Raw genomic sequence first — 144,179 nt, forward strand, 5'->3', positions numbered from 1 at the left:
TACTTCTACAGTAAGTATGTGATTACAAATGAGGGGCCTACACTTGCAGAAAGTCCAACAACCTAGAGCACACTACTCATCACAAAAGGAGTCTCATTAACTACATAGAAATCCATACTACAATCCAAAGGAAAGAATGAAATTCAAAGATAGAATATCCTATGCCTAAGTACAATTCTGGTTATGCTCAATAGCGGGGGACTAAATCCTCTAACATAAACCCAACTTGATCACTAATGATCAACCAAATCCTCTACATGAATGATTATTACATTATTCACTCATTACATATCCTTTTCATCCTCATATATATATTCCCATACCATGATCTACAATGAAATCTTATAGCATATATATACAAACCCTCAACCACAAACAATAAGGTCAGCCACTAGACAATAAATCAATTACATAATTATAAAACATGTTGGTATAAGGCCAAATAAATAATATCCAACCCATAAGACATCCCGAAAACACACCGAGAAGTCCAATCCACACGTTACATTAAGTCAGTCCATAACCTAGATAAACCGGGACCAAATTTAGGTCCACACACGCTAAAGAAATCATTCTAATCAACCAAGTCTCAAACATGATCACCATTAGCATCCCTAATCTCTACTAGAAGTCACACCAACACCACCTATGCATATCATCAAGGATCTTCACCAAATCTTTGCTAGTGAACCCTCACCAGAACAACAAACCAAGCTTACCAGCTTATAGGATAGCATCCGATTACCAAATCAAAACCAAATGTTTGAGTAGCATGAATAAGCCAATTCCATAACCCAAACATACCAGAGCATACCAAATTATCATTATCTAATCCAACCAGAAACCAAGCAACTTACCAGGACCAGAAGGATACTGGTAAGCAACCAAAACAACTAGTGTTGACATCAATGACAAAACATCAATGCAACACATAATCAATTCCTCCAAATGGCTAACAATATCCCCCTTTGGCATTGATGGCAACACTAGATGTGAAAAACATCCAAGTGCCAAAAAATGCCAAACAAATCTCCCATCCAAGAATATAGCAATGAACTTCTAAAACATACTCCCCTTGATGTATATATCCATTAAGTTTTTCACATGAATATCTCTCCCCCTTTGACATCAATGCCAAAAATCTGACAAAAATATCAAAGCAAAAACAAAAACCACTGAATCACAAGGCTAACTACTCCCCCTGAATAGTAGCATCCCCACATCAATCTGGAGTGAATAATATCTCTCATAATGCATACCTAAATGATGCCAAATAAAATCAATTAGTTTTATGTCAGAGGGGCATAAACCCCCGATCTGTCTCTAAGGTACTCAAATGATTATTTAGGAAAAGGTTTAGTGAAAATATCTACAATCTTCTCTTTAGTGTTCACATAAACCAGTCTAACCTCATTTTCTTCCACCTTCTCCTTCAAAAAGTTGTACTTGATAGATATGTGCTTTGTCTTAGAGTGAAATACGAGATTCTTTGATATGTCTATAGTAGTAGAGCTATCATAGTGAATACCTATTGGTCCAATGCAATGCACTTTAATGTCCTTCAACATTTTCTTCATTCATAGAACTTGTATACAATTAGTAGCAACAACAACATACTCATCTTCAACACTAGATAAGGAAGTGCATGATTATTTCTTGTTGATCCATGAAACCAACTTATTCTCAAAAAAGAAAGCTCCATCGGAAGTACTTTTCTAGTCATCAACATCGCCTGCCCAATCTGTAATTGTATATGCATATAGAGTAAAGTCATCATCCTTAGGGTACCACAAACCATATTTAGATGTACTTTGCAAATATCTTAAAATTATTTTCACCACACTCTCATGATTTTCTCTAGGATCACTTTAATATCTTGATGCAATGCAAGCAACATTCATTATATCAGGCCTATTCAGAGTCAAATATAGTAGACCTCCAATCATAGACTTGTATCTTGTAGGATTTACCAGTGCAAATTCATCTTTCCTTGTCAATTTCTCACTTGTAACCATAGGAGTACTTACCAGTTTAGAGTCTACCATACTAGATTTCTTCAACAATTCCCTAGCATACTTAGTTTGACAGATGGAAATACCTTTATTAGTTTGAGTAATCTGCAAACTTAAGAAAATTTTTATTTCCCCAATCATAGATATTTTAAATTCTTTCTCCATATTATTAGAAAATTCCATGAGCAACTTATCTTCACCTCCAAAAATAATGTCATCAATAAAAACTTCAATAATCAGTATATCATCATCAGTGACTTTATATATAGATTACTATCAGCATTACCTTTAGTGAAACCAAGCTTCAAAAGATATTTATCTAACCTTGCATACCAAGCTCTAGGTGCTTGTTTCAATCCATATAAGGCTTTCCTTAACCCACGAACCATGTTTTTATCATCAGAAAGTGAAAAACCATCAGGTTGCTCAATATAAACTTCCTCATCAAGCTCCCCATTCAGAAAGGCACACTAAACATCCATCTGATAAAACTTGTAGTTTTTATGTGCAACATAGGCAAGAAATAATCTTACTGCTTCAATCCTAGCTACATGTGCAAAAGTTTCACCATAATCAATTCCTTCCTTCTGGAAATATCCTTTACAAACTAATCTAGCTTTCTTCCTTACAACTTGCCCATCTTCATTTAATTTATTCTTAGATACCCATTTAGTTCTAATAACATTCTTATTTTTAGGTCGGGGAACTACAATCCATGTGTTATTCTTCTCTATCTGATTTAATTCTTCTTCAATATCTTTCATCTAACATTAATCTTTACATGCTTCAATTACTGATACCGGTTCAAATTGAGAAATTAAACATACCTCATTAGTTGCCAATATCCTTCTTGTCATCACTCCATTGTTCTTATCCCCAATGATCTGATCTTCTGAATTATTCATCCTTACATACCTAGGAGTCTTTTGATTCTCTATTCCTCTTCCTTGTTCTTCAGTTACTATTGAATTTTCTGATACTGCTGGAGTAACTGGTTCAACATTCTATTCTGGTAAAGGTGTTACCAGTTCAATTAAGATAATTTCAACTACTGATTCTTGCTCATAAACTCTGATTTGAATCTCATCCACCTTGACAATAGCGCTCTCCACAATTCTCTGCAATCTCTTGTTATAACATCTATATTCTTTGCTTTCATTAGAATAACCAAGAAATATTCCTTCATCACATTTGGATCAAATTTTCTAATGAAATCATTTCTCTTGATATAACATTTACTACCAAAGATTCTGAAATACTTAACTATAGGTGTATTGCCAGACAATAAATCATAAGGTGTCTTATCGGTTTCTCCTTTGATATGTACTCTGTTGAATGTATAAACTACTATGCTCACTACTTCTCTCCAATAGATATGAGGTAGATTAGCTTCCATCATCATTCTTCTAGTAACATCCAAGATAATTTTGTTCTTCCTTTCCACAACTCCATTTTGCTGAGGTGTCTGGGGAGCAGAAAATTGTCTCCTTATGCCATGCTTCTCACAAAATTTATTAAAATCATCGGATTTAAATTCTCCACCATGATCTGACCTTAAACATTTAATCTTCAATCATGTCTTAGTTTCAACTTTAGCTTTAAAGATTTTAAAATTTTCAAAAGCCTCAGATTTCTCCCTTAGAAAAGTAACCCACATCATTCTAGAATAATTATCAATAATTATCATAAAATATCTATCACCTTGAAAACTTTTAACTCTAGTTGGGGCACATAAATTAGTATGAATGAGATCAAGAACATCACTATATTTGTCTTTTATACTCTTAAAAAAGGTTCTGACCTATTTTCCCATTTGACAATCTTTACATACCGGATTATAGGGCTTCAAAATCTTAGGTATGTCTCTAACTGCCTTAGTTGAACTGATCTTTACCATGCAATCAAAATTCACATGACATAGCCTTTTATACCATAGACAACTCTCATCAATTTGTGCAATCAAACATGTCTTCTCACCGGAATTCAAATGAAATATATTACCTTTTGTCTGTGTACCGGTTGGAATCTCCAATCCAGATCTATTAATGATTTAGCATTTTCCATCCTTGAACTATAATTGAAATCCCTTATCTACCGATTGTCCTACACTTAAAATACTATACCTTAAACCTTCAACATAATAAACATTATTAGTATTGTGCTTACCATCCAATGATATAGTTCCTTTTTATTTGATCATACATGCTTTATCATCTCCAAATCTATCTAGACCGCCATCAAATTCTCGCAAAGATGGAAACTTCCTTTTATCTCCAGCCATATAATGTGAACATCCACTGTCAATTTCCCATTCATCCTTATCTTCAATTTTAGTAGCAAGAGCTTTTTCTTTAGGTACATTCTCTTCTAGTTTTGGAACATCTTCCTTGATAGCCAGGAACACCCATTCCTTTCCATTGCCGGAACCACTAGCAAAGTCTTGTGTTTGTTTATCATTAGAATTAGTCACACCTTCCTCATCCATAATGTAGCATGATTTATCTCTATTTTTCCTGTACTTATACTTGTTCTGATATCCAAGGTTAGGCTTAAAAGATCTTCTAGCTCTTTCTTCAAAACATGAATTCCTTTCAAGACATCTAGATGCAAAATGATCTATCTTATTACATGCAAAACATTTAAAAGGTGTTTTTTCTTCATAATTACTTCCTACCGGTCCTTTAGGTACTCTTCTAGCAAATAGGGCTTCAATTTGCTCAAATTCTTCATCTTCTCTTTTCATATCATCCAATTCCTTTGCATACAAAGCTTTCCAATCTTGCTTGTCAGTTGATGATGTAAATGCATGAAAAGAAGGTTTAGACTTCACAGCTTCAGAAGGTCCAAATTCTTTAAGCTCAAAAGAAGATAATTTTCCAACCAAGGTATCTCTATTGACATAAGTATTAGGCATTGTTGTCAATTCATTAACTGCAGTAGCCTTCATCTTATAAGCCGGTGGTAAAGCTCTTAGAGCTTTAGAAACTATTTTATCTTCACTCAGAGATCCACCACAACATTGAATTCCCATAACAATTTCATTTACCCTTTCCATGAATGCAGTAATCCTTTCATCTTCTTCCATCTTCAGGTTCTCATATCTCACCCGGTAACCATCAAGTTTAGAAATCTTAACAGCAAGATCACCTTTATTAAGAGTCTCCAACTTGTCCCATATAGTCTTTGTTGATGATTTGTCAGTTAGTCCCATTATTTGATGATCAAAAAGTACACACAAGAGGGCTTCTCTTTCTCTACAATCATTCTCAAGCTCCTTATCCAAGTTTGTCGAAAGAGGATTTCTAGATGCCGGATTATAAGGTGTAACACCATTCTCTGTGATTTCCCAAATTTCCTTACTGAGACATCTCAGATGAGTCTCCATCTGAATCTTCCATACTCTGTAATTCATTCCATCAAGCCTAGGAATATCTCTTTGAAAGATATAAGTAGATAAACTTGAACTATTAGTCACCATATGATCTTCATCAAGCAGTTAAACTTGTGCAGAGAGGACCAGAGCTCTGATACCACTTGTTAGACAATTCAAATAACTGGAAGACAACTAAGAGGGGGGGGTGAATCAATTGTCACCAGATTACTGGAACCTTAAGTAATTAAAACTTTAATACCGAAACCTAAAAGATCAATAACGGAATGCATAAACTAATTACTGAAATAGTAGATGTACCAATTAAGCATAAACAACAATTAGAGAATAAATACCATCCACATGACACCAAGATTTGTATGTGGAAAACCTGGTAAAGGGAAAAACCACGGTGGCAAGCCTACCCACAGTCAGATAATACTTCTGCACTAAGTATGTGATTTTAAATGAGGGGTTTGCACTTGGTTGAAGGCCAACAACCTAGAGCACACTTCTCATCACGAAAGGAGTCTCATTGACTACATAGAAATTCAGACTACAATTAAAGGAAAGAATGAACTACAAAGATAGCATCTCCTATGCTTGAGTATAGTTCCAGTTAAGCTCAATATCAGAGGACTAAATCCTCCTATATAAACCCAACTCGATCACCAATGATTGACCAAATCATCTACATGAATGATTATTACATTATTCGCTGCTTACATATCCTTTTAATCTTCACATATATATTCTCATACCATGATCTATAATGAGATCTTACATCATAAATATACAAACCCTTGACCATAAACAATAATGTTGGCCACCAGACAATAAATCAATTACATAATTACAAAACATGTTGGCCTAAGACCAAACAAATAATATCCAACCCATAAGACATCCTGAAAAACACATCAAGAAGTCCAATCCACACATTACATTAAGCTAGTCCATAACCTAGATAGCCTAGGACCCAATTTAGGTCCACACACACTAAAGAAATCATCCCAATCAACCAAGTCTTGAACATGATCACCATCAACATCCTGAATCTCTACTAGAAGCCAAAACGACACCACTTATGCATATCATCAAAGATCTTCATCAAAACTCTGCCGGTGAGACCCTCACCGGAATAGCAAACCAAGATTACTAGCATATAGGATAGCATCCGATCACCAGATCAAAACCAACTGACTGAGTAGCATGAATAAGCCAATTCCATAACCTAAACATACCAGAGCATACCAGATCATCATGATCTAATCCAACTAGAAACCAAGAAACTTACCGGGACCAGAAGGATACCGGTAAACAATCAAAATAGCTAGTGTTGACATAAATGACAAAACATTAATGCAACACATAATTAATTCCTCCAAATGGCTAGCATGATTAAATTTTTTTGTGGAAGTAGTCATGATAGAAGATGTAAATGCAGGCACACTAGGCAAGGATGTAGACATAGGAATGGAATGATAGGCTTGACTAGTGGGTTGAGAGTAACCAAGGACCTCAACACAATTTTTGATTGGCATGATATTAGTGTCAACAATATGAGAAAGGCCACACAACAAATACACACCTATTTTATCACTTTGCACCATCCTTTTTAATACTTCCAGCAAAGGGATTGCCTCACTTTCCAAATATTGTTGACTCATCCATTGTTGAAGATTTTCAAATTCATTGTCAATCTTCTCCAATTGGTCGTTAGTAATCCTAGTTAGTGATTCATCCACATCATGAGAAGTATGAGGAATATGGGGATAAATGATGTCATTTGCTAGATTAGAGGAAACAACAATATTTTCATGCAACAATTTATCCAACTGAGGCTCCATATCCTTAGTGTTTAAACTTTGGGAAGCGTTAATTATATAACTTCTTCTCACTGGAATATTGTATGTAGGACTAATGGTAACAAAACTCATGCATAAAGGAGGAAATTTGAATGACAAAAAACCATGATTAAGTAATGCATTTTTTATATAAAAATGTTGATTAACCAAGAAATTAGACAATGTGAATCATGAATTTGAAAACTAAATGCTTTTAAATCATAATATAACACGTCATAATAATTAGATCTAAAAATACACTTGAAAAAATATGCAACCCACAATATAATTTTAGAATAATAAATTAGGGATTTTGTGAATTTAACCTCTAAATTTATGTAATTCAATTGAAAGAAAAAACTATGAGTGCAAAATTGAATTTTAAAATGCATACGAAATTAGACTCGAGACAATAAATCAGAATTAAGAATGAAAATTTTTGGGTTCATTAAAATGTAATGGTGTAATTTGGAATTGGGATTAATTAAGATAATAAAATCACTACTAATCCCAAATTAACCATAACAAAGGGTAGAAAGAGGGGTGGAACTAAGAGATCTATCCTCAATCCACTTAAGGGAAGGGCTAGAAGTTTGATTAGAATCACTTGGATTAGGGTTTCCTCTTTCCTAGGGTTGATATGAATTAAAAATTGTAAATTAGGACAAAATAATGAATAATTGAAGTAAATTGTTATAAATAGACTACTATAAATATCCCATAGAGCCAAAAACTAAGATCTAGGCAAAATAAGATGTTTAGAACCTGTCCCTAAAAGTTTAGCCTAATTTTTTAGGACCAGGTAGCATAGATTCATCCCGGTCCTCCAAATTTTTTGATCATCGAAAGATGAACCCATTTGTCACTATTGAATCTCCCAAAATTCCTGAGTACAACTCTTGCATCTATATCCTGCATATAAAAAGATACAAAATAGGTTGAGATTATGGGTTTGCCTTAGGTCAAACCCTGGTTTTGGAATCAACCATGAAATTGAAATGATAAATATAATGAAAGACTAATAAAATACTTAAATCCTTTTGAGTGAAAGCATGAATTTGAAATGAAATGCTTGAAACAAAAATGTTTACATCGATGAAGTTTTGTTTGACCTTCACACAAAGGTTTTAGTGTTTCATGTAAAATGTCTTTATAAAATATTGATCATGGATGCCATCTTGAATACTTGAACTTGACTTCACTTCTACTCTAATGCTTGATGAACGACTGATTTCTTGCTCACTTAAATTTTCTAGAGTGTAATTGAGATATTAATTTTGGCCGAGTTTTAAATAAGAGGGGTAGACCTCCTTTTATACTTGACTTCCTAAAAAAAAATTAAACTTCTAGAGTAGGCAGACATGGGATCCAATTTCCCACTCACTTGAGATGAGAATTGTAGGGCCCGAAAATAGGTCTTGATTAGGAGGACTAGGGTGCCCAATGCCCTAGTCCTAAAAACTCAGGACTTCTCTAATTGACCTGCTACTAAAATTAAGTTTAAAAATGAATGTTTTCAAGATGATTTTATTAGTGAAGATATTAAAAATGTAGATTTGGATCCTCTCATTATGTCTAATACTAGTTTAGTTTAGTGCATGACTTTAAAAATAAAGAGAGACAATGTAGTGTACTCACAAGTGAATGCCAAATAGTATGTGAAATTATAATTATTTCTAATGATTTTTTCATGCTTAAAAAAGTAGCAGGTTTGTTAAATATGAAGCTACGCAAATTAGACCATGATTGTGTTTATAACATTATGCATGGGTGTTTGATAATAAGGAGTGCTTACCATCCAACCTTGTACATTATGAAATTATATTTTTGATAATGATTGGAAAATGGGGTTTGAACCCTGCATTTACACAAGGTTACTATTTATAGTAAGTTTTCATTTGGACACGAAATGGTTCAAAATTTTCCCAAAAGCTTCAGATTGTCTAGATAAGCATGTTGAAAAATTTTCATTGCAAGATCATTACTAGATTTGAAGATATTAAAGTTTCTATTTTTGAAGGTTGGCCAGATGAAAGGTTTAAATTTAATTCTGAGGGATTTAGAGGCTCCAAAATGTCCTAAAAAGTGGATGTAAATAGCGTAGTGGGTTATGAAGTGATAGATAAGTTTGTGATATATTTGATTCTTCAAAAAATTCGTCAATCAGACACCCATTTCACAATTTATGGCCTCTGGAAGTTTGGTCTCTTGAAATAAGAAATATTATAATACATCAGACACATAAATGAGCTGCAAAATGGAGGTACATGTTTTGATGTGTGTTTTGACACATCATAGGGCATCTAGATTGAGAAAAGGTTGGTTCTAATTTATCAAGTGGTTTTAGCCCATGGTTTTGTAATATGGTTTGACAGTTTCATGCATTGTATCTCCTAGATATGAGGTGCGTGAGATAAAGGTTGTTTGTAAGAGTATTATAGATATTGAGTTACCTCTGAATTTTGGGTTGGTGGTACTCCTATGAAGAGATTTCTCTACAAGTATATTGTAATCTATTATTGATTTCAAAATAATATATTGGGCAGCTTTTGGAGTGTGGGGTTTTTCTCCTGAAAGGGTTTTCCCCATGTAAATCATTGCATTGTGGTATGCATGCTATTATGTCTATTTCTATTAAGTTTTTGTAAATATTGTAACAATATATAATTTTTTTTGTATTATCCACCTCTCGCTTAGGTTTTTGTAAGAAGTTGTTCTACTACTAATTAAATTCCTTACAATTGGTATCGAAGTCTGATCACCTTTAGTTTCAGTTGTGGGTTGTTGGGTTTTTTGAGTTATCTAGATTTGAGTGGGAGCTTGCGTAGAAGATACTTTTTGACCTTGTTGTATGAATTTTCAAATGGAAAGTTTATCAAGGAGAATAGAGGTAGATAAATTTTATGGAAGTAATTTTGAGATGTGGAAGATGAAGATGAAGGATCTGCTAATAGATCAATATCCATGGGATGCTATTGATGTGAATGTATTAAGACCTTTAGATACTACTGCGGATTCTTAATATGATGTTATGAACTATAAAGACATGGTTCTAACCAAATTGTTCTTGGCGGACTTTGTTCTAATTAATGTCCATGAAGAGACCTTTGCAAAGAAGCTATGGACCAAGCTTGGTGAAGTGTATCAAGCCACATATTTATTGAATCAGATTTTCTTGAGGAAGAATTGTATTCCTTGAGAATGGAAGAGCATGGATGGATAACAAACCACCTAAAAGCATTTAATATATTGGTGGCTCAATTGACATCTATTTGGTGTCAAGATGGATGAGGAGGAGAAATGTCAAATCTTGCTTTGTTCTTTGCCTAATTCATGGGATTCTCTTGTTATGGCTATCGGTAGTACTTTTGTTTTAAAGTCTGAAGATGTGGTGGGTGTCTTTCTTGGAGAAGATATGTGAAGGAAGATATACTATTGGGACTAATTAAAATTGAGTCAAGTTTAGAGGCCCATTTCAAAAATTTTGCTCTACATGTCAAAAAAGTACCTAAATGAGTCAGTTTGAATGGCCTAGTTAGAGAGGGTAAAGTGGAGCCAGCTGATTTTCAAGAGGGTTAGGCTCGGGATTCATGTCATACACCTTTCATTTGGCCTATTCAATTATGTGAAACTTTAAGAATTAAGTTTGGATAAGTTTATCAAGTACCCATTTTGAGGGGTGAGCTGAAAGTGCATTTTAGGCACAAATGCAGATTTTATTGAGTAGCCTACTTTGAGCAATTATATCTTTTGCCCTATTGATTGTCATGGAGAATTTAAAAATGGATTCAATTGTATGTATAAATGTGAGAAATCCTACAAAATTTTAGGTCCTAATGAATCCATCTACTCAGTTTTTGAAGATCAATCCATTTGCAGTTTGTGTGGTTTGACTAGTCCCTATTTCGACAGCTAGTCGGAGCCCTATTTCGCATAAGTGTAAAAGTTGCTTTAGTAAGTATCATGCTAGAGTGTTTGTTCTACGATAATGTTGGTATAAATTGTGAGCTACGTTTCAAATTTCAAGCCTCTGCCAATCTTTTTGGTTGGTTTTCAAAAGGGTTCATTTAGCCATCATTTTCAATTATCTGTACTTTCAGTGCTATATCAGTTAATGTAGTCATTTTCATGAGCGCGCCATTTGTACCTAGCCAGATTTTTGGTTGAATTGAGAATCCAAAGATTTAATATGTACTTCAAGGTACCTATGTTTCAAATTTGAGGGCCTACGGAGGTCGTTTGATATTTTTGAGAAAGGCATCATGTGTTGCCAGAACATTGATTTCATTAGGTTCACAGTGTCGACAAAGCCAGTTGGTCATTTTCGCCGATTAATATCTCTTCGCTCGAGACTCGTCTTGAGAAAAAATTTGGTAGATTTCATGCTTGCATATCAGAGTACATGCCTGTCAGATGGTGAGGTCCAGAAAGGTGTTTTGACCACTTTGAAAATTACGTCTTCGCGATTAAATGCGAAAATGTGGCGTAATTGCTTGAAGGTTGCAAAATTCAGTCTGATAATCCAAAAATGATGCCGATCATTTCCAGAGGTATGGGTAAGGTTCTTGAAGCTTTTCAGAGGTCAATTGCATGAAAACAAATTTTTTTTTAGTCGGACCCACTTTGGGGCCCGACCCGGCTCATGCCCGTGCATTAATTTTATGGTAAAATGCCATTACTACAAGCTATGTCTCTACATTTTGATCCTTTATGTCTTGTCACTATGGTGAATTAAGCAAGGTGTAATTCCAATATGCTCCTTGCATGGTTATTTGAAAAGGGTGTTTTTAAGGGATTCAAAACAAATGCAAATGGCATTTTCAAGTAGCATAAACCCTCCTGTGCAATGCAAAAGAATATTTATTCTCTGGGTGAATCAAAGGAACGTCTTGAAGTTTAGATAGTAGAAGCTATGTATTTGAGAGTTTGTGCAAGGAGTTCTGAGTAATTTCAGACAAAAGTCATCAAAATTGTAATTATTGCTAATGATCAGCCTAACAGAACCACTCCCACCATGGTTGCTTTTACCCCTGATGAAAGACTTGTTGGTGATTTTTCCAAGACTAGGATTGCAGCTAATCCAACCAACACCATGTTTTATGCCAAGAGACTCATTGGAAGGAGATATAGTGATCCCTATGTGTAGTCTCATAAACTATTGTGGCCATTCACTATCATTCCTAGTTAGAATGATAAACCTATGTTCCAAGTGTCTTACAAGGGTGAGAAAGAGCTATTTGCAGCTAAGGAAATAAATGGTGTAAAGCCATCTTTCCAATGTTCACATGGTGCCTTCGACCTCCACATTTCCAAGCTCATGTGGCAAGTGAAAAAGGCGTTGATAGTTTCAAGCAAATGCAAGCAACAGTATTGTCTTCCCCCCCTCTCACATGTTGGAGCATAAGCAAATCAAATCCCAGCATACTTCTTCTCTGCTGTAGCGTAAAATGTGGTGTGGAGAGGGCATTGGAAATGATTCGCAAAGGGAAAATTCTTCATGAGGTTGCAGAAAGTTTCCAAGCGATACACATTGACAGGTATAAGGTATGGCTGCAAACCTCTGCTAACGTCCTATGTGGTGGAAAATGATTTGAAAGAAGCAATGTGTAGCAGATTTCCTCCCTGCTATTTGGCGTTGGATTTTGTAGGATGCAAAATTTTTCTCAAAGCAACAGAAGAGGCAGCGTGGCATGGTGCATGGTTTAAGAGTATAATTTTTTTCCATTTGCAATTAGCTCCCCCTCTGCGTGACATGGAGATAAGAGAGCAACATTTAAAAAAGTTTCAAGCCAATGGTCTAATACCTTTTTCTTCTACGTTGAAATTAAAACCATGAAGCAAGTTCTAGTGTGAGCATACCCTGCATGGAGTAGAGATGCAACCTCCTTCAACATGGAAATGGTGTTTGGTCAGACATTGAAACTCCAGCCAATTGAAATTGGCAAGTATATAGCCATAATCCTCCTCTCCTAGCATGTGATGATGAAAAAGCACTAGAAACCTTCAAGCAAATGCAAATGGTAGGTGTGCAGCTATCATCTCCTCCCTCTCTACCATAGCAAGGTGAATAGACCACAAAAATTGCCATTAAAGTTGCAGAAATTGCTTCAGAAGGGCATTTCCAGGCAAATGTATTTGTCCCACATTGGCTGGGTGGGCATGTATTTTGGTATTTATAACCAAAAGCTCACCCAACTATAATGTCAAAGCCATCAAGGCTTTTGACGGACGGTGCCCGTTGAGCACCCAAGGCAGACCCCATGTGCATGGGCATGGATCCCAAGGCAACCCAAGAGGTGACAAATGCCGGTAGGTGGACCCCACGTAGGCATGCTTCCTGAGGCAGATGGGCGGAATTTTGTAGAGAAAGGCCGACTTAACCAACGAGCATGTCCGAGATGGATTGACAATCTGCATTGCTTCACGAAGGCGAGATGCACGAACGTTAGAGGCCGCGAAATGGTGAAAAGCATTTCCAAAAATTGAGCAGGGTAAAGGTCATGCATGTTTCAGGAGATCAGATGATCCGTGCTGCTTCGCGAATGTGAGATGCTCACTCGTTAGAGGCTGCAAAATGGCGAAAGGCGAAATGCAAAATGGTGAAAGCCAGGTGGCGCTCAAGTGGCAAGTACAGTCAGATATCCAGCAGGCAGGTCCTGTCCTGATGGCACCTAGGTGGCGATGATGTGGTGCACAGATGGCGACAGGTGGACAGACAAGTGGTGATGATGTGGCATACACATGGCGGTGATGAGGTGTCATCCCAGGTGGCGTCCAGTCGACCCTATCGACAAATCAGGTCCCGCCATGTGCCAAGGTGTCAGGTCACAATCAGAGCAAAAATCAAAGTTAAATGCATGTTAATTATATAGTTCAGACTATATGAATAAATGAAAAATTTAAATGATGTGCACACATGAGGAATTAATTCGCTCAGGGCTCAATTTTTGGCCAAAATATGAAGTATTATATGTCTCCGGAAAGCTCTCGGAATGAGGAATGCAGCTATGTAGTTAATTTTGCCAAAGATCACTCATGAATGAAATTCAATTAGAAAGAGGGACACTTGGCTTGTTTTGATGAAACCTAATTTGTTCCCTCTTCTTTCTTATTCCAATTTTATTCTCATTGTAAGGGTTCCAGAATTCTATGAGGAAGGGTCCAGTTTTCATGGCTTCCATTTTCTGAAATTTGTTGACCCAAGTGTGTAAAGTTCTATGGATTGTTTCAGGGTATAGAGGTTGCAGTGCAGTGTTGTAAATGTGGTTTTAGTTGCAGGTCTTACTTGTGTTAGGCATGAGTAAATTCCACACAGTATTGTCTCTAGGTATGTATTTCATTATCATAAATTGAATCCTCAAGGAGGATGAAATTTGTCAATTTCAAGGAGATTGTTGTGGCTATTTATAGGTATCCTTTAGTGAAGGTTTTTAAATTCTGTAGTCAGTCATAAATGATGAAATATGTATCGAGATCTGATAAATTTGTGAATGAATCAAATAGTGCATTAATATAAGGTATTGATGCATGAATATCTTGTTTAAGGAAAACAAACTTGCATCTATGATTTATATTTGTAGTTCTGTGTGTGACTCTGTTGCCCAATGAACAAGGCACTCGTCTTTGATAGATTTGGGGATGGTTTCAGATATACATTTTAAAAGATAAATCTATTTCCCTTTATGTTTAGGGGTTTGTGTTCCATTCTTTCCAAGCTCTATTTCATCTTATTGTTTGTACATATTTAGCCAATCTGTAGTGTTTCCTAACCTGTTGAGCTTGTGAAATGATCTATCTACTTATAGTTGATGCAGTTGTGTGTTTGTAATCATTGTATTCAAAGCATCAAAGGGTGTCCCCCCTAGGTCTAGTAGAACCTGAAGTGTAGGAGGATCAATTAGGGTCCTATGTTATGTTGTCCAAGCCTTGATGTGCTTTGTAGACTGAAATTGGCCATTTCATAGAAGGATTGCAGGTGTTCTTGGGTTATCACTTTTGGTGAACAACATATTCATTAATTCGAAGGAAGCCCTAACTGTTAATGGAAGACCTAAGGAGAAAGGCAAGAAGAATGAGAGGCATAATAAATCTAAGTCCAGAGGGAGATCGAAATCTCCTGGAAAGTCCAAAGTCATTTCTTAGAATTATGGTAAATTAAGACACATCCATAAGGACTGTACAGAAGAAAAGAAGAAGAAAAATAAGAAGTTCTATTAAGATTATGAGTCCAAGAAGGAAGACAATGATCCATTCATTGCAACTTTTGCTACTCATGTAGGTAATGATGCATGGTTAATTGACTCAGGTGCATATTTTCATATATCTTTCAATAGAGATTGGTTTTTTGAATATGAAGAATTAAATGGAGTTAAGGTGTACTTTGGCGATGATTCACATTTAGATATTTTTGGTCAGAATAAAGTTAGAATCTAGTTTCTTGATGGAAGAGAAAAAAAATAGCGGTGTGTTGCATATCCCTAGATTAAACCAAAATTATTATCTGTGAACAAACTAATAGATGTGGGTGTGCAGGTAGTCTTTTCTTATATAGGATGTAAAATGGTTAAGGATTCTATGGTGATTTCTATAGGTATCATATTTGACACTTCATATAAGATAGATGAGTACACTGTTGAGTGTAATAGAACTACTATAAAAAGTAAATCTATGGACACTTCATTGGAAGATTTGAGGGTTTCAACTTCAACTGGTGGACATGGATTTTGGGTACCTAAAGGTAATCTTTCTTCTGAAGAAAATTTACTTGCAGAGAAGACTATGTTATGGTACTAGATGAACTTGGCCACATTGGAGAAAAGGGTCTAAGGATATTGAAAAATAAAAACCTTGTTGAAGGTTTGAATGATTGTTATCTTGACTTTGATTTCTATGAGCAATGCAGCTATGGAGAATAAAACTGCATTTAGTTTTACTTGAGTTCTCATAAATCTTGTGGTATTTTGAATCTTATTCATTTTGATGTCCTTGGTCTTGTAGATGTTCCCTCCATTGGAAAATCCACACATTATGTTTCATTTATTGATGACTTTAGTAGAAGGACATGGGTATACTTTTCAAAGAGTAAATCTAAAGTTTTTAGTCATTTTAAAGAATTTAAAGCAATAGTTGAGTTGTAGACCTGAAAGAAAATAAAGTTTTTGAGGATCGATAATGGCAGTGATTTTTTATCTAATGATTTAGATAGATTGTTTAAAGACAATGACATTAATAGATAGAGGACAACTTCATATTCTCCACAATAGAATGGAGTTGTAGAAAAAAATAATTGGACACTGATGGAGAAGGCTAGGAGTATGTTGAGTGGTGTTGGTCTAGAACAAAAGTTTTGGGTTGAAGTTGTTGCCACTACTTTATACCTAATTAACAGGTCTCTTGCATCAACTCTTGTTGATAAAACGCCTATGGAATCATGGTTAGGTCATAATCCTTCATTGAGACATCTTAGAGTTTTTAGTTGTGAGGCATATGCACATGTGTCAAAGGAGAAGTAAATGAAGTTGGAGAATAAGGTTGTGAAATGTATCTTCATTGGATACAGTTGTGGTGTGAAAGGATACAAGATTTGGGACCCTTTTGCACAAAAGGTAATACATAGTAGAAGTATAATTTTTAGAAAAATTAAGTCTCCTTTTGTTACATTGTAGCCAAAATAGACTAAACATTAAGATGTGATTCAATTCCCTTCTATGCCTATATGATTTGAATTGAGACCACTTGATAGGAAAGAAGTTGAGGAGAGCTTATCTAGCTCTGAAACTTTAGAAGTGGAGGAATAACCTCCAACTTAGTTTGTTTGAAGGTCTACAAGATATAGAAAACTACCTGAAGGTATTCACTGACAATTGGAGATGTATTTTTGCTTTGAATACTAATGTGGATGAACCTAGATCTGTAGAAGACGCATTAGCTATGAATGATGTAGAATCCTAGAAGATTTCTATGGAAGAAGAAATGACAACTTAAAAAAAAAATGATAATGAGATCTTGTACCATTGCCTAATAGACAAAAACTTGTTGGTTGTAAATGGGTGTTCAAGAAAAATATTGGTTTAGATGGAGGTATTGAGAAGTATAAAGGAAGGTTGGTTGCAAAAGGCTACTCTCAAGTTGAGGGTGTTGATTTATTGGTTAATAGATTTTGTTCTCTTAAAAATATAACAATATGACTCTATGCCCACACAAGAGAACAAACTATCAATCAACAATTGGATAAGTTGCAATTATATCTACAACTTTCCTCTAAATTTTAGAGGTACAACTCCCTCTTATGATATAATTCTAGAGTTTTTCTGGGGTGTGATTTTAACCAGAAAGTAGGAAAGGAAAAATTCCTAACTATAACAATCATAAAAAAAATGATGAATCAGTTTTCTCCGGATCATTAGCAAGTCACTGTCATATAATACTTCACACAAAGATGAACATCATATAACAATGAATGTATTAGGGAAGACAAGCTTTAAAATAATTCATCATATGAAAACTTGAACAGTAAGCATTCACATAGGAAGAACACAGAGATTATCCATATTAGTACAAAGTCTAAGTATAGATAAACCATTCTAAAGTTTCCATATTTAGAAATAAACTATATAATCCATTTGCATTTTAGAAAACAACACCAAGTCTAATATTATGAAAATCCCCCCCCACTTTTCTATCCACTAATCATCCCTTTTTCATTTCCAAGAAACGGGTTGTCTTTCCATAACGGTTTTGAAACGGACTTTTCATGAACATGATTTTCAGATAAAATAAAAATTATCAAGACTAACAAAAACCATATATCTTAAACAACTATCAGCTCTAAACCTCCTCCTCTTTAGGTACTAGGTTCCAACCAACTATCTGTCTATCGGTCATTTCCACTTTCATCTCCTCTTCTATAAGGATCCACAGGACTGTCAAAAATTCATCTTCATCTTCTATGAGTTATCGATTGAGGTCAGTAAGATCAAAGAGAATATCATCCTACATGTATTTGACATCTGGCTGTATGAGGGGGCCTTTTCCCTTAAGCACCATTTTCTCCAATGTCTTAAGAACTGATTATTAGGATTCCTTCCAGTAGCTAACTCTTCCTATATGATCCATTCATGATTTTTAGCTTGTTCGGTAATCTTCCTCAATAAAGCAACAATCTTTCTATATTCAGAAAAATTGGTCTACTGCTTCCATGCAAGAGCATGACCCTTGAATAATGTTTCCTTGCTGATTTTCTAGCCAATTCAAGTTTGAATTATCAAATGGCAATTCATCATGGGGTAAGCCCATTCCGATAGGGGAAGCTCATGATGACATACGTTATCTAAGACAACATTTATTTCAGTTTGCAAATAATAACAACATCAATAATTATCACTCGTGCATGCTTTTTTCCATTTAATCTCATTAATAATGATGGTAATTTACAAATCCCAATTGGTTTCCCTTTTTGAAATTGTGCATGGTGGTGGGTAGTTTAGAGGTGGACAGGAATATAGTTTGAAAAACCTAGATTTTTTGATAAAATCGAGAAGGGTTATCAAGTGTCGGGAAAAGACATGAAGTAGGAAATGCAAAGCTTGTTGCTCATCACCTGATAAGTGCTAACTATTCACTTTATCACGATACCGGGTGGAACTAGAAATTAGGAAAGACAAACATAATTCAAATGTTGCAAGGATTCTTCTATAGAGCAACAACAATAAGGAAGAAAAGGTCTCTCGTGGATGAGAAACTCTTGAAAAAGAAGGTAGGGGGTAACATGATTATGGTGAGATATTTTCTCCTATTGTAAAAATGACATCCATTAGATTTTTGCTTTCTATTGTTTTTGCTTATGATTTAGAGGTTGAGCAAATGGATGTGAAAACCGCTTTCCTTCATGGTGATTTGGAGGAGATATTTATATGACACGGCCAAAGCACTATGTGGTGAAAGGTAAAAGTAATTTAGTCTATAAATTAAAGATATCTTTGTATGGCCTCAAATAGATTCCTAGGATGTGGTACCATAAATTTGATGCATATGTGTTGAGTTAAGGATTTGAGCATTTCCTATACATTGCATTATATGTGGATGATATGTTATTCATTAGTAAAGGGGAAGGCATGATTTCAGATCTAAAGTCTCAACTCGTTGCTACATTTGAAATGAAAGATATTGTTGTAATGAAGCACATTCTTGGGATGGAGATTAGAAGAGATAGAGTGAACAAACGACTATGGATAAGCCAAACTAAGTATGTGAATTATGTTTTATGTAGGTTCAACATGCATGATTGTAGGTCATTATGTATTCCTTTTATAGTTGGAACAAAATTATTTGTTTCAAATTGTCCTACATCCCCATTAGAGATGAAAGACATGAGTAGAGTGCAGTTGGAAGTTTGATGTATGCTATGGTCCGTACAAGAGAAAATATTGCCGAAGCAGTGGGAGTTCTTTCCAGATATATGTCTAATCCTTGTGGAGTTGATTGGGATGTAGTTGTAATACCCTGAAAATGGTCACCTAAACCATGGGCCCCTAATCTTGACAACATCACCAAGGTCCTAAGCAAAGGCAATTAAATCAATCTTGAGCACATTATTAATTCTTCAATCATCAAATATCACATGGCAAGTGAATTACTCAATATTAATTAAATATTTATTTAATTAATTGAATCATTCCAAGAATATCATTTTTGATCAATTATCCTATCTAATTTATTAAATATCCTTGCATATTCCATTAATTAATAAATTTGCCATTTAATCATGCAAAAAATGAATTAATTTATTACAAAAGAGGAATTAGTTGCAAAGCAAGAGTTGAATTGAAAATAAAATAAAAGAATTGAATTGAGAGAGAAATCAAACTTGAGATATTATTTCTTTTTCTAAATTTAGAACTTGAAATCAGAAAAGCAATTAATTGAATTATTGAATTATTCTCTAAAATTGGAACTCAAAGCTTTTCAAAAAAACAAGTTCAGTTGCATTGAAAAGACTCTTTTCTTGAATAAATAAAAGAATTATCTATTTTTATCACAAATGCATGACATTAATTTAATATTATTTTCAATGCAACTTGAACTTCTTATCTAAATGCATTTCAATTAAACTATAATTGGAATCTATCTCAAAGTTAACAAAACCTAATTTCTCAATTATTTCAATTAATCCTAAATTGAGCTTTTTCATCATCTCTCTTGTAATTCTCAATAAATTTAGCCTTCAGCTCTCATCCAGTTCACCCTAGAGATTTTTGAGAAAATGCTTGGAGATTATTATTACGTTGATTTTTGCTCTGGAGTCATTGAATATATTATGCTTTTTTAGATTATTTGCATCCATATTTAGTTTACTCATATTGCTTGAATTATTCATCCATCTTGCATCCATATTTAGTTTAATATCATGCTCATATAGATTAAATTCTTTGTCTTGGTGTACTCTAGTCACTGGTATTGCTTATAAAAATCTGAGAGCAATCCTATACTTGCATCTTTTAGAAGGCAATTAGTCGCTTTGTTATGGTTTTATTATTCATGCTTATATCTGTCTAACATACATGTAATGACTTAATTGAAGTGTTGTGTCTTGCAGATATAGATCCTTATTCCACTTTTCACACACCACATCTTTGGCGCCCATCGTGGGGCCGAAGACTACATTTTTCGGCCTCCAAGACTGACTTTTTTTATTTTTGCTATTTTTCAGATTTTTTTACTTTTTGGATTTTCGTCCGTACAGTCTCTATGTCATATCGTATGACATTTACCATAGGCTGAAATGACAAAATGTAGGTGTCGTATGAAATGGAATTCTATATCGTATGAGAAGGAATCTTGTATCGTACGATCTAGTAAACTCTGTCATACGACTCTGTATTTTTCTGGTTAAAAAGGCAAAAAAAATAAATTTCATGATTTTGGTTTTCTGTTCAAATTGATTATTCTGACGACTGACCCTAGTTGTTTATCTGTCTATCTTAGAATTTTTCATAGCCTAATTAGTTTTTGTAGAATGCTTGTCGAAGAATATGCTTGTCGCACAAAGACAATATGGCTACTGATTCGTTGTCTTTGCAGGTTGCCTGAAGAGAATCGACCAAACATTGTGTATTCTTTCAATTCATTTTTAGGCACCTAAATTGCTATTTGGTTAAAGAAAAAATTTGTATTTCATGTTTTTAGAAAATTCTGAGAGGTAGGAGAGTATGCTCTTGTCTTTTTCTAGACAATCAGAAATCTAGACCCTTGAGGCTTTTTCTTTGTTTGAGATTTGTACATCTTTAGCAGGCCTGCCCTCCTGAGGAGCTTAAAAACTCTTAAAGCCTTTATGGCCGGTCTGAGGGGAATGACCTAAGTGGGAATGGCTAAATGCCAAGTAATCCAACCCACTATAAAATAAACACAATTTGATGAAAATCGAGTCAATGGCAGTGCTCAGGAATAGCTCTCCTTCGTACCTTCGGGTATATTAAACTTTGGTTTTCAAGGTTGGGAAACCTCTTAATTGAGTTTATACCTCGACATGCTGAATGGACCCCTTACTAGATCCTATTAAAATTAGAAGCTACCCGGTTCACCTTCAAAAGGGGGATAATCTTTGTGCAAGAGAGATAGTAACTCTCCCAAGATACTTGTCATTTCGTGCCCCCATTAGCGTTTGGGGTTGGATAATACGACATTGAGAATCCATTGTGTGAGACTCAATGACCGTATTCTGATTAGCTATTGGGTGTGTACCTAAGTCTACAAGCAAAATTTTTCTTCTCTCACCAAATTTCGAAGGGCTTGCATGCTATGATTGGAGTTACTATTTATACTACGTGTTTTTTGTGTTTTCATCCCTGAAACAAAAACTGAAATACCAAAAACTAGAGAAAACAAGAAATAGCTCAGTGATCAAAAACTTTGTCCGTGTCAGAACTAGTCCATCCTAAGTCAAAATTCTATCCAAAACTAGTCTATCCTAGCAAAAAATCAGTCCATCTCAAAATTGGTCATACTCAGTTGTCATACTCAGCTATTGAAAAACTCAGAATTTTTGTCTCTGGCTTGTAAATAGTCACATGAATCTGATCATTTATCGTCTTGTACCATATCCTGTGTCGTACGAAACTGTTAATTTGTCATCTGAGCTCAATCCTCTATCGTACAAAACCCAGCAGTCTGTCATCTGAAGCTAAATCCTGTGTCGTATGATACATAATTGCATTGAATATTTTGTCACCCTGGACATACCCATTTGTTGTACAGTACTAGGTAGTAACTCGTATGAAACAAAACTGTTGTCATCTTAGAACTATTAAATTTTCATTCAGCTCAGTAAATCCTATTGTACAAATCTCTGGTTTTGTCAGTACATAGCAGTCAAACTTTCCTCAAATAATCTACAATGAACATAATATTGGTTATCATCATCCTAAGAATAAACAGATCAAGACAGTGTACCTCTTCCATTTGCGTTACACAATTTGGTCGATCATCTTTCAGCTAGTTCAATCAACTACCTCCTCGTATTGAGGATAGGTGTGAGATTGGGTGGAGCTGAGGAGGAGTGAGTAGCTCTAAGATAGGTCCGACAGAGATGAGAGGAGCAGGGTGGAGCTGGAGGTGGAGAGCCTAGGAAATGGATGTTGTTGGAACCAATCCCTGTACTGGGGAAATACCCCTGCATCCACAACATCATCCATGTAATCCCATCTAAGACATTGTAAACCAGTCAACTCCTGCATACTCAAGGCATAGGATAACCTTGGTGACCATCCCTGCCTCTCCTCATTAGCATATCTCGTGTATGCTATGTACTCCTGCGAGATCCCTTAAGGCCTACCATATTGCCTCATCACTCAAGATACTACAAATCACTCCACCATAGCTTGCGATATTCCAATAAGTGGGTGGGTAACAAAAATATCAATGCGTACCAGCCACCAGTCATCCCATGGCTCTAAGCCCCTATAAGGTCTCCATACCACGGCTATCAGGTCATCCAGCTGTCATCGCCAAAATTGATCTTGCCCAGATGGGGCTGCGTAACATAACCTGCATACCTATATGCAATTGCTTGCCCATGCTCTCTGCTATCATCTACAATCGATTGACAAACTAGGAGGTGCTCCCAAGCCCATACCTGTAAAATCAAAACACCCGTAGCCATGCTCGTACCCTCCCTATACACAATCTCATGCATCTTGCGATACATGTGGGCTAATATGCAAGAACCCTAGCCAAGCCTCTGACGCGTCTCAATCAACCTCTCTAGCATCCTACCCCATCCACACTGGAATCCATGCTCTCCTCTATTTAGCATTAGAAAACAATCGATAAAACTTGCTAGAAAACAAGCCAGAGGAAACTCATCACTGTACCTGCTCATCATGACATCCCAACTGATGGAACGTGTCAATATTTTAGGATCCCTGAAGACATGCCTGACCACCTGTAATCCAAGTAGCATCTCTACATCGTAATCCACCTTATCCCCAAAAAAAGGGATACAAAGGATCCTATATACATCCTTGGGAGTGATAGTCATCTCCCCAACTGGCAAATGGAAGGTATTATGGTCTGAATGAAATTGCTCAACTAATGCTATGAGCACACCGTGATTCACACAAATATTTGGTAAACCAAGAAAGTGCGTCAAACTACACAAATCAATATGAGCCTACTCAACCTCTAATAACTGTCAAACTAATGTCATAGTAGGTGGATACACCCATCTGAAGAGCACATGAGGTAATTGAACCTGCAAAAAAAATTAAACAACAATGAAGCATCAGAAAACATTCCAAATAATCCTACAAGAGAAGTAAAACATCACGCAAATCCAACTATGTCAATTGCAAAACCAAAATCTCAAGTTTAGACCTTCAAAAATGCTCACTGTTGCCCAAATGACAAAATGCAGAAGGGCAACAACTCGTACAACTCAGGATTGGGCCCTGTACGACAAAAGATCCCCATACAACATAAGATTATACTTCAGACGATAAAATGGTCTTTTATGAATGTTGTCATACGATAGAAGGGTGGGGTTAGAACGAAAAAACTAATGGCTTCAAATGACAAAACAAACTTCAACAGTTTGTTGTATGAGATAGGATCTTGTCTCACACGACAAAATGAGAAAGCCAACTTCCAACATGCCAAAAATTGAAAAATCAACAAAAAAAATTCAAAATTGAGAACATAAAAAGGCTTAAGATTGATCAATTGCCACAAGCTCATAGTGTCGAGGTTGATTATGTCATCTATGGTGCTTGAATTGATGCTCACGAGTAGGGACCACCATTTTCTTTGCAAAAGGCCTTTTGAATTTTCAAACTTGGAGGGTTAAAATGAATTGAAAATGACACTTTTACCCCTTATATAGCCAAAACCCTAATTTTTCAACTTGCTCTGATGGACATGAAAATTACCTATTTTGATTCCATTTTCAGGATCAAAATCGAAATTCGAGATCATTTTGCTAGTCAATTTCACAGTTTGGACCACTTAGCACTTTTTCATCAAAAGCTCATTCTTTTTTCTAATTGCGCTCAATTTCTCAAGAATCAATGCTGAATCTCAATTCAATTTTTATTCTACAAATCAACTTTGCGCTCAACTTATACATCCATGTCAAATCTTCAAAAATTCCTCAGAATTATTCTTTGTGCTCAAATAACTTATCTATCGCTCAAAATTGCCTATAATCATGTACCCTCTCTATCTTTCGATTTTTCTCCTGAGGGGGCATACTTGTGACCTTATGACCTCACATCTTCAAAGTCGAGAAATTTTTCAAATCTTCATCAAAAGTCGGGCAAAAATATTTTCAACTAAAGAAAATCAACCAAAATCTTATTGCTATGGGGCATCTCACCTTTATCACTTCACATCAAGTTGAGATCTCTCGATCATCTGAATCAAATCAATCGCTAGGGGCATGTTAGTTTTATCGTTTTAAATCAAGCTGATATTTGTCTTCATATGAATCAGTCTTTTAATGTTAATCAGTTTCATTGCTTTTCATCAAGCTGATTATTTATTTAAACTCAATCAAGGGTTTAAAGAGTATCTTTGATCATACGCTCAATCTAAGCAGGTGTTTAGTTTCATTGCATCGAATCAAGCTGGACAGTTTATCTTCGCTCATTGTATCTTGATCAATCAAGTTCAAGATCAACTTTTATGTTCGCTCGCTGTGTCTAGATCAATCAAGTTCTAGATTAGTAAGATCCACTTCTTGATCAATCAAGTTCAAGTTTGATATCTTTGTTCTCTATCATTCCTAAGTTCAATAAAGTTTAGGATTGGTAGATCACTTTAATCAGACTTCATTCATCTTTATCATTTCGAATCAAGCTAAACACCTTGCTCTTTATTTGGTTCATGATCAATCAAGTTCAGAACTAGTATCTCCTAGAAATCATATATTCTTTGAACCAACGCTATTCTTTGAACCAACTCGTTGCTCGCACATTAATGCAAAGAGGGGAAAATATAATACCCTAAAAATGGTCACCTAAACCATGGGCCTCTAATCTCGACAACATCACCAAGGTCCTAACCAAAGGCAATTAAATCAATCTTGAGCACTTTATTAATTATTGAATCATCAAATATCACATGGCAAGTGAATTACTCAATATTAATTAAATATTTATTTAATTAATTGAATCATTCCAAGAATATTAGTTTTGATCAATTATCCTGTTTAATTTATTAAATATCCTTGCATATTTAATTAATTAATAAATTTGCCATTTAATCATGCAAAAAAAGGAATTGATTTATTACAAAAGAGGAATTAATTACAAAGCAAGAGTTGAATTGGAAATAAAATAAAAGAATTGAATTGAGACAGAAATCAAACTTTAGATATTATTTCTTTTTCTAAATTTAGAACTTGAAATCAGAAAAGCAATTAATTGAATTATTAAATTATTCTCTAAAATTGGAACTCAAAGCTTTTTAGAAAAAGAAGTTCAGTTGCATTGAAAAGACTCTTTTCTTGAATAAATAAAAGAATTATCTATTTTTATCACAAATGCATGGAATTAATTTAATATTATTTCCAATGCAACTTGAACTTCTTATCTAAATGCATTTCAATTAAACTATAATTGGAATCTATCTCAAAGTTAACTGAACTTGATTTCTCAATTATTTCAATTAATCCTAAATTGAGCTTTTTCATCATCTCTCTTGTAATTCTCTATAAATTCAGCCTTCAGCTCTCATCCAATTCACCCTAGAGATTTTTGAGAACATGCTTGGAGATTATTATTACGTTGATTTTTGCTTTGGAGTCATTGAATATATTGTGTTTTTTTAGATTATTTGCATCCATATTTAGTTTACTCATATTTCTTGAATTATTCATCCATCTTGCATCCATATTTAGTTTAATATCATGCTCATATAGATTAAATCCTTCATCTTGGTGTAGTCTAGTCACTGGTATTGCTTATAAAAATATGAGAGCAGTCTTGTACTCACATCTTTTAGAAGGCAATTAGTTGCTTTGTTATGGTTTTATTATTCATGCTTATATCTCTCTAACCATAAATGTAATGACTTAATCGAAGTGTTGTGTCTTGTAGATACAGATCCTTATTCCACTTTTCACACACCACAGTAGTTAAAAGAGTCTTGAGATATTTGAAGGGTACCTTAGAGTATTCTCTGTGTTATCATGGTAATCTGTCAAGAGATGTGGTTTCCCTTGATATTCATGGTTATGTGGATTCAATCTAGGTAGGTGATATTAATAGCAGAAGATCCACTAGTCCTTATGTATTTACTTTATTTGTTGGTGCAATTAGGTGGATGAGTAAGCGATAGGTTGTGATTTCTTTTTAAGTATGAAAGAAAAGTATATGGCAGCTACCCATGCTTGCAAATAATCCATTTGGCTTAAAATATTGTGCTAAGATATTGTAATAAAACAAGCTGGAATGATAGTTTATTGTGACATTTAGAGTGCGATCTACCTAGCTAAGAACACAAAATTTCATGCTCGAACCAAATACATTTATGTTCAGTATCATTTTGTCAGAGGTATGGTTGAAGATGGCAGGGTGAAGCTAGTTAAGGTAGAAACCTCGATGAATGTTGCAAATTATTTAACCAAGCTTGTGAGCACAAAGAAGTCCAGATGATGTTTGAAGTCTATGAGCCTCATGACCCCTAGAAATTAATTTATTGTGTAGATACTCCCTTTTCTCTTGCAAGGTGTTAGACAAGTGGGAGAATGTTGGTAAAATGATGTCTCAACCTTGCATTTACATAAGGTTGTACTACTTATAGTAAGTTTTTTTTTGGGCATGAATTGGTTCAAAATTTTCCTCAAAGCTTCAGATTGTTTAGATAAGCATGCCATAAAAGTTTTGTTGCAAGATCATAACTAGATTTGAAGATATTAAAGTTTTCATTTTTGAAGGTTGCAATGAAAGGTTTAAATTTAATTTTGAGGCCTTTAGAGGCTACAAACGTCCTAAAATTTTGATGTAACCAACATAGCATGTTATGAGGTGACAGAGTACTTCGTGATCTTTCCAGCACTTCAAATAGCTCATTAATTGGACACCTGGTTTATAAGTTATGGCCTTTGAGGGTTTGGTCTCTCAAAATTTGAAATATGTGTAAATGTGTTGATGTGTGTTTTGACACATCATAGGGCATCTAGGTTGGATATAAGGTCGGTTCCACTTTATCGGGTGGTTTTAGCCCATTGTTTTGTAATTGTCGTTTGATGGTTTCATGACATACTGTATCTCCTATCTATGAGGTGCATGAGATAGAGATTGTGTGTAAGAGTCATATTATATATTGAGTTGCCTCTGAATCTCTGGTTGGTGGTACTCCTATGAAGAGATTTTTGTACAAGTATATTGCAATCCATTATTGATTTCTTAATAATATATTGGGTGGCATTTGGAGTGTGGGGTTTTTCTCTCGAAAGGGTTTTCCCCACATAAATTATTGTGTTGTGGTATGCATGATATTATGTCTATTTATATTATGTTTATGTAACTATTGTAATGACCTATAAAAGTTTTTACATTGTCCTCCTCTCAAGGTTAGTGTAGGAAGTTGTTTCGCTACTTAACTTCCTTAGAAATAACATGTGTTGGAGCTCAAACATATAGAATTTATTTTTGTGATGTATTTCCCTAATTATCTCATTCTTTCTATTTAATTTTTTTGGGTCTACTTAGCATAAAGAATGTGATTTTGCTAAGTAAATTTCCTTCTTATAAGCTAACAATTGCATTTTTTAACTAAAATGGTACATGTCTATAGATATCAATAAAATTATTATACAAAATATTGATATGTACATGGATAAAAATAATTATGGTCACATTGTGTTTAGATAAAAAATATATTTTACAATAAATAAATTTTTTAAATCACTCTAACAAATCATTTATTTGTAATTAAATTATAAATGAGTTTGGAGATAATCTATGTGTCACTATAGGGTAGGGAAATATACTTAGGATAAAATATTATAATTATGATTTGATACCATGTAGAAGTTGATAGTATAAATATAGGAACCAAGATTCATTTGCAAGCAAAACACCTATCACACAAAAGAGATCAAACAAAGATTGTATGCACTACAATAACTTGAGAATTTTGAAATATTGCACAAAATAAATATAAAAGATACAATTACAATTAATGAATGAATTCTTATAAAGGATGAATGTGTTGGCAAGAGACACTGCACAGCTAGTCAAGTGTTGTCATTGATGGCAACCCAAGTCATTTCTCTCATCCGCATTACTTGGTTTGATCATAGCGAAAGTCAGTTTGGTGCTTTGTTCAAGTCTGACAAGATTAGAACAAAGTATTTGGCAGAGCTTAGTATTTTGGTTAGTACTTCATTTTTGTTATATAATTTGTGTTGAGATCTAAGGGAAGGTATTTGGATGTCTCGAACACTCTATTTCTAGAGTTTTGGTCTCCGGTGATGATTGGTGTGCAAGTTACAAGCTCTTGAGTACCGAATTCTAGTCTAATAGTGAAGAACAACCGACTTATGTAGTTGACCATTGTACATATTTGATGGAGTCGTTTCAGTGATTATTTTTTTGATTGAGGATGCATAACCAACATATATGGTAGCGTGTGTTAGATTTTTTTGGTCCGCATTATCATTTGAGTCTGGATTTTGATGACAGGTTGTACATGTTTGAATAAAGTGATAATGTTATTGAGATGACATGTAGCCAATACAATTTCTTGTTGTCGATATATAAGAGTGATGGTTTTGATCATTTTGGGTGTGAAAAAGTTGTTGATGATTGACTATGCACTATTTCATGTGTGCATGATAGAGATCTATGCTTTAGATTTGTGACAAAGTAGTGAAACAAGGCAAGATAAGACAAATTATGAAAAGTAGGCTTAATGTTCTTAATCGAAACTACAATTAGAAATTTGTAGATTCTATTCTTAGTTCATTCAATTTCGTGATATGTTGTAATCCATTTATAGGCAGTGATCCTCTCTTTCTTGAGTAGTGAACTCTAGGTAGTGTGTCTGAATGCATGTGCATTCCTATTGTAAAACCTTTATTTGAGTATACTCATTTGTGGGCCACCATGGTTTTTCACTTGACTAGGTTTTCACGTATAAAATACTTGTGTTATGGTGTTGTGGTTGTTCATCTTATATTATTGCATCTTTCTTAAATTGATTAAGTGCATTAAATGGTTGAGGGAACAAATTAATAATAGATCAAAGTTTATAGAACATGAATTCACCCCCCCTTCTTAGTGTTCCTTGATTCCAATAGAATGAACTCTAGGTGGAAAACCTAATACTAACATTAGGAGAAGTAAATAAATGCAAAGTAGGAGCTAAATTAAGTTCAAATACAACTAGAACTAATAGTGGAAAAGAAAATTCTAGATAATAAAAATCACCTAAGTTTAGCTTAAATGAAAAAGTAATAAAGCATAATTAAAAAATAATTAGATAAATGTCATAATTAGTCCAACACCCCCCTTAAAATTAACATATATATAAGATAAAGAGCTCGTAAGAATGCAAGATGCATGAATGAGTCTTGGAAACTAGACTTGATTAGGTACTCATGTACAAATCAATGCAACTCTGACAGTCGAAGAAAAGGAGAAAAATCCAATGGAAAAAAATATCTCTCAAAAATAGAGAAAAAAGAATGAAAAAAAAGTACATGTGCCAAGTATGAAGGAGTCAATATGTCCCCCCAGGTAATGAATTAATCACATAATTACAATAAATATTCCCTCATAAGAGAGAAAAGAAGAGACAATGCATCCCCCCATAATGAAGAAGCTCCAATACCAAAGATACATAGGCTTGAGGATGAATGATGATGAAGGTCCAAGAGTGGCAAATCACGTTCCTCCTTGGGAAGAAACAAATCAAGTGCCCAATGTTGAAACAACTCCATGAAAATAAATGGAAGGAAAAGTCTCATGATGTGTGTCATGAAAGACTGAACAAATGCCCAATTGTGTAAACCATGATATGCCAATTAATTAAAGAAAATTTAAACAATTGTGAAGATACCTAATGAACAACCTCTAAAGGCACTAAAGATGGGATGATAGAAATGCTCAACCTGCCATCAAAGAGGAATGAATATCCTCAATCATGTCCCTAATTTGTTGAGTGTGTGATGTATCAAACAATCTTGCAATAACTAGTAAGTACTCATTCAACTCTACTGAAACTAGAAGGGAACAATCAAATTGCTAAATTGAACTTATCTTTGAAGAAGGATGAGGTGGAGGAGGATCAACACAAGTCTCTAGAACTGCTATGGATGAATAAAGAACACATAGGTTCAAGTGACCAAACCTCTGCTTAGTTTTTTTATTCACTCTTGATGCATGCGAGATAGGACTAGATGCATGCTTAATGGGAGCAAAATGAGAGAACTCATACAATCGAGATGCATAATCAAAACTACCATCTACAAGAAGCTCTCTACTATGAAGATATCTGATGAGCATTAAATTAGAGGCAAATGTTGACCTTTTGTGTCAACTTTAGCCATGTAGATAACTAATTTGAGCTTTTCATAACCTGTGTCTTATGCACACTATGTTGGCGGCAAGCAGTTGGGGTCTTTTTATCTATTCGGGCTCCAAGATCTATTTTTAATTTGATTGGTCATGGTGGTCAAATCATTTAAGGATTACTGGTTGGAGGCTCCTAAGTTCATGGCGGGACCGATCTCTTTCACTCACTACCGGCTAGCGGGGTTTTCTTATCACTTTGTCACATCGAACAAGAACACTTTCAATTTTGTTCCTTTTTTCGATCTTCCATTTCTACATGACAACATGATATGCGATGGTGAGAGGGGATGAGGTTATTGGCGGGAGTTATTTTTTATCTTTTATCGCACAATCAGGAACTTTCCACTTTTGTTCCCTATTCCGATTGTTCCACTTTCATGCTACTGCACAACAAGCAATGCTACTTGGAGGAAGAGAGTGTTATCTCTTGTTTCACAGTGATCAAGAACGTGGGCCAGGGGGCACCACATCAATCTTCTGCGATCATCTGATCTTCACAAGGCCTGATCAGATGACCATGTTTTAGTCTTGTATTGGGCCTAGTGGATGCTTACATGGAGAGATCTCATGCATCCATCTTTGTGTGAATATCTTAGATCGAAGATCAATTTTCAAACTTGCAGGGGTCATTGGGCATTCAAACCTTTATGCTGGGTGGTTGTCGAATCGATAGTCAAGATCCTTTTTTTCCTAGGTCGATGCCCACTTTTAGATCCTATCTTGATCCAACTGTCAAATATTTGCGCCATTACTCTAGACTTGATATGTAGGCTAATTTTGGACACCATCCATGCCTCTTCATTATAGAATGAAGACTTTTTTTCCTGCATACGCCATCTCATATGAATCATTGCAAATATTTTTGCTTTCTGTAGGGATATTTTTCTTTTCTCAGACTGTACCCACACGCCACCAAAACATTCTTTGATCTTATCTTCCTCTAGGATATTATTTGTAACCTAACCCTAGCTAGGTTAGGGCTTCCAGCTGTGGTTTCATTTTGAGTTATGCCTCAACTCTAAAGGAAAATTTTGTAATCTTTCCTAAGGATCTTCTCTTCTTTTCTCTTGCAAAATTATCATTTTTCTACAACTATAAATGTTTCCTTTCCTCTACATGAATAAAGTTAGTTATCTCGCCTACTTTCAGTTTGGATAACTTGTGTAATATTTTACCCTTTTGTTTGAATGTATTCTTGTTTTTTTTTAGAGTATATGACCATGTTAATCCCTCTTAGAAACTCATCTATGAGTTAAGTGTAGCTCCTTTTGATTTTCATAAGAATTTTGACCTTCACTCATGCTTTAGGAAACTAATTAGGATAGAAAGTTGTTCATATTCTTGGTTGATTTTTATTGGTCTTGTGTAGCTATAAGCAAGAAGATCATTTCAGTCTAGGTTCAAACCTCTTTCCCTTCTTTCAAGCAACCCTTCTCTCTCTCCCTTTTCCCTGTCAGATCATAGATTAGTTTTACTAGTGTTGGATTGGTCCAACACTTGCACTCATATTGAAAAAGGAAGTTAGCCTCCTCCAAAGATTCAACCTCACATTTTGCAAGGTCTCGGACTTGGGAGGTTGTTTCCATGTTTCACAAGGTTGTTGAGCATGAGTGTTCAACAAGGGTGCAAACATTTGTGGCAACAAAAAACTAAACTATATTTCATGTCCCAGTGTGAGTAATCTAGTAGTTAGAACATATATTGGAAGATAATGTAGGGACACAAAGATCAATATTGAATGTGCCACCATCAACCTCAATAGAACCACTCCCATGAATACTCATGTAAGTGCTATTACCCACCAAAATAGGCAGGAAAAATACTTATCACACAAAAGAGATCAAGAAAAATACCATGTAGGAGAAAAGATTGTGCTCTAATACCATGTAGAAGTTGGTGATACCACCATAGGAGCCAAGATTAATTTTCAAGAAAAACACCTATTATAGAAAAGAGATCAAACAAAGATTGTATGCTCTATAACAATTAGAGAATTTTATATTATTACAAAAAAAAATATTGGGTATACTCAAGTAATAAATGAATGAATTCTTATAAAGGATGAATGAAACCCTAGGAGCAAGCCCTAATGCTAAAATTAGGATAACTAAAGCAATGCAAAGTAGGAGCTAATTTAAGCTCAACTACAACTAGAACTAATGCTAGAAAAGAAAACTCGATATAATAAAAAGCACCTAAGTTTAGCTTAAGGGAAAAAGTAATAAAGGACCTAATTAAAAAATAATTAGATAAATGACCTAATTACTTCAACTATGTGTGTGTGTGTGTGTGCGTGCGCGTGTGCGTGCATGTTTAGATATACTATAGTAGGGGAATTATAGTATAATTCCCCTATTATACACTATTTAGGAAAATTTAATAAATTATTGATGTAAGGTATAGATAATTTCCAACTTGTGAATTTGTTGAACAAAGCATGGATGATGCAAAAATTTGAAATAAGTGATTGATGGAATGAATGTATATGCGTTGATATTGAATGGGTGGTAGAAATATAAGTGATTTGTGCAACAAAGGGAACACATAAATAGGTTTGGTCATAATGTATTTGTGGCTAAGGAACTGGAGACAAAGGCAAAATATATGGCTACAGAATTAGTAAGATAATTTTAAAACTTATAATGAATAATAAAATGACATAGAACCTAAAAGGGTATAAGTAAACATGGAGGATAATTTTTATTTTAGGAAAAAAAAATGGGATTTGAGTTTGGGATGCAATAGTTTTAAAAAATATATAAAAGCGTGTCATTCCATATGAGGAGGTTGTTTATCATCAACTATTTTCCCTATAGTCTTACATGTATTCATGTCATGTATATGGGTTGATGAATATGTAATGATTCAGTCAATAGTGGCTTAGAAATTATCCTTGAATAGTCATAAAAAACTATAATATATCATCATGAGTCTCTTCTTAGAACTTCATGTGCATCTAGTCTATGCATTTTCTCATGTTGCTCAATGAGGAATGTAAGTGAAATAATATAATAGTCACATGTACATTTGAGTTCTAAGTTCTCAAAATATACTTTATCGAAAGGCATAAATGATCTGTAAGAGTATCATTATACATATATATTTTTTGTATTATTATGGAGCTAGATGGACCTATAATAGCATTCAAGTAATAGCCACTAGTGGCTGAATGAGTATGATATCTATACAAGCACTCTCATGGGCGAGGCTTGAAGTACTCAATCAAGGAATTTCTATGCATAATGAATGACTTATAAGAGGTCTAAGACATATATAACATTGTAAAATATCAACCATTAAATAATTTTCAAATAAATAGAAATAAATAATATATCATCATGGGTGTGCTCATAATGTGATAAATTAACATATAAAGTGATGCATATTTAGTTACACTAAGTGAATAAATTATAAGAAATTCACTAATAGTACATATAACATGAGTCAATCCATCATGAAATAATGAATCATTAATAATATCCATGGATTCAAAATATGATATAAAATAAAAATGATAAACACTAAAAAAATTTATAATATTTTAATGAATGATTTTAAGAATCAAGTATTTATATTATTTATAGCTCAAGTTATGTGATAAGGGAAGAGTTTTCATTAACATAAATATTCAAATTATAAATTGGGAGACTTGTATGCTTTCATTCATTAAAAAAATATAATTATAATTAAACTTAAAATATCATATGAAGGAGAAGATAAAGAATTTGCATTAAGGAAGAAAACATTACTAGGCTCCTCATTAGAGAAAACACCAGTAAAACATGAATATAAAGATTTAAATGAATTAATATCATGATTCTTGGGAAGTATAATATCATCTGAAGGTTATAACCCATAGGAATTTCTAGAAAAATTACAATAACATTTAATTAAAAATGTATTTGTTATGAAGTGCATAAATAAGTTAACTGAAAATAATTAGTATGTAAGAAAAAATGATTATAAATTGCAAATGTAGAATGAAAAAACACATAAATATAATGTAATAATACATTCATGGACTATATAATACTATTCTTAAATTGTAGGATTATATGATCTCATTGACGAACAAAATATTAGATATAATAAATTGAAATAAAAGATTGAAATCCTTGATACATGCATGAACACACTTGAATAAAAATATTTTATGAAAATCCATGACTATGTTTTTTATAATATAAAATATAAAAGGGGCCCATATCTAAACATTGAAAATCATATAAAGACAAAAAAAAAAAACCTTATAGAAGAAACTAGATGCAATTAAAGCAATCAAATATAAGAAATGCTAAACAAATAATGAAACTAAAACTTGAGATATGGAAACTGATGCTCTGCAAAAAGGATTAGAAAATCTGTTTGATGGCAACACACACAAGAGCACAAGAAACAAACGTTAGTGTTAGCAACAAAAGATTATCCTAAACAGGCATATCAAGAGAGATATTAAGCATGAAATAGAAAGCATATAAACATAAAATGAAATAGCTAATCAAGATGCTCATAGTTGCTCCTCCCTTGTTCCTCTCCTCTCCAAGTCCCAAATGAGTGTAGCTCTCAGCAGCTTCTTGCACTATGGATGCTTATGGAGGATTGAGATTTAATACTAAGCTTCAAATATGAAATGAAAAGCTAAATACTATGCTAGAGTAGATAGTGATGCTATGAAAAAGCTCTATGCTAATGCCAGTATAACAACAATACTCTAAAATGCTTCTCTTTTTGCTTGAGGGGAAGGGTTCTATTTATAGAAGAAATAGGGAAATGAAGGGTTAAGATTGAGAAATCTTAACAAGGGTTAGGATTGAAAGTTGGGGATCCATGTGCACAATTGGCACCAATAAAATGGTGACAAGTGTCAACATAGGATTGGGTTGAGAGAAGAGGTTGGAGGCATTAAAGGCCTGAGAAGACTTCATGGTTATCTAGAAGGTAAGGGTCAAGTCTAAATTAAGATTACCCATTGGATTAAGAGTTAATCCAAGGATAAACCTTTGTGCAAATGTTTAAGAGATAATCATGGTCAAAGCATTAATGGCCTGATGAGACCTTTGGGTTGGGTAGAGGTTGAGTCAAAACAAATGTTTTAACCATGTGGGAGGGTTGAATTAACCATTAATGGTTATTGGAGACTTTGGGGATTAAGTGGTTGAAGGTTGAAAGCCTTCAATGGTTATCAAAGACTTTGAGCCATTTAGTGGTTGAAGGTTGGAAGCTTTCAAAGGTTATCCAAGACTTTGAGGGTTAATTTGTTGAACACACAAAGCATTAATTGCTTTTCAAAGACTTTGGAGTCTTTGAGAAGTGACTCCAATTTGCTTAGGAATGTGACAATATTTAAGGGATGGATTTAGGCTAATTAGGAAGGGTTTAGAAGAATCTAGAAGGGGTTTAGGCATACAAGTGGATTTTGTAGGAAAATGCAAGTGGGAGAAATTTTGGTATTTTCAATTAAAATAAAATCATTTATTTCAATTAAATGGTGTAAGTTGAATTTGGATAAATATTTAAATAAATATTAATTTATTTAAATGAGAAAAAGAAGATAAAGCATTTAAAATGCTTGAAGACTTTGAGGGAAACCATTAAAGGCTTGAAGACTTTAAGGAAAACCATTAAAGTCTTAAGAAGACTATAGAAGGAAGCCATCAAGTTTGAAGACTTTAAAGCCATCAAGTTTGACTACTTTAAGGGAAACCATTAAAGGTTTCAAGTGGGTGAGGATAAATAGGATTTTAAATAAATAATTTATTTAAAATAGTTGTGCAACTTGCTTTTGTAGGAAAATACAAGTGGGTGGAGGATAAAGGTGATTTAAATAAATTATTTATTTAAAATAATTGTGCAACTTGCATTTGTAGGAAAATGCAAGTGGGTGGAGGATAAAGGTGATTTAAATAAATTATTTATTTAAAATAATTGTGCAACTTGCATTTGTAGGAAAATGCAAGTGGGTGGAGGATAAAGGTGATTTAAATAAATGTTAATTTATTTAAATGTGAGAGGTGGGATTTTTGGGGGATTTAAATAAATATTAATTTATTTAAATGTGAGAGAATATTTAATTAAATAAATATGATTTATTTATTTAATTAATGGTCTGAATTTGGTTAAGTGAATTAAATCAAATAAATTGAATAATTTATTTAATTAATAGGAGAAGAGGGTTAAGATGAATTAATTAAATATTAATTTAATTAATTATTAATTGATGGTTAAATAATCAAATAAATATTAAATATTCATTTAATTAAGTGGACAGATTTATGTGACTACAGAAACAATATAAAATATACCTTTAGGGATAAGTGTGAAATTATAGGTTCACAAAATAGAATAAAAGAAAAGAAACCTTAAATTTTTGTAATAGGGCTGCAATTAATGTAAAAATTCAATTTAAATTATTTTTTAAATTGAGGTTAAATAATATTTATAAATATGCTTATTAATATAGAATAGAAAATAATTAGAATAAATGAAATATATGAGAGCTTATTTTGAAAAAAATGTAATGTGCATTTTGATTATGAAGTCATTATGATAGGGAGTTGATATCTAGATTGTAGAAGTGGTTCATATATCAAATATTTAGGATGAGTGAATCTTAAGATTTTTGAAGCTTGGCAGGCCATCACATTGCAATGTAATCCAAAGAGTCATGATTTTATTATAGGCGGCACCACTCCATCTTTTATCGAATTCAACTTTCAACTTATAGAAAATACTTGCTTGAGCGATACATAATGAAATATCAGACATCCTTAATGATAATCAAGACCCTAAAATTGATTTAACAAAAATATAAAATTTAAATATTGATATCTTCATATAAATTACATTTAATACAAACTATATATGTAATTAAAATCAACTAAGATAATATCTTTAATATACTACCTCAAACAAACGAATTGGAACCTTTTCAAATTCATAACTAGGCCAAAAGATAAAGTAATATAACATCCCTTATTCAACGTTTAAACCATATTGAATTCCCAAGTGCATCACAAAAGGAGAGAAATATAGTCTGAACACATATGAGGGATTGCAAAACATAATATTTATAAATCTTGAAGCTCAAACTTCTGTTTCGAGGAAGGAAAAAGCCACTGAAATCATAGATTTTGAGAGCTAATGGAGGCTAGTAAACCTCGACCCAAAACATGTTAAGAAAACGATCAAGGTCTGTATCAGAGGAAGGCTGATTTTGAGGATGAAGTGCATTGCGTAATCTTTGTAAGTGTGCATGTCTCCTCTCGCTATCAAAAGTGGAATAATCTGTAATCAACTCGAGCATGACTATCATGGCCGTGTAATGCCAGAGTGAGGGAAGAAAAGCTGGGGTTTTCCCACATAATTAAGGCAAACAAAATCACTGGGAAAAAAGAAAGGCTCATCTGGGACATGACCATTAAAACAAACAACGTCAAAGCGAACGTTGCTTTCATCCGGATTCCCTAGATCTCTCAACCCGCTTTTCCTTATTCGATTTAGGGTATCATGGATAGCGCCTCTTTATTCATAATCTGCAGCTTCGTCATGATCAATGGCTTCTTTATTAATTTTCACCCACGCAGCAAATGATCTAAATCATCCCCAGCATTTGCTTTAGTTTGGACTGCGTGAAGATGAAAGAAATATGACCTTCAATGAACTCCGATGGGAAAGGAACTATCTTTAAACGGCTGACTGTCACCATGATCACTTCACCTCCTGCTTTGGTGTATTCAAAGGTGGGAGATGAAACGAAATGAGGTTCAGCACTCCTTTGCTTGTGTTTCTATTTATACACCAAATGTTTTTACAGGGAGCAGAAGCTGAATCGCCAATGGCATATCAGTGGCCATTGATTTGAACCCTAACCTTTGAGTTCAAATTTCTTCATTTATATGGATACTTTTCCTCTCTTATTAGCCATTCTAAGATTACTAAAGTAAAACTTAATTAAAATTACAAACTAGGGGTGGTTTATCTAATGACAATCCTAATTAAAAATTAATCATTTAGGAGAAATCCAAGAGCACATCTATGAATTTCATAAAATTAAATTTTATCCGTATTTCATCATCTTGCAAGCATATTACATATTTTCTTATTGTTCTCAAACTTAACTCATCATTGTTAAATTAGTCCATCTAGGGGTTTGATTGAAGACAACATGACTCTTCTAATTTAATAGATTTCTCAAAAGTGATTATAAACACCACCTATCTTTATATAAAATTAGATGCCAAAAATTAATATGATCATGTTTAAGATTGTGGAATTTTCCCAAATCAAATCTTTAATCTATAGGTTGAGATTACATCAATAAAATATTTCAATGTAACCAATACCAATAATGTGGAATCAAGACTTTTATGTATGGTGCAAATGTATTTTTACGCGGCTCATTATTTGAATTACATAATAGCCCCATGCCTCTCCATTCGTGCCCATGTCTTGGTTGAGTTTCTTGTATATTATAGGTCCATGTTTATGGCAACCTCCATATACATTTTTAGGTATTTTTGACACTTGCAAATTGGTTTTTATTATTGCATAAGACTTTGTTGGTTATCTCCTCACTTTAAATTTATATCGTAAATGTAGCTTGTTGTTATTGGTCAATTATAGTATAAATGATTTTATTGAGTTTAGAAGGCAGATAATGATCATATTTCCTATTTTCACACACCTAGTACATGTGGATGTGCATATTTTCCTTTTGGTTTGGATGTTTCGTACACATATAGATTAGTGGTTTAGATAGCTTAACCATGATAATGAAATTCATAGAAATGTGGTGGCATAAGTGTTTGATATTGCTCGTGGTCCCATGAGTAGCCAAATCATTTTGGAGAATAGATTACATTTGTTTTATAAAAGTTCCAAGTTTTTAAATGGTGGGTGTAGACACCTAAAATTGTCCTAGCCTAACTGAATAAATAGTTCATTTATTTAATTATTTTATCCTAAGCTTTCTATTAATTAAATAGATTTTAATTTATTTAATTAGTTCATTAATATTCTTTTAGCCTTTTCCCATTTAAATAAATATTTTATTTATTTAATTGGCCCCACCTCTTCTATTAATTAAATAAATATTTATTTATTTAATTAATTCATTAGCTTTTTCCCTCCATGACACTTGTAATTCATCTTTTAACTTACATTTAACCACCTCCCTAATATTATTTTATTTTCTATACCTACCCTCTAATCTAAGCTGACCGTTTATCCTTCCACCTCTTAATCCTTGCCCTCCATTTGTAGGGTGTTCTCTATAAAAGATGATCCTTTCCCTATCCTTCCATATAAGGAATCAATCAATCAAGCACCTACACTCTACTGAATTGCATACACAACCATAATGCGTTCTCTATTGAGCTCTTGCATACACAAAATCTAAGAACAACCATAATCAATATCAAGTTGTAGAGGATAGGATTTGTCACCCTCAAGGTGATGAACCTCAAGGGACAAACCTACCTTCACTCTACCTCACTTAAATTAGCGCTAAAGGTGATCCAAGGGATATTAAGCATTAAATGAGATAAATGACCAACAAACAAAGTTCTCAGACGACCTTGCTAAGCCTTTGTCTTGAGGACGAGCATGCAGAACTGGGACACCAGAACGACGCGCTATCGTCTTGTACGGAAATGACATATGCAACTACACTATTAAGTAAATGATATAATAATGAGCTAAACTAAGTAATATAGAACGTGTGACATTCAAACAAAGTAAGAAAAGGTAGAGGAAGCTTACAATTAGTCCACAATCAAAGCCTCCCGTAAGATAGATACCTCCCTCTCAATTATGAACCTACACACAAACACAAAAAGAAAATGTTGGGGGTTGTGTTTAGAGGCCTGCCTCAATCAGATCCCCGTTTCGGTGTTTCCACCTCCATTGTCAACCCATATAATAGCAATGATAGGAAACAAAATGATAAAGATAGGAAATGAATGATTAGGACAATAGATAAATTGAAGGAGATATTATAGATAATGCAAATGGACTAAGAAAGATAATAAAGTCCCCTTTAGCACTTGTGAAGACGACACCACGGGTTCTTTAAGAAGCTGTAACATTGGTGGTCTTCAAATGTTGGCAAATATGTGTATGGTAAGGATGATGGATGCCAAGAGATCAAGTTACTTCACTACAATGATCAAGAATCCTTTCCAATTACAAAAATGCATGAGATATAGCCTCCAAAGAGAATCCCAACATTGGTGGTCGCAGACAAAGGTGTTACAAACTCTTTCAAGCATAGGTGTAACACTTAAACAACCACTTGTGGGCTGACCGATTTGCAGGATGCTAGCATGACGTGCGAACATCTCCACAACACGCTAGAGTTTATAGGTTGACTAGTCAATATGATCGATAAAAGACAAGTCTTATGTTAACCAGGAAATTCATGTGGACAAAAGGATAAACAAGCGATGAATGTTCCCAACTACCTTGTAGTGAAGATCCTTATGTGACGTGGAATTGTATGGGGTGCAATTTATGATGTTACATTTTTCCCCAACTTTAGTAGGCATATCTTTATCGAGAAATGCAAAGCTAAAGTAGAGAGATGATATAAAGATTTACAAAGGGGAAGCAAAAATCACTGATCTGACAAAGTTGCCCCCAACTAAATAAACTTGAGATAGAGTTAAATTTTGCTAAGCTATTTCACGACAAACATGTTGGCTGTAGTCCCATGTGTTAGACAAAAAAGCGATCAGACATTGAATAGATAAGATAGATAAGATATCGTAATAGAAATAAAATCCGCTTAATGGAGGAAAACCCCTATTATGAAAGATAAGGAATAGAAACTACCATGATAAAAAAGATAGTGTCACTATGGGTAGCAATTTTTGTTATGCTAGATAGCCATATGATAGGGTGAGACTTCATTGGCATGAATAGAAAAATGCTAGATGGTCATGCGATTAGGCGAGATTTGACTGGCATGAATAGAAAAATGCGAGATAGTCATGCGATTTGGCAAGATTTGGCTAGCATGAATAGAAAAATGCTAGATATTCATGTGATTGGGAAATTGTAGATCAATTTGATAAGTAGTGGATTGGCCCCCACAAAAGGCGACAAGATAAAAAAATAGATTGAGTGGTTTAGCCTCCACCAAGGCAAACAAGATAAACAAAATAGATCAAGTAGTTTGGCCCCCACCAAGGAAAACGAGAATGCTAAGCTAACATATGTAAAATCTAAATGGAGATTATGCAGATATGATAGGCCCCCCTTAGAGTGGTATGCATGAAAGTCATGTCATTATATGGAGAAGATATTCTGTGGCATGCCAAAATAGGTGAGACGTTTCTATGGAATGTCATCTTTGGTGGATGACACATAAGACACACAACATCGACAAAGATGCATGAGCACAAGGGGATCTGATTATTTGGCATAATAACCCATAAATGAGAGATAAAATATGTAATAGAGTTACAAATGGGTGTTTCATCATAATGCCAAAGTTATTGAATCTAAAGAAGAGCACTTGAAGATGAAGAGAAAATAAATAATTTGGGTCAACATGGAAGAAGGCCTAAATGCCCCCAACGCTTTGCATCATCCTCGAATGTCAAAAAACAAGATACGATAGACAAAAGAAGTAGATAATAGATAGAAGAAGTTTTACAATAGAAAATATCCTATATCCGAGCACCTATAGAGTAACTCGGGTCCTCCAGGAGAGCACAATAGATAAAGACAATCAACCTCCCATTTCCAAGAACCTATGAAGTAACTTGGGTCCTTCGGGAGGGAACAAACATGTAAAGAAAGCACAAGGGAACAAAATCATGTAGAAATACTATGCTACAAGATAAAGAAAGATAGTGCCCTAGAAGTCCCCAATCATTCGATCATCATCCTCTTAATCTAGATCATATGGGGAAGGAGGGCAAGATTGAAGTGGAACAATCACAATGACAAAACTAGATGTCTCACCAGTAGTAAGAGAAAGGGGAGAGGATGATGCGGCCACATCTGCGTCCACAAGCTTAGAAGAGGCAACGGTCAATGACCATGTGAATATTGTAGATAGTGTTGGGATATCCTTCAGAGAGTTGAACAAGTATGCCTTGGTAGAGGAAGTAGGTGACTCAAGTCGAGGAGATGAAATGGGAGCTGGACTGCCAGCCTCGATGAGAGGGACACTGATGAAATCAAGAGAAGGTGGGGCCTTCTCAACAAAACAAATAGAAACAGGCACAAAAATAGGCACTAAAGAAGACAAAGAGATAAGCAAGGAGCATACTTGAGCCAATTTCAGCTGACGAAACTCCAAAACAGGGCCCTACTCGAACTTGTGTTTAGGTTGCATAGGGGGGACATGCTTCTTGTTAATCATAGCAGGTTGAAGGACCCTAGAAAATATTTGATGAAGAAGTGGTTGCAAAAAAGGAGGGTTAGACAAATCTGCACTAGACACCACCTATTTGTGTAACATATCCATACGCTGAGACAATTGAGGGACATCCAGTAGTGAGGTTGTAAGGGGTGGCTCCAAGGAAGGAGAAATGACCTACACTCGTTCAGGGGGAGGCTCGTCAATAGGCCCCAAAAAAATTAGAAGCAACACAGAAATGGTGTAGAAGCTAGAACATCTAAAGAGACAATATTTGATGCAATGGGAAAGGGTGCTGAAGGCACACCACCAAACTGCAAAGTAGCATCACGTTCCCAAGCCATGGCCTGTCGATAGCGCTTACGCTTGTGATAAATATGAGGGCTAGGCGCTAAATCTCGGGAGGAATGAAGAGAACCATGCTACATAGGATTGGCCTCTGAAACCTTGTCAGGGACTAGAGAAGGCCCAACCAATGGAACATGAGGTGCATCCAAGAGAGGCACTACATTTATAGTAACTGGTGCTCTACCTTGCTTCGCTCGAGGAGAAGTTGGAGGAATAAAGGGTATCGACATGGGTTGTGAAGCAAGAACAAGAAGTGGCGAACAAGCATGAGAGGAACACTTCCCCTTTTCATATTGAGAAGGCTGAGGGATATTGATACAGAGTACATAGCAAGAAATATACTAATGGGCCTACTTCTTGGTTTATACACCCAAAGATTGATTTCTCACTCCTAGGTGGTCCAATGGCTTCCTAGAGGGAAGGAATAATCTCCTAAGTATGTTTCACATCCCACACTTCTCCTCAAGGTTCTACGAACCTTACACAACTCCAACCAAAATTGTGTTTTAAGGACACTTTCCCCAAATTTGACCAAAATATGGAAATATGGCCTTCGGTCTACAAATTTTCAATCTAATGATTGGAATACTTTACTTATGACTAATACAAGGAAAATCAACCACAATTTGGATTCTGGGACTTCCACAAGGCTAAGAACCCTTATAGGGCTAGAGGATCCTAGTAGGTCTCTTTAGTCGGTTTATGGGCAACAGCTTGCAAAACTTCCAAAGGAATAGACAAAAAATTAACTCTTTTGGACACCCTTTTTGGACTTACAAAAGATCCCAAAGTTGCAGGAATTGAGTCTACTCTAGCATACCCTAACCCTTACTATGTTCACAAACCTAATAGGCTTAATTAGGCTTGGTTAACAAAGCAAGTATCAAGGAATGGGTGCATAGAACCAATTCAGAACTTTGGTTAGGTTCTCTTACCTCAAAATGAATAGAATCCACTATCCAACTGCTCAGCTCACTTTTTTGGCTGACTGTCCACACAATGGTCTCATCGCTTAGGCTAAATACATAGAGATATTTAGCCTGGAACTTGGTGGTTGAGGAAACAAAAAAACTCCTCTAGTCCTAATCCTTTAGGTTCTTACTATACACTCCCCTAACTTTCATTTTCCAAGTGGCCATGAGATTCCACTACAGAAAAGACAAGTTAGGGTTCCATCTCTGCACTAACCCTGAAATTAAGGGTTTCTAGACCAGTCTGAACATAATGAAGACAAACCCAATACTCCAATCACCAATTTAACTCTAAACATAGGAAAAAAAGAGATGATTCAATTTAACATCATTCCATGCCAAAATTTTTGATCGGGCAATCTATACTGTACCGTACTATCTCAGAAAAAAAAAAAAAAAAGAAGATTGCTCAAGAAATTCAGTGCTTCTCATTCAATTCTCCACCAAAATAACATCCAATCACTTCCCACCTTCACCTAGAAGGTTTCAAATTATTACATAGACCCTTTCCAATGAATCTAACCACCTTTTGAATGGTTATGACTGTTAGAACCAAAATACAACTTCTCAGAGCAATATTGCAAAAGTTGTTGACAACATTTTTGACAATTTTGCAACTTTTGGCAATTTGTGTCCTCCAAGCTTCAAACATGTTTAGGATCTATTCTAAAGTTATTCATTTTCTAAAACAATATAAAAAACACTTATGACATCCTATTCTAAGGTCCTATTGGTCTAATGAGACCCAAGGTTCTCTTAAGGTACCTTTGGGAAGGCCTTACAAATTGGACCAAAAACATTATTAGGTGGATCCAAAGGATCAACACCATGATTACATCCTTTTAACCAACTACTACAACCTAGTGATCTTCAAGAGTCTAAGATATGCCTTGGGTGCCCCACACCATACTCCCCACATCAGAAAACTCAAGTACCTTGAGCTGGTATGTCAGAAAGTGTAGCTCCAATCAGCTTAATGGCCTCCTCAGTCATCCATGTGGAATCTTCAAGAGGTTTGCCCTTCCACTTGACAATGAATTCATAATATGTTTTTCTCCTTGTTTTTTTTCTAACTCTCTTATCTACAATGTATTCAATCTCTGGTGTAGGTTGAGAAAGGACATTTGCCATCATATCAGGAGTGGGTGGATGAACAGGACCTACATCACCAACATCATGCACAACATTCTTGTAGGCATATATGTCAACAACATTAAAGATAGGAGATAATCCTATATCAGAGGGTAAGTCAATATGATAGGAATTGTTGCCACATTTCTTGAGGATCTTGAAAGGACCAATTTTCTTCATCATCAATTTATTATACTTCTCTTTAGGCAATCTCTCTTTTTTAAGATGAATCGTGACCATGTCCCCCACTTGATATTGCACTCTCTTCTTTTCCTATCTACATTTTTTTGTACTTCTCTGAGGTATGTTTTAGTTTGGCTCTCACCTGCTCATGTATATCTTTCACAACATCTGCAAAGTCCTCTACTTGGGCACTCCTCTTGTCTAGATCTCTAACATCTCTTAATTCCAACACACCCCTTGGGTGTGTTCCATAGACAATCTGAAAAAGAGTTAGACCAATACTCATGTTGACTGAATCATTATATGAAAAATCTACTTGAGGAAAGATGACATCCCAAGTGGCTCCATTCTATTTTGTCAAACACCTCAAAATATTACCAAGTGACCTATTAACTACCTCTCTTTGACCATCTAATTGAGGATGCTAGGCGAATGAGAATGACAGTTTTGTTCCCAGCCTTTTCCACAGAGTTCTCCAAAAATTCTCTATGAATTTAGAATCCCTGTCTGAGATAATGGACAATGGTAGCCCATGGAGTTTGAAAATATCCTTAGATAATATACCTGCAATGTGAGAGGCATCATTTGTGGTTTTACAAGGCAAAAAATGTGCCATTTTGGAAAATTTGTCTACAACAACATATATATTGTCATATCGCTTTAGTCTTTGGAAGTCCCATTACAAAATCCATACTCAGTGAATCCCATGGTTTAGCAGGTATTGGGAGAGGTGTATACAATCATGCATTAGATCTTTTGCCTTTATCCTTTTGACAAATCAAACAACCCTCTACATACCTCCTAACATCTGTTGGCATTCTTAGCCAAAAGTAGAATCTTCTTACAAGTTCAAGGGTCTTATCAACTCCAAAGTGCCCAACCAAGCTTCCACAATTCTTTTCCATTGTGATGTTTTCCCTTATAGATCCCTTTGGAACACAAAGTTGACTCCCCTTAAATAACAAACCTTCTTGCAAAATAAATTCAGAAAACTCAGTGCGATACATGTTTCCCATTTCCCTGCAAACTTGATATGCCTCTTTAAAATCTTCATCATCATCATACATGTCCTTCATGGAGTGAATCCCCATGCTATCAAACTAAACTTCTTGGATGATCAATGTTATCCTACTAAGAGCATTTGCAACCTTATTTGCCACTCCTTTCTTATGCTTGATAGTGAATGTGAAAGCTTGAAGGTACTCCATCCACTTCATGTGCCTGTGATTTAGTTTCTCCTACCTATTCAAAAATTTTAGAGAATGGTTGTCAGTATATACAAAAAAATCTATAGGCAATAAATAATGTCTCCACTTCCTAAGAGATTGTACCAAAGCATACATCTCTAGATCATAGGTTGAATTTTTTGGTTTTGTCTCATTTAACTTTTCACTAAAAAAGGGCACAGGCCTACCCTCTTGACTCAAGACTCCTCCTAAAACCTTCTTAGATGCATCACACTCAATAGTGAAGACTTTATGAAAATCGGGGAGGACTAAGATGGGCTGCTGTGCAATTTTTGTTTTCAATCTAACTCAAAAGACTCATTAGCTTCATCATTCCAAGAAAATTGACACTTCCTTCCTCCTTTGATGGTATCTATCATAGGTGCACTAACCCCACTTAAATTCTTAATAAACTTTCTATAAAATCTCTCTAAGCCATGGAAACTTTTTACCTCACTTGTAGACCTAGGTGTTGGCCAATTAAGGATGGCCTCCACCTTAGATGGATCCATTCTCATATTATCTTTGGAAATAATAAACCCAAGGAACACTATTTCTTCCTGCAAGAAAACACATTTGTCCAAGTTGATCTTCAACTGCTCCTCATGCAACCTCTTCAACACCAAATCCAAGTGCATTAGATGTTCATTTTTACTGAAAATCAGTATATCGTCTGAGTATACTACCACAAAATGACTGATAAAAATCTTAAGAACCTCATTCATTAACCTCATAAAGGAACTAGGGGCATTGGAAAGCCCAAATGGAATTACCATCCATTCAAACAAACCTTCATTGGTTTTAAATGTTGTTTTCCATTGGTCTCCATCTCTGATCCGTATTTGGTGATAACCACTTTTCAAGTCTATCTTGGAATAGTACTTAGCCCCTCCTAAAAAATCCATCAAAGCCTCTATTCTTGGCATTGGGAATCTATATCTTATTGTTATCCCATTAATAGCTCTAGAATCTATACACAACCTCCATGTTCCTTCTTTCTTAAGAGGTAACATTGTTGAGACTACACATGAACTTATACTCTTCCTAATGAACCCTTTCTCTAGCAATTCTTGGATCTGTCTTGCAACTTCTGCATTTTTCTCAGGGGTCAGTTTATAGGCTTCCTTATTAGGCAATGTAGCATCTGGTATAAGATCAATGCAATGATTGATTTCTCTTTGGGGAGGTAAGGTATCTGTGGTATTGTTTGTAACTATTCGCTTATAATTATCTTGCAAATCTTGAACCTTCTTAGGGCTTACCTTCCTCCTTTCCTCTTGACTCTTAGGCTTCTTCTTAGGTTCATCCTTAGTCTTGACAACTACTACAAAGCAAAGGGTATCTTCCTCCTTTAATAACTTCATGAAATCCTTCTCGTCTACTAGGATGACACTAGTCACAATATGCTTATCCTTACTATCATCCGGGAGAGGGGTCATGGTGAAGTTCTCTCCATTTTTGGTGATAGTAAAGACATTATTCCTACCTTCATGCCTAGCATCTACATAATATTGCCAAGGCCTACCAAGTAACAAATGACAAGCATCCATTTCTACCACATCACACAACACTCTATCCTTGTATTCACCTACTGAAAACTCTACCCAAATTTGTTCACTAATCAAGGCTTGTTGACCTTTATTCAACCAAGACACCTTATAGGGATGGGGATGAGGTAATCTTTGCAAAGTAAGTTTAGTAACCATTTCAATGGAAGCTATGTTATCTGTGGACCCTGAATCCACAATGAATTTGCATACCTTGTCTTGTATCTTGAAAGAGGTTCTGAAAAGAGATTTCCTCTGAGGGGGTTCTTTGGTGGTTGGTATCTTCAAGAGGGTCCTATTAATCATCAAGAGTTATCCTCGCTCTAGATCTGCAGAATTTGAGGTAGATGTGTGGTAGGAGGTCATACTTTGACTATCTTCTTCTTGTATTAGATGTGCTCTTCTATCACCTCCTTGGCTGCTATTGCTCATCTTCTCTGGACACCTAAATGATTGATGCCCAACTTGGTTGCATGAAAAACACCTACCGGTGAAGACAATAGGTCCTCTTCCACCAAATCTTCCTCTACCATTCCCCCTTCTTCCTCTAAAGTTACCTATGTTCCCTGATTCTCCTTCATGTTCCTATTGATTGGAATCTCCTTGGGGTTTAGGACATGATCCCCTACCATTAAATCTTCCCTTACCTCTAAAATTTTCACCCCTTCCTCTATTATTGTGTTCTCCTCTCCTGTTTTGCTTCTCCTCAATTCTAAGTGCCATTTGATAACACTTGTGCACTGATTCCATATTAAACAAACTTAGTTCATCTTCAATGTTGAACTTAAGGCCATTCATGTACCTTTCTATCTTTTGTGTCTGACTTTCTGGTATCTTTGCCTTGAGTGTCATCTGGTGAAAATCCTCAGTATAGGTACTAACATCCAAATCTCTTTGCCTTAGGTTTTGTAATCTCTTGTGTAAGATGATCTCATAATCCTCACGCACAACTTGTCTCTTGATCTCTGCCACCATCTTTTTCCATGAAGTTATAGGCTTCTTTCCTTCTTCATCTCTTTCATTTTGCAGGAAGTTCCAGCAACTAAGAGATGGACCCTTCATTTTGGATTTAGCTACCTTCACCCTTTGGTTATCAAGTACCTCCTCACATTCAAAATAATTCACCATTGCCTCTATCCAATCCATACATTCTTCTGGATTCATTTTCCCAGAGAATGTAGGTAGTTCTTCTCTATTGTCTCTTCTTCCCACTCTATTACAGGCTTCAACAAATTGTCTTTGGTCTCTCGACATCTCTTGTCTCTTTACTTCCTCTTATCCTTCTCCATCAGAGACTGATGCAACTTCTTTGCTTGCTTTTTCTCTCTTCAACTTATCTATCTCTTCCTCCATCTTTTTATTCTTGGTCGCCTGCTCTCGCACTATCTTGGCCAACTCCATATTTGTTATGGGTCTAGTGGGGATCTCCTCACTATTCTCTATTATGTCTTCCATTTCCTTATCTTTCCCAAGGTTCTTTTGATGCTCTGATACCACCTGATACAGAGTACACATCAAGAAATGTACTAATGGGCCTACTTCTTGGTTTATACACCCAAAGATTGATTTCTCACCCCTAGGTGGTCCAATAGCTTTCTAGATGGAAGGACTAATCTCCTAAGTGTGTTTCACACCCTACACTTCTCCTCAAGGTTATAGGGACCTTACACAACTCCAACCAAAATTGGGTTTTACGGACACTTTCCCCAAATTTGACCAAAATATGGAAATCTGGCCTTCGGTCTACAAATCCTCAATCTAATAATTGGAATAGTTTACTTATGGTTAATATAAGGACAATCAACCACAATTTGGATTTTGGGACTTCCACAAGGCTAAGAACCATTATAGGGCTAGAGGATCCTAGTAGGTCTCTTTAACTGGTTTATGGGCAACAACTTTCAAAACTTCCAAAGGACTAGACAAAAAAATCATTGTTTTGGACACCCTTTTTGGACTTACAAAAGATCTCAAAGTTGCAGAAATTGAGTCTACTCCAGCATACCCTAACCCTTACTATGTTCACAGACCTAATAAGCCTAATTAGGCTTGGTTAACAAAGCAAGTATCAAGGAATGGGTGCATAGAACCAATGTAGCACTTTGGTTAGATTCTCCTATCTCCAATTGAACACAATCCACTATCCAACCGGTCACCTCTCTTGTTTCGCTGACTGTCCACACAATGGTCTCATCGCTTAGGCTAAATACATAGAGATATTTAACCTAGAACTTGGTGGTTGAGGAAACAAACAAAATCCTCCAGTCCTGAGCCTTTAGGGTCTTACTATAAACTCCCCTAACTTTAATTTTTCCAAGTGGCCATGAGATTCCACTACAGAAAAGACAAGTTAGGGTTTCATCTCTACACAAACCCTGAAATTAAGGGTTTTTAGACCAGTCTGAATAGAGTGAAGACAAACCCAATACTATAGTCACCAATTGAACTCCAAACATAGGAAAACAAGAGATGATTCAATTTACCATCATTCCATGCCCATATTTTTGATCTGGCAATCCGCATTGTACTGTATTGTCTCAAAAAAAAAAATTGCTCAGGAATCAGTGCTTCTCATTCAATTCTCCACCAAAATAACATCCAATCACTTGCCACCTTCACCTAGAAGGTTTCACATGCTTACATAGAACCTTTCCAATTACTCTAACCACCTTTTTAATGGTTATTACCGTTAGAACCAAAATGCAACTTCTCAGAGCAATATTGCAAAAGTTGTTGACAACATTTTTGACAATTTTACAACTTTTGGCAATTTGCATCCTCCAAGCTTCAAACATGTTTAGGATCTATTCTAAAGTCATTTATTTGCTAAAACAATATCAAAAACACTTATGACATCCTATTCTAAGGTCCTATTTGTCTAATGAGACCCAAGGTTGTCTTAAGGTACCTTTGGGACTCTTATTCTTACAAATTGGATCAAAAAACTTATTAGGTGGATCCAAAGGATCAACACCATGATTACATCCTTTTAACCACTTACTAAAACCTAGTGATCTTCAAGATTATAAGATATGCCTTGGGTACCCTGTACCAAATATAAACCATGATCAGGAGCTTGAATGGAGGGTGGGGAATAGACTTTGACAGCGTGAGTGCATTTCCCTTGTTTGCATTGGGTGCAATCATAGGAATAGAAGACACCATTGGAGGTTGTGTAGTCCTGGGCAGATGAGGAGGTCTATTTAGAGGAATCGGCCTAACCTTAGCTCCCGATGATGAAGGGGCATAAGGCACTACCCTCTCCAACACATGAATAGATAGAGAAGAGGTTGATGCAGGAAGAGGCAACAAATAACTAGGATGAATCGATTTAGGGGCTGAATCCCCCATCTTGTACTGATAATATGTGTGGTACATCAAGTTACCATGAAGAAGCATGTCCCCATCAGAGCAGGCTAAAAATGATCCAGTGAAAAATCCCTATGGCCTACCAAGAGTTGATATCCGGTATACTAGATGCTATGCACCGAACCCTCATTAGGAAACTTTAGGCACTTATGAAACACTGAATGGACCAAATCCATAGAAATCAACTAGGGAATGTACCTAGTTTAACTCGTAAAAGGTTTGATTCAGGAATGATCACAATTATATATGACACAGCCTTGGGTCCCATAAAGACCGTCAAGGTTATACTTCCCAAAGGAGAAAGAGACAAGCCATTATGTTCTCTTAAAGTTGCATGACACTCGTCATATCTCAGACTATGTCATCCATTGACAAGCAAGGTTTACTCTATCATGACATCAACTTTTCATGAAGGGTCAACCATCACACCTATAACAGTTTGACCATTGAGCTTCACATGGATGTACAAAGGAGTAGACTCTCCAGAATATGGGGCATCCAGAAGGGTGAACGATATATCATATGCTAGCACCTTTTGACTATGAGGCGAGATCAGAGTGATAATAACCATATTAACATAAGGACCATCATCTGGAACTGAATCTGATGTAGAGATAAAATTAGACCAATGTGAAGGGAATGGATCTATTTATATCTACAATTAACTATTTGTTTTATCAATAGACTTGTTAGAGTTATGCTTTTTATCATCGACCTTTATAGCTCGATTGTTGATGTGGTCTTGGACTATGTGTAAGACGATAAAATCTCTCACTATCATGACTAGGCACATGATGATATTGATAAAATTTAGAACCGTCATACCATCGAGGGTATGGTCTGTTATCAAGAAGAGGTCTAATCTCTGGTGGAAGGGTTATGGGATTGTCTTTCAATAACCTTTACATTATGCTCAAATAGGATTCATTCAATTTGGTGAAGACCCTATTGCACTGTGGTTCCTATGCAGTAGGGATCAAAGGAGTAGTTATGATATTAGCCATAACTTTTTTCTTTTGAGATCCTTTCGAGGACATGCCTATGAAAGTACCCGTATGAGGGTTCAAAGAAGACTCTCTGCATTAAGTCAACATATGTTGGTAGTCAGTGAGCGTAGAACACAAACTAGCAAAATTTTGATACCGATTAAGAGATAATTTCTCTCGCAATATCGACTATAGATTTCTAATGAACATCCTTTGCAAATTGCTATTTGGCAGGGCAAAGGGGATCCTGGTAGAGATAGATTAATATCATGAGATAAAGTCTATAACCTTCTCATTTGGGCTTTATTTACAATGAACAAGGTCAGTGATGGTGACCTTGATGCCAATGTTAGCTTGGAACCATCTGAGGAAGAGATCCATAAGCTGATCAATTGTATGGATAGAGTGATCAGGTAATGAAATATACCATTATAACACAGTCCCCTTAAGAGAGAACGAGAATAGTTTAAGAAAGACAAAATTCAGACTGTGGTAGTCACTACACATGGTCATGAACAAAATGATGTGAACATTGGGATCTCCATCACAATTAAACCAATCAAACTAAAGAAACACTAAACAAATATAAGTAAACAACTACAACTTCCTCTTTACCTTTTTCATTAATATGCATAGGTGTGACATCAATGACAACACTATGAAAACTGCTAACATTCTTCCATGACAACAAGTTTGACATCAATGACAACACATGCTCATATTTCCAATAATTTTCCCCTTTATAATTAGGTGATCCCACAATACTGGGTTACACTTTTTGGTACATCCTAGTTTTTTCTAAAATCATACATTTTTTATAAAATATAATGATTTAAGCTTTAAGAGGTCCCATTTGAAGTAATTAATTTAGGAGAGTTAGATCAAAATTTCTTGGATATAACCTCTCTGCTTCTAAATCGTACCTATAATGGATTCTCCTTCACACGTATCAAAATGCTGATAAAAAACCACTTTTACATTAGCTTTTGGGGGGTCAAATGAATTCATTTAGAAGTTTTGTTTTTTTAAGTATTTACTCCTTATTATAAGCTTTCCAAATAGTATAATTTTTAATATATTTAATTTTATTAATATATTTATGTCGAGAGGCATCTACAATGACATACAAATATCCATAAACAAAAAAATGATTTTAAATAAGTTCGATGTGTAGATAACAGGTAAATTCATGCATGTTTTGATTTCTCTATAAGTATTATTTTGTTACTCTGAATAAAATAGAATCATTGCCACTTGTCTCTAAGTATATGAAACTGTTACATCTTTAATGAGAGTGAAAGAGTGCAACATTATTCAACTCTATGTCCTTCTTGACAACTAATAAACATGAAAAACAATTATGTGATATCTCTTGGTATTATTTACGTATATATTTTTTAGAATATAGGTATACTAGTTATGTTTTATTTCTTATGAATGTAAGTTTTTCATCGAACATTAAGGATTGTATTTTACAAATGTGAAAAAAATTAAAAAATAAAGAATTTTTTTGTAAAAGAATATCTTTTCCCTAGGTATTGATATCCTCATTTCCACACAAAAAGAAGAAGTTAACTCAAATTCATACAAAAAAAATTATACATTACGGAATACACCTTTGTGTAACTTACAATTACTTTGTCTTAAAAAATTAACTAAAAAAAATATATGTAACAAAAAATTATGAAAAAATATGCATTCACTAGATATTGGTGTGACAATTCTATATTTAAAAAATTAGAATTTCCTTGTTGCTATAAAAACTGTTATGCATTATCGAATAAATGTCACTTCTAAAATATGTTGATTATTGTAATTATTGAGTTATTAAAAGTTATATAACAATATGGAAAACTAATTTCTAAATGAAAAATCTCACAAATTAGTAGTTAACTTCATCTTTATGCAAAATGCTGATTTCGGTGTCAAAGTTGGCCAAAAAGTGTAGCCCACTATTATGGGATTACCCCATTAATGGAAACACTTGTACCACCAATCAACAATAAACTGTCCAACTGTAATTATCTCCCCCTTTACCATCAAGGGAAAATGTTACAATACTTTAAACTCTTGGATATGGTTGGTCATTGTTGCTGCCAGTATATGTTGTTGTCATTGATGTCAACATGTTCCTGTGATTTATTTTAGTGTGATTGGGAAGATTTTCTGATCTAGTTTGTAGTTCTTTGTTTTACTAGACTCTATCAGTATTTCCTCTAGTATATTCTGGTGTGATCAGACCTAGTGCTGAGACTTTGAGATATTGTTTTGGTTGGTCTTGTGTATCTTCATTTAAGATGGTTCATGATTTGGTGCTCCACAAGTTATCTTTATTCGTGACAATTGCTGATTGGTTGTGTCCTTGAGCTTCTAGACGTTAACAGAAGAATATTTGAAAAGTGGTGTTGGTGCAGTTGTTCCAGATGATTCTAACATGCTTGTTGGTGTTTCCTAGTCATTTCCTATTTTTTTGCACGATCTGCATTGATCGTTGTTTGATTTCTTGGTGTTTTTCATCAACCGGTCTTGATTTTCATGTTATGCGGTATTTCTAGTGGTGTAGCATGTTGCGCTTGGTCTTGGCATGATTTCCAGTGGATTTGATCATTTGGGAACTTGAATTAGGGCAATGCTATGTCATGTAAATCATTGTATTGGTTTGGTGGTCGATCTTTATATCATGTGATGTAAATTTTTTAGTTGTGAGTTGAGGTTTAGGGTTTAGTCGGCTTTTTTATCAAGGTTGATGATTTGTATATATAGGTGAGTTATTCATGTAGTGTGGGTGTCGATATTGTGTCTACATTATCAGGGAGAGATTTGTGTGTGAACAAGTGATTTATCATTCGGTGTTGAGGTTGATGTGAGATTGGGGTTGCAGGGAAGACATCTGTGCTTAACCGAAACTATAATCAGACATTTGGAGATGCTATTCTTTCAGTTCACTTCTTCTAGATTGTAGTCCAAATCTTATTATAAGTCAGTGAGACTTTCCTAAGGGTTGTAGCCTTCCAGATATATTTCTTTTAAGTAGTGAGCTCTAGGCAGTGTGCCTAAATACATGTGCATTCCCCATTGTAATATTTTCACATACTACTATAGAGTATCATCTTACTGTGGGTAGGTTCCCACTGTGGTTTTTCCCTTAATTGAGTTTTCCATGTAAAAAATCTTGGTGTTATGTGTTGTGTTGTTAATTTTCTTATCTATTATTGTACTTAAAGTTTTATATTCTAGTGAAGACTGATTCTCCCCCCCTCTCACTCTTCCTTCTTGGTTGTTGCTAACAATTGGTATAAGAGCTAGATCCTTCGATAGAAGCTTAAGCACTTGAGGAGATCCGAGATGGTAGCTCAACGTATTATTTTCAAGAAAGATAGTTTGAGGTTTGATGGGAGCAACTATACTATATGGAAGAACTGGATGGAGGTGCACTTGAAATGTCTTGGAGAAGATTACTGGAAGATTACGATTAATCCCTATATTGTTCCTCAGAATGGACCATCTACTCCGTATGAGGTTAAGGAAGCAGAATATAGCATCAGAGTGAAGGAAGCATTGCTTAGTGCCCTGACTGATTTAGAGATGACAAATGTTATGGGACTTCAGACGACACATGAGATCTGGGAGAAGCTTGAGATCCTATATGAAGGTGACAAACAGGTGAAAGTTGCTAAGTTGAAGAGTTTGAAAGGAAAATATGAGACATTGAAGATGGGATATGATGAGAACATACATTCTATTATGGCTAAGGTGAATGACCTTGTCCTAGGTATCAGATGTGCCAGTGGAAGCATTGAGGAAGATGAAATTGTTTCTAAGATGATGAGATATTTGCCTCCTACTTATAAACATAAGGTTTTTTCTATTGATGAGATCCAAAGTGTGACTACAGTGACAAGAGATGTGTTGGTTGGAAAGCTTACTACATTTGAGCCGAGTGAGTTTGGAGAATCACATGGAAAGTCTAAGACAAAATTTAGAGAATTTGCATCTGTATCTGGTAAGAAGAAGTATGATCTTGATGAGCGCAGAACATCCAGATATGAGAGAGAGAGAAAAAAGAGATTGAAGAGCAAGAGAGAGAGCTTGATGAGATTGAAGCACTGATTACTTGGAGATTGCCTAAAGGTGTCGGTAAGTATGATGGAAATTTACCTTTGAAATGTTTCTCTTGTAATAAGATATGACATTTTTCTTCTAGATTCCCAGAAAGAATGGCTAAGTATGACATGCATGATAAGTTTGATAAGCATGATAGGAATGATAGATATGAGAAGCATGAGAAGTATGATAAGCCTTGTAAGTCTAACCGTAAGTTTAGGAACTAGAAGAACTTTTATTATGTTGCAGATGAAGGTGTTATAGATGATGAATCAAAAGGAGATGAATTTTTGTTTATTGCCATTAAAGAGGATAGACATGTAGCTATTGATTCCACTAGTTGTTCTATTGAGGAGAAAGATTTGGCTGTCAAGGTAGAAGATAAGGATGAATGGGTGATTAACAACAGTTGTTCACATCATATGAATGGTGACAAGAGTAAATTTGTAAGAATGGAAAGGTATGATGGTGGAATAGTTATATTTAGAGATGACAAAGCCTGTGTAATCCATGGGAGAGGTTCTATTTCTTTTGATGGTAAGCATAACATTGATGATGTCTTATATGTTGAAGGTTTAAAGCGTAATCTTTTGAGTGCTGGATAGATGGTTGATAAGGGTTATGATCTATAATTAAAGGATGGTAAATGCAATATCTTGAATGCCTCTGGTATAGAGATTGCATTTGGGACTAAGACTGAAGGTAACATTTTTCATTTGAATGTTGGTCAAAAAATTTGTTTGATTGCTAAGATAGATGAGATTAGGTTGTGACATAGGAGAATGTGTCATGTAAAATTTGATTCAATGATTAATATTTATTCTACATAAGTTGTTAGAGATCTACCTAAGATTGTTAAGACTCTTAATCCGGTATGTAAGGAATGTTAGTTAGGTAAGAAAACTAATGAATAATGATGAACAACAAATACCCTAACTGGTACTCAGAGTGGAGGGGGGTGAATCAGTACATACAAAAAAATTTCCACAACTTATCAAGTTAAAACAATGCTAATTGGTTGTCTTCATTACTAAACTTAACCATGGCAATACTGGTTAAACACGATAAGACTTCAAACAACATAAATCAATAAAACTGAATACTTCAAATATTATTCAATACTTGATAACTACTTCACCCATAAACATATACATGTGGTGTATCAGTAATATCATAACCATTAACTCTACATGCATAATCACCTAAGCAAAGAATACTTAATCATCGCATGAAAAATGCACAACTCATGACACAAATTTTTCACGTGGAAACCCAAATGGGAAAAACTATGGGGGGATGAATACCCACAAGCTTGTTTTGAACTCTTGTGAAACTCGCTCTATTAGGAGCCTAGTTCGGTTAAAGACTTTACAATAAGGTTCTGCTAGGAACTGATCCTGTTAAAGATCACCCGGTTAAGGGATGGCTATATACCCTATTAAAGGTTACCTTTCTAGAGGATTTAAAGAACTCAATGAACTTGAGTCACCTGGTTAGAGGATTTACAGTAAGCCTGTTAAAGATACCTGACAAAGGGATTTTCCTTATGTTGAAATGGTTAGAAGACAATAGGTAAAACTATGATCTGATAAGAGCACTATATTATAAGGCAAATCCTTTTTAGTTCCTCTGCTCTACAATCACACTCTGCAGTTTTCACTCACTCTACTTTGCAATCACACTTTGTAGTTTTCCACTCACTGGTCTGGCAAGTATCTCATCACTTGGATACACACACAACTTTTCCCAACCAAAAAAATATCAAAACTCATCGACCTTATAGACAAGAATTAGGTCGATAACATAAACCCTAAACCCTAAGTATTTTAGGTTTACAATTACAAGCGGTCCAACCCTGACCATCCAAAACACTTTCCATAGAATGAAACAATCTCAAATAGATCACAAGTCATTCTGCATCGTCCATTCTTCACCACACGTAGAAATCAGTAACCCATCATGCTTTCTTCTCATACCTCTAAGAAGAATGTTCATTCCTGAGGTAGACATTTAATGCACACGATCTTCACATGCAAGATCCTCAAGGAAATCCTTCACGTGCACAAAAATGATGTGGAATCTTGATCTCATCCTTATTTCTTAGCTAACTCATCACAACATATCATCGGTTGCATTGCACAAGCTAGATTGCCAAATCGGAAACCCTAGAGCTGAGATTACCAACCGATAGTCACTCTTAGTGAAACCCTGACACCAGTTCACTACATCTCTTCATACCAGTTGACCTGTACCACTTCCAATATTCATACTAGTGCATACCGGTGTACCTTCTTGAGCACATATTGACATCAATGACAACATACTTTGTCACCGCTTCATCATATGCCAACAATCTCCCCCTTTAGCATTGATGGAAATACTCAGTGTAGCATTGCAACTAAAAACATCATAGACCAGTGCATCTAAAATATCTTCATCAGATATCTTCTCCCCCTTTGACAACAATGCCAAAGTGGAGGTACAAGCTTCCATACTCAACTATGCTGCTCCCCCTATGGAGTAGCATCCTTCAACACATCAATCTAGCAAGATTTGTCACTATAATACCTGACTGATGTGGAGCACAAATCTTTAGTTTACTTCATGAAGGGGAAAAACCCCTAATTCACCTCTCAAATAGGTAAATGTAGTCTTCGGTAAGGGCTTAGTGAATATGTCTGCTAGTTGCTCCTTACTGGAAACATGTTGTAATATGACCTCTCTCTTTTGAACCTTCTCTCTCAAGAAATGATACTTGAGCTCAATGTGCTTAGTTCTAGCATGCAATACCAGATTCTTGGAAATATTGATTGCACTAGTATTATCACAGAAAATACTCACTGATTCAGATATAGGTACTTTGAAGCCATTCAGTACATGCTTCATCCAGATTGCCTGAGTGCAGTTCATAAATGCTGCCACATATTCTGCTTTAGCTGTAGACTGAGAAGTACAACTCTGCTTCTTGCTTGTCTAGGAGACTAGTCTTCCAACAAGGAAGAATGCTCCATCGGTTGTGCTCTTCCGGTCGTCCACATTACTTTCCCAATATGCATCAGTAAACACTTTGAGATTAAAATCACCATTGTATGGCTACCACAATCCATAGTCAACAATCCCTTTTAGGTATCTAAGAATCCTATTGACCGCTACCAAGTGGGATTGTCTTGGACTCTTCCGAAAATGAGCTACTATGCCCACTGCATGAGCAATATTTGGTCTGTTGTGCACCACATAGTGCATCTTACCGATCATTGACCGGTACTCCTTCTCATTCACCAACACGGGATCATCTTCCTTAGTCAATTTACAGCTGGCCACCATCAGTGTACCAACCAATTTTCTCTCCTCCATGCCAAAGGTCTTCAATACCTCTTTGACATACTTGGACTAGGTAATAAAGATACCCTCTTTCATTTTTTGAATCTGTAAACCAATGAAGAACTTTATCTCTCCAATCAGATACATCTCAAACTCTTTCTTCATTTCATCTGCAAATGCATGGCTCATTTTATCATCTCCTCCAAAGATTGTGTCATCTACAGATTCTTCATAGATTAGAATTTGATCACCTTCATATTTCAGGTATATGTTACTATCCTCACTTGTTCTCTGAAATCCTATTTTCACAAGATGAGAGTGTAACAATTCATACCATGCCCTTGGTGCTTGTTTCAATCCATATAGGGCCTTGTGTAATCTACACACCATGTACTATCTTCTGATAAGGAAAACCCATCCGGTTGCTCAATATACACTTCCTCTTCTAGGATTACATTCAAGAACACATACTTCACATCCATCTGGTATACCTTAAATCCCTTGAATTCTACAAATGCAAGTAGCATTCAGACACCTTCCAGTCTAGCCATGGGAGAAAAGGTTTCTCCATAGTCTTCTCCCTCTTCCTGAGCATATCCCTTGCCTACAAGTCTTTCCTTGTTCCTTACAACTATGCCTTCTTCATTCAGCTTATTCCTGAAGACCCATTTGGTACCTATGACATTCTTGTGTTCTAGTCTAGGTACCAAGGACCATGTTGCATTCTTTTCTATCTAGTCTAGCTCCTCTTCCATTGCCTTAATCCAGTCTTCATCTGTAAGTGCCTCTCTAGTGGTCTTAGGCTCAAATTCAGAAATCATGCAAGAGTTCTCTTTCACCTTTCTTCTTGTGAGTATCCCTACATCTTTATCTCCTATGATCTGCTTCGAATCATGATGTAGTTTCATATATCTAGGAATGACTCTAGTTGGTTTTGCTTGCTTTTCCTCTTCTTCTTCACCTACTAAAGCTTCTACCAGTACAGGAACACTAAGGTATTTGCTCATTTCTTTCTTAACTGGTTCCCAGAAGGCTACACCCAATTCATCTTCCACTTTGTCACTGCAGGTTTCCTCAAGTTCCTCAAGGGATTCATCAACCCTGACATTGATACTCTCAATAATTTTCTGTGTTCTATTGTTGTAGCACTTGAGAGCTTTGCTCTCAGTGGAATATCCTAGAAATATTCCTTCATCACATTTAGCATCAAACTTGCTCAGATTCTCACCTCTCTTGATGTAACACTTACTACCAAATACTTTAAAATAACTCACAGTGGGAGTCTTCCCGGTCCAATACTCATAAGGGGTTTTATCTTTACGTTTTTTGATGAGTACTTGGTTCATAGTATAGACCGCAGTGCTCACCGCTTCTCTCCAAAAAGTGTGAGCAACCTTTCCTTGGATCAGCATAGTTCTGGCCACTTCAACTATAGTCATGTTATTCCTTTCTACTATTCCATTATGTTGTGGTGTCCTTGGAGTAGACAACTACCTCTTGATACCGTTCTCTTCATAGTACTTGTTGAATTCATCAAAAGTGAATTCACCTCCTTGATCAGTTCTAAGACACTTTATCTTTTGACCACTTTCCTTCTCTACTAATACTCTAAAGGCTTTGAACTTTCCAAACACCTCAAACTTGTCTTTCAAGAATGTGACCCACATCATTCTTGATTAGTCATCGATAAGAATCATGAAATACCAATCTCCCTAAATACTTCTAGATTTCATTGGACCACACAAATCAGTATGCACAAGATCAAGTAAGTTCTCTGCTGAAAAAGACTTACCTTTGAATGTTGGGGAAGACATCTTCCCAAGTTGACATTCTCTGCATAAAGCATTCTCCGATTTGTTTAGCAAAGGAAATCCTCTTACTGCCTTGATCTTACTAGCCTTTATAATATTATCAAAGTTCATATGACAAAGTCTCTTATGCCATATCCAACTGTCATCAAACTTCACCATCAGACATCGACTAATCTTGGCATTCAGTTGAAACAAGTTACCTCTGGTCTTCTTACCGGTGGCAATAAGTTCACCACTCTTTCTAATTATACTGCAGACTCCACCTTTGAACTCCAGAATGAGTCCTTTATCATTTAGCTAAGAAACACTCAATAGGTTATGCTTAAGACCTTCTACCCAGTAGACATCATCTACACTTCTCTTTCCATTCAGTGAGATGGATCCTTTTCCTTTTACCAAGCATGGTGCATTGTTGCCAAATATGACAACACCTCCATCATATTCTTCTAGAGACAAAAAATTTCCCCGATCACCAGTCATGTGGCAAGAACAACCACTATCAATAATCATTAGAGTTGTCAATGTGAGAGACAAGTGCTTTCTTGTCAGACACTTCTTCCTTTACAGCTACAAACACTATGTCCTCATTCTCTTCATCCTCATATTCTTCATCAGTAACACCTTCATCCACTGCAACAAGACAATTTCTTCTATTTCCTTCTTTATACTTTCTAAACCTCTCTGGTTTATCCTTATTGTCATTGTTAGGATAGTTAATAACTATATGTCCTATCTTATTGCAGGAATTTTTTTTTAAAGGAATCTTACCTCTGTATTTTCCAGTGCCTTTAGGAAGTCTCTTGGTAAGAAGAGCTTCAAACTCCATCAGAATCTCTTCATCATCCATATCTCTGCATTGCCTAGATTCATAATTGGTACTTACTTCTTTTCCTTTTTTGGTTGGTACAACAGATGCTCTAAAGTCTGACTCAGTCTTCTGAACACTGCCATCATAGCTATTCAACTCATATGCAGTCAACTTTACAATGATAGAGTCTAAGGATACCTTGGTTTTGTCAATAGACGTTAGCTCCTGAATAGCAGCAACTCTGATTGCATAGACTAGTAACAATGATCTCAAAACTTTACTGACAATGGTGGAATCTTCAATTGTTCCACCAGTGCTCTTGATATCTCCAACCACAATCTTGATACTTATGCCATATTGCTGAATGGTTTCACCTTCAACCATCCTCATGTCTTCAAATTTTCCTCTAAGGCTCTCTTCCTTAGCTTTCTTGGCATGTTCATCACCGCCCTAAATAGTTTCCAATGTGTCCCATACATCCTTAGGAGTGTCCTTATCTTGTACATCAATGAACTCAATATTGGACAAACTGCTAATAAGGGCTTCCATGACTTGCCCATTTTATTGAATCTCTCTTTTCTGATCATCGATTAGAGTTCCAGTGGGGATTACATAGACATTCTCAACATAGCTCCAGTGTTGAGCTCCCAAACTCTTGATATAGATCTTCATTCTGTCCTTCCATATTTTAAAGTTATCTCTATTGAACTTAGGACCTTCCCTCTTCATCATTAAGGCAATAACTTTTACCTCAAGCAGTTAAGCTTATATCACTGAGGACCTAAAGTAGCTCTAATACCAATTGATGAATAATGATGAACAACAAATACCCTAACTGGTACTCAGAGGGGGGGGGGGGTGAATCAGTACATACAAGAACTTCTCCACAACTTATCAAGTTAAAACAATGCTAACCGGTTGTCTTCATTACTGAACTTAACCATGGCAATACGGGTTAAACATAGTAAGACTTCAGACAACATAAACTGGTAATATTGGATACTTCAAATATCATTCAATACTTGATAACTACTTCACCCATAAACATATGCATGTGGTGTATCAGTAATATCATAACCATTAGCTCTGCATGCATAATCACCTAAGCAAAGAATACTTAATCATCACATGAAAAATGCACAACTCATGACACACAGATTTTTCACGTGGAAACCCAAATGGGAAAAACCATGGTGGGGATGAATACCCACAAGATTTTTTTGAACTCTTTTGAAGCTCGCTCTGTTAGGACCCTAGTCCGGTTAAAGACTTTACAATAAGGTTCTGCTAGGAACCGATCCTCTTAAAGATCACCCGGTTAAGGGATGACTATATACCTTGTTAAAGGTTACCTCGCTAAAGGTTTTAAAGAGCTCAATGAACTTGAGTCACCTGGTTAGAGGATTTATAGTAAGCCTGTTAAAGCTACCTAGCAAAGGGCTTTTCCTTGTGTTAAAATGGTTAGAAGACAACAGGTAAAACTCTGATCTAATAACAACACTATATGCTAAGGAAAATCCTTTTCAGTTCCTCTACTCTACAATCACACTCTATAGTTTTCACTCACTAGTCTAGCAAGTATCTCATCACTCGGATACACACACAACTTTTGCCAACCAAAAAAAATATCAAAACTCATTGACCTTATAGACAAGAATTAGGTCGGTAACATAAACCCTAAACCCTAAGTATTTTAGGTTTATAATTACAAGCGGTCCAATCCTAAATGAAACAATCTCAAATAGAACACAAGTCATTCTGCATCGTCCATTCTTCACCACACATAGAAATCAATAACCCATCATGCTTTCTTATCATACTGCTAAGAATGTTCATTCCTGAGGTAGACATGTAATGTAGCCGATCTTCACATGCAAGATCCTCAAGGAAATCCTTCACATGCACAAAACTGACATGGAATCTTGATCTCATCCTTATTTCTTAGCTAACTCATCACATAATATCATCGGTTGCATCGCACAAGCTAGATTGCCAAACCGGAAACCCTAGAGCTAAGACTACCAACTGGTAGTCACACTTAGTGAAACCCTGACATTGGTGCACTACATCTCTTCATACTGGTTGAGCTGTACCACTTCCAATCTTCATATCGATGCATACTGGTGTACCTACTTGAGCACATATTGACATCAATGACAACATACTTTGTCACCGCTTCATCATATGCCAACACAAACAAGAATTTCTTTCAATAGAAAACAATATACATCTGATGGACTGCTAGATCTTATGCATACTGACCTATGTGGACCTAAAAATGTTAGAAGTGTGCAAGGTGATAGATATTTGATGTTTCTAATTGATGATTATTCCTGGATGATGTGGGCTATCTTTTTGAAGGAGAAATCAGAAGCATTGGACAAGTTCAAGATCTTCAAAGATAAGGTGGAAACTAAGTTTGTATTGAAGGTGAAGTGTCCGAGATCTGATAGAGGTGGAGAATTATGTTCTAGTGAGTTTAATTCATTCAATGAGATGCATGGAATTGGAACACAATTATCTTCTCCTAGAACCCCTCTGCAAAATGGAGTTGTTGAGAGGAAGAAAATAACTGTTTTGGATGCTACAAGGACTATGTTGATTAAAGGAAATGTTTTGAAGATCTATTGGAGAGAAGCCATTAGCACTGTTGTTTACACATTCAACAAAGTTCATATTAAAGGTGATACCGGTAAGACTCCTTATGAGCTTTCATTTGGTCATGTTCCTGATGTAAGATATTTTAGAGTATTTGGTAGAAAATGTTATATCAAGAGAGATGAGGATATAGGAAAGTTTGATTCTAGAAGTGATGAAAGTATCATCTTGGGATATTTAGCTAAGAGTAAAGCTTATCGGTGCTATAATAAGAGACTGAGAAAGATAGATGAAAGTGTAAATGTGAAGGTGGATGAGAACCTTGGGAAGGAGATTAGAGCATACAGTTATGATAATGGCCAGCATATTATTTTGGCTCCTGTTCAACCTGAAGAACCGAAGCAGAATGATTTGGTAAAGACTATTAATTCGGATATTGCTGCTACCAATAAAGATGTGCAGGAACCTAAGAATCAAAATAGACAAAAGACTCTAAGGTATGTAAGATTGAATAATTCTAAAAATCGGATTATTGGTGATAAGAATAAAGGTGTGATGACTAGAAGAAGGATAGTTGCTGAAGAAGTATGCTTGATTTCTAAAGTTGAACCTAAAGCTGTTGTTGAAGCTTGTAAAGATGAAAGTTGAATGAGAGCTATGGAAGAAGAACTAGATCAGATTGAAAAGAATAATACTTGGGAACTTGTGCCTAGACCTAAGGATAAGAATGTTATTGGTACTAAATGGGTATTCAGAAACAAGCTGAATGAAGTCGGTGAGGTTGTCAGAAATAAAGCTAGACTGGTTTGCAAAGGTTACTCACAATAAGAAGGAATTGCTTATGAGGATAATTTTGCTCCAGTCGCTCGACTTGAAGCTATTAGACTATTGCTTGCTTATGTTTCTTATAATAATTTCAAGGTATATTAGATGGATGTCAAATAATCCTTTTTGAATGGTGATCTAGAGGAAGAATTTTACATTGAACAACCTGATGGATTTTCACTGTCATATGATGGAGACATGGTGTTTAAGTTGAAGAAAGCTCTTTATGGATTGAAATAAGCTCCTAGAGCCTAGTATGCTAGATTAGATAAATATTTGTTGAAAGTGGGATTTACTAAAGGTACGCTGACAGTAATCTGTATCTCAAGATTGAAAATGATAACATCTTGATTGTTGAATTTTTTGTTGATGATATTGTATTTGGTGGTGATGATGAATTGAGCGTGAAGTTTTCTGGTGATAGGCAGAAAGAATTTGAGATGTCTATGATTGGTGAGATGAAATTCTTCTTAGGTTTGCATATTGCACAAACAAGAAAAGGTATATTCATATCTAAAACTAAGTATGTTAAGGAATTACTGAAGAAGTTTGGGTTAGATGACTCCAAACTGGTTGGAATTCCTATGGTGACTGGTTGTAAATTGTCTAAAAATGATGAATCTCCAAAAGCTAATCAGAGTTTGTATAGATCTATGGTTGGTGGACTTCTATGTCTTACTCAGACTAGGCTTGACATTATGCATTTTATGTGTATGGCTACTAGATATCAAGATGATTTGAAGGAGATTCATGTTACTATTATTAAGAGGATATTCAGATATCTAAAGGGTTCTATGGATTATGGTTTATGGTACCCGAGGAATGATAATTTCATGTTGTGTGCCTACACTGATGTTGATTGGGCTAGTGATGTAGATGACCAAAAGAGAACTACTGATGAAGAATTATTTTTAGGTAAAAAGTTGGTTTCATGGGCTAGCAAGAAACAAGATTCAATGTCCTTATCTACTACCAAAGTTGAGTACATTGTTGCTGCTAGTAATTGCACTCAGATAGTTTGGATGAAGCAAATGTTGAAAGATATAAGAGTTATTCATGATGAGCCTATTGTTATATATTGTGATAATTCCAATGCTATCAACATGTCAAAGAATCCAATGCAACATTCTAAGACTAGGCATATATCAATCAAATATCATTACTTGAGAGAGCAAGTCGGTGAAGAGAAGGTGAAGTTGGAGTATGTATCTACAAAGGAATAGATAGCTAATATTTTCACTAAACCTTCACCTGCAGATATATTTTTCTATTTGAGAGACAAGTTAGGGTTATCCACCCCTCCTGATGAGAACTAGATGCATTGAGTTGCATCAATTTGGTGGATTTCAGAACTTTATCTTTTATCTGGATTGGTGAGTTGGTGATGCTCCTCTGCTGGAGTCATCTATGTTTTGGGGAGAGAGATTTATATTTCTGTTTGGCTATCTATTTTGGAGATCTTTGACATTGTTTTCAAAGGGAGAGAGAGGTCATGTGAAAAACTTCTTTATTTGTCTGGATCTTAGATGGAGTTTGTTGGTGGTATCTTCTTTCTTTGCATTGACTTTTTTCACATTCATATGTTGCCATCAATGCCGAAGGGGGAGATTTTTGGATATGGTTGGTCATTGCTCCTACTAGGATATGTTGTTGTCATTGATGTCAACATATTCCTGTGTGATTGGGAAGATTTTTTGATCCGGTTTGCAGTTCTTTGTTTTACGGGACTCTGTCTGTATTTCCTCTGGTATATTCCGGTGTGATCAAATCTAGTGCTGAGACTTTGGGATATTGTTTTGGTTGGTTGAGTGTATCTTCATTTCAGATGGTTTGTGATTCAGTGCTCCGCAAGTTATCTTTCTTTGTGACATTTGTTGATTGGTTGTGTTCTTGAGCTTCTAGACGTTGACAGATGAAGATTTGAAAAGTGGTGTTGGTACAGTTGTTCCAGATGATTCTAACATGCTTGTTGGTGTTTCCTAGTTGTGTCCTATTTTTTTTTGGTGATCCACATTGATCGTTGTGCAAGTTCTTGGTGGTTTTCATCAACCGGTATTGGTTTTCATGTTATGCGTATTTCTGGTGGTGTAGTGTGTTGCGGTTGATCTTGGCATGATTTTTGATGGAGTTGATCATTTGTGAATTTGAATTAGGACCATGTTATGTCATGTAAATCATTGTATTCGTTCGATGGTTGATTTTTATATCATGTGATGTAATTTTGTAATTGTTAGTTGAGGTTTAGGGTTTAACCGACCTTATTATCAAGGTTGATGATTTGTATATATAGGTGAGTTATTCATGTAGTCTAGATGTCAATATTGTATCTACATTATCAAAGAGAGATTTGTGTGCGGGCAAGTGATTTATCATTCGATGTTTGACTAAGGCAAACCCCTATCCACAATTGGTGTTTGAAAATAATTACTTTCTTTCAAGGTTGATTCCTCAACCGGGGTTTGACTAAGGCAAACCCCTATCCACAACCCTTCTTCCCTTCTTTTTTGTGTAAAGGTTGCAAGTGCATGACTGTAATTGTATATTTAGGCTTCATTTATAGAGATGGAAAAACCCTTTTCGACTCATGGATTGTTTCGGTGGACCGTGCATAACTTACACACCATCCTGATGACTTTTATCCAAATTTACAAGGCAGATTTGTATCAGTCTAAACATCTCAGATCCGAAGTTACAGCGCAATCCCAAATTGGTATCTCCTTGTTTCATCTATTTTGTCTTCCTTTTTTACATAGTCAACAAGCCAACATATCTATTTACAAAAGAGGGAAAATTACATTCCAACACTTGCAATCCACTTAGCATTTGCATCCTCATTTCCCTTGGATTTGGATCTAGTGGATTCAATCCCTCTTTTGAATTTAAAGTGCATTTTTTGCATCAAGTGAAAATCATCCTAGTGGTTTCCTTTCTCTCTCCTACGTGGGGAACCGCTAGGGTCCAATTTCCCACTTTACAATTTGGTGAACCCAATGTCTTACATCTTAATTCTGATTTCTTATTGTTAGATCTGAATAATTGCAATTTGAATTTCAAAATTTAATTTCCAAGTTTGATCTTTTTGCAAATTTAAGAGGTTAATTGCATAAAAAACCTAATTTTTCATTTTGAGGAAAATAAGCTTGTGAAGTATAGCATTTTAGTTGCTTTTTTTAGATCTGATTTCTATTTCAAAATTGCAATTCAAATCTGTCTTTTCATTTTGAAAATTAAGTGGTTAAACAACACAACCCTAATTTTGAAGAATCTCCTATTTTCGACCTTTGACTGCTAATTTGACCTATCTAGACATCTCCAAATCAGCTATTTTTTTGGATTCTACAATAAAATCATTATTTCTATCATCCTTGAAAATTTCGGAAAATGTTGGTTGGATCATGTATAACTTACGCACAGTCCCTATCTTTTTTCCTGAAATTTCAGGAGTTGGAATTGACTGTATTTTTCTGCTTAAATCCAGGAAATTGGCATACTTTATCAATTTTAACACCTCTTAAGGTTGAAAACAAATTCAAATTTCAACACTATCAACTTTTAATTTAATTTTCATAAAAGGGGTCCTAATTTTAGATCTCCCTTTTCAGCAAAATTAAGATTTTAATTAAGAGACTTTCAATGGCAATCGATGGATTAGACTTATTTTCTATTTCACATATGATTCCATTATTTTTAACATATATTTATTACAATCATGCATTGGATAATGTCTTCTTTCATTTCATGCTGCTTCTTTTCATTCATAGAACTTGGTCATATTGTGTTGTTAGGATTTTGAAGTCATTTTCTTTTCAATTTGATCTCAAAACCTTGATGTATCATTTATGTTGTATTATGGTGATGTTATTAACAAAATGCATTTCATATGTTAATCACCTTAAGGCTTTTGTAGATCCAAATCTTAGAGATCTTAATCCTTGTACCTCCCCTAGGGTGTCTTGTGTGAATGAGATGATAGCTAATACTTCAACCAATGATCTTTTTAAAAGAGAGCAAGCATTGGAAAGCAACATGGGCCCATCTTCTTCTCATACACATACCCTATAGCAAGGGGGCAAAAATCAAAATAACAACATTCTTACATCTTTAGACCCTCCTTATTCTCCTTGGACCTATCTTCAGCATCAAAATATATGTAGAGATGATGATTTTATGCATTTTATTAATGATCTTTCTCCTCACATATAAATGAGTAAAAATGAGCCTTTAGATGATGAAGATGCTCATTCCCAATCTCCCAAAAAGGATAAGCATGATGAGAGAAAGGAGAATGTCCCTTCAAGTGATATTCCTTCTTCATCTACAAATCCTCTTATTCTATTACCCCACCTAGTCATTTACAACATTCTTATAGTCGTGGTTTTCATATAATAACAAAACAAGGTTTTAGAAGACAAGGACTTGGTAAGTTTGAACAAGGAATTTGTGTCCCTATGGATGAACTCCTTAGGCTACAGAAGGCCCAAGCTACTATAGAAGGCCTAGGAAACAAGACTCCTCTCCCTATGGATTAACTCCTTAGGCTCCAAAAATTTCAAAATCATCTTCAAAGACAACAAATAATAACAGCCCACAAGAAGGCTTCTTCTTCAAAACATCCTTTTTGCTCATTTCATCAAACCCACAATCACAATGCCAATGATTGCCCTGATTTTCAGAAATCTATTCAAGAAGGCATAGACAAAAGAACAATTAGAATCGTGGATAATGATCCTTCTTCTTCTAACATTTTTTCTCCTCCATGTCATGAAGATGAGTTACAAGATATTTATCATCTCGAAAGACTAGCTACAAGAATCTACTAAAGATTGAAATATGATAAGAGCATTTCCTCTCCTCCTAAAAAGCAGAACAACAATGTTGAGAAAGTGAAAGGTGACGAATATTGAATTTTTCATGATTCATATTCACATTCTCTTGGAAAATGTCATGTATTTAAGAAATTTGTTCAAAAGCAATATGATCTTGCACGAATTTGTCTTACAATAGATCTAGTTGTATTTCTTAGCAAAAACATAGTGCCTTAGCACTTCCTTTATCTTCATGTTGCTCTTCACCTTATAACATAAATAGCCAACTTAATTGGGGGCTCTTTATCATTTGTGGTGGTGTTATTTAAATTTTAAGTACCTCGGGGTAGCAACATGAAGTTCACTTCCGTCTTCTTTGTATGGATTTATCTCTATCTTTGTGAATTATTCATTATTATATCTCCTTTCTTGTATAGAGTTATTCTTATGTGAGCATATAATTGTTCTTTGGTTTTCCTCTTTGCTTGGAGAGGAGAATCTTTAATGAGTAATCCACTTCTTATCTTGCCTTCAATCTCTTGAAAAACTTACCTCTTCTATATTTTTGGTTGTTCACAAGTATGATATACCCCCTAGCATGTAATGTTCTCTTGTGAAGTACATGTCCCTTCCTTGAGAGGATTTATTACATTAGGAGGGCATATCACTTGAAAATAATCACCATTAGAAGATGTGTAACGCTTCTCTTTGTTCTTCTCTCTTGGAGGGCAAGGATTTCACTCCTTTCTCTTTCTTTCTATCTCATTTATCATTAGTTCCTTTAGGGGCTGCATTTTTCATATGTGATTATCATTTCTTACAATGGTATGTTATTATGACTAATCCCTCTTGGGGAATGTGTGATGCTCTTTCTCTCTTCTCTTAGAAGATTGCTACTTTTTGAGATGTGTATTTTACATATACTAATGTCTTTTCTTGAATGCGTTCATGTAAGTACATTGTGTATTTTCTTATGTTTGATCTCTCTCTAGAAGATTGTGTAATCTGTTCTCATTGTCCCTACACTTGGGGGGAAATGATCTCTTTCTCACTTTCTCTTTCTGTAAGGATCCACTCTTTCCTATTTTGCGGATGGTGTGACTTTTTATTACTTGATGTCATTCCTTGTGTGAAATTGTTATTGTTTTCTCAAGGGTTCTCTCTTATACAAGATGTGTAACTCCTTGACTATAACATCTTTCACGCTTGGTAATGTACATCTATAATAAACTCACCATCGCCATTGGGATAAAAGCGAGTCATCCTTCATCAAGAATCCCTTTCACCTAGCACTAGGAGGTAGGATTGAATTCTTGTTCTCTTCTGTGCTTTGTTCTAGAAGATGTTATATTTGTCTAAGACAACTCCTCTTGGAGGTAGATGTCTTTTGAGAAAAGATCTCTTCTCCTCGAAGGATCCCCTTTACACTTATAGCAAGATATCTCTTTTCAACTATCTTATCCTTTCCTAAAGAGTATTCCCTCTCTTGCTTGAATTTATGACATTGTTGCATGATGGATATCTTCTTGGTGTCGAAGATAGGTATCCTTGTTCTACTTTCCTTAAGATATCAACATTAAACTGCATTGACATCTTAAGGGGGGGCACCCACACTGCTCCTTTTGTATTATATTTCTCCTGTGCATTGTATCTCTTATACAGTGGGTCATTCTCAAAACCAAAGGGAAGCCTCTTAGAGTGAGATGTTGCCACTTTTCTCTTATACACCGAGTCATTCTTGGAACTAGAGGGAAGCCTCTTAGAGAAATGTGTCACCACTTTTCTCTTATACAGTGGGTCATTCTCAAAACTAGAGGGCAGCCTCTTAAAGCCATATGTCGCCACTTTCCTCTTATATAGTGGGTCATTCTTGAAACCAGAGGGCAGCCTCTTAGAGTGTGATGTCACCACTTTTCTCTTATACAGTGGGTCATTCTTAGAACCAGAGGGCAGCCTCTTAGAGTGAGATGTTGCCACTTTTCTCTTAAACAGTGGGTCATTCTTGGAACCAAAGGGTAGCCTCTTAGAGAGAGATGTCGCCACTTTTATCTTATACAGAGATATTCTTAGAACCAGAGGGCAGTCTCTTAGAGAGAGATGTCACGCCTTTCTTGACATTTATACATCTTATACAAGTTGTAGCATACTCAGGCATAGACCCCTATGAGGTGCTTCAAGCCTCACTTGCACACATATGCATGAGGTTGAGTGGAACTAATGATGTTCTCACTCTCCTCCCTTACATGGATCACCTAGATAGAATCTAGGGGATAGTTTTCCATCTCCTTTTTTCTCCATGGATCACCTAGTTCTATGGGAGAGATGTCCATGGTTCCTTTTGTTTATCTTTCTTCTCATGGATCACCAAAGTGTGTATTCATGTTCTCTCTCTTCTTCCTCTCATGAACTCATAGTTTTACTATTGATGGTTCATGGATGATGTCATCTTTTCTCTTTTGTGTAATTATTGGTGTTTATGTGATAGCATTTGTCTTTGTGTTTCAATTAGTTATTGAGACATTTGAGTATCGAGGTCTCTTCGACTAGTTGATTTGTGGTCTTGCGTTTTGTTTTTGTCGTGTGTCTTTTTGTGCTTTGTCTTGTCTTGATTGGATTGTTCTTTTTGTCTTGTGTGCTCTTGCATATGTTTGAGCGAGTTAAGATCCTAAGATTGGGGGATTTTGTTCCTCAATATTAGTGATGTCTTATACTCCTTGTGGTATTGCTCAGTATCTCTCATCTTCATCTCTCTCTTTCTTCTACTTTACCGAGAGTATTGGCATAAGCCATACTCCCGCTAAAGTGGGGGCTAAATGTAGTGTCATAAAATTATGACCCTTGCAATTTTGATTGTGTTTTAGGTCCTCACCCTAGCAACTACATCTCCCTACTCAATTGGGACCCCTCTCTGCATCATTCTTCCAAGTCTCCTCCTATTTCAGCCCTTGTATCACCTTGTGACCCTATCCAAGCCCCAAAATAGTGTAGGACAGGGGTGTGGTGCCCCTATCCTCCCTCTTTGGGTGGCCCTAAAATGGGTCCATCTGATCCTTGGACCTAATTTTCTATTTGGGATTTAATTTCACCTATGTTGGCCTTTGGTGAGAGGAAAATTAAATCCTCCAAGGCAAGTATAAATGGGGATCTAGTACTCTCATCTGCATAAGAAAAAATTTGGAAAATAAGTGGAAGGTCTCTATTACTGTCATAAAGCATTCAAGCCTTCAAGCCTTCAAGAATTCATCAAGTCCTCTTCTCCTTCACATGTCTTATTCACTCATCCATTGGATCAACATTACAATACTTATTTGAAAGCATGTGTGTGTGTTAGGGTTTTGTCATGTTACATGCCATTTCATGCAACACTTATAATTACATTCAAGAAGAAAAGAAACCATCATCAACAAATTGCAGATCTACAAGGTATACATTTCCATTGTTCACATTTAAGTATTTTCAATTACTTTCTTTCAAGGTTAATTCCTCAACCTAGGTTTGACAAAGGCAAACCCCTATCCACAACCCTTCTTCCCTTCTTTTCTATGTGTAGGTTGTGTTAGGTCTCGGAGACAACTGAGAGGGGGGGGGTGAATCAGTTGTCCAATAAATTCAACCAAAATTAACTTAACCAAAACTTAATGCTTAATGCTGGTAGACAGTTTTATCAATTAATTGCAATACTGGTAAAGATTAATGCATGAAATAGAAAGACAATAACATCCACAATCACATAACACAAATATTTGTACGTGGAAACCCTGCAAGGGGAAAAACCATGGTGGGAAACCTTACCCACAATCAAATGATACTACTGCAGATAGTATGTGTGTACAATATGGAGTCTGCATATGCAGAAAGGCTAGCTGCCTAGAGCTCACTGCTCAATCACAAGATGAGAGTCACATTGACTACAATTGGATGGTTAAATCCAATGATAATGTACTGCATAAAATAGCATCTTCATATGCTAGATTCAGTATTGGTTTAGTTCTAATTGCCTTCACAAAAACCTTCCTTCAACCTTCAAATGATGTCTGCGTGTATAGCTCTGCTTATTTTCGCATATACCTTAGTACAATTCTTTCTCCCAATCACATATCAATCTCACAAATGAGATCTTACATTTATACCATAACCTAAGACCAATTAAATAGGTCGACTCACTAAAAGATATTACAATAAAATGAATTACAAATAAATCAATATCTAATGCATGATGTCAGCTCAATGCATTTACAATAATAATAAATCTTCTCCATAATGTGTCATGCTGATCTGGAATAGATATGCATGCCAGTGCATATCCCAGACCTATTTACCGGTAAAAGCAAATATGCCAACCCGAATAAAAAAAAAACCAAATTGCCAAAACCAAGTGATCAAATAATGTGTTCGACAAAACCAAGTAGTCTCCAAGTCATTCCAAGTGTCGGTGAACAATATAATCTATCGGTGAACCAAATACTAGAGATTGTGCATGAGTCTCTGACTTACCGGTGAACATAACCAAAGATCTCCAAGTGTTGATAAGTGTTGACAAGTGTTGACAAGTGACGACAAGTGTTGACATCAATGACAAAACCATATCAACATATCCAAAATACCAACAGGTTGCAGGTGTGCGACTGTAATTGCATATTTAGGCTTCATTTGCAGAGATGGAAAAACCCTTTTCAACTCGTAGATTTTTCAGAAGACCGTGCATAACTTACACATGGTCTCGACAAATTTTCTCCAAATTTGCAGGGCGGGTCTATATCAGTCTAAACATCTCAGATCTGAAGTTACAATGCGATCCCAAATTGGTAGCTCCTTGTTTCATCTATTTTGTCTTCCTTTTCTACATAGTCAACAAGTCAACATATCTATTTACAAAAGAGGGCAAATTATATTCCAACATTTACAATCCACTTAGCATTCACATCCTCATTTCCCTTGGATATGGATCTAATGGATTCAATCTCTCTTTTGAATGTAAAGTGTATTTTTGCATGAAGTGAAAATCATCCTAGTGGTCTCCTTTCTCTCTTCTAGGTGGGGAACCACTAGGGTCCAATTTTCCACTTTACACTTTGATATTTGCAATGCTCCCCTACTAAGGATATCTCTTTTCTACACATATTTTCCTACAACCTAGAAACCACAATCTTCATTGTTCCCCCTAAGAGCAGCCACCACATCAATCTAGGAGAGAAAAGATAAACTTTGATATCCCGCTAGAAAGATGCACCATTTCTATGAATCTAGTTTTAAGTAGGAGGTGCAATAGCCCCTAACTTATACCAGAGATAGTCAAAAGTATCCTTTAACAGTGCCTTGGTAAAAATACTTGCAATCTGATCCTTGGTAGACACATATTCCATTATGACTTTCGTCTCTGCAACCTTCTCTATTAATAAGTGATGCTATATAGAAATGTATTTAATCCTTGAATGCATCATTGGATTCTTAGAAATGTTGATCACACTTATATTATCGCACATAATAGAAATTTCCTTATCATACATCACCTTGATATCTTTAAGGGTTTGATTCATCTATATAAATTGAGTGCAAAAATATGCTACTATAATATATATTCCGCTTTTGTTGTAGATAATGATACTAAATCTTGATTCTTGCTCAACCAAGAGACTAGTCTATCTCCTAATAAAAATGCACCACTACTTGTACTTCTTCTATTATCAGTACATTTTACCCAATCAACATTTGTGTTTAAAGTTGTCAAAGAAAAATAATCATTATTCTTATAGAATAATCCAAAATTCAGAGTCCTTTTAAAATATCTAAATATCCATTTTACTTCTTGATCATGAGATTTCTTTGGATTAGCTTGATATCTAGCAACCAAACAAACTGCATGCATAATATCCAATCTAGAAGAAGTCAAATATAAAAATTCACCAATCATAGATCTATAAAGCTTCTGATCCACTTCAAAATATTCACCATCCTTTCTTAAATGACAACCAGTAACCATGGGGGTTCCAAATAGCCTACAATTCTCCGTAAAAAACCTCTTCAACATCTTAGGTTGATATACTTGGCCTAATAAATAACAATACCATCTTTTGAATATGTTACTTTAAGACCAAGGAATAATGACAATTCACCAATAACTGACAATTAAATTTTTTTAAGGATATCTTACCTTTGTACTTTCCAGCTCCTCTCTTCAATCTTCTCACAAAGTTTGATTCAATATCACCCATGTCTTCATTTTCTTCTAGTTAATTTTTTAGGCTTCTTTGTAACTTTGAATGTTACATCTTTCCTTTCCTTTTTGATGTCATCTAGTTCATCAATCTCAAAGGTAGAGAGTGAATTGAGGAGTTGATCCATAGTGTACTCATCCATATCATGACTCTCCTCAATATAATACTTCTCAAGTTTATAGCTTTTGGGCAATGTTTTCATTATCTTCCTCATGAATTCATTTTCTTCTAACATTCCACCATTAACCCTAAGTGCATTTATAATCTTATTCACTTGATGAGTATAGCCTTCAATGTTTTCATCATCATACATCTTTACATTATCAAACTTGCGCTTTAAATTTCTAATCTTTGTTTTCTTTGTCTTTTCATCACCTTCAAATACACTTGCCAATGTATCCTAGTTTTCTTAGGCTAACTTCATTCCTTTAATTTTTCTAACTACTGGATCACTAAAATAATTGATAGTTACATGCAGCAGTCACTGACGAGGAGGGACCTCGAGGAGATCAGTCCAAACCGGTCAGCAAGAGTTAACACAATAGAAACACATAGATATGATGGAGGCAATGCATAATAGTCAATTTTATTGCATGAAAAGTTAATTACATCCAACCGGTAACAACCAGGTTACAACATAATGATACACAAGCCTGGTAGATTAGGTCTCACTGGGACCTTGAATCAAAAGATCTATCTTCTAAGAACTATCTATCTGATACTCCTTTATTCTCTGAGTTGATTCATTGATTTCTAAAGCATGATTACAAATATATATATCGATCCAAAGGATCAGGTCGGCCCAAAAGGATCAAAACCCTAACATGCATAAATGAATGAGGTCAGCCTCCAAAAAATCCAAAGGATGAAACACAGAAGGTCGGCCACACATCAAGAAACATCAAGATCAATGTCCAAGGATCCACAAGCATCGGAATGGGTTCCGGTAGATCACCAGAATAGGTCTTAGGCAACTAGTAACAATGGAACAATCTGGTAATAAGAAACTGTCAAGGAAACCAATAGTGATATCTTGCCAGAAAGTGATCCAAATGAGATGCGGTTAGAGAGAAAATAGGGTGATCAAGAATTCAAGAAGAATCCAACTCCATAGGAAGTTGGTGTGCCAAAACTAGGATACATAGAAAGGAAAACTAAAATTGCAAACATAAAAGAAATTTTTTTTGGTTGATGCAAGATTGCTATGAACTGGGGATGCTCCTGCATCAGACATTCGGGGTTAATATAAAGTGATCCTCTCACTTTGTCGAGGTCGAAGGAAAACCAAGGTGGTCTACCTCTACCTGAGAAATCCAAGATGAGTCTTCCACTGTTATGTTCTTCCACTTCACAAGGTATTCTTTGTACTGACTACTTCAGGTACTATGCCCGATCCTACTATCCAAAATCTCTTCAATCTGATCTGGTTCCTTCTGAGGAAATTGTTCCTCCAAGTCTGCAATACTATCCTCACTCAATTCTAGTTCATGGTACTCATGAAGATCCAAGAATTTCTTCAAAACCTCATTCATCAGCCTCATGAATGTACTCAGTGCATTAGTTAGTCCAAAAGGCATCACCAACCATTCATATAATCCTTCATTGGTCTTAAATGTAGTCTTACATTCATCACCTTCTCTGATCCTGATATGATTATATCCACTCTTCAAATCTATCTTTGTAAAGTACTTTGCTCCACTCAAACAGTCCATTATGTCGTCCATCCTAAGCAAGGTAAACTAGTATTTTACTATGATCTTGTTTATTGCTCTTGAATCGGTACACATCCTCCATTCTCCATTCTTCTTAGGTGTTAATATTGTTGGTACTACACAAGGGCTTAGACTTTCTCTGATCAAACCTTTCTTCAATAGCTCTTGCACTTGTCTATTCAGTTCTTCATTCTCTGCTAGTGTTAACTAGTGTGCAGCTTTGTTAGGCTAACTAGCTTCGGGAACTAAGTCTATGCAATGAATAATACTTCTAACAAGTGGCAATCCATCAGGTACACTATCTGAAATGATGTCCTCATATTCTGTCAACAAATCTCTTATCTCTGTCAGGTGTTCTCCTTTTGGTTCCATTCTCTCAGTCCTCTTAGGAATTAAGGAAAACACACATTCACATGTCTCAATCCATCCATGAACTTCCTTCCATCTACAAGACAAATTTTGGTATTTGTACAGACTTCATTCTTCAAAGGTTCTTCCAAAGGTAACAAGATTTGCTTCATCCTATTGGCCACAATAGTGTAAGTATTCTTCCTTCCATAATGTACTGCCTGTCTATCAAACTGCCAAGGTCTTCCCAACAAAAGATGACAAATGTCCATAGGCATAATATCACACAAGACTTCACCACAATAATTACCAATTTTCAATTTTACTAAGCACTGTTTATTTACTAACAACTTATGTTCATCCTAAATCCATGCTATCTGGTAAGGCTTAGGGTGTTTCAATCTCTCCAATTTTAACTTATCGACCATCTCTTTTGAAACAAGATTATCTGAACTACCACTATCAATAACAACTTTACAACAATTACCGGATACCTTACATCTGGTCTTCAACAGGTTCTTCCTCTGTAAGGGTTCTTTATCTTCTCCAATATGACACATAGCTCTCCTCATCATCAACAGGTTCTCCATCTTCCAGTTTATTGTTTAATCTGGTGGGGTTCTCTTCCACCAGTGTCGCTCTTGTGGTAGTCTCTGACTTCTTACTTTCAAATGCATGGTGTCCTTCTCTTCCATATTTAAAACAGGTTCCTCTGAATGTCCTTTTGTCTTATCTTCCAAAGTTCTCATTTCAGTAACCATCTGGTTCTCTCCTCTGGTAGAAACTTCTATCATCCTTCTGGTATGAATTACCTTATTTGCTTACTTCCTTATCCTTGTTATGATCTGTATTGGTTCCTCTTCCTCCGGTAAACCTTCCACTTCTACATCTTTGTCTCTACTCATGCCTTTTATTCAATTTCTCTTAAGCCTTTATTGCATACAGATAAGCCTCTTCAACACTCTCTAATTTGATCATATTGAGTTCATCTTGTATAGACATCTGGAATCCATTCAAATATCTTGCAATTTGTTCAATTTCATCATCAACATGTTTGGATTTGATGTTGAGCTTGTTAAATGCTTCGGTGTACTCCTTCACACTAGATTCCTTCTGTCTTAGATTTTGCAACTTCCGGAATAGATCTACTTGATAATTTTCCAGAGCAAACTTTGATTTTAACTTAGCAATCATCCTATCCCATGTCTTAATATTTTCTTGAGCTCTTCTTTGCCTATCAACTTGCAAGTACTCCCACCAAAGAGATGCATGACCCTTCAACTGGGTACAGGCATACTTCACCTTCCTCTCTTTTGCAGTGTTTTCAAAGTCAAAATATTTCTCCATCTCCGAGATCCAATCCATTAATTCACCTGAATCTAACTTCCCATCATATTCCAGTGGGGTAAAATGAGGTTTAGTGTTCACCCTACTCAAAACCCTTAAAAACCTTTCCTCCTCCGGATCAACTGCTGGTAGGTTTACTTGTTCTATCGGGGCTTCTTCTCCTTCATCTTCGCTCACATCCTCAACATGTCGGCCTCTTCTCTAGGCTATCTCCACAGCTTCTAACCGGGATTCTATTCCTCACAACATCTCCATTACAGTAGGGTCTTAATTCCCATGTGCTCCATCATTCCTAGTTCCTCTTCATGCCATTTATCCACGCTAATCCTCTACAATTGCAGGTCGGATACACAATCCACCACCCTACAACAAGATTCAGGACACACAACCTCTGAAATGAATCTCGCTCTAATACCACTTGAAGTAGTCACCGACGAGTCGGGACCTCGAGGAGATTAGTCCAAACTAGTCATTAAGAGTTAACACAATGAAAACACATAGATATGATGGAGGCAATGCAAAATAGTCAATTTTATTGCATGAAAAGTTAATTACATCCAACTGGTAACAACTAGGTTACAACATACGAGCACACAGGCCTGGTAGATTAGCTCTCATCGAGACCTTGAATCAAAAGATCTATCTTCTAAGCACTATCTATCTGATACTCCTTTATTCTCTAAGTTGATTAATTGATTTCTAGAGCATGGTTACAAATATATATATATATATATATCGATCCAAAGGATCATGTCGGCCCAAAAGGATTAAAACCCTAACATGTAGAAATGAATGAGGTCGGCCTCTGGAAAATCCAAAGGATGAAACACAGAAGGTCGGCCAGACATCAAGAAACATTGAGATCAACGTCCAAGGCTCTGCAAGCATCGGAATGGGTTCTGGTAGATCACCAGAATAGGTCTCAAGCAACCAGTAACAATGGAACAATCCGGTAACAAGAAACTGTCAAGGAAATAGGTAGCGATATCTTGTCGGAAAGTGATCCAAATGAGATGCGATTAGAAAGAAAGAAGGGTGATCAAGTCTTCAAGAAGAATCTAACTCCACAGGAAGCCAGTGTGCCAAAACCAGGACACAAAGAAAGGAAAACTGAAACTGCAAACAAAAAAGAAAATGTTTTTGGTTGATGCAAGATTTCTATGAATCGGGGATGCTCCTACATCATTACAACTGTAGCTTTTGTATTATTATCATATGATTTAATTTTATCCAAGGTTTTAGGACTACTCTGAAGAGCAACATAGCCATTCTTAATTCTTTCCAGTAATTAAACCAACATAGTTCCCAAGTGATGATTCATCCTTTCCTTCAAATAGGCATAGTCTATGCAATCAAACCTTGGAGACTTGTAGGTAAATTCTTGTGACATTCTAGATCTTCCTTAAGTAGTTAAGTTTCTCTAGAGGAACCTCACTCTGATACCAATTATTGAGCACACCACAAGATTGAGAGCTAGGGGAGGGGAATTAGTTTGGACCTCAAAATACTTAATTTCTAATCTTTTAAACTTCAAACAATAAATATATAATTACTATAGTAATAAATCATGAAGAATGAAGCACAACAAACACATGAATACCTGATTTACATGGAAACCGTAAACAAGGAAAAACCATGGTGAGAATCACACTCATAATATAAATATATAATATATTACATTTTTGCCTTTGAAACTCATTACCTCTTAGAGGAATTACAAAACTAAGGTGTACAACCTTAGGGAAAGATACAAGTTTTTGGCATTGTGTTGTCATTGATGTCAACCGGTATGGGAGATTGAAGTGTATTGGTGACATTGATGTCAACTAGTATTGCAGGTCACCGGTACACAAGTTAGTGTTGGCATGTGTTGTAGACATGCATATGAGACTGGTATGATATAATAACCGGTAAATGATGACATCTATAAGTGGGCAAGATGTTGGGTTGTTGAATGTGATGAAGAGGGGGAATATTATCAAGAATCACATCAACACTAGAGGAGAAGTATGTGCAGGTCACCGATATGTTATTGGATGTCAATCTGCAGGACTCCTATTGGGTGAAGAGAATGCTGACAGTGAGTGTACCCAAACTGGATCACTTGTGCATGTTTGAAGATATGTTTCTTAAATAGGGAAGCCACATTGGTGTAATGCAAGATGCATATGACAAAGATCCACTCCCACCAGTAAGTGAAGCTTATCTCCTATTATGCAAGGGGTGCATCATAGTTCTCCAAGATAAGATAGAAGATTTAAAGGCAGGTGATTGAAGGCTCACACTGGATCTACCGATGAATCACAAAGATGCCTCAAGTGCATGAAATCAAAGATATGCACTGAATCGACAGAGAAGGCATGATGGCTTATCGGGACAGATGAAGAGTGAGCGGTTTGTCACTTAGACAAATGAGTCTATCACCTTGACAAACCGGTTAAGAGAAGAACTGGTCAAATAATGAAGAAGGAAAAAGGTTGAGAAGTTACAAACATAGAGTGCAACCAGACTAAAAATGGAGAAAGGCATTGCTGCAAATGCAGATAGATGACGTTTGATGTCACCAGTGTGTATGGTATCTTACTAGTTTACATGTAGAAGATACTACCAATATAGAGGACAACCGGTAAGGTGATAAAGTGCAGATGTAGAAGGCTCTCATCTATTGAAGATGTGCATGAGGTAGGTTGGAAAGTGTGCTGACTGGTCTAGGTTCTCCACTGGAAGAGAAGAAAGGTACAAGGTTGATGACAGACAGGTTAGGGTATAACCGACAAGGTTTGTGAATTGGTAGATGAACCCAGTTATGTGGTTGGTCGGTGATCTTGTCCGAACTGACACAAAGGTCTAGATGAGATGGATACCAATAGTAATGCCATGTGGAGTTGAAGTGGCAAGCATGCATGCACAAGTCAGCATGGTGTGTCGGTGAAGTGTCTATCAGTGAAGTAGATGGTGGCAGGTTGATATTTATGTCGCTACGTGATTCATGGGATGTGTAGTAGATATTGGCATCTTGATGAAGAATGAATATCTGCATGATGCTATGACCAAGGAGGGATATCCAGTTGTAATCTGACTTGGAGAAGGCAACCAAGGGTTCATTCAATATGATTGATAGAAGTAGGTCGAGGAACAAAGCCGTGTTTGCTAAACTTAGCAAACGTGTATTGGAAGCTGCGAGATTGGTGGAGTTTGATTGATTTGTTGCAAGTGGTCAATCTCTAGAAGGAGATTTGATTAGATTTATCTTTCCACGAGGTCGATGAAGAAACCCTAACCACCTGAAGTTTGAATTGGTTTTTGGCGAGAAGACTTGTTTATAAATATGCAAGTCAAAATCAATCAAAGCCTATTGTTGGATGATGCTACCAGTAGATGTGATGTCAGTTGAAAGATAAGTGTGCTAACAAAGAGATTATATAACTGTGAATATGAAGCAACTGAGAATTTGAAGGTAAACCAGTGTAAGGGTTTAGTAGAGGTTTAACTGGTAAGGCTAGAGCAACTAGTAAACTACAAAAGTGCATCGGTGAAGTCAACCGGTAGTGGTAGAACCAATGGGAAGGAAACTAAGAGTGAAGTGGTGGAGAGTGAGTGTCAGAAGAGAACCAGTAAACCAGAAGCAGAGTAGAAGGAGAAGAGACAAAGAGAATAGGGAACCGATAACTAGTTGTAGAGGCAAACAATTGGTAGATTCTAAACTGGTAAGACAGAAACAATAAAAGAAGGGGAGAAGAGAGAGAGTAACATAAGAGATCTAGCATGGTAGATTTTGAGTAGAAGAAGATCAAATCAGAGAGAGCAAAGAACTAGTAAGGTAGAGGAGAAGTAATACCAGCAAGGTGAAGCATATTCAGTGGTTGCAAGACTCACTTGTAGCCAGACTACTACTATTGCATTTGATATTCTTTGTACATCACTGAGTTTGAGCTTAGTAAAGGTGTTGGTGCTCCTTGGGTTGGTGCCCTAAACATTATAATCATATTTTCATTATGAGGTTGGATTGGAGTAGTAGAGTCCAACAGTATTTCTCACCAAGGTTTTTCCCATCTTGGGTTTTCCTCATATATAAAGGTGTTATGTGTGGTGCTTTTGTGTGGTTTCATTGTGTAATCTCTCTTTATCCTACTGGTAGGTTAACTTAGCTTTATATTGTTAATCGGTAGTCATTCTTAGTGTTAAAAGGGTAAAAAGTGGAAGCCGCTGATTCACCCCCCTCTCAGTGGCATCTTGTGTCCAACACAAGTGACTTGCAAAAATGAGACATACTGTCTCTAGGAAAGATACAAAATCAACTAAGATACTAATTGTCTTATGGCAGAGAAAGAAATTGCTAAATTGAAATGAACAAGATCTTTTTGTTGGGGTGTGTCCAATTTTTTTTCTCTGTATGCACAAGCAAGCTTGGTTTGGGGTTTTAGGTTTTTCTATATGCTCTATTAGTTCAACCTTAAACCCTAAAGCCTATGGCTATTTGTAAAATCCTTCTCTTTTTGTTTTAATTATGTAATGACTTCTTATGGCTGATTGTAGGTTTTTTAAGCTACAACTTAAGTCTCCTCTATCATTGTTGTAACAACCCCTTTTTGTTAGCCACCCAATCGATTTGATGTTTCAAGCTTTTTCCCTATCAAGCACCCTTTTCCAAATCAATGGTTTGGATTTCTACGCAATTTCACATTTATCTAGAGTTGCTCACTTATCCTAACTCCGCAACCCCACTTGCACACATTGTATATGAGCCTGAGGTATGACTCTTCTTAAGTGGACCAATGAGTTTTGCATGTTGCAGGTCATTTAACACATCAGATGGGTGGGCCAGATATATTTACCTCATAAGATACAATATTGGTCAATCATTTCCTATTTATCTGATGGCCTAGATCATTACATAACTACACAATTAACGAAAGTTGCTTTCTTGGGTTAACTCTGCAACTCTACCTATGGGTGTGGTATGTGAGCCCTATCAACAATGACAATGTATACTTGGATGAATAAATTCTTTTCATATGGAAAGCCATGTAATATGGTGAGAATGTGAGTCTAACTTTCTTGCCTCTTAAATATGGCAATTGCAACTATCTTCTGTAAGATCGATGGTTAATATCATCATGCAATTGCATGATTAGTTTGAAGTGTTTTTAAAATCACTAAGGAGGAAATCAAGGCAGTTACTGGTTTACCCTCAACCGATACTAGGCCTAAGAAAAAGAAGAAGATACCAAACAAGGGTGTTATGGACCTAACCAGAGCTACATTTGACAACAGATCTCTTAGGGTTAATGATATCAATGATGAAAATGTGAAATATGTGAGCATGGTATTTGGATACAGAGTTACTCATGCAAATAGGTTAAATTTTGTTTCTAGCTTGTGTATTTATAGTGCATATGAGATGGTTAAGAACAATGTTAAAATTGACATCTGTGAATGGCTTAAGGATGAACTGATAGATAACTTGAAGAAGATTAAGGGTGACAAGAAGGGGACATTCCGTTTTGGGAATCTACTTGTGTGTTTAATGCTTTACTTCACAAAGGAGATACCCAACATTGGTCACAAGGTCTTTGCATATGATATCCTGGTAGGTAGACAGATCATGGAAGCTATTACCGGCATTGTTGCTAATAGTGATGACATGGTAAAAGCCTATTTCAAAAACTTTCAAACCAAGATGAAGGCTAGAGAAAGGATACCACAGATTATTGTGGATAAGTATGACAAGCAAATATGTTTTGTAATCAAAAGAGATGAAACATGGATGGAAGTTGATACTCCTAGAACCATTTGGATAATAGAGATGTGATATGAAGTTGATCTAAATATTCTTGAGGCTTATGCTAAGACACTTCTTGATGCACCTAGGGAACCCTCTGAAGAAATCTTTGGCAATGCTGACACTATTGAGAAGGTCGTTGGTATGCAAAAGCAGAGAAAAAGAAGAGAAAAAATCATCAGAGATGCATCCAAAATGGCTAAAGAAGTTAAGGAAAATGTAATAAACTTAAGTGGTATTTCTGCTAGTGAACTAGAAGGACTAGAACCGGTAGCTCATCTTTCATTGGTTGTCACTTCTTTGAATACAGACAATGGTAAGGCAGTAGAGTTCAAGAGAGTTGAAAGGAAGAAGAGGAAACCTTCACTGGTACCTTCTCCTTCTCCTAAAAAGACAAGAACATTAAGGAAAAAGCAGTAGGCTGTAAGAGAGCCCAAGAAGAAATTAACTCCAAAGAAGAAACAACAACCTAAGGCATCGGATACCCTTACACCGGAGGAATTGATAAATGAAATAACACAAGAGGGTAATCTTAGTAATATAAATAAATTTTATCATTCTTTCAAGGATTCTGACAAGGTGACAATAGAGGAAAGTATTATTTTGCATCTTGACATCTACAAGAAAGTTTTGATTGAGGTTGTAGATGATCTGCCTAATGACTTGTACATAAGATTAGAGGCTACAAGAATGTTACTAATGGAATTGGATAACAATTTAAATGTTGAAGCATTGTTGGTTGTTCATGCCATTAATTTTAGGGAGGAGATTGATGAACTGATTGTTGAAGCCAACCAGTCAGTTTTTGTGAGTGGTCACCGACAGGTTAGTCTAATGGCAGGGAGAGTGAAAGAGATTGATGATGAAATTGCAAACAAATGGGATATATTTTTTGTTGAAAAAGAAAAGGAAGAAGAAAGGGAGAGATAGAAAATGAATGTCTTTTACAAAGGTATATTAAAAGGACAAAGGTAAAGGTATAATTGGTAGTGTACCTGTTATAAAGGTGAAAGATAACCTTTCTCCACCGGCACAGGATACCCCACCAATAACAGCAAAAACACTGGTACATACAGACAGTCAACCAGATAAGAAGGCTGAAGAAATAACGCATGATGATACTAATCCATATTCAGAAATTATTTTTACTATGAATGTAGATACATAAGATTTAAATATTGTTGTGGATAAAGAGATTGCAGAGGTAAAGACAACTGATGCTACGAATGTTGAAATTTCTGAGTCATCGGTTAACACTGCTGAATCTCAGAAAATTGAAATATCGATAGAAGCTAAGAAGCCCGACACTGAGAAACCAACAAATGTAGATGTACATACACAAATTGAGAAACTCGTAGAAGAAGAGTTAATAACACAAAGTGAGAAACCAGCAGCAACTGTAAATAAAGAGGAAATAAATGATGCTAACAAGGAAGAAATTGTTAAGGTAACTGGTCAAGTATCCATGGAGAAGAAAGTTATTGTAGAACCAAGCACATCCACTACAAATTTCAGACCTACAAATGTAACAGATGTTCTTTTTGATTCAATAAAGAGGATCACAGATTGCAATTCCTTAGCATTTAAGGTCATTTATGATACATTGCCTATTTTGAAAATAATTGCACTAACATGTAAGGTAGACAATATTGATAGTTCTTTGGGTAAATTGGACACATTGTAAAAATTTATTGCTTTAAATGTTCTAACTATAGATAAGATCAATGAAGAAACCATTAAGGAAAAGGTGAATAAAGAAAAAGGTGAATTCTTTGAGAAAACTATCAAGGACTGTACTGAGCACATTGATTCCTTATTAACAATACTTAATTCAACAATTTTGGAATACAAAGAATTGTATAACGAAGCTTGTAAACCTCACCACCTGACTGAAGACATTGATGAGGAGATTAAGAAAACATAAAAGGAGATAGATGATATACCAGACAATATGATAGGTTCTTCGGATCTTACCTCAGTTATTGAACAAGAGATGGCAGTTTTTGAGGAAAAGATAGAGAAACTAGAGCAGGAAAAAGAAAGGATAAGGTTGAAGGCCCGGGAGCTGAAAATCAAACTTCGTCCAAAATTGGACAATCTTACAACTCAACAGGTTGAGCTATCTAAAGCAACAATTCAAGGAGATTGATCACCAAAGCAACAGATGAATTATCTAACCAGCATGATCCAACAGATAGAAACCATTATCTCTGACAATAATAAATTCATGTAGAGCCTGAATTTAATTTTGGTGGATATATTTCAAATTGTACACAACCGGTTATAGGCTATGAGGTATAATATTTTTGTATTCTTTGATTCTTTTTGACATCCTTTGTCATTGATGTCAAAGGGGAAGTAGTATGGAGAAAAATGTATGGAGGAAAATGCACAGAAGAAATCACTTGCTCAGGGGAAGCACACTTTTATGGGGATCAGTTTTGGACTTCATTTTTGGACAACAGTTTTTGGATTTTTCTCATGAGTGTTACCATTAATGCCAAAGGGGGAGATTGTTGGAATTCTACACTCACATGAGAATGGTTGATGTTTTCATTGATGGCAATCAATTGGTAACAGGACTCTATAGGTTCACCGGCAATGCAGACATCATTCACTGGCACCGGCAAGCACAACGAGTTCATTCATCGACATCTAGTTTATACCGACAATAAAGCATACCGGCACTCAGGCCAACACAAGACAAGTTTTGTTTATATGAATTATATTGTAATGTAATTAATTATTTATAAGCCGACATGATGTATTGTAAAGACTCATATATGTATGAGATCTTATAGGTCATTTTTGATATAGCATAATATGGCATTATGTAGAAGATAGTGAAAGGATTTTGTAATAAGGTAGATAGGTTATGTGAGTGAATTTCATTCACCGGCAAGGTTTTTGGTTATGGTTTCTGATAGAGATTAAACTGGTACTGAATTAAGCATTGCAGATGCTATTTTGAGTAGTACATTGTCTTGGATTTAATTATCCATTTGTAGTCATTAAGACTCTCTTGTTGAGCAGTGAGCTCTGGCCTGTTGGCCTTCCTGCATGTGCAAGCCCCTATTGTAAGTAATATTTACTCATATTGGCCAGTAAGTAAATATTGTGGGTCACAAATCCCACCGAAATTTTTCCCTTACCGAGTTTCCTCACCAAAACATCTTTTGTTATGGTGTGCATTTATGTTGTCTCTGTTATTTCTCTTTACTGCATTATTACTTGTTTACCGATACATTAATTTGGGTTGCAAAGTTGCAAATAAGTTCAAATATTCCATTAACTGATTAGACACTAATTCACCCCCCACCCCCTTCTCAGTGTCTTTGGGACTACGATTGCATCTAACAGTAGAATCTTTAATGAAGAAACAAATGGTTGCATCTTCCTCTTCAAGTAGGAAACTGCATTCAGTCTTATGAGGGCTTTGATTTTTCAGGGATATGCATCCTTGCCTCCACATAGGTTTGATACTAAATTGGGTGTCACAATTTAGGACCCTTCACATGAGTGGGTCCTTGATAATTTCAAGCTTGGAGATGACCTGAGTGAAGACATAAGGTTGAATTCTTGTGAGAAATTCATGGATGATAATGAGTTCATCAACACAAGGGAGTTTCGACAGTTTGTAATAAGGAACATGGTGGATGAATTAGAAAGAAGGAAAGGAATAAAGCTTGATAGACTAAGGGAGAATGAGAGACTTAAAATAAAGGGTGAGCTCTTAAGGGAAGCTAAGAATTAGTTGGCCACCATGACCCTTGAGATGGGAAGACAAATTGTAAAGAAAAGTGGTGTGCTTCTCCTTGAGGGGTGGAATATCTCCTCTATAGTAGAATTTGATGCCTTAAGGAGAAGGCATAACATTTTGGATACAATGGATCAGTAACAAAGAAATAAGGTGCTTTCTGGAGCAATTTTTGATGATCACCTTGATTATTTGGTCATTTGGTGTCCGCACCCGGTTACAAGAAAACCAACTCCAAGTCATGAAATAGATCAATTATTTGGAAGTCTACTAGTCAAGAGAGTGGTAGATACTACTGCTATAGAGGCCATGGGCATGACTTTGAATGTTTAAAATTTTTCTCATAAGGTTGCAATGAAGGTCGATGATGAGGTCCATATCTTGAGGGATAAGGTGAAGACATTATAGGAACAATTGTATTCATGACCTACATATAAGCCTCCAACCATGTTAGAGTTGTGTGCATGCAAATTGGGCAAAAAAACAAAAAAGTTGTATTCAAAAGACCCACACACCAATGAGAAACTTGGTGCAAGTAAATGAACTATTTGAAATAGTTCAACTTCCGAAGGGGTGTCCCATTGTTCTCTATCTTACAGGATCCCTAAAGTCAATGTTTTTCTCTCAGATCACTGAGCAAAGTGACTTAGGAATGACAAATCCAAGAATGAGTGACATTTGATTTATATGCATGAATGCATTCTAAGATGTATGATATTGAAACCATGATGATTAATCTAGCATAAAGATGATGATAAGATTATCAGATGATCCTAACAATGATATACTTAGTCTAACATGAATGTTCTATGATATATTTATATGCTTCTAAATGCTATTATGATGATTTCACAAAGAGAGGCTAAAAATGCTTAGTAATTAGACTATAATGTAGATGGATGAAATATTACTGATTCTGAAAATCAAGAGTGAGAGCTCTATTTATAGGGAAAATAGGGCAATGGATGGTCAAGATTGAATAATCTTAACAAGGGCCAAGATTGAAAGTTAATCAATCCATGTTCACAATTGTCAACAAGAGGTTGCTTGAGAGGAGATGAAAGAAGAACTAAATGCTTGAGAAGACATGAAGGTTACCTTAGGAGGTAAGGGTTAAGGTTAGGTTAGGGTCATCCAATGGATAAATCTTCTACCCAAAGGGTAAACTCTTGTGCAAGGGCTAAAGGGATAACCAAGGTTAAAGCCCTGAATGCTTGATGAGACCCTTGGGTTAGATGAGGGTTGAGTTAGAGAGAAAGTATCTAATCATGCAAGAAGGTTGAGTTAACCATTAATGGTTATGTAAGAGCCTTAAATGGTTTGGAAGACTTTGAGAGTTAACTTGTTGAGGACATAAAGCCTTTAATGGTTATTGAAGACTTTGGAAGCTTTCAGAAGTTACTTCTCTTTGCTTAGGAATGTGACAATAATTAGGAGATGAATTAGGCTAAATTGGAAGTGATTAGAAGAATCTAAAAGGGGTTTAGGAGGCAAGTGGGAGATGTAGGATTTTGCAAGTGGGTGAGGGAAAAAGTAATTTAATTAAAATAAAATTAATTTAATTTTATTTGTTGGTTGCAACTTGCATTTGTAGGATTTTGCAAGTGGGGTGATTTAATTAAATGTAAATTTAATTAAATGGGATAGAAGGGGGATTTAATTAAATGTAAACTTAATTAAATGGGAAGAGGATTTTAATTAAATAGACAAGATTTATTTAATTAGATGGCTTAGGGTATTCAATCAAACCTTAGTTTAATTAAATTTTTAGAAGAAAGAGGTTTAATCAAATCTTTAATTTGATTAATAGGTTAATTAGAAGAATATGGATATTAACAAAATCTTAATTTAATTAATTGGAAAAATTAAGAATAGTCAAATGACTAAAATTCACTTAATTCATTGTGCAACTTTTAGGTGTCTACAAGAGTATTCCTTAGAAGAGGGGATAGCACTAAGAAGAGACCTAGCTCAAGTTAGGATAGACATGACAAGGATGAATAATGAAATTGACATGTTGAAAATGGATGCCTCGAGGATAGAAAAAAGGGTCATTATAGAGATGAATCAATCCTTGCTTGAGTCAAAGATCAACACTATTCTAGATCATGTAGATGCGGCTTGGGATGAGCATAGAGAGCTAATGACATTTTTTTAGGAACATTTGAAATGCCAAGATTTATTGATTTATCTTTGTGCTACTTGAGCAAGGCAATTATAGTATTAGAGATTTCTATGATCAGACCTCTTCCTCCCCATTCATATGACATTTGGGTGTAGTTAAAATCAGATTTTGAGATGATGAAACATATTTTCATCATTCACAAAATTTGCACACAGAGAATAAGGGCCAAACTTAGAAGCTTCTAGTGTTTGGTTACATGTTGTATGCCAGTCTTGTTTGACAAGGAGAGGAGTATTTTGGAAGGGAGAAAAGTGTTAAGGCCTAAATTAGATTGGAAGAAAGAGATTGGGATAAAATTGGACCTAATATTGATAGACATTTTTATAGATGAAGGGCAAATGTTGAAAAAGTCGGAGTCATACATGTATGCATTATCAAGATTGGAAAATGGGATGATCAAGATGAAGATTGCTAGAATAGAGATAGTAGATGAATAATACCAACAACATGTCAAAAGGCTCAAAGATTATCAGCAAAATGGATTTGAATCTCTCTAGTCCTTTCTTCCCTCCATTTTTACAATTTTGAATTTTTTAAATTTTGAATTCTTTGTTCTCGCCTCTTTAAAAATATTTTGTTTTCTTATTCTTTCTTGATGGATATAAATTAGTAGGAATGTATTTCTTGGAAAGGTGAATAATCTATGACATTATTAGTGAATATTGACTTTTATCTTCTCTATTTAATGCACATTTTTTGTAAATATTTTGTAAGTAGCTCTTTGTCCATGTGCATTTACTAGGTTTGTAGGGTTATCAGATTTTCCATCTTGAAAAGGGAGCTCATGTAAAGAAAATTAGAACTCCAGATCATCTACAACACCTACCACCTAGGGAGGAAGAAAGAAGAATGTATGTCCCTATCAAGAAGCCCCAAAAAGTTGTTTGTCTTTTTCCTGTCAGGCGATCACCAAATTTTTGAAGTTGTAAAAGTCCCAAAGCATGTTTCATCCTCGATTTTTCTATAAGAGGATATTCAAGGCCTTGTGTTGAGTCTCCAGGTCCATGAGTCTCTAGGTCCATATAGAATTTTTACTTGAACATTGTAATAGACCCTTTTTTCACTAAGGTTGAAAAATATAGAAAAGTCCATAGTTTTGCAAGATAGTACTATAGCCAATTTCATGTCCTATTTGTAGTCTTTTATAAAGAATATGCATTATTACTTTGCAATTATATAAGCATCTTGAAATCAAGTCAATGATTTCTAAGTTGTTATCTCTGTTTGTTTTCCTAAATCTTATATGAGAATGAAATCAAGGATTTTTGGTTTATATTTGTACATAGTGTTGTTGAGTTTGAATGGATTTAAGCTTCTTCTAAAGTAGACGATTGGATTTATTAATTAAAGTTAAAAGGGTTTTATTAGATAACAAACTCAGTTGAGATGCAACTACAAAATTCATTTATGTTGTGATTAATATCAAATATTAGTCATATCAGGAAAAAGATGTTGCAGAGCATGTAAGTCGTATATTGTGATAATTGTTCATCTAGCCTAATGGACGAGGCACTGGTCATAGCATGATGTTGCTAGCTATAGAAATTAAAATCAAGAAAAATCATTAATCCTTATATTTACTTTATTTTTGTAGTTTTCAATTTTTAATAGTAGAAAGAAGTACTGATTCTCACAGTGATTCATGATATATATGCAAGGATATGAGCCATATCCAATGATTTTAAATTATTTATGATTCACTCAATAGGTTGAGAATATATATGTGTGTTGGAAACAACAGTGAAGGAAACTGAGAGGGGGGGGTGAATCAGTTTTCACCCGATTATACAAATTAAGCATAAACTTAGATTTCAATCAACTACAGAAAGAATAAAGATATGTTGGAAATTTGGAGGAACTGATTATGTGTTGCATTGATGTTTTGTCATTGATGCCAACACTAGCTGTTTTGTTGTCTACCGACTTCTAGTAGAGTGGTTGGACTATGATATTGATCTGGAGATCATCATCGGTATTCTTCGATTTGGTCTGGCTTATAATATTGGCTTAGATTAGTTACTCATGTGTCCCTGATGCGTGTCACATTTAGTTGGTTCAGGATTTCATGATCTAGATGCTATCATTTGTTCTAGTATGCCTTTTGGTCACTGGTAAGGGATTTACCGACAACACTTTAATGAAGATCTTTTGATGAATCCGATAAGTGGTGTTGGTGTGGCTTCTAGAAGGTTATTAGGATGCTGATGGTTATCGTGTTCATGTTCCAGTTGATCAGTGGTGTTTCATTTAGCTTATGGTGACCTATTATAGGTTCGGTGTTATGTCTGGTCTTATTCTACTAGGTTATGGACAAGTTTGTGTAATGTCTTGGTTGATGCTCCCGATGTGTCACCAGTTGGATTTATTGTTTGGATTATGTTGTTTACTCTTAGGATGACTTGGTTTATCATTGGTTTGCGGGATTATGTAATGGATCTATTGTATTATCTTTTAGGTGGACGACCTAATTGTTTAGGTCCTAAGTTGGTAGGAATATGATGTAAGATCTCTTTGTAGATCATGGTTTTGTGGGATATGGGGTTATCTGTGTGCGTATAGTGTTGTAATCATATGCAGAGGTTTTGGTCTATCATAGGTGATTGAATTGGGTTTGTGAAAGAGATTTAAGACCTCAGGTATTGAGCTTAACTAGAACTGCACTCAGGCATAGGAGATGTTATTCTTGTAGTTCACTCATCTTTCCGAATTGTAGTCTGGATTTATTTGTAGTCAGTTAGTCTCCTTTTGTGATGAGGAGCGTTCTCTAGGAAGTGTGCCTTCCTAGATGTGAAGGCCCCTCTTATTGTAATCACATACTTGCTGCAGAAGTATTATCTGACTGTGGGTAGGCTTCCCACTGTGGTTTTTTCCTTTATTGGGTTTTCCACGTACAAATATTGGTGTCATGTGTTATAAATGGTTGGTTAATTATTTTGTAATTTATTTTTATGCTTAATTGTTGCATCTTCTATTCTAGTAGAAGGTTTTGTGAGCTTAAAGTTTTATAATTTGTTGACAACTAGTTCACCCCCCCTCTTAGTTGTCCATCGATTATCCTAACAATTAGTATCAAAGCTCGGTCCTCTTTTGCAGAAGCTTAACTGTTTGAGGAAGATCCTATGGCAACTAATAATTCAACTGCATCTGTTTTCTAGAGAGAAAACCCTAAGCTTGATTTGACAATTACAGGACATGGAAGACTCAGTTGGACACTCATTTGAGATGTATTGGAAAAGAAATTTGGGAGATCACAAAGAAATGCTATACTCCTCATAATCCAACATCTAGAAATCCTCCTTCAACAAGCCTTGATAAGGACATTGAAAATGATTGTAGAGCCAAAGAAGCACTCTTGAGCGCACTATCTGATCAGTAAATTATGGGATTAACTGACCAATCTAATGCGAAGGCTATATGGGATAACTTGGAAGCTTTGAATGAAGGTGACCCTACTATTAAAATTTCTAAACTTGATGGTTATCGGGTAAGGTATGAGAACCTGAAGATGGAAGAAGATGAAAGAATTACTACTTTCATGGAAAGAGTTAATGAAATTGTAATGGGAATTCAGTGCTGTGGTGGATTCCTGAGCGAAGATGAGATTTTTTCTAGAGTTTTGAGAGCTTTGCCACTAGCTTACAAGATGAAGGCTATTGCAATCAATGAGTTGAGAACAATGGCTAACACTTCTATTAACCAGGATACTTTGGTTGGAAAATTGTCTTCTTTTGAGCTTGAATAATTTGGTCCTTAAGGAGCTACAAAGACTGAATCTTCTTTTCATGCACCTACATCATCAACTGGCAAAAGTGATTGGAAAGATTTATATGCGAAGGAACTAGATGAAATGAAGAAAGAAGATGAAGAGTTTGAGCAATTGTGTCTACCCCAACTATAATGACAATAATAATACCTCTAATAGAAATCTCAATCCGAAGTTTGGACATTCATATGGTAGAGTTTACTATTTTCATGGCTGGTGTTCATTTAGTTGTCAATCCAGGAACGTAAAACTTGAAATGGGTCTGCAATATATATGCGCTAAGCTCCTTAAATGATTATTCTGGATTACTGCAGTGACTAACATTATGCAGAAAGGAAAGGTAGGAATGGAAATCATAAAAGGCTAAATGAAAGATTCACAAAACACTGCTGAAATGATCTAATGAAAATAACAGAAATCACACCATTCTATCTTGGTTGTAGGAACAGTCAACGGATCTATTTCCAGTGGCTGCAGGAACAATCCAGACATGAACTTCTACTGCAACTAAGTAAAAACTAACTTCAATGATCTTAAACACGGGATCACTCACCAAGTGGCCCCCCTTGGATGAGTGATATCAAACTCTCAGCAAAAAACTATTAATAGATCAGAACAACATATTCTTATTCATTTCTTCCTGAAAAATGATTACATATTCTAAAAGAGAAAAAATCAGAATGCTTGACAAAACTCTGCTCAATTCCTTTCCATTCTATCTAACTCTCAGAAAGAAGGAAGAGCTTATTATAAAGAAAAGATCAACTATAATAGACAACCCCAGTTATGCCTAGAAGAAGAGGCGGATAATTGTCAGATGAAGGAGATAATTGAGAGCTTGACTGCAGGAACCGTGGATCTGAAACCAAACCACAGTCTTTGCACGCCAAAGCGATATTTTGTGAATTCAATATGCACCAGAGTTAAACTCCCATGGTGAAGTACAACTGCTTTGATTATGCCATACATTGCGCTTGCTTGAATCTCCTTCAGTTTGACCTCCAATTATCTGAACGTGATTCTCTAGTCCTTAGGCGTGAAAGAAAATCATCCACCGCAGCATCAATTATTATCTGCACTGAAACAAAAACAACATACAAGGATATGCATATGTATCTTACTTAATTAATACCTTCATTAACTCACATATGACATTATCCTAAATAATCCGCATATCACAGGGACAAATCATTTGGTTGCAAGAATAAATTGGAATGGCTGCAGGAATTAACCGACAAAGTTCAAACATGATTTCTTAAGTTCAGTTTTAAAACATGGATTACATATAGTTAATTCACAATACTTTACTATCACAATGCAACCGAAAAGATACCAAAAACCTAAGAGTCCTGATAAAAAACATGTTAAAGCATCGACTTATCATGCCCCCCAACTTTAAGGGTTTGCTACTTCTACAGCAAAAGGAAAATTTCTGATTTTTGCTGAAACTCTGAAATCACCAACAGTGTCCTATCCAGTTCCCTTGGAAGGCAAATTACAATAAAATCCTTTCATTTTCTCCAACCTGGACCATCTAGTTGTTTCTTCCACAACTGCATCATAATTCTATTCTGTTGGTTGGCATACCAAAAATGGCCACATAAGGATCGGAGGCTGAAAGATTAATGGCAACCAGTTATTGGATTTCTCCCTACCTAGTTGTATGTATCTGGAGGCTCTTTGTATAGCTATATGAAAATTCTATAATGAGTAAGGTTCTCCCAATTTTAAATGATTTGGTAGATGATTCCAGTGTTGAGTTAGCCCTTCTAGTGCGGTTGTCCTATGGGTCTGAACCAATTGCTCATACACTTGATAGACTTCCTCTCTCATTGGAAGTACTATCTTACTAACATAATCTCTTATTAGCAACTTTTGCCAATCATAATACAGAACCCTGGGTGCTTCTGATTCCCTCCTCAATGGCAATGGATAGTCAAGTTCCAATTTTTCAAACTCCCTGCCTTGTGGTCCTATAATCATCTCATTTTGGATCCACGACATTAAAGCTCTGAGATGGATATCCCCAATGTACAACAAAGGATTCCATTCTCTTTCTTGGGGTACAACATAGTTATGTAAATATAATTCACATAACAAATTCCTTATAGCATGTGGGGAGGTTTGATAAGCATGATAGAATTCCTTAGGTGTTTCCAAGGATGGATTAAGGTCCCTAACAATGCGGTTTAGTCTGAAATTCAGATACCACTCTTTCAAATGTACTGCATAAATTCTTCGGGGTGCCCTACACTGCATTATCTCAGGAACCATACCATAAATCTCTTCTACCTTAGCTTCCAATTCTTTAATTCTATTATCTTTCTTTTCAATCTCTTTTTGTTGCTTATTAATTATCCCTTGCAACCTATCCTTCTCTATTTCCCATTGCCTAAAAAATGTTAAAGCAATTGATAAACTAGTTAGGGATGAAGGAGGTCTAATAGGTCCTACCTTAGACCGTGGGATTTCTTCAACAAACTCCTCATTCTGAGTTGACATATCTCCCACATTTTCTTTAGGTTGTTGTAGAACATCATCAACAAACTCTTCACATTGCAATGCCACTGAAGCAAGATTTTCTAGCTTATCCATTACAACTTCTTCCTAAATTTCTTCTTGGATTTCTTCCTCTGCAGGGTTTTCTTGAATTTCCACTTCCACAGGATTTTCTTGTATTTCCATTTCCACAGGGTTTTCTTGCATTTCCATTCTCTACAGCATCTTCTTCTTCCGAAGTTTCTACTACAATGACCTCTACTAGATTACTCACAGATTGAGTCTTTTGTGTCCTCCTTTGTGTTCTCCTTACATACACTTTTGAAACAGATGCAGGAGTCTTTGTTTTTATTCGATGCCTCTTGGTTGCAGGAGGAATATGCGCTTCCTGTGGCCGGATAACAAATTCTTTATCTGATTCATCCTTTTCCAATTCTTTTCCTTCCCTTTGCAAAATAGGTGAATCTCTTTGAAGAGAGGTAGAGGGTTGTCCTTCAATTGACTCTGCTTCAATATTTCCTTCCATAATAATTGCAACTCCTTCAGAAACCAGCAAACCCTCATCTTCACAAGCAAGATCTTCTGCAACAATCTCCTCTTGAGCTGGTGGATTATTTTCAATAGGGGCTTCATCAACCCTAAATTGCACAATATCCTCAAACACACCCCATTCCATTTGTGAAACATCTCTCAGGGACCATTTTACAAGCAACTTCACCAGTCCATGATGGCTAATAGAGCGATTTCCATATTTTTTAGTCTCCTTAGCACTTATAGAAATGAGATGATACAAGAAATTTGGGACATTAACTTGTCAGTCATGACGCAGATGACTAAGTAACTTGAAATGAGGTGAATGTAGATTTGAATACCGTCCTTCACATGTAATATATTTCATAATACACAGAGCTACCTGAGGCCAATGTGTTGGCAAAGAAACCCTTCTAGTCCCTTGTCTATCCACCATTAAGGGTCTGTCAATAGAAATTGTGAACTCTGCCTTGGCACTCCTTGCATCCTTTGATTCTGGAAAGAGTTCTCCTTTCTGAAGCAACCCTGTGACCTCTGCAATTCACTGCTCCATAGAAATTACCCTCAACCCTTTAACTATAGCTTCTCCTTCATCAAAGGAATGCATAAATTTCGCAGCTATTTCATCGTTGAAATCCCTAATTTTCAAGAAATAATCCAGCCAACCGTGGTTTTGGAAATAATGCACATAGACAACATCCTGCAGCAACCCTTCATGGACCATTGGTTCATGGCGAATTAGATCACCACCCATCTTTTACTCTGATAATTCCGCAGCTTCACCAAAATGTTTGACAGTTTCACAAAAACTAAAATCTACATATCTTAATTTTGGCGGCAGTCTTTATTATTCACTCGTGTGAAATAATAATCATCATAAGTAATTTCAGTTAGGAAATCAATTCGGGATATCAAAAAACTGATAATAAATCTTATTGGGAAAAAGGACCATCAAGTACCCCCCCCAACTTAACCTAGCACGTGTCCACACAGGCTGACGAGATTTTGGGTTTGGAGCGGATTTAAACAGGATAAAAATCACAATGAACTAATAAATGCATAATTAAAATAAAGTACAATACACACGTACTTGTAATTGGTCTAAAATGATGGTGAAATGAAATGAAGTGACAGGTAAGAAAGTGGGATGGAATGTAGTGGATGGAACTTTATGTACGGAGAACAATATTCCCATGGAAATATTTTATTATGATACGGTGAATAAGTTCACCGCAGAGGCTACAGGAACTCACCTTTATCAACATGCTCAAGTGCAACAGGAAGCTTATGAATTGATACCAAATCATTGGCAGTTGCTGCAGGAACTTTTCCATTTTCTGCAGGAACTTGTATTTCATTTTGGGGAGAAAACTACTCCAGGAACTCTTCTCTAGTAGCTGGCTTGTGATAAAGTCGTAGTCGGTGTCCATTCACTAAGAGTTTAAATCAAACAGGATCTATTGTGGACAACCGGACCGCTCCATTCTAAAAAACTTCTTCTACCTCATAAGGACCCAACCACCTTGTTTGGATTTTTCCCATAGCATCCTTATATCTAGAATCATACAGGAGTGCCCAGTTCCCAACTTTGAATTTCTTTTCTCTGATATATTTATCATGACATTTGGCTCTTTGGTTTTGAATCAATTCTGTCTATTGAACAACTATCTTTCTCCATTCATCAAGAGCATTTAACTGTTGAATGTGTTCCTTCTGTGCTTCAGACAATGTCATATTCAGTTGTAGAGCTATTCTCAAGGTTTTATGCTCAAATTCAATAGGCATCATTGTTGTTTTGCCATAAACCATCTCAAAAGGTGTGAATCCAATTGGTGTTTTCCATGTTGTTCTATATGCCCAAATTGCCTCTGAAAGTCAATGAGACCAATCTTTCTTATGGATAGACACTGTTTTGGTAAGAATAGCTTCAAGCTCTCTATTGGTAACTTCTACTTGGCCATTAGATTGTGGATAATATGGGGTAGATTTCCTATGTCTTATATTGTATTCATTGACCAAATATTTTATTAATGTTGATGTAAATTGAGGTCCCTGATCTGAGACAATTTCCCTTGGTACTCCATACCTTGTAAATATTTCTTCATAGAGAAACTCAGCCACCTTATTATCTCATGCATGTTGCATAGCTCTAGCCTCTACCCATTTTGTCACATAGTCTGTACATACTAAGATATAAGATTTGCCATTAGAAGGTGGATCAATGGGGCCAACAAAATATAATCCCCACTTGTCAAATGGTGTAATAGATATTTGAGGATATAGTGGCATCTCATCAGATTTTGTAGGTCTGCCCATTCGCTGACATCTATCACACTTCCTTGTGTACTAAGCTGCATCCTTGTGTAATGTAGGCCACTAGTAACCGGTATTGAGTATTTTTAGTGATGTCCTTTTGGCAGAAAAATGACCTCCACATGGCTCATCATGACATGCATGCAAGATGTGTTGGCATTTGGCATTATAACAGACAAGGAGAGATTGTTGGCATTTCAATAAGGATATTGAGAAGGTTGTTGATGATTATGGATATAACTGATTAAGGATGTTTACTGTCTTAATATTATTATTTTGTCATTGATGTCAAGAAATTGATTTTCTAATTCAGTATGATGTTGCCATATCTTGAGAAGTATGATTTGATGAGTATAAAGATGTCGGTAAAAGACACAAAAAGAATATGATGAATAAGGGGAGAAATAAGTTATTCAATGGGCAACTATTACCGAGCTAGACAATGATGAGATCATGATGATTAGATTGTTTTGATATCCTACATATGTTATTAATTGGAAGGTTAATACTATACTATGTTACCAAGCAAAGAACCTAGTCGGTAAACCCTAAGGTTATTACTATCGGTTAATGAAGGCAGAATGTCTACCGAGTGAAGTTTAGTATTTACCGAGTTGCAAGCAAGTAATAACAGAATACATTAAATGATTACATGCATTATTTAATGAAGGAAGCTGATGAGCTAGCTATGATTAAATGATTGGTATGTCGTGAATGAAGTTTGTTAAAGAATCTATGCCAAAGGAAAATTGGCACGCAGATCTATAGCTTAGATTGAACTGCAACACCTTAGCACAAGTTCCAAGAAATGTATGCAAGTTCTGAGGTGGGGTAAAATGTTTTCAGATCGAAGGATACATTGAACCTAGACAAAGTTTGAAGATCTGATGGCTATGATTGATCATGGGAAATGTGATCAAGGAGATTAAGCAGTTGGCGAAATGTTTATAAATAGGGAACTGTTGATAAACAATGTATGCGGGCAAGTGTATACACAGGGATGCTACATAGTGATTACCGAGTACAGAAGCTTGGAGATCTGTTTTGAATAACAGAGTATAGAGCCCAGTAGATTGACAAGATTAGTTCTATGTCTATATTGTATTGAGAAAATAAGAATCTGCTTTAGCATTTTAGATGTGAAGTTGCAGATAGATTTTTATTATTGTTATTTAATGAAGTAACAAAAAATCTCTTAACCGAGTGGACTTAACAGTCTTATTTGTAAAACCCTCTAGCAAGGTGACATTCTGATTGAGTGTTTGAAATCCTTTAACAAGGTCACTTCTAACAAGGTGAAGATCCTAACAGATCTGAGAGAAATCCCTTAACCGGGTCACATATAGCAATGTGTTTTGTAATCTTTAACAGGATTTGCTTTTAACCGAGCATACTCTAGAAGAGTATATTTCTTAGTGGGTCCAAAATCCCACAGTGGTTTTTCCCTATTTGGGTTTCCATGTTAAATCTAGTGTTATGAGTGTTATGATGTTTATATGCTTTTGAGTTTGCATGTTTAGCAGTTTTGGTTATATTACTGAAGTATATGTTACCGAGGTTGAATTTGATGTTGTTATGGAAGATTAAGTTTGTATGATTCACCCCCCACCCTCTCATCTTATTAGTTTGGCATCTGTACTTATCTTTAAGTATCAAAACTATCAATTGGTATCAGAGCTTTGGACTCCAGAAAGAAAAGTTTAAAGGTACTTGAGGAAAAGATCAAAGATGTATAAGAGGGATGCACCGAAGCTGAACAAGTCAAGTTTCTCTACATGGCAGAAAAGGATGAAGCTGCACCTATCAGGAGTTGGAGAATATGCTGTATATTATTTAGAGAATGATTTCATCACACCGAGCACCTATCCATTGACTGTGGAAGAGATAAAAGCAAAGCAAGAACATATCCAAGCAATGATTGAAATAACATCTACATTGACCAATTCAGAGTTTAATGATCTAGAAGGCTGCAATGTTGCAAAGGCAATGTGGGACAAGCTCATATCTGTGTATGGAGGAGATGAACATGTTCAAAGAGAAAAAGTGGATAGTCTAAGAGGACAACTTGAATCTATGAGGATGAATGAAGGTGAGAATATAACGCAGTACAGTACAAGACTAAAAGAGATTGTCAATCAAATCAAAAGAGCAAGTGGAACAATTGAAGAAAAGGATATAACAAGTAAGTTGTTAAGAACCCTTCTACCAGCTTAAGCAATCCAAGTCTCTGCAATCAATAAATTGAGGTCTGTACCTAATATGCCAGTTTCTTTAGATGCTACTATTGGTAAGCTACATGCATTTGAGTTAAGTAACTTTGATAACAGTGGGTCATCGGTAAATAAAGTTGAATCTACATTTAGTTCTTTTCATATTGGTGAATCTGATGATTACAATGATAGAATGAGTAAGTACACTAAAGGGGATTATAGTGGAGCAAGTGAAAGATTTTGCAAGAACATGGAGGAAGTACACAAACTATATGAGGAAATCAGAAAGCAAGAAGAGCTTGAAGCACTATTAGTCAGAAGGTTACCGAGAGGCAAAGGTAAGTATAAAGGAAAACCACCTTTGAAATGTTTCAATTGTGATAAGATAGGACATATGGCTTCTAACTATCCTGACAAAGATTCTAATGAAAAGAGAGATTACCGAGATGATAGACAGAAAGATAATCATTACAGAGGACACCAAGACTTCAGAAGAAGAGATAGAAATTCATGCTTAATAGCCGATGAGGAATCCAATGCTGATAAATCAGATGAAACTAATACAGAGGAAGTAGTTTATGTGGCTATCAAAGATGGATCAGATGAAGAAAGGTATGAAGAAAAAGCCCTTATATCTCACATAAATACTAATGATTCTTGGATCATAAATAGTGGATGCTTACATCACATGATAGGTGATAAACACAAGTTTGTTATGTTAGAAGACTATGATGGAGGCTATGTAAGATTTGGTAATGATGCACCATGTCTTGTAAGAGGTAAAGGATACACAACACTTCTTGACAATGTAAGATGCAATGATGTTTATTGGGTTGAAGGTTTGAAATACAATTTGTTGAGTGTAGCACAACTAAACAATACAGGATACCGAATAGAATTTTAGAAAGGAATTGTCAAAGTTCATGACAAGAATGGAAAGTTAGATGCTATTGGGACACAAAAAAAAAGTAATACATTTCACCTTGACTCAACTTGGAATAAATGTTTGTATGCAAAGATAGATGATACCTGGTTATGGCATAAAAGGTTTTGTCATGTAAATTTTGATAATCTGATCAAAATAAGCAAGAAGCACCAAGTAAGAGGTCTACCGAGTTTGGAAAAACCTGAGAATGCTATGTGCCAAGGATGCCAGATGGGTAAAATGACAAGATCAAGCTTTACAAGTAAGTCTTACACTTCTAAGGGAATTTTAGATCTTGTGCACACTGATCTTTGTGGTCCTATGAAAGTTCAAAGTTATTATGGTGATAAATACTTTATATTATTTGTGGATGATTACTCAAGGATGATGTCAGTAATGTTTTTAAAAGAAAAATCAGAAGCTTTTCAAATGTTTAAATGGTACAAGGCAAGAATTGAAAATAAAACAGGAAGACAACTGAAATGTCATAGATCAGATAGAGGAGGAGATTTCACATTTGATGAGTTCAACTTATTCTGTAGTGATCATGGTATAAAAAGACAAGTCTCTGCACCGAGAACTCCATAGCAAAATGGAATAGCTAAGAGAAGAAACAGATCTATTGTGGATTGTGCCAGAACCCTGATGATTGAAAAGAAAGTGCCACAAACATTTTGGAGAGAAGCAATAAGCACTGCAGTTTACACCCTGAACCGAGTATAACTGAAAAAAGGTACTTTGAAGACACCATATGAAATCTGGTATGACAAGAAACCTAATGTAAGTTATTTTAAAATCTTTGGAAGTAGATGCTATGTACACAAGGATGATAGAAATGGAAAGTTTGATCAGAAAAGTGAAGAAGGAACATTTCTTGGTTATTCTTCTAGAAGTAAAGCATTTAAATGTCTGATCAAATCATCTAACAAAATAGTAGAAAGTACAAATGTGAAAATTGATGAATTTGCAGAAAGAAATGATGAAGCAAATTCGAAGGAACCAAAAGATTATGATGAATTTGTCTATGTTCAACCGACAAGTCCTATCGAGAAGCCTGCAGAAGGAAATGAAGAAAATATCCAGTTACCAAGTGATGAAGAAGAACATATAGAGTCTACCGAACCTGTATTAGCCAAATATGTCAGAAGACATCATGCATCAAGTCAGATTATAGGAGATAAGGATGATCCAGTGATGACAAGGAACAAACTGAGATAGAACACATGTCTGATATCTGAATTTGAACCAAGAATAGTGAAAGAGGCATTTAACAGTGAAGATTGGATAAATGCTATGACATAAGAGATTGATCAGATCAAGAAGAATGACACATGGACACTAGTCCCAAGACCGAAGGACAAAAATGTAATCGATACAAAATGGATTTTCAAAAACAAGCTGAATGAAAAAGGGGAGGTCATTCGAAATAAAGCAAGACTAGTTTGCAAAGGTTATGCCCAAGAAGAAGGAATTGATTATGGTGAAACTTTTGCACCTGTAGCAAGACTTGAAGGAGTAAGAACATTATTGGCATATGCTGCTTACAAGAATTTCAAGGTATATCAAATGGATGTCAAATCTGCATTTCTGAATGGTATATTAGAAGAAGTTTTTATTGAACAACTTGAAGGATTTGCTGAAGACAATAATAAAGATCAGGTTTGTAAATTGAACAAAGCTTTATATGGTCTGAAACAAGCAATGAGAGCATGTTATGAAAGATTGCACTCTTATTTAATCAAGATTGGTTTTATAAGAACAAGTGAAAACAACAATATTTACATGAAGAATGATGAAAATGGAATACTGATCTCAGCCATATTTGTTGATGATATTATATTTTGTGGGAATGACTCTCTATGTAAGAACTTTGGAAATGAAATGAGAAAAGAATTTGAGATGTCATTAATCGGTGAGATAAAGAATTTTATAGGTTTACAGATACTGCAAATGAAAGATGAGATTTTCATTACTCAATCCAAGTACATAAAGGAAATCTTAAAGAAATTTGGAATGGAGGATTCAAAACCAGTAAGTACTCCTATGACTACCAACTGTAAACTATCAAAGAATGATGAATCTGCATCTATTGATGAGACACTTTACCGATCCATGATTGGAAAGTTGCAATATGTTGTTCATAGCAGGCCAGACATAGCACATGTAGTAGGCATAGTTTCAAGATTCTCTGTAGATCCTAAGGAAACACACATGACAACAATCAAGAGAATTTTTAGATACCTGAAAGGCACTGAGGATTATGGCTTAGTATATCAGAAAAGGAATGATTTTGATTTAAAAGTTTATACTGATGTTGATTGTGCAGGCAACATTGATGTCAGAAAAAACACAAGTGGAGGAGCTTTCTTTTTAGGAGAAAGACTAGTGAGTTGGCTTAGAAAGAAACAAGGATGTGTTTCACAGTCAACAACAGAAGCTGAATACGTTGTTGCAGCATTAAATTGTACCAATATAGCATGGATCAAACAACTACTGGAAGGTATAAATGAGAAAGTCACCGAGCTAGTAACTATATTCTGTGACAATACTAGTGCCATTAACATTTCAAAGAATCTTGTTATGCACTCTAAGACGAAGCACATCTCTATCAAATATCATTATCTTAGAGAAGAAGCTCAAGAGAAGAAAGTGGTGTTGGAGTATGTTAGCACAAAGGAACAAATAGCAAATATCTTCACCAAGCCACTACCAAGGGACACTTTTGAGTATCTCAGAGGTAAGTTAGGGGTCCTACCCCTATCTTCTACTCACTGACCGAGTTTGGTGAAAGCGTCAATTCGATGACTCTATAGAATATCTTTTAGGAGTTGATGCTGATTTACACACTTTAGGATGTTTTCTAAAGGTGTACAGAAAATAATACAGGGAACATGAATTGAAGACATAAATGCTCTGATCGAGACTAAAGTTGACACATAACCGTAGAAAATCACTTCATACAGGATGAAATTATGTTTTAAGTTCTTTACTTTTTGGCATTGTTGTCAAAGGGGGAGAAGACTGGAGAAGACTAGAGAAAAGTAGAAAAGAAAAACTGGAGAAGAGGAGAAGACTAATGTATGGGGGAGAATTCTGATGATAGAAGGAGAGCATCTCAGCATTTCAGAATCTCACAACAATCTGAATCAATTAGGTCAAATCAATTGGTTTTTCCATCAATGCCAAAGGGGGAGATTGTTGGCATTTGGCATTATAACAGACAAGGAGAGATTGTTGGCATTTTGATAAGGATATTGAGAAGGTTGTTGATGATTATGGCTAGAACTGATTAAGGATGTTTACTATCTTAATATTATTATTTTGTCATTGATGTCAAGAAATTGATTTTCTAATTTAGCATGATGTTGCCATATCTTGAGAAGTATGATTTGATGAGTATAAAGATGTCGGTAAAAGACACAGAAAGAATATGATGAATAAGGGGAGAAATAAGTTATTCAATGGGAAACTATTACCAAGCTAGAAAATGATGAGATCATGATGATTAGATTGTTTTGATATCCTACATATGTTATTAATTGAAAGGTTAATACTATACTATGTTACCAAGAAAAGAACCTAGTCGGTAAACCCTAAGGTTATCGCTATCGGTTAATGAAGGCAGAATGTCTACCGAGTGAAGTTTAGTATTTATCGAGTTCCAACCGAGTAATAACAAAATACATTAAATGATTACATGCATTATTTAATGAAGGAAGCTGATGAGTTGGCTATGATTAAATGATTGGTATGTCGTGAATGAAGTTTGTTAAAGAATCTATGGCAAAGGAAAATCGACAGGAAGATCTACAACTTAGATTGAACCGCAATACCCTAGCACAAGTTTCAAGAAATGTATGCAAGTTCTGAGGCAGGGTAAAACATTTTCAGATCAAAGGATACATTTAGCCTGGACAAAGTTTGAAGATCTAATGGCTATGATTGATCATGGGAAATGTGATCAAGGAGATTAAGCGGTTGGTGAATTGTTTATAAATAGGGAACTATTGATAAACAATGTATGCGGGCAAGTGTATGCACAGGGATGCTACATAGTGATTACCGAGCACAGAAGCTTGGAGATCTATTTTGAATAACAGAGTATAGAGTCCAACAGATGGACAAGATTAGTTCTATGTCTATATTTTATTGAGCAAATAAGAATCTGCTTTAGCATTTTAGATGTGAAGTTGCAGATAGATTTTTATTACTGTTATTTAGTGAAGTAACAGAAAATCTCTTAACCGAGTGGACTTAACAGTCTTATTTGTAAAACCCTCTAGCAAGGTGACATTCTGATTGAGTGTTTGAAATCCTTTAACAAGGTCACTTCTAACAAGGTGAAGATCCTAACAGATCTGAAGGAAATCCCTTAACCGGGTCACATCTAGCAATGTGTTTTGTAATCTTTAACAAGATTTTCTTTTAACCGAGCATACTCTAGAAGAGTATATTTCTTAGTGGGTTCAAAATCCCACAGTGGTTTTTCCCTATTTGGGTTTCCACGTTAAATCTGGTGTTATGAGTGTTATGATGTTTATATGCTTTTGAGTTTGCATGTTTAGCAGTTTTGTTTATATTACTGAAGTATATGTTACCAAGGTTTAATCTGATGTTTTTATGGAAGATTAAGTTTGTATGATTCACCCCCCCTTCTCGTCTTATTAGTTTGGCATCTGTACTTATCTTTAAGTATCAGAACTATCAAGATGTCATATGTTTCATCCTCTCTGACACATCTTTTCATGACTTGATCAAGTCCAGTATAAAATAGACAATCAACAATCCATGAAAAGTTAAAACTTTTTTTGACTAGCAACCTTCTTTCTTTAGGAGAAAAAGAAATTGGCATCTTAGCTGCAGCTAAATAGTTGGCAATATCAACATACCGAGGAGTATGAGCCTGTATGAGAAATGAATGCTCATCTGGAAAAGTGTCATGTATCATTGTAGAATTTTCCTGCAATTGCAGATGTGAAAGATAATCTGTAACAACATTAAACTTCCTTGGCTTATCAACAATTGTGATATCAAATTCCTGCATCAACAATAACCAGCGAGCCCATCTACCGGTGATTGATGGCTTATTCATGAGATGTCTAATTGCAGTATGATCTATATGCACAAATATGGGATACCCTATAATATAGTGTCTAAACTTGTTAAGGGCATATATGATAGCTAGCATTTCCTTTTCAGTAACTATATAATTCAATTCAGGTCCTTGCAAATTCTTGTTGATATAATATATTGTATTTTCCAACTTGTTAACTTTTTGTCCCAGCACTGCTCCTATGGCATAATCAAATGCATCAGTATGGATTTGGAATGGTAGAGACCAATTAGGTCCTTTTAGAACTGGTGCTTGAGTCAAAGCATGCTTAAGCTTTAAAAAAGCTTCATTGCATGCTGAGGTCCATTTAAATTCTGCATCTTTAGTAAGCAGTGTATATAAGGGACTTGCAATTTTGCTGAAATCTTTGATAAACCTTCTGTAGTATCCAGCATGGCCAAGAAAACTTCTTACATCTTTCTACTTCACAAGGTCATTAATATGTTGAATAACCTCAATCTTTGTTGGATCCACTTGCATGCCTTGTATAGATATATGATGACCAAGGACTATTCCTTCTTCCATCATAATGAAACACTTCTCATTGTTTAGAGACAAGTTGTAGTCTTCACACCGCTGCAAAAATTTCTTCAAATTATCTAATGCTTGATCAAATTCAGAACCATAAGTTGTAAAGTCATCCATGTAAATTTCCATAATATCTTGAAAAATATCAGAAAAAATACTGATCACCGCCCTTTGAAAAGTGGCTGGAGCATTACACAACCCAAAAGGAAGAACAAAATATGCATAAGTGCCCCATAGGCAAGTAAATGTTGTTTTCTCCTAATCCTCAGGAGCTATTTGTATCTAATTATAGCCACTAAATCCATCTAGGAATGAAAAATATCTCTTACCAACAAGAGAATCCAATACCTGATCCACAAATGGTAGTGGAAAATGATCCTTCCTTGTGGCTAAGTTCAAGGCTCTATAATCAACACATACTCTCCATTTGCCTCCCTTCTTAGGAACTATCACCAAAGGTGATACCCATTGACTATCAGAGATCAGATAGATAAACCCACCTTTCAACAATTTCTGCAATTCTTCTTTAACTATCTCCTTCAAGGCAGAATTGACTCTTCTTTGAGGTTGTCTGAGGGGGCAACACTCATCCTTTATGTAAATACGATGAGTACAAACTGCTGGATCAATTCCATTCATATCCTTGTAATCCCATGCAAAAGCATTTCTATGGAGTTTCAACAACTCCACTAGGCTATCCTTTTGAGTATCTGCTATATTCTTATTGATGTTCAAATATTTATTCAATTCAACCTCTATCTTGATAGTAAGATCAATCTAATTTATATTAGAAATATGAGAATAAGACAATTCCTATGGCAACAAGGTATGCAAGATATCAATGGCTGCAGGAAAGTCCAACCCTGCAATATTCGGAACCAATTCCTGTAATTCTTGGTCTTCTATTAATTCATTTATCAAGACCTTATAAAGGATTTATTCTTCATCATATAACTGCATGAGTGGCACTCAATTAATCATCATAAGGCGATTAATAGAGTCAATTTCTTCAGATTCCTCTCCAAAAAAAGGCCAAATAGCATGTTGCTGCTCAAGCTGAGGTTGTGCAGGGGAATACAAGGCTAATGTTTTTGTGGAACTACCATTTGAAATAGTCATGTCTCATGATCTACACCCAATATATGCATCAGTTGTTCCAAGCCATGGTCTTCCCAAAATGACTGGATATCCCCCCAATGTTGCTTTTGGAGATAAAATCATAAAGTATGTAGGATATTCCCAGGAATCTAGAATAACTACTATATCCTCTATGATACCATCAGGTCTTACTGCAGAGCCATCAGCAAGTTGGAGAACTGTGCGTGTAGCCCTTAAACTATCTATCTCTAGATGTTTCATTACTTCCCTTGTCATTACATTAATGGCTGCCCCTAGATCAACTAGAACATTTTTATTTGACTACCATAAATGACTATACTCACAACAGGACTACCTGGATCAGAATACTTTGGAATAACAATTTTTCCTAACATAATATCAGCCAATTGACCCATAACATGAACTATTTGTGGATCCTTTTTCTTTCTACCAGGTTTCCTTAGGCATGCTTCTCTCAATGCCTTACCATATATTGGGACATCCTTTATTGCTTGTAACAATGGAATTTTAACACAAATATGCTTCAGTTGAACAAGAATATCAAAGTTTTGCTGCTGTTCAGTGGAAACTTCTTTGTCTTTCAGTCTATGGGGAAATGGTGGTAATATTTGATTCTGGGGTATTACATATTTAGGATCAGAGATTGGTTGCTCTTCTTCTACCTTAGTAATAACTGGTTGAGAGGGATTAGGTAGATTTGTGCCAGATCGAAGGTGAATATCATCTAGTGATAAAGAATAGGCTAGGTATTGATTAGCATCAACTGAATAAGGTTGTTGTTGTTGCTGAGATTTGATATTTGGATTAGGCAATGGTTGAGTAGGCAGCTGTGTTGGCTTAGGAGGTGGTGCTGTAGCTGTAGGAGGTGGCATTAAAGTAGGAGGTTGTGGCTACTGAGTAGGGGGTTGATATCCAGAAGATTGGGATGACCATGATGGGTTTCCCCTCCATTGAGATGTAGGTTGCCAATTCCCTTGAAACTAGTTCCCTGAACCCTGAGGTGGATACCAGTTTCCCTGTGGCTGCTGCCACTAGGGGATTTGATTAGCAAATTGCTATCCTTGTCCTTGTGATCCATACCAATGTGGATAATTACCAAAATTTTGAGAATACTGTGGTTGCCATTGGTTATTTGGTGCATAAGAATTACCACTATAACCAGAAAAGGAAAGTGGATCAGGTGGCATACCTTGTCTTTGAAAATTTGGTCTTCTTTGAGAAACATAGAAGACTTGTTCATCCTCACCTTGAATTGGTTTGAAATCAGGTACTTCAACATTTGTAACCATCTTACATCTACAATATTTCTTCCGCTGCTTACAATGAGGACAAAATTCTACAAGAAATGCATCAGCTTCCTCATGCTTCTTCTTAGCTGCCAATGTATCCAAATGAGTAGCCATATTGTTTATAATGTCCTCCTTGAAATCTTTTAACAAATGGCTAAGTTCCAATCTAGAAACTCTAGTTCCAGATGATGATGATGGTGCCCCTGGCTTAAATCTCCTATTCTTCTTAGAAGTAGATCTGAAATACTTCTTGCAAATTTGTCCTATTTCGGCCCAAGTAGATTGTGTAATGTCACCTCCCCCCATGAGATCTAAGGAATCGGTGCATTCATCACTGATACCCCTCAAAAATATCAATTTGAGGGAATCTTCATTCAGAGTACTATGCTTGGACTTCTTGACACTAAACAAAAACCTTTCCAGATAATCCTCAAGGCTCTCATCCTCAATTTGTGTCATTCTAAAGATATCATCCCCATGACAATCAGTGCCTCTACAATAATCTTTGTATTTTGCAAGAAACAACTATTTCATCTCATCCCATGTATTGATTGTGCTACTACCCAAGCTCATAAACCATCTCAAGGATGACTCCTTCAAAGTGGCTGGAAAAATTTTGAGTCTATGGGCATCTGTAGTATAGTCAAAACTCCTACAGAGAACATCAAACTCAAACAGAAATGTATCTGGATCCTCTGTCACCAACCCATAGAATTTAGGAAGTGAAGATGTTGGAATGTTCTTGAGGTTAGCATTATCATACTCATTAGAGATAGGAAACTCAAATGTTGGACTAAGTGGTGGTGGTGGATTATTTCCAACAGGAGGTGGGTTCCCTTGCATTGGACTTGTGGGGGTTATTACAATAGGCAATTCTTCTTCTTGTGGACCAAAAAGGAACTGAAGACTACCTTTTGGAAATTCAGACTCAGGATGATTCAAATTTTGTGGGACTTGATACAGTTCAGAAAAAGGGTTTATATCTAGAAAATTATCTTCTGCATGAATACTATGAGTGGGCAGAAATCTACCTCTGGCATCTCTTCTTCTATTATGCATGCAGATTCATGAAATTTCAAACAATTAACTAGTAACTATAATAATCATAAAAGGTTCTTAGCTTGACACCATCCTCGGCAGTGGCGCCAAAAATGTCTACCCCAACTATAATGACAATAATAATACCTCTAATTGAAATCTCAATCCAAAGTTTGGACATTCATATGGTAGAGTTTACTATTTTCATGGTTGGTGTTCATTTAGTTGTCAATCCAGGAACGTAAAACTTGAAATGGGTCTGCAATATATATGCACTAAGCTCCTTAAATGATTATTCTGGATTACTACAGTGACTAACATTATGCAGAAAGGAAAGGTAAGAATGGAAATCATAAAAGGATAAATGAAAGCTTCACAAAACACTGTTAAAATGATCTAATGAAAATAACAGAAATCACATCGTTCTGTCTTGGCTACAACAACAGTCAATGGATCTATTTCCAGTGGCTGCAGGAACAATCTAGTCATGAACTTCTACTTCAACTAAGTAAAAACCAACTTCAATGATCTTAAACATAGGATCACTCACCAAGTGGGCCCCCTTGGATGAGTGATATCAAACTCTTAGCAAAGAACTATTAATAGATCAGAACAACATATTCTTATTCATTTCTTCCTGAAAAATGATTACATATTCTAAAAGAGAAAAATTCAAAATGCTTGACAAAACTCTGCTCAATTCCTTTCCATTCTGTCTAAATCTTAGAAAGAAGGAAGAGCTTATTATAAAGAAAAGATCAACTACAATGTACAACCCCAGTTACGCCCAGAAGAAGAGGCAGATAATTATCAGATGAAGGAGATAACTAAGAGCTTGGCTGTAGGAACCGTGGATCTGAAACTGAACCACAGTCTTTGCACGCCAAAGTGATATTTTGCAAATTCAATATGCACCAGAGTTAAACTCCCATGGTGAAGTACAACTGCTCCAATTATTCCATACATTGCACTTGCTTGAATCTCCTTCAGTTTGACCTCCAGCTATCTAAACATGATTCTCCAGTCCTTAGGCGCAAAAGAAATCATCCACCACAACATCAATTATTATCTGTACAAAAACAAAAACAACATACAAGGACATGCATATGTATCTTACTTAATTAATACCTTCATAACTCACATATGACATTATCCTAAATAATTCGCATATCACAGGGACAAATCATTTGGCTGCAGGAATAAATTGGCATGGCTGCAGGAATTAACTGACAAAGTTCAAACATGATTTCTTAAGTTCAGTTTTAAAACATGGATTACATATAGTCAATTCACAATACTTTACTATCACAATGCAACCCAAAAGATACCAAAAACCTAAGAGTCCTGATAAAAAACATGTTAAAGCATCGACTTATCAAACTGGAAGCCCTATTTGCTAGAAGAGTACCTAAAGGTCCTGCTGGAAGTAAGTATGAAGGAAAATCACCTTTTAAATATTTTGCATGTAATAAGATAGGTCATTTTGCATCTAGATGTCCTAAGAGGAATTCAAGATTTGAAGAGAGAGCTAGAAAATCTTTTAAGCATAACCATGATTATCAGAACAAGCATAAGTATAGGAGAATCAAAGACAAATCATGTTACTATGTGGATGAGGAAGGTGTAACCGATTCTGATGATGAACTAACACAAGATTCAGTTAGTGGATCTAGTAGTGGTAAGGAATGGGTATGTTTGGTTATTAAGGAATATGTTCTAGTACGTACTATTCAAAATGAGGAGAAGGCCCTTGCTGCTAGAATTGAAGAAAAGGATGAATGGGTGATAGACCATGGTTGTTCATATCATATGACTGGAGATAAAAGGAAGTTTTTATCTTTGCAAGAATTTGATGATGGACTTGTTAGATTTTGAGATGACAAAGCATGCATGATCAGAGGAAGAAGAATTACATCATTAGATGGTAAGCATAATATTCATAATGTTTATTATGTTGAAGGTTTAAGGCATAATCTTTTGAGTGTAGGATAGTTGGTGGATAAGGGATTTCAATTATAGTTCAACAATGGAAAATGCAAAATCATTAACATATCTGGTTTGGAGATTGCAACTGGAACACAGACAAAAGGTAACATCTTTCTTTTCAACTTCGGTGAGAAAACATGTTTGATTGTACAAATTGATGAGAGTTGGCTATGGCATAAGAGGCTATGTCATGTGAATTTTGATTGCATTGTAAAGATTAGTTCAACTAAGGCTGTTAGAGATATACCTAGGATTGTAAAGATTAGTTCAACTAAGGCTGTTAGAGATATACCTAGGATTGTGAAGCCCTATAATCTAGTATGTAAGGAATGTCAATTGGGAAAGCAAGTCAAAACTTATTTCAAGAGTATTCAAGATAAATCTAATGATGTTCTTGATCTTATTCATATTGATTTATGTTGTCTTGCTAGAATAAAGAGTTTTCAGGGTGATAGATATTTTATGCTAATCATTGATGACTATTTTAGAATGATGTGGGTTACTTTTCTGAAGGAAAAATATGAAGCTTTTGAAAAGTTTAAGATCTTTAAATCTAAAGTTGAGATAGAGACATGGTTGAAGATTAAATGCTTAAGATCAGATTAGGGTGGTGAATTCACATCCGGTGAATTTAATAGTTATTGTGAGAAGCATGGGATAAGGAGACAGTTGTCTGCCCCCTGGACACCTCAGCAAAATGGTGTTGTGGAAAGAAAGAATAGAACTATCTTGGATGCGGATAGAACTATTATGATGGAAGCTAATCTGCCTCATATCTATTGGAGAGAAGCTGTGAGCACGATGATATATACATTCAATAGAGTTCATATCAAAGGAGACATTGGTAAGACAGCTTATGAGTTATGGTTTGGTCATACACCTTTAGTTAAGTATTTTAAAATCTTTGGTAGTAAATGCTATATCAAAAGAGATGATTCCATTGGAAAGTTTGATCTTAAATTTAATCTTGAGCACACAATTCATTTCTTTAAGTTTGATCCTAGATGTGATGAAGGGATATTTCTTGGTTATTCTAATGAAAGCAAAACATATAGATGTTATAACAAGAGATTGTAGAGAATTGTGGATAGCGCTAATGTCAAGGTGGATGAGTTGTACAAAGGTCAAATACGAACTTATGAGAGAGAATCGAAAGTGGAGATGATCATAACTAAACCGGTAGCACTTGTACTAGAATAGAATGTTGAACCAATTACTCTAGCAATATCAGAAAATTTAATATTGACTGAAGATCATAGCAGGGAAACAAAAAGTTACAAGACTCCTCAGTATGTAAGGTTAAATCATTCAGACGATCAGATCATTGGAGACAAGAACAAAGGAGTAATGACAAGAATAAGGTTAGAAACTGATGAGGTATGTTTAATTTCTCAAGTTGAACCGACATCAGTTATTGAAGCTTGTAAAGATGAATGTTGGATGAAAGCTATGGAAGGGGAATTAGATCAGATTGAAAAGAACAACACATGGACTTTAGTTCCCCGGCCTAAAAATAATAATTTTATTGGAACTAAATGGATTTTAAGGAACAAATTGAATGAGGATGGACAAATTGTGATGAATAAGGCTAGATTGGTATGTAAGGATATTCTCAGAAAGAAGCAATTAATTATGATGAGACTTTTGCTCTGGTAGCTAGGATTGAAGCTGTAAGATTATTTATTGCTTATGTTGCCCATAAGAATTACAAGGTTTATCAGATGGATGTTAAATGTGCATTTTTGAATGGAGATCTTGAAGAGGAAGTTTATATTGAGCAACCTGATGGTTTTTCACTTTCAGATGATAAAAACATGGTTTGCAGGTTAAGGAAAGCATTATATGGATTGAAACAAGCCCCTAGAGCTTGGTATGCTAGATTGGACAAATAACTTTTGAAGCTTGGTTTCACTAAAGGTAATGCTGATAGTAACTTATATTATAAGATCATTGAAGATGACATATTGATTGTTGAAGTATTTGTTGATGATATTATTTTTTGAGGTGAGGATAAATTATGCATGGAATTCTCTGAAAATATGAAGAATAAATTTGAGATGTCTATGATTGGGGAGATGAAAATTTTCTTAGGTTTGTAGATTACTCAGAATGATAAAGGTATTTTCATTTGTCAAACTAAGTATGCTAGAGAGTTGTTGAAGAAATTTGGTATGGAAAATACTAAATTGGTTGGTACCCCTATGGTTACAAGTGAGAAATTGACAAAGAAAGATGTATTAGCTCCAATAAATCCTACAAGGTACGAATCTATGATTGGAGGTTTGTTATATCTGAGTCAGACTAGACCAGATATAATGAACGTTGTTTGTATTGTATCAATATATCAGAGTGATCCTAGAGAGAATCATGAGTGTGCAGTGAAAAGGATTTTCAGGTATTTGCAAGGAACAACTGAGTATGGTTTGTGGTATCCTAAAGATGATGACTTTACACTATGTGCACATACCAATGCTGATTGGGCTGGAGATGTTGATGACCAAAAGAGAACATCTGATGGAGATTTCTTTCTTGGAAAGAAACTTGTTTCATGGATCAGCAAGAAGCAATCATGTACTTCTTTATCTACTATTGAATCTGAGTATGTTGTTGCTGCTACTAACTATACACAAGTTTTATGGATGAAGCAAATGTTGAACGATATAAGTGTGTGTGTGAAAAGTGGACCTATATTTGTATCTGAGTACACAACACTTCAATTAAGTCATTAGATGCATAGTTAGTAAATCAATAATCAATAATGAATAGTAAACCATTACAAAGAGACCTATTGCCTTCTAGTAGATGTGAGTTTAGATTACTCTAAGATTGCTAAGCTATCCAGTGACTACACAACACCTAAATGAAGGATTTTTAATCTATATGAGTATGGATTTAAGCTAGATGGATGCAAGATTTAAGCTAGATATGCAAGATTAATCTAACATGATTTAAGCAATGTTAAGCTATATGATCTAATAAGTATGCAATAACTAATATGCAATATTTGAATGCACAAATCTTAGTGAACCTCGAGCAAAAATAACATAATAACAATATATTCTCCAGGATGTTTGAATGAGAGATGAGAGCCTGAATTTATAGAAAATTCAAAAAGAAACCAACGATAGAGATCAAATAATGATGAGTGGTCAAGATTTTCCAAGAGGAAGCACAATCCAGGTGAATTGATGTGATTGACTTCTTTTCTCAATTTTAAAGGAAATTGAACTAAAATTAAGATAAAATCAGAAAAAAAAACTAATTTATTCTCTATTTCATTCAATTTTAATATTTAAATTTTTTAATTGCTTTCTTTTAGATTATTTATCAATTTTTAATTTGTTTTTCAAGATTATTTCCAATTGATTTCTTTTCTTAATTTTTAATTCTTTTTATCAATTAATTCCTTATTTTGATGAGTTAATGGCAAATTGATTTATTTAATTAAATATACTAGGATATTCAATAAAATAAATAGGATAATTGTTTAAAAATGATTTACTTGGAATGATCAACTAATTAAATAAATATTTAATTAATATTGGTTGATTAATTTGCCATGTGACATTGGTGATTTAAGAAATTAATTGTGTGCTCAAGATTAAATTTAATTACCTTTGGTTAGGACCTTGGTAATGTTTTCGAGATTAGGGGCCCATAGTTTAGATGACCATTTTTAGGGTATTACATTTTCCCCTCTTTGAATTAATGTGCAAGCAACGCGTTGGTTCAAAGAAATTTTGATGTCTAGGAGATACCAGTTCTGAACTTGATTGGTCATGAACTAGATGAAAAGCGAGGTATTCAGTTTGTTTTGAAGCGATGAAACTTAACAGACTGATTGAAAGCAAAACCGATCCTAAACTTGATTAAACTAGGACCGATGAAGAGAAAATATACCAAACTTGAACTTGATTGATCAAGTAGTGAATCTTACTGATCTAGAACTTGATTGAACTAGACGCAGTGAGCGAAGATAAAACTGGTCTTGAACTTGATTGATCAAGACACGACAAGCTAAGATAAACTATTCAGCTTGATTTGATGCGATGAAACTGAACACCTTCTTAAATTGAGTGTGTGATCAAAGATACTCTTTAAACCCTTGATTGGGTTTAAACGAATAATCATCTTGATGAAAAGCGATGCAACTGATTAACATTAAGAGACTGATTCTGACAAAGACAATATCAGCTTGATATGAAGTGATGAAACTGATATGACTCTAGAGATTGACTTGATGGAGCTTAGTTTATCTACTTGTAACGAAGATTTTTGAAATAAATTATCGACTTTGAGGTCATGAGTATGCCCCCTCAGGAGCGAAATCGAAAGATAGCAAGGGTTGCATAGTGATTTTAAGAAATTTATTTGAGCGATAATAAGTTATTTGAGCACAAAGATTAATGTTGAAGATTAAAATGAGAGTTAATGTGAGAATTAAATTGAGATTTAGCATTTATTAACAATAAATTGAGCACAAATTGAAGGAAAGAATGAGCAGTTGATGAAAGAGCTAAGTGGTCTTAGTTGTGCAAAATTGACTAGGAAGATGATCTCAGATTTCAATTTCGATCCAAAAAATGGAATCAACACCTTCGATTTAGTTTAGGGGACAATTTTCATGTCCATCGGAGCAAGTTGAAAAATTAGGGTTTTGGCTATGTAAGGGGTCCATGTGTCATTTTCAAGTCATTTTCACCTCTCCAACTTTGAAATTTGAAAAGCCCTCTATGAAGAAAAATGGCCATTCTGATCCAGAAGCATTGTTTTGAGTGCCAGAGATGTCACAATCAACCATGAAACTATGACCCGATGGTAAGTGATGAATCTTAAGCCTTTTGGATTTCTCAAATTTTGAGTTTTGATTAATTTTTTTGCATTTTTGAGTCATTTGAAGTCGTGTATCACGGTTTGTCCTATGGTGAGACACCATTTATTGTACAGTAAATTGTCTCTTGTGTAGTTTATCATATGGGCATGTAGGGTTTGTCATATGAAGTCAGCCTATGTCTTGTACAAACTTGTTCTTGAGTGGCCCTTTTGTCGTGCGATGTTTAATGTTGTTTCGTATGGGAATGTTTTGTCATGTGATGTCTAATCTTGATTCGTATGAAATTATGCCCTTCTATGAAAACTTGTATGAAAAACAACAAGCATTTTTGAAGGTCACAACGTCAAATTTTGAATTTGCATTTTGCATATTTGTATTCGCAGGCATGTTTAGCATCGTTTTAGCGTAATTTGGATCACGTGCTGATAGTGTTGATGTTTGATTTTGCAGATTCGGTTTCCAGATGTCTTGTTTTGCTATGTGTATCCACCTACGATGGGATAAGTTCAGAGTTTATCAGACATAGATAGGCCTCATATTGAGGCATGTGGATTTGGATACCTTTTACAGATGCCAGATATCTGTGTTAATCACGGGATGTTGACCACACTAGTAGAGCAATTCCATTCAGAGCATAATACGTTCCATTTTTCCATAGGAGAGATGACCATCACACCTGAGGATGTCTACCATATTCTTAGGATTCCATTTGCTGGCAATAGGGTAGATTATGATTCCGCTCAGTAGCTTGGGAATTTAGCTTTGAGACGTATATTTCATGATGAGACTATTCTTGAGTGGGCTATTACGTGGGATGTTATGATGGCTAGCTATAGCGAGCAGTTTCCACTAGCATGTATGTTAGCAGGTATGATAGGTTGTTTTGTCATGTCGGACAAGGGACAATAGGTTTTTCTATGTGGCTGGGCTAGGATGCTCGAGAGATTATTGATGTAGCCTAAGAGATTAGGGTGGGGTTCTTGTTTGTTAGCCCACATGTATCATGAGATGCACGAGGTTGCATATAGAGATGGGAAGAGTATGGTAGCTGGTAGCGGGAGTCCTAGTTTTGCAAATTTGGGCCTAGGAGCACATCCCAGTATGCCAAGTGATAGTAGATGATGCTAGAGAGCTGCACCAGCCCATAGTTTATTGTTATTCTAGTTATGTCACAGCCCCATCTGGGCAAGACAGAGTATTGGAGGAGACATCTTGATGATCTGATCATGGTAGTATGGAGACCATATAGGGGCTTGGAGCTATGGGATGACTGGAGAGCATAGAGGAAGGACATGTTTATGACACACCCTCTTATTGGTAGGTCAATGTCCATCATTGACCAGTTCGCAGTTTTCAGAGTCATGAGGTAGTATGGCAGACCACAGGGTATGTCACAAGAGTTTACAGCATATGACCGATATGGAGATGAGGAGAGATGAGGATGGGCCCTAAGGCTATCCTACACGTTGAGCATGCAGGAGCTAGTCAATTTATAGTGACAATGATGGGATTATTTGGAGGATGTTGTAGATGTGAGGGTATTGCCCTAGTACAGGGATTGGTTCTAGAGGAATCACTTTCCTAGATTCATAGATCCTGCAGAGCATGCGCCTGTCATAGAGGAGGGTGAGGATGAGGCACTAGCAAAGGCACAGGTACCGGGTCAGGTATAGGGACGAGGAAAGGTGCAGGGATGGGGATAGGTGTAGGGGCAGAGATTAGATGCACCTAGACGGGCAGGAGGTGATCCTGGGGCTAGTAGTAGTAGGATACCGGCTAGAGGGAGACAGTGGCAAAGAGGGGAGGGTGGATCTCTAGGGGCTATTGGGGTTGAAATTGGTGGTGCCGGGGTGAAAGAGGGCAGAGGGGAGGAGGAGAGAGTGGCTCCTCGGTAGGTGAGACAGCAGAGGGATGAGCAGGGAGGTGGAGAGGGAGGCACAGAGCAAGGGGTACCAAATGCAGCACAGTCTCTGCAATCTCGATTGACAAGTTTGCAGGCACAGTTGATAGTGGCTCAGACATAGCTGGCAGAGCGATATCGATAGCTTGCCGAGGTTAGAGCTGAGAGAGATCAACAACTGGTTGAGGTCAGGGCTGAGAGAGATCAACAACTAGTTGAGGTCAGGGCTGAGAGAGATTGATAGCTGGCTGAGGTGAGAGCAGAGTGAGATGCTCTTCAACAGGAAGTTTTGCATCAGACTAGTCGAGCAGCCTATTACGTTGTAGCCTAAAGCGTAGCGGTTCTAGTAGCACAACAGGTTGTTCCATATTCTCAATATATGGCTCGATCTGAGGGAGCTAGGGCACCCATACAAGATGTTGGGTAGCAGGTAGCACCTCCTCCACCTGGCGATGAGGGAGAGGCTGAGAGATAGCTTGTGTTATATCTCCTTTATTTTGTTATGTGTACACCATTTTTTGTAGCCTATACGATTCTTGCTCCGAGGAGTCATTGTATAGGATAGTTGATATTATTTGTACTCTAAGACACTGAGATTATGATTATATATGAGATCTTGATTTGATTTCATCGTACTTGTGTCGATTTATTATGAGATGTCTTTCTAAATGCTTTATTCTATATGTATGCATATGTTTTCTAGTATGGATGTTTATTTTTGTTTCTTTTTTATATGCAAATAAATGATGAGAATGAGTAATGAATGCAAATGTTTATTTTTCTTCATGGAATAATATGAATGCAAATAAGTGATAATGAAATATATGGATTTATATAAGATGCTCTTGTATGCAACTAACATCTCAATACACAAGTACTCAATTGGAGAAATAATGATGAAACAAAGACCACTTAGTGGAGAAAAGACGATCACTGCAAACTCTCATTTAGAAGATAAAGAGATCATTGTTATTATGCCAAAAGTACTTTTAAATGCATAAAATTTAGAATGAATGCAACAAAGCAGGCAAAATAGAGTTCCTTTCTTTTTATATATGCAATATTAATTATCTTGTCCGCAATGACCCATTGTTCATTCACATCCTTGGACAGATTACACATGCATCCGGATTGTACATTAAGGAAATTCCCTCAACAAACAAAAAAATGACTCCAACCTCCCTGTAGCATACAAATAAGTGGAGTTGAGGTATGTGTGGCAATTTCACCTTGATGTGAAGACATTTATCACATACACCCAGCTAATTAGATGTTTCCAGATCATCGGATTCATTCGTACAAGGAGAAAACAAAGAAAAAAGTATTATGCCCCCAATCCTTTCTCCTCTTAGTCAAAATATACTTCCTCAAGTTACTCAAACGGAATAATAAGCGAAAGACAATGTAAAAGACATCACACAAAGAAAATTTTGTGCATATCTCAAATAGTTTAGTGATTGTTTTCAGTAGTCTTGTTTTGCTTGTTTACTCAAGGATAAAAATCTTCAGTAGTTAGGAGACAGGTGACTGACTCGGAGTAGATGATAGGGTATCACTGACTGAAAGATGAATTGGGTGATACTACTTAGGACATGTAAATTGCTTAGTCAATTACCCTCTAGGACATTGATCGGTTTCAAGCCATGAGGGTTCCAAAAAGAACCTAGGATGTCACAAAAGCGACCAGAAAGGTATGCACAAGCGAAAGCAAAGAAAGAGGGAATGAAAACGGGAAATGCCAACATTGCATTGATAGATGGAGCACTTCAGTACAAGAGGTGCTTGTTTACCAGGTTTTCACTTGCTAGGCAAAGATCCTTTTTTTTTTTTTTTTAAGAATTTCTTCAGGACTTATTCTGATTTTTAGGATTTCTTTAGGACATTTTATGAGTTTTAGGAGTTTGTTCAGGACATTTTATGATTTTTAGAATTTCTTTAGGACATTTAATGATTTTTTTTTTAGGAGTTTCTTAGTTATGCCCCCAGTATGTAGACCTATATGACATGATGATCTATAGAATGCATGTGGAGACAATGAATTTTTTATATGAACTATGTTAATGCAATATGCATGATGAAGATGTATTTCATATTTGAACAAGGATGACCATGTTTGTTTAGCACTTTATAATACATCAATTGAATTAGAGGTACCAAAAATTTCATAGATAAGCAGTCAATCGATCCTTAAGGTCCCTTGGAACATCCAAATTAACACACTTAGTGACTAGGATTTACAAATGGAGACATAGAAAAATTCCCCATTGGTTCTTGAAACTTTGATCTTCTTTTGCCCATGTGAGTGCAAATGAGTTAATTCCCGCTCTTGTGTTCACTAAAGATCCTTAGCATCCTATATGACTAGCTACGTGGATTATCCAAACTTCAAAAGTATCTTGAATAGAGCCTCACTGCCAGCAAGCTTTTAGAGCTACAACAAGATTATAGACTATAATTTCTTGAATATTGCTCCATTGCCAGTAGGCGTCCATAGCCCTGATGGAGTTACTCGCATGTTCCCATAGTCAACCTTTTTGTCGCACTTATATGCATGATATTGCAATTATATATCATTTCTCTTTTGCCTTGAGATGAATATTTGGCATAACATTTTTCTTTTTTTTATTTTCTTGCCTTGACTTGTAAGTAATGAAACCTACTTGGGTGTGACAATTATAACGGTGCTGAAGTAGAATTTTAGATTTTTCACTAGTCATATGATCAACTAGGTGTCTCAAATGAATTAAAGAATTTATTAATGTGTTTGAGATATAGCAATTGATAGATTTTGTGTTAACAAGCCTCAAATAGTGAAATCACTACCCAACCATAAGTAAAGCATCATCATAGGGTAATGTTAAAAATGAATGACCTTATGACCTCAAGGACTTCATGTCTGAATATCTAAGAAAGGAGACGACCCTTATTTGTCTTGAATGCAAAAAAATGATAAACTTGGACAATTGCCTTGTTTTATTGATGTTGCTATATGCAAATGCAAAAAAATTATGAATGTGATGTATCTGAAAAAAGAAATTATATGCAATGTAGTGCTTTTAAGAAAATGATATGTAGTGCAGAAAGAAAATGCTAAACTAACCCAACCCTTAGATATAGTATCTTGAAGGTGCATGTTGTTCATAGGGTCAGGGAGTTTTATGTAGGTAGTTCACTAATCTAGCATAAAGATGTCTTTCCAAAAAGGACTCGGCTAAGTGTACATTTCCAGCATCTCCAATGTTGATTTCCTTAGTTTTTTGGATTTTGTGATGAAACTAGGGTAAAGTATTATGCAAAGGATTGGATAAGGGGTATGGAAGGATGAAAAGGATGTGTTGGATAATAGAGTAGATATTGAAAGTTTGGTGCATGAGAAAATGGAAACGTTTGCAGGATCACCATTGGCACACATCTTGAGGGATGGTGGATTGATGGAGGAAAAGTGGATCCCATATTTTGAGATACGAATGGAGGAACAACAAGGGATTTTGGGAGATAAGGATATAAAATGGATGAAAGAGGTGATGGAGAAATAGATTTGGAAGGTTTGGATGGAGGAACAACAATCTTGGTTGTTGATTTGGATTTTTCTTTAGACTGTTGTGCTTTAAGGAGACGCTTAGGGATCCACATGGTTTTTGATTTTTCATGATTTTGTAGTTTCTTGGAATGCATTGCTTCTACAAGTGCCTTAGGAACCCATATAGCTTTTGATTTTTCTTTCTTTTTCTTAATGAACCTTTGTGTCCTTCTAGATGGATGGAAGATATGTGAAGATGTACGCCTTTGTTGATCTTGCACAAGGGATGGAGGAACATAGGGTCCTAAAATAGATGGAAGAGACGAAGGGGAAGGCAAGTATTTGTATTTTGGTTTAATAGGGATAAAACCATCTTGAGGAATGTCACTGAGTCCACGACCCTTAATATTGTCTTTAACATGGAGGGGTTCTTGCTTGTGAAGGTCTACCCCTTTGCATTTATAAATATTTTGACTTGTAGGATCATGAGAGGGCTTTGTAGGCACGACGGATACTTGAGGTGAACGTGGAGGATCATGACAAGGATATGAAGGTATACTTTGATCTTGATGTGGAAGAGGACCATTAGATAGAGTAGGAAGGGTGTTTGACTCTTCATTTTGAATAGGATCATTTGAAAAGGTGGAAGAGGCACCATGATCTTGCTTAGGAAGTATTATTTGCTCTTAAGATGGAAGGACATAATATTGGAAGAAATGAAAAGGTATAATGGGATCCTTGTGGGATTCTAGGGAGATAAGATATTTTTCAACCATTTGATGGGATGGCCCTGGAGATAGCCCTTAAGGGTCAACATGAGAAGATTCATCATTAGGTTCGTCCCATGAGGGATATGGTATGGATTGTTGTTGAGAAGCCTTAGGAGATGGAGGCATCATGGAAGAGATGGAGGCTACATGTGGGCCATTGCTAGACATAGGTTCATGATTTTGATTATGCTTAGAAGTAGTTCCTTCTTTTTGTTTAGGTGAGTCATTAGGATCTTCAATTTCAATGACACCATTATCAATAAGATCTTGAATTTTATGTTTTAATTCCATGCAATTTGAAGTCTTATGTTCATTTTGTCTATGATATGCACAATAATTTCTCAGAAATTCACATCCCCATGTGGTCTTTTTAGGCAATATGATAAGATTATGTTTAAGAAGCTCTTTCAAAGTTGACACAATAGACTGCCCCAAAGGTGTAAACTGTCTATCTAGAGGATATTTGGAGGAAATGTATTTATGTCTTGGAGAAGGTGTCTTGTAAGCTTGTTTGAGATTTGGCTTTTGATTGTCAAGTATTTGTTGCTTTTTGATTATCAAATCATATAATCATTTTAGCATTCCTTGAAGTTTCTCACTCTTGATATCATGCATTTGTTTTTCAAATGGAGTCATTGATTTATTTTGTTGGATTTTCATGTCATATATTTCTTTCTTGAGATCTTGAATAATTTGAGCCAAGGTAGCCATGGGAATTGGGGCCAAGGTAGCCATTTACAGTTGAGAAGTGTTATAGATGTCAAGGTTAGACCAAAGCTAGTTGTTCGTTGAGGCTAGAGGTTGATGTTCAAACTTATGTGGGTGAGATACAATGACTCCGATTTTGAGTCAAGGCTAAGTAGCCTAAGTGATACTTGAGAGTGAAGTTTGGACAATAGATTGGTTGATTGGATTAGGTTGATTGAGCTAGCTAGGAGGTAACCAACAAAATCGTGCAATACAGCTGTAGAAGGTACACTATCAAGATGTCTTATGCTCAGGATTATGATAACTAGTTTTATGCTCGTTGTAGACTGATATGGGTAGGTTTGATTGTTTTGACTGAAAAGAATAGGAATTCGTATGACAAAGTTTGCAGGTCCAGATGACAGTTTAACAATTACTACACAATAAAGACACTATTTCGTACGAGTTCCTGTTTGATTTTGTATGAGTTCCTGCCTGATTTTGTACGACAGTTGGATAGACTCCTGATGATAATCTACTGACTATGATGTATTTTTGCATGACAAATTGTGAGAGACCAGACGATAGTTTATCAGACTTGTACGCCATAGTTTGTAAAGCCAAATGACAAACTATTAGGATCAATGAAAGCTCGTACAAAAAGATGTATCTAGTAGGACGACAATTAAATAGGCTCGTACAATAGAGAACTGGATAGAAATGAAATTCTAATAGACAGAGTTTTCACAACTGACGAGGGCTAGTTTTTGATAAGGACTTATTTTTTTGATAACTAACAGAGACCATATTTTGAGACGGATAGAGTTTTGATCACTGAGTTGTGGATTTGTTTGATTTGTTTTCTCCAGTTTCAGTATTTTAGTTTTTAGTTTCAATTTTTCAGTTTCTGGGGTGAAAACACAGAAAACACGCAAGATGTATAATAATTCCAATCACAGCACGCTAACCCTACGGAAGTTAGCTCAGAGAAGAAAACCTTTGCTTGTTGACTTAGGTGCACACCCAATAGCTAATCAAAATATGGTTGTTGATTCTCATGCAATGGATTCTCAATGCCGTATTAGCCAAATTCAAATGCTAATGGGGGCACGATATGGAAAGTGTCTTGGGAGAGTTACTATCTCTCTTGCACAAAGATTATCCCCCTTTTGGAGGTGAACCGGGTAGCTTCTATCTTATAGTTCTTAGTCAAGAATTTTGTTTGAAATTACCCCTTGAAGTCACGCAAGCATGATTGAGGCCTATAGCCCGACAAGGTACCAAAACAAGTTGTAGTCACGTAAACATGATTGAGATTGCAAGGCCCTACAAAATGCTCGATATGAGAGATCTCAAAGAGAAAACTCAAATAATCCCTTCCTCTGAGACTTTAATCATCAAAGGCCTATTTATTATAGTGATTTGGAATGCTCAGGTCCAGTTGTACTCACTTGGGTCATTCTCACAAGGTGATTACTTTTTCCCACTGTGATAGGCCCACTAAAGGTATACAAATCTCAAAATTTATAAAAAGATTCAAGGGTCTATATTTCTGATTATCTGTAAAAGACAAGAGCATACTCTCCTACCTCTCTGATTTTTCTGAAAACACGAAAGACGGATTTGTTCTTTTAACCAGATAGCAATCTAAGTGCCTAAAAAAAATGAACTTTAAAGAAAACACAAAGTTTGGTTGATTTTCTTTTAGGCAATCTGCAAAACCAACGCATCAGTAGTCGTGTTGTTTTTTATTCTTTGACAAGCATATGTTTGATTGATAAATTCTCTGTCAAGAATCCTGCAAGAAACTGGTTAGGCTGTAAAAATCTCAGATAAACAAAAGACACACCAGGGTTAGCATCAATGTTAGTAAAATCAAAATTTAATTCACGAAAAACCTTGGCAAGTACAGTGTTTTTGAAATGATAAAACAAAAATTCGTACAACAGAGTATACCTTCCCGTATGAGTATTCTCACAGAACTGAATGACAAAACACAGAGTCGAATTATCAGAGTAGAAACTCTTATGAGATCCTTTTCTGATCCATACGATAAAAGAGAGACCTTGATAGAATGTCGTACGATGGAGGAATTACACTCATACGATATTTAGCAGAGACTCTACGAATGAGACCTGTAGGATTAAAAAAAGTGATTTTGAGGCCAAAGGATAGAATTTCAAGCCCCACGGTGGGCGCCAAAAATGTGTGTGTGAAAAGTGGACATGTATCTATATCTGAATACACAACACTTCAATTAAGTCATTAAATGCATGGTTAGTAAATCAATAATCAATAATGAACAATAAACCATTACAAAGTGACCTATTGCCTTCTAGTAGATGCAAGTTTAGATTGCTCTTAGATTGCTAAGCTATCCAATGCCTAGACAACACCTAAATGAAAGATTTTTAATTTATATGAGCATGAATTTAAGCTAGATGGATGCAAGATTTAAGCTAGATATGCAAGATTAATCTAACATGATTTAAGCAATATTAAGCTAGATAATATAATAAGTATGCAATATCTGAATGCACAAATCTTAGTGAACCTAGAGAAAAAACAACATAATAACAATATATTCTCCAGGATCTTTGAATGAGAGATGAGAACCTGAATTTATAAAAAATTTAGAAAGAAACCAACGACTGAGATCAAATGATGATGAGCGGTCAAGATTTTCCAAGAGGAAGAGCAATCCAGGTGAATTGATGTGATTGGCTTCTTTTCTCAGTTTTAAAAGAAATTGAACTAAAATAAAGATAAAATTAGAAAAAACTGATTTATGCTCTATTTCATTCAATTATAATATTTAAATGTTTTAATTTCTTTCTTTGAGATTATTTATCAATTTTTAATTTGTTTTTCAAGATTATCTCCAATTGATTTCTTTTCTCAATTTTTAATTATTTTTGTCAGTTAATTCCTTTTTTGATGATTTAATGGCAAATTGATTTATTTAATTAAATATACTAGGATATTCAATAAAATAAATAGGATAATTGTTTAAAAATGATTTACTTGGAATGATCAATTAATTAAATAAATATTTAATTAATATTGGCTGATTAATTTTCCATGTGACATTGGTGATTTAAGAAATTCATTGTTGGCTTTTGGACATGTTGATATGGTTTTGTCATTGATGTCATCATTTGTCATCACTTGTCAACACTTATCAGCACTTGGAGATTTTGGTCATGTTCACCGGCAAGTCAGAGACTTATGCAATGTCACTGGTATTTGGTTCACCGGTAGATTATATTGTTCATTGGCACTTGGAATGACTTGGAGACTACTTGGTTATATCGAAGACATTATTCAATCACTTGGTTTTGGCAATTTGATTAACTGTTTATTCAGGTTTGCATGTTTGTTGTTACCGACAAATAGGTCCAGGATAAGCACCGACAGTCATATCTATTCCAGATCAGTACGACATGTTATAGAGATGATTTATTATTATTGTAAATGCATTGAGCCGACATCATGCATTAGATATTGATTTAATTGTTATTGATTTTATCGTAATATCTTTTAGTGAGCCGACCTATTCAATTGGTCTTAGGTTATGGTATATATGTTAGATCTTATTTGTAAGACCAAAAAAAGATGGGATTGTGAATGCGAAATGGATTGCAATAAGGTAAATGCGAAAATAGGCAGAGTTATACACACAAACATCATTTGAAGGTTGAAGGAAGGATTTTGTGAAGGCAATCAGAACTTAACCAGTACTGAATCCAGCATATGAAGATGCTATCTTGTGCAGTATATTATTATTGGATTTAACCATCCAATTGTAGTCAGTGTGACTCTCATTTTGTGATTGAGTAGTGAGCTCTAGGCAACTGGACTTTCTGCATGTGCAGAATCCATATTGTACACACATACTATCTACAGTAGTATCATTTGATTATGGGTAAGGCTTCCCATCGTGGTTTTTCTCCTTACAGGGTTTGCACATACAAACATTTGTGTTATGTGTTGTGGATGTTATTGTCTTTCTATTTCATGCATTAATCTTTATCGGTATTACAATTAATTGTTAAAACTGTCTATCGGCATAAAGTTTGGTTTACCGGTATTAAGTATTAAGTTTTGGTTAAGTTAATTTTGGTTGAATTTATTGGACAATTGATTCACCCCCCTCTCAGTTGTCTTTGTTACTACTTATTAAGTTTCCATTAGTTTTATATCCAAAGTCATTCTATATACTCTAGTCAGTTACTACTATTGAAATATTCAGTCGGTAAGCATAGTGCAGTCGGTTATAGAAGAAAGTAGTCACAGAGCCTAGTATACACTGAGTTGTCTACCGAGTAACATTCTATGTCTACCGATTCACAATAATGATACACTGAGTTAATATACACCGAGTGAAACATTTTATCAAATTCATTGAACCTAGACACACATGTGGAAATGTGTTACAAGATCAAGGAGCAAACGAACCATTATCACATTGGAAATTGCACTTAAGGATTATGTATGATTTTGAGGTCATCTAACCAATGAAATATTTTGTATGGTTATTCATTCAATAAATCATGTTTGTAAGATTGAAGCAATGAACCAGATCACCGACATAAGAGATCTATTTATACAGCATGGATTGGGATAAGATAGACATATTGAGGTTGTTAGGGTTTCAAGCAGATCTGAAGCAAATATGAACTAACAATTATATGCAGATTTAAATACAAAAGATAAAGGAATAAAATAGGACACAGATAACACAAAGATTTAACATGGTTCACCCAGAATGGGTTACGTCCACCATACACAGCTGTCCAATCTTTCTTATTATCCAGCAAAAATAGTACATCAACATTACAATGCCTTAAGCATCCCAGCCGCTTATAACATGCATTTTTAGGGCAACAAACAAAGTCGGCCTTTTTAGGGTTTTATTACAATGTCAGTTTTCATCAACAAAAAAATGGCAAAATTTTTTTTTTCTCGGGGGCAACCGCCCTTGAACCCCCGCAACGAGCTTTGCCCACTTTGGGGGCTGTCGCCCCCAAACCCCCGCCCGGGGCCCGGCCCAGCCCCAGACCCCGACAAGGATACATGCTAAGTGTACATTACTTTGGTGATCAGTCGCCACATATCAACAATCTCCCACTTGGAGACTGATCAGGCTCCACACCGAACAATCTCCCACTTGGAGACTGAAACTACATGACACCACTGTACATGCAACATCCGCTGGAAAAAAAAAAAAACACTAGGACTCGACTGGTATACATTCCACAATTATCAATCAAGAAGACCAACAGAAACTAATGAAGAAATCAACTTCTCCTGTGGAACTACCTTTGTGAACATATCGGCATGATTCTCACTTGTGTGAATCTTCTCAAGCCATAACTGACCCTCCTCCAAAATAGTCTAGATGAAGTGGTACCTGAGTTGAATGTGCTTTGTCCTTGAATGAAAAGCAGAGTTCTTCGTAAGATGAATGGCACTCTGGCTATCAGTATACAATGGGCAATCCTCCTTTGTCTGACCCAATTCCTCCAGAAAACATTGTAACCAAATCATCTCCTTGTTGGCTTCTGTAGCAACAACATACTCAGCTTCAGTGGTTGAAAGTGCAACAACCTTTTGCAGCCTAGAAATCCAACTGACTGCAGTTCTTCCTATAGTAAAAACATACCCTGTAGTGCTCCTCGGTGAATCTATATCACCTTCCAGATCAGAGTCAACAAATCCACTCAGAGCAGCATTAGATCCTTCAAAACATAATGCCTTCATAGTGGTTCCTTTCAAATACCGAAGGATCCATTTTACAACATTTTAATGTTCCATACCCGGATTACTCATAAACCTACTCACAACTCCCACTGCATGTGCAATATCTGGCCTTGTGCATACCATTGCATACATCAGACTGCCAACAGCTGATGAATATGAGATGTTAGACATTTTATTTACCTCTTCTTGTGCCTTTGGGCACATCTCCTTAGTCAATTTGAAATGACTAGCCAAAGGTGTACTAACTGCTTTTGTATCCTGCATGTTAAATATTTTCAACACCTTCTTTATATACTCACTTTGGGACAAATTCAAGGTTCTATTTTTTCTGTCCCATGTAATCCTCATACCCAGAATTTGCTTAGTTGCACCCAAATCCTTCATAGAAAATGACCTGGATAATTTATGTTTAAGATCATTTATTCGTTCCATGTTAGACCCAGCAACAAGCATGTCATCAACATAAAGCAATAGGATAATATAGCTGCCATTATCCAATCTCTTAAAATATACACAATGATTAGAATGACATCTATGATAATCGTGTTCAACCATGAAGCTATCAAATTTTAAATACCATTGTTGGGGTCCTTGCTTTAGGCCATACAAACTTTTCTTCAACCTGCACACCAAGTTCTCCTTACCTTTGACCTCATATCCCTATGGTCGCAACATGTAAATTTCCTCCTCCAAATATCCATGGAGAAAAGCTATTTTCACATCTAATTGTTCAAGATGTAAATCATCTGCAGCCACAAGACTAAGTACAATTCTAATTGAAGTCATTTTTACAACTGGAGAAAATATTTCATCATAATCTATACCCTTTTTCTGTGAAAAAACTTTTACCACAAGTCTAGCCTTATATCTTTTCTGACCTCCTTCCTCCTCCTTCACCCGATAAACCCATTTGTTAGGCAAGGCTCTTTTTTCTACAGGTAAAGGGACTAAGTCCCAAGTCTTATTTTTCATCAAGGAGTCCTTCTCCTCTTTCATGCCTAGCTCCCACTATTGTTTGGCATCCACCTGCATCACTTCTTCATATTCTTCTGGTTCACCAGAATCAGTTAATAATATAGAATACAAAGAAGAAGAAAATCTTTCAGGGGGTCTACTTGACCTCGTAGAAAATCTAACACTTGCAGGAGTTTGTGAGACATTCTATTGTTGCTGAGCATTAGGTACCTATGGCATTTCATTTTCAGGAATCTCATCCAACACCACATATTCTTGCTTGTACTGTTCATGCTTGTTTTCCTTCATCTGTTCTTTATACAAAACCTTCTCATTGAATATAACATCTCTACTTCTAGTTATTTTCTTACTCTCAAAATCTCATAACCGATAGCCATATTCATCTATCCCATATCCAATGAAGGTACATTTATGAGATTTAGCATCAAGCTTGGTTCTATTTTCTTTATCAACATGGACAAAAGCTTCACAACCAAAGGTTTTCAAAAAAGAATAATTTACCTTTTTACCAGTCCATGCCTCCTCTAGAATACCACCATCCAAAGGGGTTGAAGGTCCTCTATTTATCAAATAGACAGCAGTATGTACAACATCTGCCAAAAATGTAAGGGCAATCCAACATGCAATCTCATGCTCCTCGCACGTTCCATGATAGTCCTATTCATTCTCTCTAACACAACATTTTCCTGTGGAGTTCCTGGAACTGTCTTTTGTTTTCTAATCCCATTTAAAGAGCAATAATCTTCAAATACCTTGTTGTAATACTCACCTCCATTATCTGATTTGAGACATTTCAACCTTTTTCCTGTCTCATTCTCAACCAGAGCTTTCCATTTCTTAAAAGTTTCAAAAACATCCGATTTTTGTTTTAGGAGATATACCCATGTTTTTCTAGTTGAGTCATCAATAAAAATAACATAATAACAAGAGCCACCAAGAGATGATACCTGAGCCAGTCCCCATACATCTGAATGCACAAGCTCTAACTTCTCACTCTTCTTGTCTTTCCCAACCTTGAGAAATCTGACTCTTTTCTGTTTTCCATAAACAAAGTTTTCAGAGAACTCTAAATCAATCTTCTTTAGTCCTAGCAATAGATTTTTGGAGTGAAATATTTTCATCCCTTTCTCACTCATGTGCCCAAGCCTATGGTGCCACATTATTGAATCTGTTCTTGCAACATCTTTTGTTGTTGTCCCTGCAGTAACTTTATCCGTAGCAGCTAAGGTAGAGTAAGTGTTACCAGTACATAGATATAATGTGCCTACCTTCGCACCTTTAGCTACTACTAATGATCCTTTAGTGACCTTCTAGATATTGTCTGAGAAGGTAACTATGCAACCTTCACTACCTAGTTGCCCTACAGAAATTAAATTTCTTCTTAAGTTAGGAACATGTCTTACCTCCTGCAGAAACCAGTTATTACCATTCTGCAACTTGATCTTTATCTTTCCTTTTCCAACAATTTGACAAGGCTCATCATCACCCAAATATACCTGTCCAAAATCACCTTGAACATAATATAGAAAATATTTTCTATGGGGTTTAGCATGAAATGAAGCCCCAAAATCTATTACCCAGGAATCATTAACATTATCCAAACATAAGATTAAAGCATCTTGTAAAGTATTACTTGCAATATTAGCTTCCTTACTATTGTTTTCATTTTTGTCTCCTTTTTTGCTTTTTCGAGACCAACAGTCTTTCTTTAGATGACTAGGCTTTCCGTAGTACCAGCAATCTTTCTTTCCTCTAGATTGAGAGCGTCCTTTCTTTGACTTCCCTCGTGACTTCTCATTCCAAGGGCCTTTTCCTCTTTCTTTTGATCTTCCTCTATTCTCCACATTCAAAACACTACTTGATGATGTTGGAGTCTCACTTGTGCTTTTCCTTTGCATTTCCTCGCTTAGGATAACACCAACAATATCATCAAATACCAAAGTATTTTTTCTGGAGACAGAGTTACTTACAACCATAACCAAGCTATTCTAGCTTTCTGGCAAAGAACATAAAATCAAGAGAGCCCTAACCTCTTCTGCAAAAGTAATTTTTACCGAAGACAATTGACTGGTAATTGTATTAAATTCATTTAAGTGCTCCACTATAGATCCTCCCTCACTCATTTTCAAATTAAACAAACACTTCATAAGAAATACCTTATTCGAAGCCGAGGGATTCTCATACAACTTAGCCAATGTCGCCATCAAATCTACAACCGTTTTTGCTTCTGTTATATTGAAAGCTATAGACGGTGCAAGGCACAATCGAATGGATCCCAATGCCTTTCTATCTAAAATGTCCCATTCTTCATCTGACATTGTGGTCGTTTTCTTTGCCTTTCCTTCTAATGGCCGCCACAAATCCTTTTGATACAGGTAATCCTCCATCTGCATTTTCCATAACTGATAATTCTGGCCGTTAAACTTTTCAACCTTGAATTTGGAATCTTCCATTGCTCCCACTCAAATCTAAAAATCCTACCAATTTACAGAAAACCTCGCTCTGATACCAATTGTTAGGGTTTCAAGCAGATCCAAAGCAAATATGAACTAACAATTATATGCAGATTTAAATACAAAAGATAAAGGAATAAAATTGGACACAGATAACACAAAGATTTAACATGGTTCACCCAGAATGGGTTGCGTCCACCATACACAGCCGTCCAATCTTTCTTATTATCTAGCAAAAATAGTACATCAACATTACAATTCCTTAAGCATCCCAGCTGCTTATAACATGCGTTTTTAGGGCAACAAACAAAGTCAGCCTTTTTAGGGTTTTATTATAATGTCGGTTTTCATCAACAAAGGTATGTGTGTATGAGTGTGAAGATAGACATGTGTGATACATAAGAAAGCACTGAGTGTTATAACTGTTATAGAGACACAGAGGTCATCGAGAAGGATTTCAAAGAACAGACAAAGAACAGAGTAAACAGAAGGGTTTATCAAGTTACTTTATGGGTTACCGAGGTATGCTATAAGCAAGGTATTCTCATTTTGAGCACATAGAATCTGCTATAACATTCCAGATGTAAAGTTGTAGATATTTGCAAAGATTTTATTGTAATATTTTGAAGTTGTAAGAGAAACCTTTAACAGGGTAGAAGACTCTAACAAAGTCTATAAATTGTAAAGCCTTTAACCAGGTGCAACAATTAGAATAAGTGTTGTAAAATCCTTTAGCAAGGTAGAATTAACGATCTTGGTACTCCTAACAGGGTAAGCTATCAGAAATAGCTGAACATGTAGCTCTAACCGAGCACCCTTTATTATTGTAGTAGTGAAGTTGTGGGTGTCGTCCCCACCGTATTTTTTCTCTCTAACCAAGAGTTTTTGCGTAACCAAAATATATGTGTTATGGAGTGAATCATGTATGATTGTTATTTATTTGTTTTAGCTTTATGTTATGATACAATAGTTTTTGGTTTATGCATATCAGTAAAGATATTGTTGAAGAAAAGTTTTGAAGTACTGATTCACCTCTCCCCTCTCAGTACATTAGCTTTCCATATTGGGCCTAATAGTCTTTGAGACCTAACAATTGGTATCAGCACCTAGTCCTCTTTTTGCAGAAGTTTAATAGCCTAAGGAGATCCAATGTCTTCTAACTATTTCAGGAAGGACAGTCTGAAACTTGATGGAACTAACTATGGCATATGGAATATCAGGATGGAAAAACACTTTAATTACATTGGAAAGGATATATGGGAGGTTACAAAGAATGGTTATACTACTCCTACTCCCGGTTAGCCTAATCCACCAACCTTGGGAAAAGATGAAGAAAATGATTGCAAAGCAATAGAAGCACTTTTGAGCACATTGTCAGATAGATCTACTGCTAAATCTATTTGGGACAAACTGGAAACATTGAATGAAGGAGATTCCACAGTCAAAATTTCAAAACTTGAATGCTTTCGGGTCAAGTATGAAAGTCTGAAAATGGAAGAAGAAGAAGAAAGAATTTTTTCTTTTATGGAAAGAGTAAATGAAATTGTTTTGGATATACAATGTTGTGGAGGAACCTTAAGTGAAGATGAGATTGTTTCTAAAGTTTTAAGAGCTTTGCCACCGGCATATAGAATAAGTTACTATTATAAATGAATTAAGAACAATGCCTAATGCATCAATATCTAGAGACACTTTGGTTGGAAAACTTTTAGCTTTTGAGCTTGAGGAATTTGGTCCTGTTACTACTATCAAGATAGATCTATCTTTCAAGGCATCATCATCTACTACATCATCATCATCACATGATAAATCTGATTGGAAAGCCTTCTATGCAAGAGAACTTGAAGAAAGCAGGAGAGAAAATGAAGAAATTGAAGAACTTGAAGCACTATTTGCATGGAAAGTCCCTAAAGGTCCAATTGGAAGTAAGTATGAAGGTAAAGAACCCTTTAAATGTTTTAACTGTAATAATATTGGTCATATGGCTTCTAGATGCCCCAATAGACATGCAAGATTAAGAGAAGAAGCTAAAAGAACATATAAGCCTAACCTTGACTATCAGAAATACAAGTTTAAGAAGAATAGAGACAAATATTGTTATTATGTTGATGAAGGAGTTACTGATGATTCTGATGAGGATCCAACAGATAATGGATGGGCTTTTGTTGCTATAACTGAAGATCAACCGACACCTACTATTCAATCGGTAGAGTAGGCCCTGACAGCTAAAGTTGAAGATAAGGATGAATGGATCATTGATTCAAGATGTTCACATCACATGTCTGGTGATAAGAGTAAATTCTTAACCTTTCACAAATATAATGGAGGTCTAGTAAGATTTGGAGATGACAAAGCTTGTTTGATCAAAGAAAAAGGTGCCATATCTTTTGATGGTAAGCACAATACTGATAATGTTTACTATGATGAAGGTTTGAAGCATAATCTTTTGAGTGTTGGTCAATTAGTTGAGAAAGGATTTCAATTACAATTCAAGAATACAAAATCTTAAATAGAACTAGTTTGGAAATTGCAACCGGTAATCAGACTAGAGGTAATATCTTTCATTTGAACAATAATGAGAAAGCATGTTTGATTGCACATATTGATGAAAGTTGGTTATGGCATAAGAGACTTTGTCATGTAAATTTTGATTGCATTGTGAAAATCAGTACTACTAAGGCAGTTAGAGATTTACCTAAGATTGTTAAACCTCACAATCTAGTATGTAAGGAATGCCAATTTGGTAAGCAAGTTAGAGAATCTTCCAAAAGTATTCCAGAGAAGTCTAACAATGTTCTTGATTTAATTCATACTGATTTATTTGGTCCAGCAAGAGCTAGAAGTATACAAGGAGATAGATACTTTATGCTAATCATTGATGACTATTCTAGAATGTGTTGGGTTACTTTTCTTAGAGAAAAATCTGAAGCATTTAGGAAATTCAAACTATTCAAGGTGATGGTAGAAAATAAAACTGACAAGAAAATCAAATGCTTAAGATCAGATCAAGGAGGTGTTAAGTTCTGATACTAAATGTAAAGAACTGATGCCAATAGCTAACAAGATGAGAGGGGGGGGGTTAATCATACAAACTTAATCTTCCATAAAATCAACAGATTCAACCTTGGTAACTTATACTTCAACAATATAACCAAAAACTGCTAAACATGCAAACTCATCAACACATAATCATCATAACACATATAACACCAGATTTAACGTGGAAACCCAAATAAGGAAAAACCACTATGGGATTTCAGACCCACTAAGAAATATACTCTTCTAGAGTATGCTCAGTTAAAAGAAAATCCTGTTAAAGATTACAAACACATTGCTAGATGTGAATCGGTTAAGGGATTTCCCTTAGATCTGTTAGGATCTTCACTTTGTTAGAAGTGACCTTGTCAAAGGATTTCAAACACTCATTTAGAAAGTTACCTTGCTAGAGGGTTTACAAATAAGACTGTTAAGTCCACTCGGTTAAGAGATTTTCTATCACTTACAAAATAAACAACAGTAATAAATATATCTCCAGCTTCAAATTTGAAATGCTAAAGCAGATTCTTATTTGCTCAAAACAATCTTGTCATAGGACTTATCTTGTCCCTCTGCTAGGCTTTTTACTCTGTTATTTAAATAGGTCTTCAAGCTTCTGTGCTCGGTAATCACTATGTAGCATCCATGTGGTTACACTTGCCTGCATACATTGTTCATCAATAATTTCTTATTTATAAACAATTTGCTAACTGCTGAATCTCCTTGATCACATTTCCCATGATCAATCTTAGCCATCAGATCTTCAATCTTGACTAGGTTCAATGCATCCTTCAATCTGAAAACATTTTACATTGCCTAGGGACTTGCATTCCTTTCTTGGAACTTGCACAAGGTTATTGTGGTTCAATCTGTGTTGTAGATCTTCCTGCCGATCTTCCATTTCCATAGATCCTTAACAAACTTCATGCACGGCATATCAATCATTTAATCAACTCCAGCTCATCATTGTCCTTCATTAAATAATGCTTTTATCCATCCAATGTGATTTGTCATAACTCGGTTGCAACTCGGTAAATACTAAACTTTACTCGGTAGACATTCCACCTTCATTAACTGATATCGATAACCTTAGGGTTTACCGACTAGGTTCCTTAGGGTTTACTGACTAGGTTCTTTGCTCGGTGACATAGTATAGTATTAACCTTACAATCAACAACATATGTAGGATATCAAAACAATCTAAACATCATGATCTCATCATTGTCTAACTTGGTAATAGTTGCCCATTGAATAATTTATTTCTCCCCTTTCTTATCACATTCTTTCTGTGTCTTTTACCGACATCTTAATTCTCTTCAATTCAATCTTCTCAAGATATGGCAACATCATACTGAATCAGAAAATCAATTTCCTGACATCAATGACAAAATAATGTTATAAAGATAGTTATCATCCTTTTTCAGTTATATCAATAATCTTCAACAACCTACTCAATATCCTTAATGAATATCAACAATCTCCTTCTATTGAAATGCCAACAATCTCCCCCTTTGGAATTGATGGCAAAACTAACTTTTAAATGGTAATACCAACAAGATATTCAAATTAATTCGGATTCAGATTGCTGTTAGACTTCTATTATCCTTGAGTTGTTAAAATCTCCTGAAGTCTTCTCCCTTTTGTAATTTTGTCCCCCTGTCATTAGTCTTCAGTTATCTTCTTCATTTAGGATTTTACCATTTAGTCTTCTCCCCCTTTGACAACAATGCCAAAAAGTAAAAGAACTAAATCATGATTTCTTCCTTTGTGAAGTGATTTTCCTTGCTGTGTATCATCTCAGTCTTGGTCAGAGCAACTTGTCTCTATTCACTATTTCTTGCACACCTTTAGAAAACCTTCTAAAGTGCATAAATCAACATCAATCCACACATAATATTCTATAGATTAATCGAATTGATGCTTTCACCGAACTCTGTCAGTGAGTAGAAGATAGGGGTAGGACCCCTAACTTGCTTCTGAGATACTCAAAAGTGTCCCTTGGTAGTGGCTTTGTGAAGATGTCTACTAATTGCTCCTTTGAACTAATACATTCCAACACAACTTTCTTCTCTTGAACTTCTTCTCTGAGATAATGATACTTTATAGAGATATGTTTTTTCTTAGAGTGCATTACCGGATTCTTTGAAATGTTAATGGCACTCGTTTTATCACAGAATATAGTTACTGGCTCAGTAACTTTCTCATTTATACCTTCCAATAGTTGTTTGATCCGTGCTATATTGGTACAATTCAATGCTATAACAACATATTCAGCTTCTGCTGTTGACTGTGAGATACATCCTTGTTTCTTACTAAGCCAACTCACTAGTCTTTCTCCTAAAAAGAAAGCTCCACCACTTGTGCTTTTCCTGTCTTCTATGTTGTCTGCCCAATCAGCATCAGTATAAACTTTTAAATCAAAATCATTTCTCTTTTCATATACTAAGCCATAATCTTCAGTGCCTCTCAGGTATCTGAAAATTCTCTTGATTGTTGTCATATGGGTTTCCTTGAGATATGCAGATAATCTTGCAACAATACCTACTGCATGTGCTATATCTGGTCTACTATGCACAACATATTGCAACTTCCCAATCATAGAACGGTAAAGTGTCTCATCAATAGATGCAGATTCATAATTCTTTGATAGTTTACAGTTAGTAGTCATAGGAGTACTTACTGGTTTAGAATCCTTCATTCCAAAATTCTTCAAAATTCCTTTGTATACTTGGATTGAGTAATGAAAATCTCATCTTTCATTTGCAGTATTTGTAAACATATAAAATACTTTATCTCACCGATTAATGACATCTCAAATTATTTGCACATTTCATTTCCAAAATTCTTGCATAAGGAGTCATTATCACAAAAAATAATATCATCAACAAATATGGTTGAGATCAGTATACCATTGTTCTCATCATTCTTCATGTACATATTGCTGTTTTCACTTGTCCTTATAAAACCAATCTTGATTAAGTAAGAGTGCAGTCTTTCATACCATGCTCTAGGTGCTTGTTTCAGACCATATAAAGCTTTGTTCAATTTGCATACCTAATCTTTACTCTTGTCTTCAACAAATCCTTCAGGCTGTTCAATATAAACTTATTCTTCTAGTATACCATTCAAAAATGTAGATTTAACATCCATTTGATATACCTTGAAATTTTTGAAAGCAGCATATGCCAACAATGTTCTTACTCCCTCAAGTCTAGCTATAGGTGCAAAAGTCTCGCCATAATCTATTCCTTCTTCTTGAGCATAACCTTTGCAAACTAGTCTTGCTTTGTTCTGAATGACCTCACCTTTTTCATTTAGCTTGTTTCTGAAAATCCACTTTGTACTGATTACATTTTTGTCCTTCGGTCTTGGGATTAGTGTCCATGTGCCATTCTTCTTGATTTGATCAATCTCTTCTATCATAGCATTTACCCAATCTTCATTGTTAAATACCTCTTTTACTATTCTCGGTTCAAATTCAGATATCAGACATACGTTATGTCTCAGTTTGTTCCTTGTCATTACTGGATCATCCTTATCTCCTATAATCTGACTTGATGCATGATGTCTTCTGACATATTTGGCTAATATAGGCTCGGTAGGCTCTGTATGATCTTCTTCATCACTCAGTAACTGGACATTATCTTCATTTTCTTCAGCAGCTTTCTCAGTAGGACTTCTCAGTTGAACATAAACAAATTCTTCATAATCTTTTGGTTCTTTGGAATTCCCTTCATCATTTCTTTCTGTAAATTCATCAATTTTCACATTTGCACTTTCTACTATTTTGTTAGATGATTTGATCAGGCATTTAAATGCTTTACTTCTAGAAGAATAACCAAGAAATGTTCCTTCTTCACTTTTCTGATCAAACTTTC

Source organism: Cryptomeria japonica, chromosome 10, assembly GCF_030272615.1.
Source record: "Cryptomeria japonica chromosome 10, Sugi_1.0, whole genome shotgun sequence".
NCBI classification, from domain to species: Eukaryota; Viridiplantae; Streptophyta; class Pinopsida; order Cupressales; family Cupressaceae; genus Cryptomeria; species Cryptomeria japonica.